Raw genomic sequence first — 144,179 nt, 5'->3', positions numbered from 1 at the left:
CTTAAATCATGAATGATTTAATTAAGAACGTAAATGTATATTATTAGATTAAAGCTTAATACCAATTTCATTTCTAAAATATTAATTTGACTTCTATTTAAGTCTAATATTAATATTTACTTTTCCTTTAATTCATAATGCAACTCGAGATTACTCAAACATGAAATTATAATTATAATTAAGTTATCTATAATTTCTCTCAAAATATTAAATATTCATAACTAGACGATTATATAGTGAACTTCACTATAACTTCTCTAAAAATATAACTAAATTATAATTATTTATTTATTAACTTCTACTTGCATTAATATAAAATCATTTATATACAAGTAATAGTTTAATTAAACTTAAAGATTCTTTAATACCAACATCCACTTTATCACTAAATGAGTAGTATTAATTTAATTTTTTGAAATTAATAAATAATAATGATTTTTTAAATATATATATATATATATATTTAAAAAATTTAGAATGATAAATAATTATATTTTTTAAAAAATTAAATATTAAATAAATTCAAAAACTATATTATATTTTTATAAAATTAAAATAAATACACAATTAGTATTTTCACATGCATTTGATCCCTCAAATCATGCAACCATACTATAGTTAGTTTTCTATCTTTTTTATATTTGTTTTCACATGCATGCATAAGTTTAGTAACAACATGCTTTCCTCTCAATTAATCTTTTACTTTTCTAAAAAAAATTGCAACCAAATTATTTTAGATAGAAGAAGAATATTTATCTTTATTTAGAAAATTCATGATAATCACATGACAAATCTGAAGTTTAAACCCTAGTTGTTCAATTTGTTGTTTTCACTCAATTTTCCATAATCGAATTAGATAGGGTTTTAAAAGAATATAATCATAATAATTTTCTAAATTTTTCTACAATTTTCCTTAGTCATGTTTTCTTGATTAATAAGTTTTCCTTTTCAAAATCTACAACATAATTCTTTATCCAAAAATTTATACAATAAATTAATAAGCATTATGCAAGCACCCAGGAAGACACAAAGTAGACAGATCTTTCAATAAAATTTTACAATGGGTTTTCAAACCCTACCTCAAAACAACAACTAAAATCTGACACAACCTTGAATGCATGCAAATTCAAACCCTTCGAAACTTTCAACAATTCTTTTGCTCCAATTCCAAATTTTGTTCCCCAAAACCTATGTGGAGAAATGAGCTCTAATCTTCTAATAAAGAATCTCTCAACCTAGGGTTTTTGTTTTACAAACATGCAAAAGTTATTTTTATTTTAGTTTAATTAATTTAATTCTTTGTGCATATTTTTTACGTATTAATTATAATAAAGTTTATTTAAATTATTCTCACTTACTTTTATTAAATCATAGGATATATTTAATGTTATATTTATTAATTTAAATAATAATATTTAGAGTTTGTTATAAAAATGAAACTACTAAAGTAATTATTATTAAATTAAATGTATATATATTTTTGGATCGATTAACGATCGAAGCCTAGATTAATTATTGTTATTTATTGTAATTAATTATTTTTATGTGTTAAGTGAATTTGAACCCAAGACCTCCCACATGAGAGGCTCACAAGTTACCGTTGTGTTGTAGGCTCTTGCCTACTTAAATGAACATAATTACGCCAAACTGAGAACTTTAATTAAATCTTTTAAATTTAATTCTTTTATTTAATTAATTTCTCAATTAATTAAATATAATTAAAATTTGATTTTTCTTTATAATTTTTTGTTAAATTAAATCATTTAATATTCTCTTTATTTGATTTAATTATAACTGAAAATCACAACAAACCCAAAAATCTGAATAAGAAAACATATTTGAAAGATAGAGTACTAAATCAAACTCAAGGGTCAAAATCTTGAATTCACACCATTTTACGAATTTAGAAGGGTGAATAACTTAGATACTTGTCCTATTTTCTAAGACAATTAGTTTAGGGTTAGGATTTGGACTCAAGAACTATCTCCCCTCTTTACCATTGAGATATTGCAATAGGGCACACTCATCCTAGCAATTCAAGGAAGTCAATGTCTGATACCTGCAATCTACATAAAAGTTGAACATGTATAAATACATGTATATCTAAACTAAACAGAAAATGGTAGGGAGTGGTGCATCATGTAGATCCTGACTAGCAGGTGACTGCAACTCCCTCCCTCAACCACATCAAAAATGTCAAACATAAAGTAAAACATACATGTACATCATATGGGGTAAGTAACCATAAAACCACATATAAATTATTCATATAATTATCATCATGAAAGTAATTGAAATCACTATATGAAACATAAAAAAACATCATTATCGAAAAATAACCATGAACACATGAAATAAATGAGTATCAAGTAGTTCATCGAATATATAAACTGAGCATGAAATAACATCCAATCAAATTAGGTAATGAGTACCACTAAATCATAAAACATAACCATAAAGTTGGCATAAAAGAACTCACCAAAATAATATAAAAAGCAAACTAAGGGTAGGCACTACATCTATCCCCTAGGCTTAGGCTTACTCCTCGAAGCCTACAAGAAAGATAAAACTCAAGCACTCAATGTGTGGGTCCCTTTCCCCCTCTGGAGGATAAGACTCCACTTCAAACACACAAGTAAGAACAACAAAAATACCCACAAAGTCAACAAAGACATACTACCTTAAAGCACAATCATAAGAAAAGAAGTTTGAAATCCAACTCAAGAGTTATTAAAGTTTTGCCTTTTTTCTATGGTTAAGTATTCGAGTTTAAAGTTCAAGTTGTAATAGATACATATAGTTGCTTAAGTTTCGTTCAAGTTAACTAGTTATCATATAGTAGCATTCTAATATACCTAGAGCTCCCAATGTAGAAACTCAGGCTCTAATACCAGATGTAATGCCCCACTAGGGAACCCAAAAGAAATTAACCTATTAAGTCACTAAGTTTGCTAAACATTTTTTTTTGAAAGATTAAAACAAACAAGAGATAATATAACAGAAGCAATAACTCATATACACACATAAGCAATACAATAACAATTACATCTCTTAAAGGTTCCATGATGTTGAATCACATACATAGGTTTTATTAAGATTATTTTTGATATTTAACAAAGTCCCCATCATAGGATAACTAAAGTACAAAATCAAATGAAATAACATATAAGTACATAAGATGCCATATGACATAACCCAAAATACATAATCATCCTTTATACAAGTCACAAGGTATGAAATGCTAAAAGAATATACATCGAGAATAAATACCACATCTCATAAGATCTCTAAATAATCAAGTATAGTACATCAGAATATGATCACCGAACATAAACTCAAGATTAGAAGAATAGAACATTTGCACAAGTACATCCAACAACAACATCCAGATGTTGGATCTCAATGGTATAAGAAACACTACCACTCGACCTCATGGAACCTAAATGGCCCACTCCCACCATGTTGAGGAGATAATCTCAAGTCCCAAATGGATAACAATCCAAATCATAGCAAGAATCTAGGTTGAAGAATCCTTATAGCAATCTATCTCAAAGGTATTAAGTACACAAGTAACACCTAATCCTAGAGGAAACAAAGACACATAGGAAACCTAATATGCATGTGGGCAAGTGTCATCACATGAGCCAACTCTAAGGCTACCCTGGAAGCCTCCTTGGACTTTGGCCCCCTAGTGACTCTATGCAACATTAGTATCCTTTCTTACGGAAAAGGCATACTAATGAGGCAAGGTCACAACCAAGCATCCTCTCTACTCCATCCTAGCATGTACTAGGATTGGAGGCATGGGTGAGGTAAAACACTGACTCTTGTTAATTCATTTTAACCCATTTAATAAAATGTTATCACTTATTAATACAACTTACAATAGGTTATCCAGGCTATTGTGACGTGGAGCCTAATCAAACTCAGAGATTTATTTAGCGCGACTTCTCCCCATATTATTTCTACGGGGTCAAGGGGCAGCGCCTTGTGCGCTCCTTGTCACAGTATAGGGTGGGGTCAAGGGGTAATGCCCCTAAAGGGTTTTTCAAGTAAGCACCCCCAAAGCCAATAATGACCTTATATTATAAAAGGCATCGACTGCTATTTTTTATATTAGAAGACTTACTCTAGCCCTAATTTTGTTAGCAAAAAAAGCTTATGTAAAAGGGCTTAGGGTTAGGGATTTCATAATGTATGGTGATATTGTAGCTTCTTGTAGCGATATTGAGTTATAAGGGATTGTGGATTGCAATCACTAGATAGTAATAATATTGGACTTGTTGTTGGTGGACGTAGCTGAGGGATTGGGTGAACCATGTTAAATCTTGGTATCTTTTGTTCTCTTCTATGTGATCTATCATTTTCTAATATTTTTTATATTTGCATGTAATTGTTATTTATGTTTGTGGTTAATCCTAACATGTGGTATTAGAGCTAGACTATCATCATTTTTTTTAGCCAGACCATCATCATTTTTTGACTTTTTTTTGGCAATCCTCTATAGGAAGGTCTCACAGTTAAGTGGGAGCGATGGAAGATGAGGGTAAGTTGAAGGTTGAGAAGTTTAATGGGTAGAACTTTCAGTTATGGAAAATGCAAACGGAGGATTATCTTTATCAGAAGGGTTTATGGAAGCCATTGGCAGGAAAAACAAAGAAACAAGGAACTATGACAGACAAGGACTGGGAGATTTTAGATAGAAAGTCTTTTGGAAGCATTTGATTATGCCTGGCACCATCGGTGACATTTAAGATTACAAAAGTAAAGACGATGGAAGAGTTGATGCAAACCTTAGCGAAATTGTATGAAAAACCCTCCACTTCAAATACGATATTTCTCATGAAGCATTTATTTAATATGAAGATGACAGAAGGTGGATCTATTGTAGATCATTTAAATGAGTTTGATACTATTACTAGTCAGTTATATTTTTTGAATGTCAATTTTGATGAAAAATTAGGGCTCTCGTGATTTTGTGCTCTTTGTCGAAAAGTTGAAATGGTTGTGAGTAACTATGTTTTTGGATCTAATACCCTAAAATTTGATGATGTAATTGGTGTTATTCAGAGTGAGGAAACTCATAAGAAAACCTCAAGTGGATCTATATCAAAAAGTGCTTTGAATGCACAAAGTAGATGTAGAATGATTGAGAGAGGAAGTAATTCTAGAAATCAAGAGAAATCAAGAGGAAAGTCAAAAGGGAAGAGGTCTCAATCCAAAGGATCGAGAAATTTCTAGTATTGTGGGAAGCCAGGTAATAAGAAGAAATATTTTTGGACTTGAAAGAATAATGGAGGAGATAAACTAGAAGGGAACAAGGAGAAAAATGTGGTAAATAACAAATTTGAAAATGATACTTTGCTTCTTTCTTTAGAAAGTGTTGATGATTCATGCATTTTAGATTATGGTGCTTCATTTCATGCTACACCCCATAGAGCTTATTTTATTGATTATGTCTAGGGAGATTTTGGGCTTGTTTATTTGGGGGATAATAAACCCTATCAGATTGTTGGAAAGGGAAAAGTTAAGATTAAGTCATAGAGTGGGAATGATTGACTACTACATGATGTTAGACATGTTCCAAGTCTGAGTAGGAATTTAATTTCAGCAAGGCAACTTAGCAATGAGGGTTGTGTAGTTACTTTTAATGATGAAAAATGTAAGGTTTTAAAATTTTCCCTTGTAGTACCAAAAGGCATGAAAGTAGGCACCTTATATATTTGTATAGGTCATATTATTCCTTCTACTTTGATTGTTTCCAAGAAAAATGAATGTTCAAGAACAACTATTGCAGTTGAGTAGGGAGAACAAATAGTTGTTGTAGATTCTGATACAACACTATGACACTACGAACTTGGGCACATGAGTGAGAAAGGTATGAAATTACTTCATTCAAAGAAAGTTTTACCAAGTCTGAAATGTGTCAATATGGATTTTTGTGAAAGTTGTGTATATAGAAAACAAAAGAGAGTGAGTTTTGTGAAGAGTGGGAAGGAAAAGAAAAATGAGAAATCAGAGCTTGTGCATACAGATATATGGGGACCAGCTCAGGTATCTTCCCTTAGTGGCTCTAATTATTATGTTATATTTATTGATGATGCAACTAGAAAAGTATGGGTTTATTTCCTTAGATAGAAATATGATGTATTTCAAACTTTTAAGAAATGGAAATGCTTGGTTGAAATGAGATTGGTAAGAGAATAAGATGTCTCAGATTTGATAATGGTGGTGGATATCACACTCATGAATTTGAAGATTATTGCCCCACTAATGGTATTCATAGATAGAAAATTGTTCCAAGGATTCGACAAGAAAATGGAGTGGCTAAATGCATGAACATGACAATAATGGAGTGTGCAAGGAGCATGAGGTTGGATGTTGGGCTTCCCTTAAACATATGGGCATAGGCTATCAATATTGTTATACATTTGATTAATAGAGGTCCTTCTACTCCTTTGGACTATGGTATTCCAGAGTAAGCATGGACTAGTAAGAAGGTGAGTTATTCTTTCCTCAAAACCTTCGGTTGTGAAGCATTTTCACATATAGATTCTAAAAATAGAACCAAGCTAGAAGCTAAGTAAAGAAAATGTGTATTTGTTGGATATGACATTGATGAATTTGGTTATAGGCTTTGGGATTTTGAAAATTATAAAATTATAAGGAGCGGGAATATACAATTGTATAAAGATCTATTACATAAACATGAGAAGAAAGAAAATGATTATGTAGTGCTAGATGATAGTATAAAAGATGATGTTCCAACAGTTCTTAATGATATGCAACAACAAATACCACACACCCCAGTGAATGTTAGACAAACAACAAGGCTAAGTAGACCTCCAGAAAGATTTTCTCCTTCCTTGTATTTTATTTTACTTACTGATGCTGGTGAACCTGAATGTTATGATGAAGTTGTGCAGATGGATACAAAGATTCAGTGGGAGCCTACAATGAAAGAAGAAATGGACTCTTTTTTTGAAAAATATGCATGGAATTTATGCAAGTTGCTTGCCAGTAAAAGGGCTTTACAAAATAAACAAGTTTACAAGTTGAAAGAAGAGGATAGAGGTAAGAAAATATTTAAATGTATGTTAGCTGTAAAAGGATTTGCATTGAAAAAGGGTATTGATTTTGATGAGATATTTTCTCCTATTGTTAAAATGCCTTCTATTCGTACTATTTTAAGTGTTGTGGCTACTGAAGATTTGCATTTGGAGTAGCTTGATGTTAAAATGATCTTTCTTCATGGTGATTTGGAAGAAGAGATATATATGGCATAGCCACGGGACTTTGAGGTCCAAGGTAAGGAGAATGTAGTGTGTAGATTTGAGAAAAGTTTATATGGCTTGAAGCAAGCAGCTCAACAATGTTATCTGCAATTTGATAGTTCTATGCATGAGCATGGATATAGTAGGTGTCATTTAGATCATTGTGTTTACTTTAAGAGGTTAGATGATGATAGCTACTTTATTTTATGTTTATATATTGATAATATGCTTGTAGCTGGGTCTAGCATGGATCACATTAAGGGGTTAAAAGCACAATTAGCACATTCATTTTTTATGAAGCATTTGGGGATAGCAAAGCAAATCCATGGTATGAAAATTTGGAGAGATAGGAAAAATAGAAAATTGACATTATCTTTGGCTAATTATATTGTGAAGGTGTTGCAATGTTTCTCCATGGACAATGCTAAAGCTATCAGTACACCTTTACCTAGTCATTTGAAATTGACTATAGATATGTGTCCAAAGACACAAGAAGAGGAGGTTAAGATGTCCAAGGTACCTTATGCTTCATATGTAGAAAGCTTGATGTATTCTAAGATATCTACAAGGCCAAATATTGCATATGCAATGGAAGTCGTTAGTAGGTATATGAGTGATCCAGGAATTGAGTATTGGGATGCAGTTAAATGGATTCTCATATATTTGAGAGGAATATCTAGTAAGTGTTTGTATTTTGGCGGCTCTACTACTAATTTACAGGGCTATATTGACTTAGATTTGGTAGGGGAAATTGATACTAGGCTAAGTACTATAGGTTATGTATTTATTGTTGGTGGGGAAACAATGAGCTAGGTTTCTCAGTTACAGAAGGTTAATGCTTTATCCACTATAGAGGTAGAGTATGTTGTTGCTATAGAGGCATCCAAGGAGATGATATAGCTTCAGTTCTTCATGGAAGAATTGGGACACCCACAAAGGGATAATTATTTGTTCACAGTAGCTAGAGTGTCATTCATCTTGCAAAGAATTATGCTCTGCATACAAAGACAAAACACATATAGTTGTGGTACCATTTCATTCAATTAGTTTTGGATGATGAACAATCAAAGCTGAAGAAGATACATACAAATGATAATCCAACATATATGTTTATTAAGGTAGTAACAAGGGAGAAGTTGAACTCCTCTTCGACTTTGTTTGGTCTTCTAGATTGAACAAAATAAAAGAACAATAGAGTCCAGGGTGGTTTGATATTTCAATGAGAGCTACAGGTTTAGCAGTGCTATGACTAGTCTCCAAGTGGGAGGTTATTGTTGTGGAGTCTAATCAGTCTCTAAGTGGGAGATTGTTGTGATGTGGATCCTAATTAGACTTAGAGGTTTATTTGTCATGGTTTCTCCCCATATTATTTCTATGTGGGTTGGGGGCAGTACCCCCAATACGAGGTCAAGGGGTAGCACCCCATGCACTCCTTGTCGTAGTATGGGGTGGGGTTGAGGGGCAATGCCCTCACGGGGTTTTTCAGGGGAAGTGCCCCCGAAGCCAAAAATGGCCTTATATTGTAAAAGGAATCGACTGCTATTTTTTCTATTAGAAAACTTATTCTAGCCCTAATTTTTGTAAGTGGAAAAAGCTTGTATAAAAAGGCTTAGGGTTAGGGATTTCATAATGTATGGTGATATTGTAGCTTATTGCAGCAGTATTGAGCTATAAGGGATTATGGATTGTAATCACTAGATAATAATAATATTGAAATTGTTGTTGGTGGACGTAGTCCAGCGATTGGGTGAACCACGTTAAATTTTGGTGTCATGTGTTCTCTTTTGTGCGATCTATTATTTTTTGATATTGGTTATATTTGCATGTAACTGTTATTTATATTCGTGGTTAATCCTAACATAGACAACCTCTTTAGGCCTCCAACCTCCATTGCAAGAAACTTCCTAAAAAACACATAGATAACCTACCCTAAGCTCATTAAAAGTACAACTCATAAAATCACAATATTCACCTCAATCCTATACAAGCAACTGGAAAGCACCAATAGACAAATCACAATATTCACCTCAGTCATATACAAGCATTTGGAAAGCATCAATAGATAAATCATAATATTCATCTCAGTCCTATACAATCACCTGGAAAGCACAAATAGCTAATTGATCGAATACCTCATAGGTTACACCAAGAAAATCACAATACATGAGCTTACAAAAAGAACTCGATCTCATCACACAAAAACGTGGATATAGCACATTGGTTGGGAATAAAAATAATCATGACAAATCAACATCCTTAACCACTTCAGGTATGGCACTAATTTCTCCATCCCCTAATACCTCTTCTTCTCTGTAAATAAGAATATCATGGGATATAAAAAGAAATCTTATGCTAACCCAACTTTCCATGAGGGCCTATTGTTATTGATTTATGAGCACTTTAAGGTTCAAACCCATGGCAAATCCATAGCCCATAAAGTTGAGCCCTCAGAGGACACAGAAATCTCTTATCTCCCATTTGACACTAAGGATAATGTTGGGCTTCATTCAGATGATGAAGAGGAGGTAGCCAAGATTATAAAGGATTTGGGTAAAAACAAGAAAAAAAAAGTGAACCCAAAAAGAATATATCAAGGTTGGGAAAGTTTTGGCGGGTAAGATTATTAATTCTGAGGTTAATTTTATTGAAGAATATAGTGGAGAGGATGATGGAATGGACATATACAAGGAGAATAATGTGAAAGAAGAGGGTACTAGCAAAGTCCCTGTTCACAGGAAGGTGGAAAGCCTAGCTAAGAGGAGAAGGGGCAAAAAATTGGACGCAGATCAAGATTTTGGTAAGGGATAGGAGACCCCTCTCCAGGCCAAGAAGGAGAGAAATGAGGAGTATGGCATCGAAAAAACCACCTGTACTTTCAGCTCCAAGGGCAGGAAAATGGTCCAGAGAAACTTTGAAACTCAGATTGTGAAAATGGGCATTATGGTAAGGGATAGGAGATTAATACAATAAATAAATAAGCTTTATAAAAGCACCCAAAAAGACACAAATAGACATATCTTTCAATAAAATTATATAATAGGTTTTCAAACTATACCTCAAAACAATAGCTAAAATCTAAGGCAACTTATGAATGCATGCAAATCCAAACCCTCTGAAACTTTCAACAATTCTTTTGCTCCAATTCCAAATTTTGCTCCCCAAAACCTATGTGTGGAGAAATGAGCTATAATCTCCTAATAAAAAATCTCTCAACCTAAGGTTTCAGTTTTATGAACATGCAAAAGCCTTTCTTTTTATTATTTAATTAATTGAATTCTTTGTGCATACTTTTTGCGCTTTAATTATAATAAAGTTTATTTAAATTATTTTCACTTGCTTTTATTAAATCACAAGACGTATTTAATATTATATTTATTAATTTAAATAATAATAGTATTTGGAGTTTATTAAAAAAATGAAACTCCTAAATTATTTATTATTAAATTAAATAAATATAATTACGCCAAATTTGGAACTTTAATTAAAACTTTTAAATTTGATTCTCTTATTTAATCAAATTTTCAATTAACTAAATAAAATAAAATATTGATTTTTCTTTATAAATTTTTCATTAAATTAAGTCATTTAATATTCTCTTTATTTGATTTAATTATAATTAAGAATCACAACAGACCCACAAATCTCAATAAGAAAACATATCTGAAGGTCAAAGTACTAAATTAAACTCAAAAGTCAAAATCTTGAATTTATGTCACTTGACGAATTTAGAAGGGTGAATAACTTAGATACTTGTCCTATTTTCTAAGACAATTGGTTTTGGACTTAGGATTTGGACTCAAGAACTATCTCCCCTCTTTACCATTGAGATATTGTGATAGGGCACGCTTATCCTAGTAATTTAGGGAACTCAGTGTCTGGTACCTACAATCTGCATAAAAGTCGAACATGTACATATACATATATATCTAAACTAAGCAGGGAATGGTAGGGAGTGGTGCATCATGTAGACCCCAACTATCAGGTGGCTACAATTCCCTCCTTTAACCACATCAAAAATGTCAAACATAAAGTAAAACCTACATGTACACCATACACATGCAAGTATGGGGTAAGTAACCATAAAACCACATATAAATCATCCATATAATTATCATCATGAAAGTATCTAAAATCAGTATATGGAACATAAAAAAATATCATCATCGAACGAATAATCATGAACACATGAAATAACTAAGTATCAAGTAGCTCATTGAATATATAAACTAAGGATGGAATAAAATCCAATCTAATCAGGTAATTGAGTACCACTAAATCATAAAACCTAACCATAAAGCTAGCCTAAAAGAATTTGGAAATTTAACATGAAAAGTAAACTAAGGGTAGGGACTACACATCTCTACTCCAAAAGAAACTTGGAGTGTGTATTTTGCTTCTTACATGTTATTTAAAATATGCAAAGGCACTCCAAGAGTGTGTTTTCTATAAAAGTTAACTTACATGCATTTTAAAACATGTAACTCTCCTAGAGAATGCATTTGGACTCTCAATCATACATTTGCATCTTGAGACCACATTTTTGCCTCCACAAGTAAAAACATCCATGTTTGTGCCCTTGAAGAACACGTTTTTCCAAGAAATCTTCATATTTATTCATTTCATGGCATAAAATCCATGCAATAAGAGGCATTTTTGCATTCTCATGTCCTAAATGTTGTATCTCTTGCAAAAAATGTTGCATTTCATGAACTTTTGGAGACACATTTTAGCAAAAATGTCTAGATTTGGACATTTTAGATCATGTTTTTGTTCATTAAGGGATTGTTTTGGGGTTTTAATCCATGTCATTACCATTGGAGATCACTTTTTTGCATTCCCATGAATAAAATGATTCATGTTCTTGCATCTTGAGACCACATTTTATTATTATTATAAAAATGGGTTCTACTTGGATTTTTTGGCAAAAATGATTTATGTCAAAGTAATCTTTGACCAAGCTTTTGGGTATGGTTATGTCAAAATGTCCATTGAATTTTCATCAATATCCATCACTTGCAAGATTGAAAGAGTCAAGTTAGTTATTTGTGGTTGAATTTGGAGGAGAATTTATCTTCAAACTATTAATCTTTCTATTTTGGCTCTTTGATCTCCAAGTAAATGGACATTTTCAACCATGCTCATCAATTCATTCTTATCTTGTTATTGTCATGCATATTATGGCTTGTTATTGCACATTTGTCCAAATGTATGCCATGTAAAGTGTGAATCCTCTCTAAATAAGATGAAAGCATTCATTCTTAAGTGCTTGGAATTTTCCCAAATTTCAATTTCAAATTTGCATAGGAAAGTAGCTTGGTATTTTCCATATTTGAGTCAAAAAGCAAGGGGTGTGTTTTTATTTTATTAGTTTGTTGTGGAAGAAAGTTGAAGATTTTTTCCCAAGAATGCAAGTGTATATTGCATCCATTTTCTTCATATGCAATTATATATTGAGAGCATTTACATGTAATCTCACTCTCCATTTGAATTTACTTGTAATCTCACTCTCCATCTATAATTACATGTAATCCCATCCTTCATATGTATTTGCATATAATCTCATCCTTCAAACCTACTCACATGATTACATCGAGTCATGATTACATGTAAATCACTTTACATGTAATTATATGGAGGATGACCATAAGGGCACTTTTTTGCAAACCCCTGATGGAGTCTTGCATGTAGAAGATATTAGGGACTACACATAGTATAAGTGTGGGGTTATTAGGTATTATGATATTTGGAATGATTTGGGTAAAATTTATAATGGTGACATATCTTTTAAGGATGAGTTTAAACACCTTGAAAACTAAACATTGCACATGTAATGGATTTCAAAGAATTCAAAGAGATGGAGTGGATTGAGATTGTCTTTAGAAAATCCATGACCAGTTCTTTTGTCTGAGAGACCAACTAATGAAAATTACCAAAGAGTTGATTCATTTAGTCATAGGTCTTGATAATATTGGATTAATTCTTGTCATAAAAAAGATGGTAAAGAAAGAAGTTGAAACTACATAGGTTCTAAATAGAATAAACCTATCATGACCCTTGCAGACATAAGGCATTATGGTGTAAAGTTGATAGCTAAGATACTTGGTTGGAAGATGCATCACAATAGTAGGTCAAACTCAATTTCTACAGGTGTGAAATAGATGTTGAACCCTTAGTATTTGGTCTTTGATTATTGTCATTGATGCCAATAATGTAATTATAATGAGCATATGGTATGGTTAACATCATGTAATTATCTTATTTAATGTCATTAAATATTGTTCAAAACATATTCAAGACAAACACTTAAGTGTTATACAATTAACACTTAATGTTCACTGGTTTAGAAAATAGTTATAAAAAATAGTTTTGGTCTATGAGAAACTCAACAAGCCTTTTTATCAAATAGACCCAAACAATCATACCTTTTTGGAAAGCTCTTTGAGTTAGCTAAAATGGCCCTTTATTAGTTTTTGCATAACAAATGCATGAAAAGAGAAAAAGTTTGTTTATCAGAAGTAGTTACCAAATTGTTATGACAATTTTAGCAGTTTGGAGCGGTTCTGGTCTAATGAAAGTTTGGGGTATGTACCTACCTCCAAAATTTTGACTTTCTTAGTTTATAAGTAGAAGATACATTCCTCTAAAATATCCAATAGGTGGTTTTGACAGAAGTTGCAGGATTGGTGTGGAATTCCTTGTAGACTGAGCAGTTTGCAGGCAAATTTTTAACAGCAAAGAAGAGGGTAATGCTTTATGTTTCTATTTTCTTATTTTTTATTTGATTTTCATTGAAAAAGTTTATCATGGGTAGAAGAATGGTTATATATTGCTTCTTCATTCATTCATATCAATATTTAATCATATCTTTTAATAAAAAAAGAAAATATATTTGGATATTGGATGTTTTGAGGAGAACTGAAGAATATCCTGCATTATGTTTTCAACAAGAAGTTGAAACTAATGATTCATGATTTGTGTTGTGACAGAGATGATCCTTTGATTTTATATCTCATTTGTTCATTTTGAAAGTTGGTGCTTCTTGTATTCATGAAGTTGATGCTTTAGGTGTAAGGGATTGGTGTTCCTTGAAATTAGTGTTTTTAAAACAAGGTTTTGGTGCTTCCCAGAGTTGTAGCTCTAAAAGATTTGCCTAGGAGGTGAATAAAGTTTTAGATTCAAAGTGGTTTTTACCCTAAAGGGTTTTCCACATTAAAATATTGTGTCACTTGCTTATTCATTAACTATCTTGCTCATGTATTAAATTTTTATAACTTGTAATTGTTTCAAGTTTTGAAAAGTATTTTAAACCACTAATTCACTCCCCCTCTCAATGGTGTTTGTATTCCAACAAGTGGTATGAGAAAAACTTTGGGTAGCTTTTGGTTGAGTAGAATACTTATCTTTTATGGCTCAAGATAGTTCTTCAAAGGTTCCTATTTTTGATGGATCAGATTATGCTTTTTGGGAAGTAATGATGCAAACATATTTGTTATCTATTAATGTTGATGTTTGGGCTTTAGTTGTTAGTGGTTATAGAATTATTAATACTTTACCTATAGATCCCAATGAAAAGAGGAAGAATGAAACTGATATGAAAGCTAAATTTGCTATACTTAACAATTTATCTAAAGATGTTTTTGTTAAGGTAATGCATTACAGTTCTTCTAAAGAAGTATGGGACAAATTGAAAAACACATATCATGGTAATGATAGAGTTAAAGAAGCTAATATACAATAATTGAAATCAAGATTTGAAGACCTTAATATGGGTAATAATGAAAAGGTAGAAGACTATCTCCTTAAGATAGATGAAACTGTAAATGGCATAAGAGGATTTGGTGAAATTTTTGATGATATTGATGTTGTAAAGAAAGTTTTGAGATTTCTTTCTGATAAATTTGATTCTAAGATATGTTCTATAGAAGAAACTATAGATATTAACAAGTATACAATGGAAGATATTCATGGAGCACTTGTAGCTTATGAAATGAGAAAGTTTGGCAAATAAGAATCCACAAGCAAAGAAGCAGCATTCAAGGTGGAAAAGAAAGTGAAGCAAGTCTCTTCACAATCAAAAGATCATTATGTTCTTGAAGCACATTTATCAAGGAAAATAAATAAAGGAGAAGTTAAATACAAAGGTAAACTTCCTTTCAAATGCTTTAATTGTGGTAAAATAGGACACTTTGCATCTAAATGTCCTTATAATAGTTATGATGAAGTAGATGATGAGAAAGAGAAATCAAGTAGAAAGAAATTCTATAACAAAAAGAAGTTCTTTAAGAAGAAGAAGAGTTTGATTGTTGATGTATCAGATAGTGAATCTAGTAGTTTTGAATGTGATGAAAATGAAGTTCATTCATGGCTATAGAAACTACTTGTCAAGAATCAGAGAGTGATGATGATGATGTTGAACTTGTTGAGGCTGATTTAGAATGTGAATTTCTTTATGAACTTAAAAGAATCAAGGAAATAAAAAGGAATTTAAGTGTTCAAAAAATCAATTCTTAAAATAAAAAGAGAACTTTGAAAAAGAAACTAAGGACTTCAATCAACAAGATATAGAACTAAAATTACAAGTTGAGCAAAAAAAGAGAATTGTCTTTGTCACTAAGGAAGAGTTAAGTTCTAAAGATCGAGAATGTACGAGGTTAATAAATGAAGTAATATCATATAGAAGAAAGTTAGAAAAATATGAGAACACTACTTTGGATGATATGTTAAGGAAACAAAGAAGAATTGATGATCTAACATGAATTGGTTTTGATTTTGGACAATGTTCTAGTGACAAGAAAGATAAATCTTTATTCGAGATATTTAAATCTGAAAATAAGGATACAAATCAGAATGCTATCACTTCAAATATAGGTAAAAATCTAGATTTTAATCAAATTTCTAATGATAAAAATCAGGTTATATTAAGCACTTCATTTATGGGTAAAAGATACTCAAACAGGTGCACTTCTTTCTTTGATGGGATTGCTTCATGTGTCATCAATATGGACATAGAATAAGTAAATTGCAGATACATGTCAAGGAGGTATTCAATGTTTTATTTTGGTTATTCCTTTCCTAAATTAATGGTTTAAGATGTTACAAATTCAATCTCTTTGTCATGTTATGAGTGATTGCAAAATGATCAATCTTATGCTAATCTTCAAGTTGATATAGAATTTAATACTAAAGTGAGTAAGATATGGAGGCCTAAGATTAATAAGTATATGTTTGTTCAAATGGCTCTACATTCTAAAGAAAAGAACTTTTGGATAATTGATAGCGGTTGTTCTAGATACATGACAGGAGATAGAACGAAGTTTGACAAATTTATTAACTACAAAGGCGGCAATGTTAGCTTTGGTGATGATTCTTGAAGGAAAATTAAAGGTTTGGGTTCTTTGATGCTTAGTGAAAAAATGTCCATTCATGATGTGTATTCTGTTGATGGATTAAAGTACAATCTTCAAAGTGTTAGTCAAATTTGTGATCATGGATATGAAATTGTTTTTGATGACCATGGTTGCCAAATCAAATTAAAATTTAGATAGTTGGTTGCATCAGGTAAAAGATCTAAAGGGAATGTATACAATTTAAAAGATATCACAAATACTAACAATCATGAAGATGTTTGTCTTATGGGACAAGTGAATGAAAGTTGGTTATGACACAAAAGGCTTCGGCACTTGAATTTTGACAACTTGGTAAAAGTTAGTAAGCATCAAAAAGTAAGAGGTATGCCATGTATAAGTAAGCCGAAGAATGTTATTTGTGAAGGGTATCAACATGGTAAAAAAATAAAGGCATATTTTCCTTCAAAAGAATATTTTGCTTCTAAATTATTGCAATTAGTACATACTGATTTATGTGATCCTATAAGGACAATGTCGTTAAACGGTGAAAAGTATTTCATGCTTTTTATAGATGATTATACAAGAATGACATGGGTAACCTTCTTAAAGCATAAATCAAAGGCATTTAACAAGTTTTAGATTTTTAGAAAAATGGTTGAAAACAAGTTAGACATAAAGATTAAATGCTTGTAATCAAATAAAGGTGGTGAGTTTACTTCATATGAATTTGTTGATTATTGTGAAATATGTGGCATCAAAAGACAATATGCAACATCTAGGACACCTCAACAAAATGGAGTTGTTGAGAGAAAGAACCGAACAATGAAAGAAATGGAAAAAACTATCTTAGGTGAATCTAAAGTACCAAACAGGTATTGGAAAGAAGTAGTTCAAACAGTAGTTTATATTTTAACAGGGCACAACTAAGGGTAAAAACTAAGTACACTCCTTATTTATTATGGTATGGACATCCTGCATCTATTAAGCATTTTAGAATTTTTGGAAGTAGATGCTTCATTAAGAATTCTAATGATAAAATAGGAAGCTTTGATTCAAGATGTGATGAAGGAATATTTTTAAGATATTCTTCTCAAAGTAAATCTTATAAATGTTTTAATAAAAGGTTGAATAAACTTGTTGAAATTGTACATGTGAAAGTGGATGAAGTTGTGCAGGATAAAAAGGAAATAAGAATGGATAATACTTTCCCACAAGACAATGATAAAGACTTGAAAGAATTAGATAATAAAGTTGTTGAAGGTGAAGAAGATATAAAAGATCAAATAGAAACACCAAAACCCACAAGTACAAAGGCTACAAGAACAAGATTGAAGAAGTATCATCCTCAAGAACATATTATAGGGGATAAACTTGTAGGTATTCAGACAAGAACAAGAACTACATCTAGTGAATGTGTTAATCTCTATTTGTTATCTCAAATTGAACCTAAATCATATAAAGAAGCTAGTACGGATGAGTTTTGGGTTGATGCTATGAAAGAGGAACTAAGTCAAATTGAAAAGAATAAAACTTGGGAATTAGTGCCTAGCCCTAAAGATAAAAATGTAATAGGTGCTAAATGGGTCTTTAGAAATAAACTTGATGAAAATGGAAAGATATCAAGGAACAAGGCTAGATTGGTTTGTAAGGGTTATGCACAAATAGAAGGTGTGGACTTCGATGAAACTTTTGCACTGGTGGCTTGGATTGAAGCAATTAGAATCTTTCTTGCATATTCAACTTTCAAAGGCTTCAAAATGTACCAAAAGGATGTTAAAATGACATTTCTTAATGGTTATCTTGATGAAAAGGTTTATATGGATCAACCTGAAGGATTTGAAAACAAAGACTATCCTAATCATGTCTATAGGCTAAAAAAGGCTCTTTATGGTTTGAAACAAGCTCTGAGGGCTTGGTATTCTAGAAGAGTTGGTGTTAATAGCAATTTGTACATATATGGTATAAGTGATGATGTTCTCATTGTTCTTGTTTATGTTGATGATATAGTATTTGGATCCAATGATGATGCTTTAAGTCAAGGTTTTTCAAAGCTTATGCAATCTGAATTTGAAATGTCCATGCTTGGGGAACTATCCTATTTTCTTGGGTTGTAAATTTCTCAGTTCAAAAATGGTATATTCTTATCCCAAACTAAGTATGCAAAAGAAATGTTAAAGAAAAAGATCATATGGAAGATTGTAAGTCTATGGGAACACCAATGATAATAGGATGTAAGCTTACTAAAAATGATGATTCTCTTGATGTTGATCAAACTACTTATAGATCCATGATTAGTAGTTTACTATACCTCACAACTTCAAGGCCTGATATCATGCATGTTGTATGTTTGCTTGCAAGATTTCAATCTTCACCTAAAGAATCTTATGTTATGGCAGTTAAAAGAATTTTTAGATATATTCAGGGTACTTTGGATTATGGGATTTGGTATCCTAAACATGATAATTTTAGATTTGTTGCTTATATTGGCTTAGATTGGGCCGGTTGTCTAGATGAAAGAAAAAGTACTTCAGGAGCAACATTTTTCTTTAGTAATACACTAGTGTGTTGGCATAGTAAGAAGAAAGAATCTACTACACTTTCTACAACAGAGGCTGAATATATAGCCGCATGTTCTTGTTGTCAACAGGTTCTTTGGATGGTTCAAACTTTATCAGATATGAAAGTAATAGTGTCTAAACTAGTTCCTATCTATTGTGATAATCAGAGTGTAATTAGTGTTTCTAAGAATCCAATTATGCATTCATGCACCAAGAACATTGATTTTCATTATCATTTCATAAGGGAACATGTCTTGAATGGTAATGTTGAATTAGAATTTTTTCCTTCTTTAGATCAACCTGCTGACATATTTATAAAACCTCTCTCAAGAGCCATATTTGAAGGGTTAAGAACAAGATTGGGGGTTTTATCCCTCTTCTCTTGAATAAGTTCATAAATGAGTGATAGGTCTTAGGGGTAGCATATTTTTCTTATCTTTTTGTTACACTAAAACCTTGTTATATCTCCTTTATCATTGATGTCAAAGGGAGAGAAAAATGAAGATGAAGATGTTTACATGAAGGATATATAGGTACAGATACAAGATGTATAAGTACACATGGATATATAGGTACAGATATAGGATATATAGGTACAGATATAGGATATATAGGTACACATGGATATACAAGTGGAAGTTGGTATTGACATCAATGCCAAAGGGGGAGTATGTTGAACACTTGGTATTTGGTCTTTGATTGTTGTCATTTATGTCAATAATGTAATTATAATAAGTATATGGTGTGGTTAATATCATGTAATTATCTTATTTGATGTCCTTAAATATTGTTCAAAACATATTCAAGACAAACACTTAAGTGTTATACAATTAACACTTAATGTTCACATTGGTTTAGAAAACGGTTATAAAAAAATAGTTTTGGTCTATGAGAAAGTTGACAAGATTTTTTTACAGATAGATCCCAACTATCATACCTTTTTGGAAGGGTCTTTGAGTTAGCTAAAATGGGTCTTTGTTAGTTTTTGCATAACACATGTATAGAAAGAAAAAAAAGAAGTTTGTTTATCAGAAACAATTACCAAATTGTTATGACAATTTTAGTAGTTTTTAGCAGTTTTGGTCTAATGGAAGTTTGTGGTATATACGTACCTCAAAAATTTAAAATTTCTTGGTTTATAGGTAGAGGATACATTCCTCTAAAACATCCAACAAGTGGTTTTGACAAAAGTTGCAAGATTGGTGTGGATTTCCTTGTAGATCGAACAGTTTGCAGGCAATTTTTCAACAACAAAGAAGAAGGTAATGCTTTATGTTTCTATTTTCATATTTGTGATTTGATTTTTATTGCAAAAGTTTATTGGTTATATATTGCTTCTTCATTCATTCATATCAGTATTTGATCAAATATTTTAATGGAAAAATAAAATATTTTTGGATATTGTATGTTTTGAGGAGAATAGAAGTATATCCTACATTATGTTTTCAACAAGAAATTGAAACTAGTGATTCATGATTTGTGTTGTGACAGAAATGATCCTCTAATTTTATATCTTGTTTTTTCATTTTGGAAGTTGGTGCTTTTTGTATTCATGAATTTGGTGCTTCAAGTGTAAGGGATTGGCGTTCCTTGAAATTGGTGTTTCTAAAATAGGGTGTTGGTACTTCCCAGAGTTGTAGCTCTAAAAGATTTTCCCAAGAGGCCAATAAAGTTTTAGATTCAAAGTGGTCTTTTAACCTAAGGATTTTTCCATGTTAAAATATTGTGTCACTTTTTTATTCATTAACTATCTTGCTCATGTGTTAAATTTTTATAACTTGTAATTGTTTCAAGTTTTGAAAAGTATTTTAAACCACTGATTCACCCCTCTCAGTGGTGTTTGTATTCCAATAACAGACAGCCTACAAATTATTTTAGAGGATGAACTCTTTGACTTTTGTGCCTTAGGTAACACTTGCTTGAGAATATAAGGAGAGTTAAGTATGATAAGTTGCATTCTTTCAAATCTAGATCCTTGTTATTGAACATATTCTTCCATATCAATCATAGATTTCTTGATATGCATCCATGTGCATGGAAGGATGATGTCCCCACAATAGATTTCTATTACTGAACACTACAAAATGTAGCATAAAAATGATACTGATTGTGGTTTATTTGGATTATTTAAGAAATTTCAAAGGGAAACAAAATAGAGAATGAGGATACCCAAGCATGTTGTAGATAAGTATGTATGCTCTATATATTTTATGGTTGAAATTGATTACACTAGCATGGAGGTAGTTGAGCCTAGACAACATTGGGTTCATCCCATGGGCTATGATGTGGAGTATGAAATGATTGAGTAGTATGCATAAAATATTTTAGCATCAACTAAATATCCTAATGCTAAGAGATATTACTAGGAGAAATATAGCCAAGTTAGAGAAGAGTTGTATACAGGTTCAAGAAAGAGGAGTGTTGAAAAGTTAGTTGATAAATTTTTTGAAAAGGAAGGAATCACTAAAGAGAATATGGACGCACTTGGAAAGAGATAAAATATGCTATGAGAGAACAACTTGGTGGGACAAGCACAAGGAGCATAGTTGAAGACATCGCAAAGGACGTACAACCACTAGAGGTACCTGATGTATTAGTTGTAGTGGTTGCAAAAACTAAGCTCACACCAACACCTTAGAGGGTAAGAAGGAAGTCTTCTAGATTTACACCATTTGTTAAGGAAGAGAATCCCAATGAGCCTACCTCGGCAAAGAAAATAAGACAAAATACCAAGGCACAAGTACTAAGAAATCTAAGGTCACTAACCCAAAGAAGTAGAGAAACCTAAAGAAAAATTGGTGCTAGTTGACAAGATATGTGTTGAGGAGAACAAGGAGGATGAGAAGAAAAAGTGGAATCCTACCATGAATAAGATTGAGAGAAGGATAGAAAAAGAAGGTAAGATTGATCATCTGGAAAAGTACTATGCTAGGTATAGAAACATATCAAAAGTTTTTAGAAGATTATGTTATCATATTTTTGTTGAAGTTTAAGAGAAATTTGTTAGAGATTAAAGGTATCGTACTTGATGAACTTTATGATAAGCTTTATGTGAGGAGACAATTGGATTTAGATGAATATCAAAAAAATAAGAGAAAAAGCTCTTCATAATCTTTGTACTCTAGTACCTATTGATGAAATGGACATTTTGGGTAAAACTAGAAGTAAGATGAGAACCAAAATGAGGATTGTGAAGATTATGGTTAGCTTTTATGAAGAGATCCCTAAAGAAACAAAGAAGGTCATAGTAGAGGTATATGATGAAATTGATTACAAGGTTATTCCTGCATCCAAACTTGTAGGAATATCTACCAGAGAGCAAGTAGTAAATCCACCTAAGGAATTAACGGATGTCAAACAAATTTTTAAGTACCATATAATAACCATATTTCTTGGTTACAAGGATACCTATCACTTTAAACCCATCACACAAATAAAAGGACAAGAAAAAATAGGATTTCATGGTAAAACTTATCTCTAATTATGAAACAAGACATAATGATCAAGGCCAGAGAAGAAGCATAAGAGATCATTAAAGAAGAGGAACATATAGAAGATAAGAAGAAGAAAGAGAAAGAAGATATCTCAACAAAAGAGGAAATCAAAAGGGCAACCAATGAAGTCAAACCTTCATTAATAATAATTGATCCCATTGAGCAATGTGTTGCTCCATCAAAACACCATCCCCACAAGTTACAATTATTCATGTTGATCTTACAAATAAGGAAATATAATTGTGAGTTCAAAGGTACTAGTAGGAAAAGTTAAATATATCACAAAAATACCTACCTCATTTGGGATGGCAACAATGTTGGCAAGTGACATGAGAAAATTCATTGCCAATATGGAAAAAGATGAATACCTAGAGTCATTTGATGAAGATTCTTTGATGAAGATATCAACGATGGTCTTTGCTAAGGCAAAAGAAAGGTATGGGAAGAAGGCAAAGAATAAAGAAATAATTCTTAGAAGATATTTGGATGTATTGAATAAAGCATTACCTATTTAGTTAAGTTTCAAAGGTAAAGATATTGTAGATAATTTGGACGTGGTACTTAATGATTTTGATACACACTTTTCATCACTAGAGCAATTAGGCAAGGGAAAAGCAGAGAAAGATTACATTGTTGAGAAAACTATCACATACTTTGATAAAGTTATGAGTAAAGCCATGGATATGACAAGTATTTTGTAGTGAGAGAGAAACAAAGTCATTCATAGGTTTTCTATTTTGTGAAGTTTGTTGACACCAAAGCTGGAGATAATGTAGAAATAGTTAGATCTATTGGAATTGTCTAAGTAGTCATATGCATTGTTTAGACCTATATATTTAAAGAATATAAGATGAAGCCTATGCATTGTGTAGAGATTATTATATAGTAGAGAGCTTGAATAAATACTGGGAATAAGATTTTGTAGCTCTTGCAGTTAATTTTGTAGATTTATTAAAGTTTGTATAACATGCAAAGTGTTTTGGTTGTATAATTTTGACTTCTACAAAGCATTTTTTCTTCTCACCTTTGCCATTTATGTTGAAGGAGGAGTAGTAGAAGTTAACAATGAGGAACTACATGGCATGATATAAGGAGTAGTGCCATACAAATAAATATTTTTGAGTAGGCTTTTGATTTTGAATTAATAATTAATCATTTTTCATTAATTGTTACCATCACACCAAAGGGGGAGGTTATTGAAAAGTGATTTTTAGTAAAGGAAAAAATGTTGTCATTGATATCGACAAAGTCAGTTGGTATGAGCATTGGTCCCAATGATATATTTTGGTCATGCGCATACATGAAATATGCTCAAGTATTATGTAGGAAAATAGTGAATAGCCATATTATTTTTGTCAGCGAGCATAGTACACTAATAAGTAATGGTCATCATTTTCAAAAATTATAGTATAAGATTCATATATGATTTAGATATGTTCTCCTATGGTTAGATAGTGCTTGGAAAATATTTTGGATTTAAAATAATAGAATTGATAATGATCACAGTTGTTCAAGAATAATTTTGATGATAGGGCAAATTGGCCTGAGGAATTGAATTGTTTTTCCAATTGATTACTTGTCATTTTAAGGATGGAATCCTATATGTTAACCCTTTAAAATATTTCTTAATAATTATTTTTTTGATGTTTTGCCACATGTTTTGTGAAGACTTTTTTGGTAAGATGACTGGGAAAATACTTGAGAAATGTGTAAAGCAAAGTTAAATTTCATATGTGAGCATGGTATTATGTACACTGATGTTATGTGATGATGTTATGTGATGATGTTGTGCTGCTATTTTGATGGTTACATGTGAATATTTATGTTGGATTAGATCAAATGTGAGCTACATTGCAAACAAATCTAGCATTGTGATGTTAGTACAATCATTTTCGATATTATAATTGTTACTTTTTGTAATTGGACAATAAGTCCTCATTAAGCAGTGAGATTTATATTATAATACAACTCTTAATAGGGTTGAGCCTCTAACAATGTCAAGTCCTCTAACGAGGACTAGTACTAAATGTATATAAAGACTCCTAATAGGGTTACAAACTCCTAACAGATTATCTTCAAAGTAGTACATAGTTGTGGGTACCATCCCCATTGAGGTATCCCTTGGCCAAGGTGTCCTAAAAAATAAATCATGGTGTTACGAGTTCTTTATTTCTTTGTGGTTTTCTTTCTTATATTTCTATTTGTGGGTTTATGTGGTTAAGTTTAAAAGTTATTGATTCGTTCTATAGTGCTATAATAATAATTCACCCCCTTTCCCCCAACATTGCTTGATCGTAACACATATCACTTTAACCATTTGGTATTTTTTGACCTATTTTGGTAGTTGTAATTGCTTGGATCCTTGAATAGTCCTATCTATTATTTGTTTGAGTTTTACACATCCTTATTTTGGCAATTGTAAGATCATTGAAATCAAAAGTACACTTTGCCTTATTTTTTGGGTGGCTATCTTACATGCACTCTATATAAAATGCCAAAATTAAAAATTGGGGGGTGGTGGGGGAGGCTCTTTTTGATTAATTGAATCTGGGAGGGTGTCTTATGTACTTGTGTCTCTCTTTCTCTTGAGCAATTTTAATTTTTGCACCGTGGGTTATGCAAGATTTCTATTTTTTAAACTCCAAATAACTAGCATCTTGAAAAATTAAAGCACAAAGTAAGATGATGGAAATATATTTAATTCAACATGTTGATGGAATCATTATTGCACAAACTAATCTTAATGCTCAATTAAAATGGATTGGTAAAAAAATTATATCTCTTGGAACATTGAGAAATTATGTCTTAGATGACCTTATCTTCCATACTAACCAATATAAAATATCAAAGGAATCATGTGATAAATTTTCTAGTTTGTCTAGTTAAGTTGATGAAACTAGGCACTACAAACTTTAAAACAATCTCATGATATTGGATCCAAGATTTTCACGTAATCTAGGATTAAATCAATAAGGTACATGAGATAGTAGTAATGATTAAGAATTGTGGAATTGACAAAATGATGTACATTTAATCTACATTTGTTGGACAAGGCTTCCATCATAATATTTAGCATTTGTTTGAAACTTTCAAACCCAAAAGTTGACCTTGGGTGCTTCATACACCATACCTTTATTTGATGCCTTCGTAGAGATGTTGATGGTAAAATGATCAAAGTTGATACACTTGAGGATTCTCAAGTCTTGAAAGCCTAAGCTTTTATATAAAGTCAAGGGAATCAAGAAATGAGCTCCTACAAGAGGTATAAATAGTGGCAAATAAAGAAACAACAAGAGAAAGTACAATTAACTCCTCACAACATGGAGATTCTTCATATAAGGGGAAAACATCCAAGAAAGAGTTGATTAATTGTACATGTTGGAAGATGAACGAACATAATGAGCTCACTATTTCTATAAGACGGACATTGTTGAGCTATAAAATCTTATTAAAAAGAATCAAGTTAGTCTACGTTCAAGAATGTCTACTTCAACTTCCCCACAATAATCATATTTTGATAAGGGAAAGAATAAAACATTTGGGACTTGAATAAGGGAAAAAAGAAAAAGAAATTCTTGTTACTCTAGGTCATGATTTGGGGAGAAGACTTTTAGATTGAGGGGCTTTGCATAATATTGAATCTTCACATTCCATGTTTTCTTCACTTAATCCTTGCCATATGCAATTAAATTTGATGATCAATCACACTCATATGAATGTGATCGAAAAATAAAGAAATGGTATTACAGAGGGAACTTTCAATAATATGTTGTGTGTAACATACTTAATCAATTTCCTTTCCATCTATCAAATCACTAATGGTGCAACACGAAAGAATGCAAATCTCACTCCTAGTTAAGTTATTGGAGAGTAGAGATATCATTGCTACTTGGGTAGTGGATCATGCATCGTGGTAATACTCCTTTGCATATTTTATTACTGATGACATTGATTCTTCAGATATTGATCACACTCCTAGTGTGGATTCAGATTTTGAGGATAAATTTGGCTAGTTGCTTGGGTGTTATAACATGTTATCAAGTTCTTGAGCCTTCCATTCCATCTCCTCTTACTAATATTACACATGTTATTGCTCTTGATGATGCTTATATTCCTAGAATTATGGCTTCTTGTGATTCAGTGCAGTAGGGTATACATTGTCTTCCATACATACTTTCATGGGATGAATACCTGACAAACGTTGTAGGTTTGTTTGTGGATTTCATGATTGTACATTTGAGAGACACTATTGATGACATTCATCTTCTCTTAGATGAAGAAAATCCTTCTTGTGTTGTTATGAAGGAACACTCTAGCCCTCTTTTTCCTTTTGTGCTTGATAATTCTTTTGAAGTTGACATGATACTCCATTTGGAGAAGGTCTCTTTATATTCATAGGAAAAAATTGAGTCTTTGGTACATGTTCTACACCCACTCTCATTATATCCTAACATGTCTTTTTTAGTAGTGCGAGATAGTACACCTAATTTGGAGGAGGCACAATTCAACATCAATATGAGGACACTAGAGAGTAGTTTTTTGACACTTTATACATTTTGAGGTATCTTACTACACATTAGGGTGACTTCATATGGGCATTTATGGTTTTGTTTCTTCCTAAGAGGAGGAATGTCGCTCAATATTCATGAAGCACTTTCTACATTGATTCAAGAGAATACATGATTAGTGTATATTCTACACTAATTCAAGAGAATATATGATTAGTGTATATTATACATTATGGGGGGCTAATTGATCTCTCTTCCACTTCTTCTCTCTTATTGGGGAGATGTTTTCTTCACACGTGGTTTTATCCTTGTCATTCTTATTTGAAAGTTATTTTATGTATTCATATCTCTTTTAGAAGAGGTTTTATTTTACAAGGTTTTATCCCTTTCTTCAATTTATGAGAGATTTCATTGCATTTCTATTACATTTGCATAAATTGTATATTGGTACTTAATATGGCCTAGTAATCAGGACCCATCTTGCATTGTCATCTAATATTACGAGTTTAAGTGCTTTCCCCTAGGTTGCAATTATGAAGGGGGTGTCAGTGTAACTAAATATTCCTAATAAAACTTTACTTAATGTTACTTAGGATAATGTTTTTTTGTGTTAGTTTGTTCATGAGACACTTTGGATTGTGCAACATTATTGGCAAATGGTTAGGATAAATTTTACTTTAGGTGGTGATCTAGGTGTTATTATATTCCACTTTATGTGAGTGTCACCTTTGTTAGTGCACTTATCACATTATCATTTGTATATTGTTGCACATGTTTGTACATACTTCATTGTATAATGGAGGATGATCCACCTTTGGTGGACATGTGATTCAACCTAATGTGGGTGATATATTATCTTTGATTTATCTCCTAGTTATCATGTATTGTACATGCAAACAAGCACATATACATTATAATTCATTCAAATTGATTGAACCCAATCCATTTATTGATCCAACTAATCATATTATTCATGTCTCTCTTTTGTATTATTCATTATGCTTCTAGATATTGGAATATTTCCTTTAACAAATTTTTCATAGCATCAAAAAAATTCTTACAAGGAGGACTTTTTTGGATCAATATATGATGAGGATGGATAAGTTCGCACAACATAAAAAATAAATCAACAATTTTTTCTAACTTTTTATTAGAAACTATTTAGAGAAGACTCACAGGCAAGATGCCTAGTTAGTAGTAGAAGAAATCATACCAAGGAAGACAAATCTAGTAGAATACAATCATTTTATTGATAAGTAATCTTCTATTGATGATTTGGTGCATAGGATTTTCTCTACGACTGCAAATAAAAGTTTAGGGGTTTACAATTTCTTAATTGAATTCTATTAAACCATATGACAACATTTTAAAGGAGATTCTTGTATTGTTTATTTGGTAGCTATAAATCAAGGCTAATTGGGACCAAATATTAATGGAGGATTAATTGAGTCTCTTCTAAAAGGGACAAATACTAATTATATTTTTGATAGAAACATTTTACATTATCTAACACTTACAATTTTTTTGGGTCAATACTTCTTATAATTTTTTTTAAAAAAGCTATAGTTACTATAATAAAATAACTAAGATGATAGCTAGACTTGAATAAACTATTGGAAATATGAGGTAGGCAAGGTTACTAAGAGTTGGGGGTAGGGGGGGGGATCAGGAACCAATAAAACTTCAACTTATTTCTAATGGAATACTTTAGAATAACTAAGTGAGGGGAGGTGAATCAGTTATCCAAGGTCCAGATGTATAAATAAAACTTTTCACAGCTTAGTGAACCAATTGCATGCATCCATAAGATTATGCAATCACTTAAAACTTGTAGGTTACTGTCAAATCAACTTGCAAAAATGTAAACATGAAACATAACAGATTCATCAACACACTTGACACAATAATTTATGTGGAAACCCAATTTGGGAAAAACCACCAGTAACATGCTACTCTTTTCACTTTTTTGAAGTGATGCCCTGTGAAAGGCCAACCCTCTTAAAGGTCATAATACACACTGTTAAATGTGACCCTGTTAAAGGATTTCAATCACCCTGTTAGGAGTGAGCCTTGTTAGAGAACTTTAGACCATTCACTTGGAATGTCACGTGGTTAAAGGATTTCCAAATGATTGTTAGGTCAACCTTAATCCAAAGGATTTACCCTAGACTGATACAATTGTTATAGAGTAACATTAAAGCTTTGATATGTTAACAACTTACAACTTCACTTGCAGATTACAAATCACTATTCAATCTTCAATTCTACTTGGCCTTCATACTTTGTAGCTCTGATAGCTTATTCACCTTTCAACCATTCATACCCTTAAGCCTTCTTGCTTAACATGCCATTGCAGACTCTTCTCTTAGGTCACTTGATGAAGCAAAAGCCTTGACTCCTTCTCTTCCTTAGGTTTTCGCACATGACAACATTGCTTCATGACCAACCATTCTTATAAATAGGAAATTAAGATCTTTTGCCACTCATTCTCCATCGTCCAATTTAGGGTTTGGATGGATTAGGTAAGATACAATGAATCTACCCCACATTCCATATCTCTTCTAGAAACTTCTTCTAGAATCCTCTTTGAATTCACCTCAAAATGATTTACTTTGAGTTATGTGCCTCCAGCTCATCAATATTATCTTTCACTTGGTTCACATAATCTAATAAAATAAACTTGTTGGCTTAGATTCATCGAATTCATGATCTTTTAAATAATTTAGCAGCTCGGCATTATCTTGCTTCTGATGCTTGACACATATTGTGTTGCTCGACATCTTATGTGAAATTATTTGGCATGAACTAAAGTTTATTGGTGCTCAACACCAACTAAACTTTACTCGGCATCCACTATTCTGCTCCACATACAATGAAATGAACTTTTACTCGACTCAAACTAATTTTCTGCTCAATTTGCACTGACTTTGCTCAGAACCTACCATCCACTCGGTCAAGCTTGGCAAATAAACTTTGTGTAACTTGTCCTTCTAAACTTTCTTAGTGTAACAACCTTTGTAACCTTAAGTAGATTATCAATACATCATGTTATCACTATCTTAACTAATTCTTGTAGTGTTTTACATAATCATAACTCAACCTTTCCTCTAGGTGCTATTGTTACATCTTTTGATCAAATCCTCTTCATCAATCAATTTAAGTGATAGTACTTAAATCTTATAAGCAGTTGTCTTACCAACAAATAGCAGGTTTGACATCGACGACAAAATAATGATTGAAGCATATTAGTCATACTTGTATGTTCTCAACAATCTCCATCTTTGATTAGCTTCTTCAATCTATTTGCAACAATTTCATTAATTAATCCTTCATATAATATTCTAATCCAATCGCATCCATGAAAGAATGAAAGCAGTAAAACATTCATAACACTTTGACACGAGATATGGTGACCTAGAAACCTTCCAAATAGAAAGTATAACTAGGGTGGGGATAATACCCACAAGCTTTAGTACTGTAGTATAAAGTTGGTCGATTAAGGCTTATAATTTAATCACTTATGATGATCTGCCCTGTTAGGATCGATAAGAACTGCTAGGTCCACCTTGTGAAAGGATTTACAAAACATACAATGAAGTATGCACTCAGTAAAGAGATTTTCAAAAGTTTTTAAGTCTACCTTGTTAAAGGATTTAACTAATACACCTATTAGGATGAACCAATGGCTGGTCTCTGATTTGTAACTTTGATTTGCTAGTTGAGATTCCTTTGAAATGTAAAGATCACCTTGCTATAATAGATAAATCTTTGTTGTCCCTTATACTGCTTGTAGCCTTGTTAATTCACACTTATGCTCTTTATATTCACTTCATGCTTCCTTCTTCATATTTGGATGTGATACAATACATCACATATATACCAATCCTAAACACAATTCATCAAAGTCGGCTACAATATAGATTTCCATCAGGATCACAAAGTCGGCCAATTGTTGGCACTTAGGTTCTAAAGACAGACTTGGTGAGATTCTAATACTTGACAACGATTGTCAACACTTGGCATCATCATGCTCTCGATTGATGTAGAAGCTCGATTCATGCTAATCACTTCAAAGTAGTTTGAACTCGGTCAACACTTGTGACTTGGTGAACACTACGAAACTCGACATATAAAATGAATCACTTGGTTGACACTGAATGACTTGGTCAATACTAATGTTGTGAGCTAGGTATAAATTGAATCACTTAGTTGACACTCCTTGGCTCAGTCAACACTAGATTTACATCACTGACATTGCGAACTTGATAGACACTAGAGAACATAATTGATACTGTACAACTCAGTTAATACTATGAAGTTTGGTTTGCATTGTCAGTGATCAACTCAGTAGATACTACTCGGCATGAAATGAATGTTGATTTTGAAACTTGGTAGCAACTGTAGAACTTGACAGTGATTGGATTGCTCAGTTAATACTGCAAACTGCCAGATAAGCTTGATAGCAACTTAACTAATTGACTAAGTGTGAGTCACTAATAAACAAACTTGACCTTGATGTCAACAATCTCCCCCTTTGGAATTAGTGACAAAAACACTTATCAATCCAAAACTAAATACTCAAAATTTTTAGGTCAAAACATTCTTTTTATCTCCATCCCATGTCTTCAACTCGATAACATACTTTATTTTTGAATTTTTTCAAAATTGCTTTTGTAAAAGATGTTTTGTGATTATATGTACATGTATTTGTATAATATTATGCTTCTCCCCCATACATATATCACATATTATACTCTCCCAATAATCTTCATAAATACATTCATCTTATATTATACTTCTCCTCAACACACACACACACACACACACACACACACACACTTCTCCCCTTTTTTGATAGAAATTCCAAAGGTTTATACTGCATGTTGATGCCAAAATGTGACAAGAAGTCATAATGTACCTTCAAAATCAATGCCATTGTCTTGTCCCAATTTTTTTGTAACACCTTGCTTGCATGAAATGCAATCTATACTTCTGCTGATAACTCCGTCATGTGATCAACTATAGAGAAGTTATTGTCATGGATGAGTGTCGTGGCATCTACAATGTGCTTCTACAATGCATCCATGTTTGGGAGAATCATGTCTTGGATGTTTGCAAGTGTGGCCTTTATCCTGGCTTTCTCCCTTAATAATTCTGCTTGCAAATTTGTTAGATATCTTATCTTTGAATAGTGAGTGGAACTATAGCTTGGGTCAAGTGACAACTGGTGTGCACTTGTCTTCGAGTCTTCATCTATCTTAGATACTTTATCTTTGATTCCTTGAGAGAAGATAGATGTATCACACAACTTGCTAAATAATGAAATTACATTATTTGCAGAGGTTTCCAAATGTTGATGCTCGAGTTTCAACACACCACTCACACATAACTTCTTCAGAGTCTCATCCATCTCTAGGGTTCCAAGTTCTTGTATCAAACAACAAAAATATGAACAAATATCGTGAATGAGTAGTAGCTTGGGTGGAATTTAAGATTGAGCTCCAGTTGGGACAAGCACTTCTATAATTGTCAAGCTCAACTTGAAGTCTGGTGCCTTCCATTCGATTCCTTGAACCAATATCTTAGATCATTTCCTAGTTTTGTTGCTGTAAGATACCATGCTTGGAAAGGTTTATGAAAATATGAAAATCTTCAACAACAAACACATAGATCGCTTGGAAGCACAAAAAATGCTCTTTGCAAATAGCTCTAAAAAATTCACGATGAAAAATGAATTTGATTTCCTTCCTTTTAACAAAATTTCACTTTCAAGTGCCATAAATGCTTGGTAGGTTCGCTCATTCAATGACAGACTATCTTCCACTCGGTTCAACCTTAATGTTTGACAAAGTCATTCATAGCTTGGTGGTCTCATCATTACTCAGTGTCCACATAATGTTTCAGTGTATCTCGATCGTGCTCTACAGGGTCTTGCAACCCGACCTAGCTTGATAAGGTCTTGAATTTCTACAAAAAATCGGTGATCCCTTTGCATCTTTAATGTTGATATGGATCTTTTCTTCTTGCTAGCTGGAACCAATGTGGGATGTCCACTTCAAAGTCTCAATTCCAGTTATTCCTATGGGAATTCAAGTTGAGATGCTTGAGTGACATCTACTTCATGACTCATACTTTCATTCTCAGAAGATTTTGGAATCCATTGTTGCCTCATCTACTTTATGATATTATCAGCTCTGGCTTTCTTTTCATCCTCAATTCTTCCAATGTTCATACAATTCTTGGCAAGGTGTCCAAGTTTTGAACAAATAAAACATCTTCTAGTGGCATCTCTTTTCCTCATGTGACGTTTCACACAATTTGCTCCAATGTGCCGAAATTCTCCATAGTAGTGGCATCTACACCATGCGTTGTAGTCCCATCCAAATATTTCTTTTACAATTTGTTTGGTTTGATTCAATACCTTGGTTTTACATTTAGAAGATCTATGTCCTTGTTTCTTGCACTCGTGACATTTACCTTCAAACTTAGATTTCTCCTTGCATTCACTTGCTCTATGACCGTGCTTATTGCAATTGTAACACTTTCCATTGAATTTTGCTTTACCATTACTCCAACATTTGTTTGATGTATGACCTAACTTACCATAATGATTGCAAGTAGGCCTTTGATTATTTTGACCTCCTTGCTTGGGTGATTCACCTTCTTCTATGCATTTTATTCCAGCTTTGCCTTTGTGTCTGTACTGACTTTGCTCATTCAACTAATTCATTTTTGCTTGAGATTTCAATATTCTTTCATTGGTTTGCTTTTCAGTATTTAGATCATTCTATAGTCTTTCATTCTTTGATCTTGGATTCATGATTTCTTCATTTGCATTAGTGAGTTGATCAATGAAGTATGCCTGTTGAAGGGATAGATGTTGAATTTTATTGTTCTTACCTTCTATCTCTTCTTTGGCTTTGTCTTTTTCTTCTATGACTTCACTCAGTTTTATTGACTAGATTTCTTGTTCTCTTTTCAGCTTTCTAACTTCTTCTCGAAGATTGCAATTCTTTTCCAATAGGTCTTTGATTGCTTCATCAACTTCATCTGAATTTCTTTCAGAAAATATATCTTCAATTCTTTCTTCAATGTAGAGATTGTCATTCATTTGTATTGTAATATCTTTTCTTCTTTTCAATGTTTGAGAGAGTTGCTCCTTTTCTTTCTTTAGTTGACCAATGGCTAATTTTAAATCCAACTTTTCATTGTCAATAGCCTTATCTAGCCTCTATACCTCCATTGCGTCTGATCTTTACTCAAGCTACTAATTTTTTTCTCTAAGAACCACAATGCTTTGATACCAATTGTTGGAAATATGAGGTAGGCAAGGTTACTAAGAGGGGGGTAAAACTTCAACTTATTTCATCAATTAATCCTTCATGTAATATTCTGATCTAATTGCATGCATGAAAATGAAAGTAGTAAAACATTCATAACACTTTGACACAAGATATGGTGACCCAGAAACCTTCCAAATAGAAAGTAAAATCATGGTGGGGATGATACCCACAAGCTTTAGTAGTACAGTATAAAGTTGGCTGGTTAAGGTTTACAATTGATCACTTTTGATGATCTGGCCTTTTAGGAGCAATAAGGACTGTTAGGTCCACCTTGTTAAAGGATTTAGCTGATACATCTGTTAGGATGAACCAATGGCTGATCTTTGATCTGCAACTCTAATTTACTAGTTGAGATTCCTTTGAAATGTAAAGATCACCTTGTTGTGATAGATAAATCTTTGTTGTCCCTTATACTACTTGTAGCCTTCTTAATTCACACTTCTACTCTTTATATTCGTTTCATACTTCCTTCTTCATATTTGGATGTGATACAATACATGACATATATATCAATCCTAAACACAATTCATCAAAGTTAGCTACAATATAGATTTCCATCAGTATCACAAAGTTAGCCCAACTGCTAGCACTCAAGTTCTGAAGACAAACTCAGTGAGGTTCTAATACTCGGCAACCATTGTCAACACTCGACATTGTCATGCTCTTGGTAGACGTAGAAGCTCAGTTCATTCTAATTACTTTCAAGTAGTCAAAACTTGGTTAACACTTGTGACTTGGTGAACATTGTGAAACTTGACATATAAATTAAATCACTTGGTTGACATTGAATGGCTCAGTCAATACTAACATTGTGAGCTTGGTATAAACTTAATCACTTGGTTGAAACTCCTTGGCTCGATCAACACTAGATTCACATCACTGACATTGAGAACTTGGTAGACAATGAAGAACATGGTTGATACTGTGCAACTCAGTTAATACTGTGAAGCTTGGTTTGCACTATCACTAATCAACTTGGTAGTTGCTGCTCGACGTGAACTGAATGTAGATTCTAAAACTCGATAGCAATTGTAGAACTTGGTAGTGATTGGATTGCTTGGTTAACACTGCAAACTTCTAGATTCGCTTGATAGCAGCTTTACTAATTGACAAAGTGTGAGTTACTAATTAAAAAACTTGACCCTAATGTCAACATGAACAAGGTTTCTTGGTGGAATATTTATTTGCATAATTTAATATTAGCTTGTGAAACAAGTAAATGTGCACAATAATCAAGGAATTTTTGTTGTTGGTAAAGTTAGATCTTATAAAGCCTATAATAGTGTGATATGGAGATCTATTTAAAATGTTGCAGTAGTTGAGATTTGGTCCCAAAACTTCTAGCAATATCCAAATGCTTTTAATGATGTAAATGCTCAATTGTGGATGAATAATTTTGTGTCCAATCCATTTCCTTTACAATATTCAATCAAGAAAGGTTGTCTCCTATCTTCATTCCTATACGTGCTTGTTCCTGATGCTCTTGGCTATCTACTTCAAAAATATAACAAGCTAAACTTGATCAAGAGCATTTCCATTCTTAATAATATAACTATACTAAATCCAAATTTTGATGACACCAAGTGTTATTTATTCAAAATTTCAAATTCCAAATAAAAAATGTTTTGGATGTTCTTGAATTTTACTACTCTATTTTAGGTTCTAATTTGACTTAGTTAAAATTCATTCAACTTTTAATGACACAATCAGATCTAGTTACTCATTGGATCTCAAAAGAATGAAAGCATACTTAACATGGGCAAATTCCATGGTATCTTGAGATTTTATTTGAACCAAGATTTTATGTTAGTGACATATCAAATTAGTTCATCTCAAGTCAAAACATTTTTTTTCATCAGGGCAGTAAGTATCTTCTACTAGTCGACAAAAGACAAGTGATAAGTCAATTTTTGGTAGTCTCTCATGTATACTATTCCTCTTGTTGGATGCCCTCCAAAAATAATTATACTCATTTGCCAATTTCTATAGACTAATTGGAAGCAAGAATTATGTTTCAAATTCTCCTCTTGGTTACATTATTTGTAACCAAAAGCTGAGGGTGGGTTGTGTTAGGATTAACAAGAAAAAAATATCAATTACATGCAAGTATAACCAATATCAAAATTAAATAATGCACACAGAAGAGAACCAAAGACACAAAGATTTAATATGGTTCATCCAATCCCTAGGCTAAATCTACCAAACAACAAGTCTAATATTCTTATTATCTAGTAATTACAACTTGATTACGATCCGCAATCCCTTACAACTCAATATTGTTGCAAGAAGCTACAAAATCATTGTACATTATGAAATCCCTAACCCTAAGCCATTTTATACAAGCTTTTTGGCACTTAAAAAATTAGGGATAGAATAAGTCATCCAATAGGGAAAAAAAAAAATAGTTGATGTCTTTTATAATAATAAAGTTAGTTGAGTTTTCAAGGGTGTTTCCCCCCCCAAAAAACCCACGGAGGTATTGCCCCTCGACCCCACCTTGTATCGCGACATGGAGCGCATCTGGGGCTCTGCCCCTTGACCCCTGTAGATGAATTCGAGGGGAAACTGTACCAAATGAAGTAGGGAAAAATTAACCTCTAAGTTTGATTAGGCTCCACAAAACAACAGGTCGAGATTGTTGCATCTTAGAACTCAAGGAGCTTGTTTATTTGCTAAGTGAATAATAAGAAATGTGTCAATGGATGAACAATGAAAATTTTTGGTGCAACATCAAATATTGCGTGTTGATATGAATAACAAATGGAAAAATGTGGGTTGGCTAGATAAAATTTTACTTTCACGATTCTTACATCATAGATCTTCTTTCTAGTCAACTAAAATCCATTTTGAAAGATTGGAAACAAGTGTGCAACTTTTTAAACTGGAGAAAGGATTTATTGCAACATCGTTTTAACTTTGCTCATTCTTCTATTTGGCAATTTTTTTTGTTTTATATCATGAGCAACCTCTTGTCGTTACCTTTTCCAAAAGAACTCATTAGCTTTTTGAGAAAGGGGTAAAAGATTTTGGTGATGTTTGGGGACTTCATCTCCCTAACTTGTCAAAATTAGCAAGGTATCAAGAAGTCTCATTAATTTAAAAATGAGATCAAGGGGTCATTGATTTTTGTCAGATCACTAGTTTCAAGTGAGATTCTTATGAAACCTTGTACATCTCTTCAATGCAACCTCTCCAAGGATTGACTATGGTTTGAGAAATACCTATTTTCTTCCCTTCTCTTGAGGGGGATCTATTTGAAGCTACTTCCTATAGTGAAATTGAATAATTGTAGGTTGAGAGAGAATAAATAGAGGAGAAATGTGGGAGTCTAAGGTAGAAGTCATGTACAAATATTGGCTTGAAAAGTATTGCATCACAACCTACCTATAGGGGACAAATTGAAATTTTTGAAATTCGCACCAAGTGCCTATTTTGTCATTAGAATGAAAGTCTAACCCATATTTTTTTTAGATTGTTTGAGAGCTAAGAAAAAGATGTAATTTTGTATTGAGCCATCTCCTTGTTTATTTATTTATTTATAATACTTCACATTGAAAATAACCAATTTTTGGATATAGTCTTCATAAGAATGCGATTGGAGACTCTATGAGGCACTGCATTTCACTTCAAATATAGAAAAGTAGACATTGAGCTTTGTTTTGTAATAAAATATTGCATCAAGAAATATATATTTTAAAGTTTTAATGTGGCATTGTGTTCCAATTCATTTTACTCTATTTTTAGTTGAACAAGAGACTAAAAGAATATTCTAGTTGCAAGAGACATTTAAATGAGATCATATATCAATTTTTGCAATGCCATGAAAGAGAGATAAAATGTTCTAGACAATTACAAAATCTTATCAAATTTCAAATTTAATATGCATAAGCTTGTTGTAAGACCTGATTAATAATGTGATTTTTTAAATATGCACTTTACTTTTTATTCTTGTACATTCTAATCAATCAACTTTGTTATTAAAAAATGCCTAACTTATTTTAGACACATTATTTCATAAAAAAATATATTAAACATGAGATGTTATTAGTTACAAAGTTTTGGCAATTGGAGATCATGGCTCCTTCGAGCAAGGGTCTCTACAAGTTCATGCAAAAAGTATTCCACAATATACAAGTTCAAGTTGACAAGGTGGCCTTAGAGGCGACCCATTTGCAGAACCTTCTATAGGATTGGGGTAATCTCCTATGTATGGTTGTAAAGGTTCCACCAGATGCTTTTGTTATCGATGATCGCTCCCCTTCTCGTGGGTGACATTGTGGTTGGAGTTCCTCTCGCCAACATTTGGACACATCCTACACCTAGGTTTCTTGACACCGATCACTTATGTGTAGGTTTCACCTTGTCGACGATTTGGTTCCCCACTTATTTGTAGGTTCCCGTCTAAGTGGGGTTGCATTGCTTATACTCCTTTGCCACCTTCAAGTTGGCCCAATTATAGTGGAGCCGTTAGAAATAAAAAGAAGCAAAGGATAATGTAGATGGTTAGACTCTTCTAGACCCTAAACCAAACACCATAAAAGGTTGGGGAAAGACGCTCAAACCCCATAGAAGGTTGGGGAAAGTTTCTCTTGACCCTCCTCTTCCTTCTGCTACTGCATTCACTATGTAGAGATGTTTTGCCTCTAGACTATGGGCTATGCCTATGTTGAACAATGCCCATATATTTTTTAACTTTAGTTTTTGAGCAAGAGACGATGCCCAAATTTCTTTCAGAAATGAACTTAATGCATCCCATCTATATTATTATTTTTATTTTTATATGCTTTGCTTATAATTTAGCAAGGACGCATAGTGTCTGGTTCTTGTCGATATTGCACCTTAGTTGAAGGTTATGGTCAAAGTATGAAAAATGTATGCAATCTAGCTATATAGAATGTTCAATCGTGTATTTTTATAGAAAAATAAATTATTTTTTATTTCTTTTTTTAAGACTTTTACTTAGCTTAATTTTTAATTCTTGTAATGAAAAAAATAAATATAAAAATCTTTATTAGATATTATTTATTAAACTAAATCATATAAAATAAGAGCTATAATGTAAGCTTTAGTGGTACCTTTGTAAAAAATGAGAGATTTTTATTCTATGTATAGAATGTTAAACATACATACTCATTTAAATTAAAATAATCTAATAATATGATATAAATATAATATCAATAATTATCATATCCCTATTTATGTTTATAATTATTTATTATATTTATAGTTTTCAACAATTTGAAGTTTGTATAGGTCTAAAAACCTTAATGTATTTTTAAAGACTCTTCATTTTGAGTGAAAATATTAGAAAGTGCATTTTTCAATTAAACTAATTAGTTCCACTAAATTAAAATCTATGATTTTTGACAAAATAACATTTTAAATTAAAATTAAGATTTTAATTAAAATTGATTATAATATGTAACATGAACAATCCAAAAAAAATGAGAGTATGCTTTCAATTCTTGAATAGTTGTAAATAGATTACATTATATTTTAGTTACCTAATAGAATATAAACAAAATTGTTATATAATATAAAAAGTAATTCTATTTATAGCAATCGAAATAAAATGAAATCGACAAAAATAATTTTAAAATTATTTATCATAATTATTTAGACAAAATCTATAATAATTACAATTATTTATCATAGTCATTTAGACAGAATTTATAATAATTATAAATAATACTCCAATTAAATAAATAAACTTTATTTAATTTACTAGTAAAGAACAATATCCACAAGAACGGGCGTGCAACATAATTTAGGCGGGCTATTGCAAAATTTGCCATTCCAACTAAAAACATAGAAAGTGACAAAAATATGTGGCTTCATGAGGAATGTTACTGGGGTGTTATGAAAAGGGTCACTATTGTTCAAGCAAATCAAAACTCTGGCAGATATAAAACTAGCCTTTTAGAACAAATAGTTAAGAGTTCATCCTGATGAATTGATTTAGTTGGCTGACAAATAGTTAAAAAGATCCCTATAAGGTTTGCCTGAAGCCTAAAACCAATTGAAATAAAGCCCCAAAATATCGTTCCAACAAACAAAATCCCAAATTTTCCTATAAAATTCCTCTTTTTCCAGGGTTTCCTCTTGACCTTGACATTAAATTTTCTTCTCCTTTACTAAGAAATAAATTCTTTGTACAAAAAGCTCAATGAATTCCATGTTTTCGCAAGAATGGTTTAATGCCAATGTCCCCACATCTTCACCCGTCACACAACTACACAAAAAGATTATTAGAATTAGCCACAATGACTCTTATAACTTACACCAGTTATTTACCATACAAAGTTTGAGTTTCTAAATACAATAGTACCTCAGTTTTTTTTGCAGTTCTTCATTTTCTCTATTCAGATTTTTGAATTGAGACAACATTTGCTGCTTGTGAAAGGAAAAGAAATACACAAAAAATAAGTTATATGTCATTAAAAACCATAATGATTTACAATGATCTAAGAAATCATAAAGTTGTATATTGTGTTTAGTTGTAAAAAAATAGTTAAAGGGGTTGCCCACCTCATATCCATTGTTCCAAGCTCGTCCTCCGTAGGAATTCCTATATCTCTCCAAAAGTCTTTTCATGCTATTGCATTGTATATTTTAATTTAGAACATTGCAAAATAGATCTTCATTTTTTAAGATATTATGTTTTTGAACTATTCTATGAGAATACAATTTTCTAAGAAGCTTTTTCTCTATCATTTCCTCTGTCTTTCCTTGTATGTAAATATAGAGAGAATTGATATCCATTGAGTGTAAAAAAGTAAAGTTAAGATAAATAATTGCTTTTAGGCTTCAGGCAGACCTTATAGAGATACTATTTAGTAGAAACACAATTTACTGAGTGGTGAGGTGAGATATGTACAGAGCATAAGAAGCATTCTTCAGAGACTTTCATTAACACTTCGAAGGCACAACTGGCTCATATTAAACTCATTTTACTTGCAAATAATTTGGAAATATACAAATGAAAAATTTGGGAGCCCTAGTAGAAGCTTTTCTTGATTTGGTTTCTTTAATTGATATGTTATGACCTATATAGGTTGCTTGATGATTATTTAGTATGTACTTTAGATTGAATGACATGCATGTCCTTGATCATTAACCAAAATGAGAATATTAACATTTTTCACCAATCAGTAGCTTAAGTAGCAATTAAGAATTATCAATAGGGCAAAATTATTTTTAATAAAAGAATTATCGGGGAAGAATAAAAACAACACGAAAGTGAAAATCGACAAGAAATGATGAGTATTTAGGGTAAAATAAACCTGTTGTTTTTCCTTAAAGGATGATGATTATGTACAGGATATGAACAACATGCAACAAATAGAGTTCGCTAATTCCTACATTGAGTATTTATTACACTAAAAAATAAGGGAAACTTTTTCAGCCTAAAATAAACTTAATCCATTTCATGAAAAATATTGCTGTAAAATTCATGAATCCGAGGCTTAAAAATTAAGAGTTATTAATGGGACACGATGATGTTAAAAGAAAAAAGGAAAAAGAACTTGGGGTGAAATTTTATCAGAAAAAAAATTGGTAATAGAGTCTGTATCTACGCAATAAATGTTGCAAAAGTTGTTATGCAACGATGTCGCCAGTGCTTTTGTTGCAGAGATCATGAGAGGTAAGAGGAAACGGGTTGAACCGCCTAGCTGTGTGGATTAGAAGAAGAAAACCAAGGTGTGGGATATCCTTAGGCGAGGCAATTTTACTAGTTACATGGAGAGACTCAAAGGTAACAACCCAACTATTACGCACCAGTTTGTGAAATCTTGGAAGGATGGTTCTGTAATGGTCGGGAACCAGAGGCTGGAGGTTACGAAAGAAATCATTGCGGAGGATACGGGTTTGGAGTTGGATGGGATGAATTTCTATAGGGAAAGGAAGATCTAGGATAAGGCGATTGATGACTTTGCCGAGACCAAACAAGAAAGAAATTGACTGGTTATAATAGGTACTTCTTATTTTAACTCGGCTTCTGTGTCTCATCTGTGGTGGTTTGTGTTCTATGTTATTATGGAATATCTGACTTTGGATGAAAGATATACAAAACTGTATGGTTACCATTTTGTGTTGGCAAATCATTTTCGTCATGACATTAGGGTAATTTTTCCTTCATACCTGTTGCAATCTCTCTCCAATTCTACCCTAACTATTCAGCATGACCCGAATGGTGAACATGTTTGTCATGAAGGATTAATGGTTTTGATTATGAATGTGCTGAAATCTAAAAAAATCCTGAAACCTAGAAATTTTAAAGGGGAAGATCAAGATACTGAAGGAAGTATTCAGGAAGAGGGCTATGACTCTAAGACACAAGATGAGGCAGAAGGGGGTCTGGTTAGTCCTAAAAGAGGTTCGGGTGGTAGCACTAAAAAGAAAAAACAGAGTGTTGAGAAGGATGATTCTGATCGGGAAAGGGAAAGTGATTTTGTTGATGAAATTGTTAAAGAACATGCAAAAAATAGGGGATGTAGCAAAGGGAAGGGCAAAGGTCGTATTGATGAGAGGGTTTCTCCTCTGTCGGATGATGAGCCCCTTGCTAAACGTTTGGAAAGAAAAAGAAAGTCTTTACGGCGACAGGAAAACAAAAATGTGAAAACAAGGATTGAGGCTTCCAACTTTTCTGATGTTGGTGAACAGGGGTCCAAATTTGACAGAGGTGATTTTGTTGGTGGTGGAATCAGGCCCTCTAAAGGCTTATTTGGTAACCTTGGTTCTATAATGAAGGACATTGACATTCTTAAACATAAAATGGTGCTGTTGAACAAAGAAATTGAGCATCTTAGCAAGACGACCAGAGGGGAAAGAACATTAGATCAACATATTAACAAGCTCTTGGAGGTCATAGGTAATGTAGAAGAAGTGAAAAATCTGATGCATAAGATCCCTGTGTTGGAAGCCAAGCAGAAGGTGATGGACAAGGACATTAGCAACATCTAGGGGAAGGTGTCTAAATTTGAAACCAAGTTGGGTAACATGGATAAACAACTCAGAAAATTGGGGGATAACATGACCAGCTTCCTGAAAAAGAATGAGGCAGATAAAAGTCATGTTTCTCCCTCAGGGGTAGACTCTCAAGGTCCTAGCAAGTGTAGTCAGGCCAATTCAAAGAAGATGGAGGAAACCACTAAGAAAGACGAGGTGAATGCTGTTGCTAAGACTATGCATTCTCTGGTGGACCAGGTTATGCATCTGATTAGTTGGTGTTCCTTTGCTGGTCTTTTGCTGTTTTTTCTAGCAATTTTGTCTGTGACCTCTTTTTGTTTTCTGAGGTCTGTTTCATGTTGTTTGTTTGTTCTCTTTTCTTGATACTTTCTAAATACTCTGCTGATGTAAGGTTTCGGGTCCTTTAAAACCTGTTTTTACATAATCAAAACGATGCCAATGTCTGCATCCTTTCTTAAGGCCGCATCCTTGCTTGTGCTTGGGCCTGTTCCTCTGCTCCCATGGACATTTGCTCCTGGGCCTGTGCCTATCTCTCCCAAGGGCATGGCTATTTTAAGGCCTGCTTCAACGCAGTTTGCACATGACTCCTTCCTGCATGGTGATGCCCTAGCTGGGGCTCTATCTTCTCCCACCTGAGCTTGCTTTCATGCTAATCATGGTTGTCATTCTCTGGCTGTGCCTGCTAGGTCAGTCATTGCTCAGCCTACTGGTTTTACTGGTAGCTCCGCCATTTCCTATGCAGACATTACTGCTTATGAGGTTGGCCTTGGGGTTTTGAATGTTTGTTCGGGGTTCCAGGAGGCTGTGCCAGTGGCTGTTAGTAACCCTATAATGATTGACTTAGAGCCTGATATCGTTGATGAGATCTCCTCTCATTTGGATGATTTCTCCTCCGTAGCTACTATTTTTTGTTTCAAGGGTTTTTGGCCCTTTCTCTCAGACCTACATGCTTGGATTGGCCGAGTTTGGAAGCCCCTCATTTTGACTACTTAGATATACCCTATGGCTAGGGTTTTTTTCATTGTGAAGTTCAATATTGCTGACGATAGAAACACCATCCTGCGCCGTGGTTTCTCTTAGGGGGAAAAGTTTCCCTTGATGGCTAAACCTTGGTTTTAGGATTTTGATCCATTGATGAAATCCTTTAACAAGGTCCCTCTGTGGGTCAGGTTGTCGAATCTCCCCCTTCACCTATGGCTGGACTCAATCTTAGAGGTAGTGGGGGATGCTTAGGGGACTTTTTACTGGTTGACACTACTTCTTCCAATGTGTTTCGGACAACGTATGCTCGCATCTTGGTTGAGATGGACATCTCCAAGGGACTCCCTGAAAAGATCAAGTTGGACTCTCCACTTGGTTCTTGGATCCAACTTCTTGATTATGAGGGCATCCCCTTCCGTTGCAGGCCATGTCACATGATTGGTCATCTTGCTGCTCGATGTCCCTCTCTTTTATCAAGACTAAAGAAGTCTCCTTCTTGGTGGAAGGGGGTTTTAGATGATCAGTACACAATTCAAAAATCCCCCCGACTGGGGAGGGTGACTCTTCTCAGGGCATTTTGGTGATGTGCTTGCTTGTTGTTTTGGGTGGCACGACTGTTGACCCTATGTTGGTGCCAGCCTTTGTTCACCCTCTAGTAGATACTGTCTCTGGTGTTTCCATTGCTGCCTCTCTCGGGGCTCCGACATTGGATGTTGTTGCCTTGCTTCAAGCTGCCGTTGCCCCTATTTTTGCTGCGGTTCATTCCCCGGCTATGGGGGTTATGGTGGCTAGTTGTTGGGATGCTAACTTTGCATGGAAGAAGGCTGCTGGTTTTATGGAGGATGGATGGACCATAGTAAAAGGTAAAAAGGACAAGCCCTCCAATCCTTCTTTTGATATGGCATTATGCTCTTAGAAAATGAGATCGAAAGGGAAAGCTTGACTATTGTGGTTGTTCCAGTTTTGGTTCTCCTGGCTCTTATGGCCTATTTGTTCTTTGTAGTCTGAGATGGTATGGGGCTTACTATCTTATCCTCTTTGTTACCATGGGGTTTTAGGTGCCAGGATTTAACCTATTTTGGTGGCTGATGAGTACTATTTTTTTATGTGATGCCACCCTGGTCACATTTGGTTGTTGACCTGTTTCACCTTTGGTCTGTACTTATTTTGGGCTCCATTGAAAATTTTATGAGATGCAAATGGTTTCAGGTACCCTTCAAAACCTGTTTTCCTTAATAAAAAATAGAGTTTGTATCTACCAAGGCTTCTTCCACCAAGAAATAATAACTATCTAGAAGAAATAGTGAGTATGTTCGACTAAATCCACAGAGTTTGTATCTAACAAGAACAATTATTGTTTACAATAAATTTCACAACATGAATGAAAGGAGTTAGCTGATTTCTACAATAAGTGTTTATCGCGTCAAAAAATAGAGAAAACCCTCTTCCTACCCCAACACTCTAATACACTCTAGAGTAGTTCTAGTCCGGCTCCAAAAAAGTCTTGCAGTAAATTTCATCAAGCTGAGGCTTAAAAAAAATTAAAGAATTAATGGCATAACTAAGACTAAATATAATAGCAGAGAGATTCAAAAACCACTAGTGGCATTTACAATTGAGAAATAATGAATATTTACACTAAATTTCATGATACTGGGAAAGCTCACGTAAACAATATATGTTCAACATGCCCAAAACTAAATTAAACCCTTCAATTTCAAACACAAAACAAATAAATCCCCATAACAAAAAATGTACCACTAAACTTCATCTTACATACGTTGAAGAAGCAATAAACCATGGAAATCAAAGCATTGTACTTACTGAATCCATCTTCAACGAGATAGTTGAAAGTGTGGTGATCACAATTGTATGTGAATTTGTTGCTTGTGGTGGGAAGTTTCTCCAAGCATTGGTGCACAATTGAGATAAAATTGCCAGTGAAATCCGTGTGCTCGGCCAAAATGACAGTGCCCCTTGAAACAAAGTTGTAAACAATACATTAAAAATGTTGAAGAACCCCCTACACCTATTAGCAAAAAAAAAATTAAAGTGATAATTTGCAATAAGGGAACCCCTAATTCTCTCTGAAACTTTCTGCATGAGAGAGGCAGTCATGCTCTGTAATTGCCAACAAGACAATGCTAAACTCTATCATCTGGGATAGGATAAGAAAGAAAACTTCAAAAAAAAGTAACTAAATAAATTTTGAAAAAAAAAACCTGGAAAGGCTAATCCTCTTACAAATCTTTAAAATCCTAGGTGATTAATCAAAATACACATCTGTATTTTAGAACTAGATTTGCTTATAGAAATATGAAGCATCTATTTGATATCCCAATGGAAGTCAATAAAGTCCATCTAGTTTAGATCCGTTTCTAGATGGATGAAACATTGACCTTTCAAGCATGACGTCAAAATATGAAACAAAAAAAAGCTACTCACTTCATGTAGCATGCGAAACACCTTTTCCGAAGGCTGCACACAACGGAGCCAAATTTAATGAGCTAGATTCACAAGCATGGAACTATAACTAGGCATGGATGAAAGGCTTTCTGGATAGATCAATTCTCTGAGAAATTTAAAGAATCTGCGCAAGTAAATTAAGAGACCAAAATAGGTAAAAAATACTTTAGAATTGCTTGCATTAAGAAAGAAAGCTCATCTGTATTCTGCAAGAAAAGATTGTTTGTGTATAAAGATAAATGAAAAATACATTCCATAATCAATTACAAACAAAAATCATCTACTGAATCTACAATGTACAAGAGTTTACTAGATTTTTCTAGAGTGGTTAGATTTTTCTAGAAGAAGCTCTGATTTTTCCATGAAAAAGCTTAAAATGGAGGGGAGAATTTTTTTAATTTAATTTCTAAATAAGATATGTCAAATATCTTCTTACATATTGTTAAACAAATTTATTTCATTTTATTGAGTTGTCTTATCATATTTAATATGGTAGCTATAAAGTTTGGAAAAGAAATAAATTTTAAATAGAAAACTAAAAGCCAACCCATGACTGTAGCAAGACCACAACCATTAAGATTGTAAATAATTATTTTTTCTTGAAATTAGTAAAATATCAAATATATGAAAACTATATAAAATTAGAAGTTTTTGAAAAATAGAAGATTCGGATTGGACAAAGTATTTGAGAAATAGTATCTGGCCTACTGTAGGAACTAATAAAAATATTTAAACCTTTGCAAAACACACTTTAAGTTGGCTACTGCGAAGTCAATTTTCTAAATTAAATATTACAACGAGTTGATTTCGAAGGGTTTTCATGCCATAGAGGTTCTGCTCATTTTTTAAGTGAAATGTATGAAGCCATTATTTTCAGAACAGGGAAATGGACGTACTTAAAATCTCACAAAATCTTTTATTCAACCTGATCGCTGCAAGGGCATGAGTATTTAAAGCTTAACAATTCTTCGCATTATAAAAGGGAAATTCTGAGTCAGATCATGGGTTCGCCAAAGCTTTTGAAGAATAAGCCCAAGAAAAGTATGCCATTTGTCCTTCTGTTTATTTTGCTTGGGACGTTGACATGAAAAAATGCGAGTCTCTGATTGACACAGCGTAAAAATTTGTATACGGGCAATGCAGGTGCAATAGCAGAAGCAGTAAGGGAATCGAACTTAACTGAAACTGTTGCTTTACCTCACAATAAATCCTCAACTGGCACTGTTGCTTCATCTCACAAGAAATCTTTTAGCAGCCGCTATAGATACGCCTTGCCAGCCTTACTAGCTGTAAATCTCGTAGTAGGCGGTGAGTTTCTTGGTTTGTTCATTTAATTTTTTCCTATAGTTTATTTTTACATTCCGTTAAAAATAGAGCCTAAATCTGTTATTTTGGATGGGTTATGAGCTGTTTTTATTCAAGATTTGGGTTCTTTAAATGTTTTCTTGTTCGGTTTCGCTTGTTCAATTTGAAAAGAATGAACCGAAACATCTCTAGTAAATATTTGGTGACGTTACGAGTGGATGTCCATACAAGAATGTGATGAAACGCATTTTTAAACTGCGTTATTTCATCACGGTTTACTCTTTGGTCACATCCTTTAACTGCATTTTAGCATGGGATAAACGTAGGTCACATCCTAGTACGGAGTATACTTTGGTTACAGTTTTTTAACACTGAATTGCAGAATAAGGTATGCTTTTGCTACATTCTTAGTGGTGCTTTACACTTCATAGTCTAGTGTGTTTTTTTGGGTACGTTGCAATATGAGTTTATGCTTTGGCCATCTTGCAGTATGTTGTATGCCTTGACCACATTCTATCTGGTTGCATTCTAGCGCGGTGCATCCTTTGTTGGCATTCTTAAGCCTGCACTCTAGCATAGCACATGTTTTAACTTTTGCCCTCATTCTTGTGATTTTAGTTAAAGGCCTTTCAGGGGAGAGAACCCAATACCTGAACATGTTCTGCTTGTGATAGGAGTTGTTAACTTAATACTCACACTTGTTGATATAATATCTAACATTTTTGACAAGATTGTACCAATAGTTGTGACTTTAAAGTTGTTTTTGTTAATGATGACTACCCATAATTGAATAAAATGTGTCCCTTTTCCCAAAAAACAACCAATCGTGTGATGCCACATTAACTGCACAAGTATGGGGGTTTCTAATACACTACCACTGGTCTCATTTTTTTGGGCTGTTTTGGACACCTTGGCAAAAAGCATGCTGATGTGGCATCATATTTGATGATGTGGCTCTGAAACCGTAGTTAATTAGCAGGGAACTTGCCAAGTAAGCTGCTGTAAAAAAGAGAGTGATTTGAAATTTCCATAGGATTTTGAGAATTGTGAAATTAGGGTGCTCAACTACTGGGTCTCTCCCCTAGATCATGTTCGTTATCAGAAAATTGTGTTTTTTGTTTGCTCTAGAATTAGAATGCCTTATTATGGTTAAAAAGGGATTTGGACTTGGGATACCACTCTTCCTATAGCATGACAGTGCAACGTTAATTAATTGCTGGACATTTTCAAGGCAGCTGTGACATGAATTTTCAGTATCTTTATATGGTGAATAATGCTCGTGGCTCCAACGCTGAGACAAGTAGCCTAGGTGCGAGATAATCCCATCTTGAATGTCAAGAAAGTGCTCAGCATAGAAGGCCATCCTCGAGCGCAACTCACTTGGGGGATTACTCCAAGTCGTGATAATGTATTGTCTGTAAATGTCAAGCCTGACATGATTGTTCAATTCTGTCGCGAGGGAAGGAAGTGAACGGGAGCATTTAGGGAGAATTGGAAGGGGGGAGGCAGTCAATATCATTCCTAATTGATCTCAAAAGAGTGGTGGCCTAGGTGTACCAACAATGGGCCCTGGTGGTGGTTTTTGAGTCAATGACGACAACAAAAGAGTTGTAGGCCAGGTAAGAGTAACAATGATGACAATCCACGAAGTTCACAAAACCACGGAGATGGTGAAGAAACCAAATCAAATCAAAGATGGCTCCAAGTTTGAAGGAATGGGCCCCAAACTTAGTGAGAATAATACTGTGCGAGGTGCACTGATGACATTTGATGACATGCTGGAGGAGAAGTGTCTGCACCAAAGGCCATTCCGAATCAAGGAGGTGACCCCATATGACAAAAGTATAAAGCATGATCGGTCTAACTAGATATATATTTCGAGTTTGAAGCTATGGCAGAAGAGGAGAGGGAAATTTGCATGTACAAGATTCAAAGGCCATGTTGCACTGTGTTAGGATTATTTCCAAGTGGAGAGATGAAAGAAGAATAGGAAAAACAATTAAGTTATGGGACAAAATGGTTACTAAATTGAAGGCCAAGTTCCTTCTAGGTGCTTATCAAATCAATCTATTCAAAAGATTGGAAAAATTTAAAACAAAAGTAATACTAGTAAAAGATTATGCCGAAGCGTTTTACTAGTTGGCGATTAGAGCTGGTCATAGTGAAGAAGACATGGAGATGGCTAGGTATGTGAATGGGTTCAAGTGTAGCGTATAGTATGAGATGAGTCTTACATCCCCTAAAACTCTTGAGGAGGCTTATCAATCGACCCTTAAGGCAGAGGAGAAGCTTATAAGGAAGCAAAGTTGACATGAAAAAGGTAGAGGAAGAGGTTATGAAGCAAGATGATAGTATGCTGAAAAAGATCAACAACATCAAGATGAGAGAACTAGTAGCTCTCTTGGACTAGCCAATAAAGGAGGATGTCAGAATAGAGGACGTGCACCGTTTGGAAGAGGTTGTTATCAAGGAAGAGTAAGAGTTTTTTGGGTAAATCTTTTAAGTGCAATTCGTGTGGTGGTCATAAAAGTTAGGAGTCTCTTGAGTTTCTACAGGAAGGACAAACAAGGCTTGAAAGGAGTAAGCAGATAGTGCAAGCAGTTCAAGAAAGTGTGGGATCACCTTCTTATCGCAATGAGGAACCTGAGTTTGGAGAGTACTATTAAAAAGAGTATTATTGAAGCAACCAAAGAAAAGAAAAGAAACAGTACAAAGGAGAGCTTAATTTAAAATAAGGTGTAAAGCAAAAGGTAAATGGTGTAAACTTATTATAGATAGTAGTAATATTTGTTGGTGTAATTAAATATTCACTAATTACACTTTACTTTAACTTACTTAGGATAACGCATTGCATAGTAGTTTGTCAATGAGACACCTTGAAGTTTGCACCTCAATTAAGCATACGATGTAGGAGACTTCTATGTTAGGTGGTGACAATTGTTATCCAATTCCACTTTATGTGTGGGATCCACCTTTAGTGCACATATCACATTATCATCCTCATTATGACACATACTTCATTGCATGATGGAGGATGATCCACCTTAGGCATTCTCATTTTGGTGGACATGTGTCTCCACCTTGCATAGGTGTAACTTATTACCTTGCCTATATAAGCATAAGCAGACCTATTATGTACATTTTAATAATGTTTATTATCATTAAAATCATTCTTGCATCTTAATGCAATTGTCTTGCCATTCTCTTGTGAAAGTTATCTTAGTCTTCCATTTGGTCCTAGGGGTGTTGTAGAGTCACCTAAAACTCTACAATGGTATTGGAGCAAGATATGAGGGTTTGAAGTCACGCTGTGTGGTAGATGGTGAGTGACATGGTAAAAGGTGAGTGATAATTTTGATGACCATTCAGCCGTGAAACAGGGGTACCTGGTTGTTTTCCTATGACAACCATACAACCATCAAATTAAATTGCCTAGGTAGCTGACGTCATCAAGGGGTTTTCACATTGTTGCCTTCACATTGAAGCTTTTCATTTTGCTGCTCAACTTCAACTGCCCATAACTTGCTCAATTTTAATCCTTTTATCAAGCAGTTTTTTATTTTATTTGGGGTAGAATTATCTGAAGTTTTTAGTGGTGGTATTAGTTTTCGATTTTGGTGCCCAGTTTGACTAGAATTTACAGTTTCATAATTGTACCTATCTAATCTTGCATTTTGCAACTTCCAGAGCTTCGTTTGGGGACATATGGTAACATTTTTAGGTGCATTTTTTTTTGAAAGTGCTTGATCTTTTGTCTACTTTTTAGATTTGCAATCAGTTTTCAATAGTTTGGAGTGTACATATCACTTTCATAAGCAAGCCATTTTGGGGCTATATATGCACTTGGTTAATCCTTGGATTCCAGTTTTCTGATTTGCTTCAGTAATTTGAAGGATCTAATAAGTTGTTTTCAATTATTCTTTGGTTGCATTATGGACTTTTTAAAAGTCAAAATCCTCACTCCATATAATTATCATGAATGAAAAGAATCTATTGTTATTCAATGGTTGAGTGTTGGATTGTATAGAATCACCTTTGGATAGGATCTATAACCAAGTATAGGTGCTTCAAAAAGGAGAACATGGTTTGATTGAAGGGATAAAGCACTTGGCATTCTTATATCATCCATCTCTCATGATCTGCTATATCATATTGCATCTTCACACATCCTCATGATGCTTGGACAACCCTGGAAGGACTCTTTGGCAAACTTGATAGAATGAGAAAATTCAGACCGGACAATCAACTCACAAGTCCAAATCCTAGTGATTTTGACAATATTCAAGACTTTCTTTAAGTTTAAATCTATTAGATTGGAGCTTTCTAATTATGGCATTACTAAATATGATATACAATTAATATTATCTATTCCAAGCTAGGTCTTTAATATTCAATCTTTGTTTCTACATTTTATGCTACTATGGATTCTTTTGTTAGTGCATATAAATTGCCTTCTCTTGATGAGTTTGCAGCTCAACTCACAAGGGAACAAGCAAAGTTGGCACTCATTGGTCAATTGAAGCCTTCAAAGCATCATGCATTGGTTGCAATTGATTCCGTTTCCAAAGGTTTCCAAAGGCAAAGGAAAGAAGCAACATAAGGATCCTAAACAAAATGGTAAAGGTGATGTGATTTTCTTTACAACATGCTTTTGAATCCTCGTCCTCTTTGAGAGAGGAAATCATCTAGAAGAAAGAGGAAAAAATGTGCATATTGTAAAAAGCTAGGACATGACAAGCATACATATTTCCATAAGAATATTGCTGAGCTCAATCGCATTCTTTAAATGAACAAATATTAAGTTGCCCTCATCAATGTCTACTCTTTTTACACATTTGGCAACTTCTATATCTACATCATCATTTAGGGATAAAGGTAAAGGTAAAGGTCAAGCACTCATGGCTTTGACACATTCTAAGCAAGGTAAGTGACTTCTTGATTTAGGTGCATCGCATCATATGGCATCTTCTATGGATATGTTTTTTTCAATTGAGCCTTGTAATTCTCGATATATAGTGATGGGTAACAACGCATACATGAAGGTTTATGGGAAAGGTTCTATTCCTATGGGAGAGGGGACATTTAATAATGTTTTTTATACCATCCTTTACCACTAATCTTCTTTCTATTTATCAAATCACTCATGGGTACTAGGTAAAATTGTTGGGTTGACTCTTGATTATGTCTACATTAGGGACATGGAGACTAGAGATGTCATAGCTATGGGAGTTGTTGATCATGCATCACGCCTGCATTCTTTTTCATAGTGTGTTGTTGATGATGATGTCCATGATGTACCCACCCTTTTGCCAAGGGTGAAAAATTTCACCCTAGTCCCCAATATATGAGGAGAAACTTGGAGACTTGAATCATTGTGTTCTTCAGACTAGTGTTGAGCCTTCTCCTCCTCCATCTCTTGCTTCTTCAAACTTTCGTTCTACTATTCAGCAAGATTATCATAATGCTTCAGATCTTGTAGTATGGGATGACTACTTGGATGACATTTTGGCATTATTTGTGGAGTCTCACATTGCAGATTCAGGAGATATACTTAAGAGGATTTCTCTTCTCTTTGATGACAATTTCATCATAGTTCGATTTAGAGATACTTCTTCACCTTCTTTGGAGATTGGCATTCTTGATTATATACTCCCTTGGTTTGTCACATGTTATGGTTTAATTTGATGATGTGATAGATTCCTCGACCTTGGATATACCTATTCAGTCTTCAAAGATGCATAATTGGAGACTTCCTTCCTCATTCCATTTGCACATAGATTGGCTTCTTCATTATTTGATATATTTGTTTCTGTTACAAGATTCAAGAAGAGTTGGCAGATTAACGGATTTCCGAATGATTCATTGATTAACAGAGGAACAAATGTGTTCCTTATAAAGAATTACAAGGACGTTGTTTCTAAAAGAAACAACGTAGACTGAAGACGGAATTAGAAACAAAACTAGAGACAGGATAGGAAACATTCCTATCTGGACTGAAGAAAAAAGAGACGGGATAGGAAACATTCCTATCTAGGCTGAAAGACGGACTACAGACAAGTAGTTGACTATTATAGAAAGTATAAGATATTATCTTAATACCCTCCCTTAATGGTCAACGTACGGATGTTGGAACATTCTGTGATAACTTAGACCCTCCCTGGATCTACAGAATGCTGAAACCAAGAAGCTTTGCCAGAAGAGTGCTATGACTCAAAATAAGGTGCAATTACAAAACTTCGTTTTTGTGGAAAAAACGGTAAAACCCAAAATCTCACACAACCTTGCGTATTAAAGACAACTTGAAATGATTTTTGAGGAGAAAATCAACAAACCCAAAATCTCACACAACCTTGCGTATTACAGACAACTTGAAATGATTTTTGAGGAGAAAATCAACAAACCCAGAATCTCACACAACCTTGCGTATTACAGAGAACTTGAAATGATTTTTGAGGAGAAAATCAACAAACCCAGAATCTCACACAACCTTGCGTATTATAGACAACTTGAAATGATTTTTGAGGAGAAAATCAACAAACCCAGAATCTCACACAACCTTGCGTATTACAGACAACTTGAAATGATTTTTGAGGAGAAAATCAACAAACCCAGAATCTCACACAACCTTGCATATTACAGACAACTTGAAATGATTTTTGAGGAGAAAATCAACAAACCAAAAAAACAGAAACAAATTCAGAAGGCGAAAAATGCAGCTTCACCTTGATCAGGACCCGGAGAAGTCGGACGCTGCCTAACACCCAGAACAAGTTGATCGGTGTTTCGATATTCAAAGATTGTGATGATGTGCTGCTTCCAGGTTCCATAATTGCGAGCATTGAATTTGGAATTATGTTCGAGCAGAATATTTGTCAAAGATGCCATGGCACATTTTTCAATGAAAAATTGTGAAAATCTGTGAAAGCACGTTCTTCGAGGCAAAAGTACGAAAGACCCAAAAGAATCAGAGAATGACCCAGAAGAGAGCTCAAAAAACCTAGAAGGAATCTATTGTCGTTTTTTGGATCTGCTGGCTCGAAAATCGAGGCACAAAAATCGAGGCACCCAGAAAAAACAGACGACAACCCAGTTGAGCTCTCGAAAAACCCATCAAGAATTTGCAAACAAAATATTTTTTCGACCCCAAAAATTAGGGTTTTGAAAAAAACGGCCCTGGCTGAAAAAAGCTTGAAAAAACTTCAGATTTCTTGATAAAAATGGTCGTTTTTTGTTACAGAGTTCTATTAGAGGTAGAGGCCGCACTGAAGATTGGAGTTTTAACTCCACAAATGGTCGAGATTGCAGGTTGTTGCAGATAATCGTCCACGATTTCCACACGTTTTGCAGATGACAGGAGTTGCAGAAAAACGTGTTTGGAAGTAACGATTTTTAGGGTAGACTGGTCGAAATCTCAGACACAAAAACCTCAGACAAAAAACCTCAGAAAAAAACCTTAGTTGAAAGCTCAAGGTTTTTAGAAAGCAAGGATCACAAAATAATTTCGAAAATTGGCTCTGATACCATGTTACAAGATTCAAGAAGAGTTGGCAGATTAACGGATTTTCGGATGATTCATTGATTAACAAAGGAACAAATGTGTTCCTTATAAAGAATTACAAGGACGTTGTTTCTAAAAGAAACAATGTAGACTGAAGACGGAATTAGAAACAAAACTAGAGATGGGATAAGAAACATTCCTATCTGGACTGAAGAAAAAAGAGACGGGATAGGAAACATTCCTATCTAGACTGAAAGACGGACTACAGACAAGTAGTTGACTATTATAGAAAGTATAAGATATTATCTTAATAGTTTCTTCGTAAAGGGAGACATGTTTCTTGTAGGCATTGAATTTTCTTTTGTTTGCTGGTACACTTCATTAGGGACAGAATATCACGTCTCCAACTATTCTTCCTATGGTGGGGATCATTGCTTTTATGTAGTTCCTGGGAGGTCTTTAGTACTCCCTATCCATGCATCTTGTGTGTTTTCATCTCTTTTTTTGAAGGAGGGTTTTTTGCACGATGTTTGCCCTCTCTCTCCACTTTATGAGAGATTTCATTCATGTATTGTACATGGGTACCTAACATAGCCTTATAGCTAAGACCCATCTAGCATTGCGAGTTAAGTGCATTGTCCTAAATTACTTAAGGGGGAATGTTCATGTAATCAAATATTCACTAATTACACTTTACTTAAGCTTACTTAGGATAATGCATTGCATAGTAATTTGTCATTGAGATGCCTAGGTGTTTGCACCTCAATTAAGCATATACAACAAGGAGAATTCCACATTACGTGGTGATAATTATCTAATTCCACTTTATGTGTGAGATCCACCTTTAGTGTATCACATTATCATCCTTATCATGACAAATACTGTAACAACCAGTTTTCCCGAGTCTTAACTAACAACTAACATATCAAAGACAATACAGTTATTACTTCACTTTCATAGGAAGACAGTTATAGCAGTTACATTCATGTGAATGAGATTAATGGTTACACTCAGTTAAATGAAATTTTCATAACTCAAAATTGAAAACACCATCAATGAAATTACTATTAAAATTGAAATCTACATACCATGGAATTCGAAACCAAAATCAATCTAGGAATGCTTCTGCAAAACCTAGGTTAGTCCACAAATACCACTTAGGATCAAATGACGATTATCATCAAATACCACTGTATCAATTAGGGCATCAATTATCATTGGATCATTTAGGGCATCGCATACCACTATATCAATTAGGGTATCTATTACCATTGGATTATTTAGGGCATCACATACCACTGTATCAATTAGGGCAATACATTCGATTAGGAAAATACACTCATATTCATTATTCAAATAAATGAACACTGAAATAACAATCCATCAAATAAACCTATCTCTTGCATATAGATATATATTTTATGTCCAATTGGAAGATCAACCGATCTAACTGGTTGCCAATTATATTGACCATAAGAGTTGCTTTCATTTAAAAAAATAATTGAAACGATGATATAACTCAATCCATCTTATCTTCTATTTGAATAAACATCATAAAAGTAAAATACCTATTACCAATAAATGTTTGAATGCTTATCTTTGTCTGATGCACGTCCTAACATCTTGAGGAGAGGGAAAACATTGTCAAGGGCTTAACCTACCAACCACGGACCTAAACTTATCCCCCCACTTTCTCTAACTAGAAAGACCCTCCCTACCCGGAATAGACATGAAACACTTTGTCAGCCACTGAGCATCCTGGTACTTAATCACACCACTCGACTTGACAACAGAGAATGAATTGGACATGCATGAGCTATTAAATGATTCCTTTTAAAATAATAAATAATTGTTATGTCACATCTGATACTATTTTATGTTATTGCAGATTTTTCATTCTCACCTCTTCACCCTCTTCCTTGGCCATACAATTGGGTGAGTCCTAGGTGTTAGAGTAATCAAATTCTTTCTGCCGAATCTTAGCTGGTGTAAGAATATCACATATTCGAGTATATCATTTCTATGACTCGAAAGTGATCTTAATGACTTGTAAGGAAAGAAAATAAAATAGTTTGATTCTGGAAATTCTTCAGTAAACAGAGATGTAAGAACTTATCATGTGCAATCGGACTTGACTTAGCACGGAAAGGGTAGACTCATTGAGTGTTGATTTGATATTGCAATACCAAGATACATTACAGAATTTCATGGTCACATTCCCACTTGCTATAATTTCAAAAGCAGATTTAAGAAGGAAAAACAAATAACAATCTAATTGAAAGGCGGACCACATAACCTGGTCTGAATTAAAGGAATGTAAGCTTTGGCTTGACGCTAAACAACTGGTTCCTTAATGTGAGTAATCCAAATGCAATTCTCAGAGCAGATATGAATTTCGACTTTCAACAAAGGTTGATCATGGAAATAACGTAGAAAAGGGAGCAGAGGTAAATCATGTGAAAGGAAAAATGATAATCATGTCTCCGACTTCTCTTGGCTTCCATAAATAAAGAGGCATTCGATATATCAAAAGCTTTTAAGAAGCCGTAACTTATAAAAATTTAAAAGATTTGTCTTCTTGAATCATCGATATCATTTGCCAAGTGTACATTTTGTCCTCTAAAAAAAAAAAAAATGGAAAAAAACTTGAAGGTTACAAATCAAAAGGATAATTTAGAAGCATATTTATTTTACTTGCACGTAAATATATTTATTAAGATGGCATCATGTTAAATGTTTATCCAAGATCGTACCTTTTAAATATGTATATCTAAATACATGTTTCATTTGGAAGATTATTTTATCTTCTTGTACACGTAATTAAATGTACGTATTAAATAGATAAAATCTTCTATAAAATAATACCATGGTGTCACCTTTATTTTTATATTTATGTGCACGTACATAAATATGCATTATAATAAAGTGATAGAAATGTTGACCATAAGCCATTAAAGGTATGCACTTTGATTAAGATAAAATGTTTAGTGTTTTAAAGATTATCCAATAGCTCATGCGTGTCTAATGTGTGTATCCTGTCATGTAGTTGTTAGGTCCTCACCCATGGTGATTCAAGATTCATACCCATTTGCCCAGTGATGGTGATGCTCCTGTGCCCAATTCCTTTTCTGACAATGATGTGCTCCCTACAAGGAAATTCTCCGTATTTAAATCATATTACCATAACAAGTTATTAATCATAAATGATCATAACGGCGAACCGCCTTTTCAATTCCATGAATTCATGATTAATGATCAACTAGCATGTTATCTTCATATGAAATTATAACAACTAACCATCTTACCATTTCACAGGATTATAACAAATTTGAATTGTCAACTAACTTCATGTGAACCCCAATGGCTATATGAATATTTTAAATTGGGTCAAAAATTGGGATGTAACACATACTTCATTGCATAATGGAGGATGATCCACCTTTTGTGGATATGTGACTCCACCTTGCATAGGCTATAACTTATCTTCTCGTCATCATTGTCTCTTATTGCCTTGCCTATATAAGTAAGTAGACCTATTATGTACATTTTAATAATGTCTGCTATCAATAATATTATTCTTGCATCTTAATGCGATTGTCTTGCCATTCTCTTGTGGAAGTTATCTTGGTCTTTCATTTGATCCTGGGGGTGTTGTAGAGTCACCTAAAACTCTAACAATACTATAATTTAGTGTCTGTTGAAATGGTGGATAAACTAGCTCTGGAGAAGATTAAGTATCCTACACCTTACAAAGTTTCTTGGTAACAAAAGAATCATCAGCAGTTTGTAGATGAGCAAGCTTTGGTTGAATTTTAAATAGGAAGCTATAAGGATAGTGTTTTGTCTGATATCATGCCCATTGATGTATGTCATGTGTTGCATGATAGACCTTGTCAGTTTGACCGAAAGGTCATACATGATGGATGAAATAATACTTACACTTTGGAGAAAGATGATATCAAACATAACTTGTTTCCCTCGCAAGAGCCAAAAGAGGGCATTCTTGGTGGCACTGATAAGATGATGTTAATAAGTAGGATTTTTTTGGTAGATGGTGGAGAGATGGACAATGTTGGAGCAGCAATGATTAAGAGGGAAAAGACAAACAAATGTATGATAAAGAAGTTACAGGGATGGAAGTGGAAAGAGTGCAGCAACGTAAAAGATGATGTGGATTTGTTGACAAAATTTACAGAAATAGAGCAAGAATGGATGAACAAGCTTGAGGATATCAAGACGAATAGGATAGTGCAAGAATGGATGGCAGCTTATGATAAAGATGTTATTGCAGCGGGTAAAGAAGAAGTAAAATTTCTAAGAAATGTTTTGTTTGCATTTGACAAGTTAAACAGTGAGAATTATGAAACAGAGTATGTAGCAGCATATTCTTTTGACGACATTGGGGGTTTTGTGGGGAATGATTTGTTGACAAATAGTTTGGTCATAGAGGAAGCCGAAGAATAGTGTGAAAGGATGGATGCAGATTTATATCAGACTGTGAAAGATTTTGGAGTAGAGGGATAAATGGAAACATGAAGGAGCTCAAAAGACATGTAATTCTTTGATATTGGTTCTACTAAATTTTGTGCAGCTGAAGGGGTACGGAGAGGTTGGCAGAGCATAGTAAACAGCGTGTGGAAAAGGGCAGAAGAAAAACACAGAGGCAGTTTTTCTTTGGTTAATGACCTCATGACAGGAGCTCATTAAATTTTTGGTGTCAAGCTCTTGGGTTTTTGATTTCCTTGTTTGAGTTATTTTGTTTTTTGTTTTCTTCCTATCGCGAATAAACCAACTCCCTGTCGGCTTTCAAGAAAGAAGAAAGGCAGTTTTATGTGATGGTTGTGGATAGTTTAGAACTGACAAGTGATTGTTTTCTGGAAAAGTCCCAAACACTTCATAAGTTTGGAATATTGCTTTTTAAAGGGCTGGATGGATACGATTCCCTTAGTAGGAGTGCATTGGAACAGAACGAACAGAAGAGACGGGAGAGGGCATATGTGGTCTGAGTCATCACAGATCAAACGGAGAGAAGAGGAATGTGATTCCTTTGACGGTCTGGAACTGTATTTGACTGTTAAAGGATGGAATGTAATCTGTAACTGTCCATGGTTGGAGAACAATATTTGAAGAGCAATATGCAAGAGTTGGATTTTTTGGATATGGAAAAGGAAGAAACTGTGTCACGAAGGAAATGGAGGAGTTGAAAATGCTGTAGTGGTGAGTCGCATGAAGGGATTAACAAAAAACCAACAGTGGTTGGGCTAACAACAATAGCATATGTCAAAGTAATGATTAAAAATGACATAAGAATAGTAAACAGTCATCTTTTGAGGAATTAGTAAAATCCTTGCCAATTTTTTTTTGAATTTGGTAGGAAAATGAAAAAAGTAGAAATGCAGAAGATATTTTGAAAGTACAATGTGAAATTAACATTTAAAAGAGTTCAAGTGCATTTAAAGCAGAAATAAGGACTTTTGATGGTTAAATAAATGCTGAAAAGTTAGATACATGGATTAAGCAATCAGAAGTGTATTTTAGTTTTCATAGTAACTTCATACAGTAGATGAGGCACAGAGTATTTCCTTTGCATGCCTCAAAATGGAAGAGTATGCTTTTGCACAGCGGGTCTACCATAGTGTAAATTGTGTTAAAAGAAGCAAGCCCATAGTACATAGCTGGGATGAATTGAAAGAATTAATTCATAGCAGTTTTATTTTTAATACATTCATGTATAAAAAATGTTCAGCAAAATGGATGTGATAAAGGAAACAAAGTGGGCAAATTTCCTGTTAAAGGGATATCAGATAATAGGGAAGATAAGAATAATGAGATAGAGGTGGAACAAGCTTGTTTGGTAGGTTTAAAATCTAGAAATTGTAAGGTAACCTTGACAGCACAAATAAATGTTTTGAAGGTGCCTGAAGAGAAATTTAGGGGAAGCACGTGCTTGTTTCATCCTTTGAGATATGTTAGGCAATTTGAAAATGCAGGCTTGAGGTTTGGGGAAAAGATAAATTGTGGCACTGAATGGGAGGCTCTTATGGTAGGCTGAAAGCAGTATATGTAGCAGGTTGTTGTAAGATAGAGGTGGAGGGTAACTCTAAAATTATGATTGGGGCTGTCAACAATAAATTTTGCCTCAATTGGAAGCTCAAATCCTACTCAGAGGAAGTCCTTTTTTTAATAGATAAAATCACATTGTCAACTTTGTTCATGCATATAGAGAGCAAAATGTTGTGAGGTGGAGGGAAGTCCTTTCTTTGATAGATAGAGGTGGAGGGTGACTCTAAAATTGTAATTGAAGCTGTCAGCAAGAATATTGCCCCAATTGGAAGCTCAAATCCTACTTAGAGGAAAGCCTTTCTTTAATAGATAAATTTACATTATCAACTTTGTTCATGCATATAGAGAGCAAAATGTGGCTGCGAGTATAATTTTCACATTGCATCTCTTGTTCATGATTCCTTTCCCTATGGCAGGACAAATAGTGGCTGTATGATTTTGTTGATGGCAGTGGCGAGCTGTGCTGTTGGCATTTGGCATATGATCCTTGTTCTTTGCTTTGGGGCTATTACTTATTATTCTTGTGTGAGGAATAAGAGAATGGAGAGCTTTGCACATGATAGGGACAAAAGACAATATAGAATATTTAGAGCCTTTAGACTATTGCCTCAATTTCTTTTTCCTTTTTTTAAATTGCAGCTCCAAGGGTCTATGAAGGTGGTAAAAGCAATGTTAAGGGTTGATGGCTTGTGCAGCAATGGTTTTGTAAGAATGTGGAAAATAATTAAGGAAGACCTTTTGCTAAAATTCATGAGAGTGGTTAAAGATGTAGAGGTATGAAATAGCCTTGTCAATATACTTCTTCCTTTTGATATCGAGGTAGAGGATAGTATGGAGGAATTTATGTTGTTGCCCTAGGGTAAGGGGAGGAATAAGAAATTGCTTGTTGGGTTTGTTAATATTGACCTTAGTATATTGAACTCCATGGTTTTGGTAGTGATGGAGTGTATAGGTGCTTTGGAGTCTTTTTGCAAAGACTTTAGTATACTCGTAAAAAATACCATAGTGGATCATCATCAAGGGGGTACCTTGGAAGTGATTAGTGAGTACACAATGCTTGTTTTTGAAGTTGATAAGATTGTAAGCTCTCTTAGGCAGGTTGATGTATTGAAAGGATCTAGATAATATGGCATAGAGAAAGTGGTTGGTGCTGAAGTGCTTTTGGTGGAGTCTGTAAATGTCTTTGGTATGGAGGTCTTTACATGAGCTTTTGAACATTGGAAGACTTCACTAAGTGTAGGAAAGGTGAGATGAGAATGACAAAAAAATAGAAGTGGTTTGTTCTTTGTGTTGGGTTTATTCTTGTTATTGTCTGGTCAGTTGGAAGGGCTAGACACGCTTTTCTTTTGTTGCTTATGGCTATGCTGCCACCTGTAGCTTGGGTAGAGTTTTGATATGGTTCTTCATATATTTGTAGTGAAATGCTTACGATATTGGTTATATCGTAAATGCTTATGTATTTTTATTCTCGTGCTTGCAATGACTGGTTGTGCATTGGTTTATGGGCTTTTTCTTTTTGATAGTAGGGATGACACTAACTTTAATGATAATTATGTGTTGACAATATTTCTAACATCAAAAAAGGGTGGTTACTACCAATTGCAAGGACTTGGATGAAGTATTTGACCAAGCTTACTATATGGAGGAGATAAAAGGTACAAAGCTAGTCCTTTAAACAAACAAGTCAAGATTTATGAGAGTAACCCAAAACTTAAAATGAGCACAATTTTCAAAAGAAAAAAGACCTTTATAGATTCATTCACATTGTAGTCATTGTAAGATTGATTGAGCACAAAAGGAAGGCATAAGAGCAGAACAAACCATTTTAAAATTATCCAAGTATGTTTTGTAATTAAATAAAACAATCTTTTTGTAGATGTATGTAAGATTCTAGATTAAGTTCTACCTAGAATTATTTAATTGTTATTTTATTTTATGTATATTGTTAGTTTTATTGTTTTGTGAAGAACTATTCTTATTTACTTAGAGCTATTATCCATTTCAAAATTATTCAAAAATATTATATTTTACAATAGAATTTGTTCGGTAATAATTATTTTGATTTATAATGTTCTAATGTATAATTAAAAAATAAATAAATATTAATATCAAGTATTTAATTATAATTAATAATAGTTTTTTTAGATTGCAGAATCAGGGATAGCACCGCCCCCTATAAAATGTAGTACATATGGTAAAGTTTTTAATGTGACTGGTGATACTGGTGCGACATGTCCTTCAGTCCGATGTAAGTGGGGGAGAGATTAAAAGCTCTTGCTAATCGAGCTAGACTCCCATCCCTAATATTTTAATTTTTTTAAGACTACAGGAATCATGGATAGCACTACCACCTATAAAATGTAGTACATATGGTAAAGTTTTTAATGTGACTGGTGATACTGGTGCAACATGTCCTTTTGTACGACGTGAGTTGGGGAGAGATTAAAAGCTCTTGTCAATCGAGCTAGACCCTTATCCGTAGTATTTTAAATTTTACTTTATTGGGAGTCTTTAAAAAAACTACAAATCTTTTTTCACATCCATAAAAATAAATACGTAATAAAGTAGTTGGGAAAAAATAAAAAGCTATTTTATTTTACTTTTGGGACTAATTTATTCTGTCAAGCACACTTGAAAAATCGTTATGAAAAAGAAAACAAAATACGTTTGCTTTATATTATTTTTTTATGGAACCATAGACAATTGTGGGAGGAAAACAAAAAATTATTTCAATTTAATAAATCTGTATTTATTATTAATTGTTAATATTATGATCATTATTAACCCTTTCATACCATTACACCTCACACTTGCCATTTGTAAGAGTTTGTTTAAGGCAAAAAAAAAAAATGCCAAGATCTAGAAGCTCATTTGATAGCGCAAATAAGAGAGACAAAATAATATGATCAAAGATTCAATATTTAATCAAATAATAATTAATATAAAATCAATGAATACAAAGTAGATGCGCCTGAATATATTGGCAATATATAATAACTAGGAGTGATGCAAGAGATAACCTATCAACCACACAAGGTGGAACCACATGTCCACAAGTGGTCGTTCATCCTCCATTGTACAACGAAGTATGTGCAACAAGTGAAACAATGAGAGGATGGTAATGTGATTAGAGCACTTATGGTGAAACTCACACAACTTACTCCCCCTCAAGTGGATTTCTCCTACACCATGTGCTAGAATGAAACACAAACTCTTATGTGTCTACATGACAACTAATATGCAAATTTATTATCCTAAGTAAGCTTATGTAAAGTGTAATTAGTAATATTTAATTATACTAACAACCCCCCTTAAGTGCAACTTAGAGGAACACACTAAAGCTCACAATGCTAGATGACAATGCATGATGGGTCCCAACTATTAGGCTCTTTTAGGTACCCATGTACAATATGTAATAAGCAATAAGCAATGCAATCTTTCATAAAACAGAGAAAGAGGGAAAACCTCACGAGCAAAACCCTTCTCCAAAAAGAGATGAAAAAACAAATAAGATGCATGTATGGATGGAGTTATCAAGACCCCATTGTTATGACATACATCATGCATACACAATAAGAAATCCTCATATAGTAGAGAAGTGTAAGAGAGACCAAGTAGCCTCCCCTCCCAATGTAGAATGTACACCTGTGGTAAAAGCTCCTAACTCGATGTAGAAACTACTCCATGAGTGTAGAACAACATTCCTCCCCTTAAGAAGAAACAAAATCAAAGGTGCATGTATGGAGCCTCTCCAATATGTAGGAAGAAACCTCAAAATGTATGGAATCTCTGAACCCTGCTCAAGTGTCATCATGTCAATACTGAAGGTGCCTCCTCCAAATCATGTGTATTAGGCCACTTGCTGCAAAAGACAAGCTAGGATCAATTGAGGATGAATGTAGAACATGTGTCAACGACTCAAGTGTCTCCGCTGAAGATATAGTGACCTCCCATTGTTGTACAAAAGTGTCCACAATTATGCCAACCTTGAAAGAATGATCAAGTAGAGAATGAAGATGAAGGGTCAGCATGTTTGCTCACAACAACTAGAGAAGGATCATCTTCAACAAAGAGAAGATGAATGTCATCAATAGTGTCTCCCAAATTGCAATGTAGGACTCCACAAACAAACCTGCAATGTCTATCAAGTAGACATTCCATGGAATTGAGTATGGAAGATAGTGAATATCCTGATGCTCTGAATCACCTGAACCCATGGCTGTATAAATGCAAGCATCATTAGGAACAACAATAGATGCAATACCAATAGGAGGCAAATGAATGGATGGCTCAAGAACTTGATCACATGTTAGAATGCCCTAGTTCAATTTGCGAAAGTTCTCAAAGTTTGAATCAACATTGGAAATGTGCTCAAAATCTGCCGAAGAACCATGCCATCATAATCAGGAGTAAAGTATGCAAAGTAGCATAATTGAGATGTATGATCAACCACCCCAATAACAATGATATCTCTACTTTAAGTCTGATAGTAACTGAATTAGGAGTGAATTCCACAGTCCTTGTTGCCCCATTAATGAGTTGATATATGGAAAATAGATTATGGGTTAGGTAAGGTACATGCAACACATCCTTGAAGGTTCCTTCCCCCTTCTCAATGGTTACTTTCCCAATCACATTCATGTAAGTGTGACTGCCCATCAAAGTTAGTGGTATATGACAAGGATTAAATGACGAAAACTTGGACTATAAAGATGCCATATGATGCAAAGCCCTTTCATCTAGAAGTCATCTCCCTAAATCATGACTTGAAATAGCAATTAAAGCTTTCCCTTTGCCCTTATCATTTTTTTTTTCCTTTCCTTGATAAGAATCTGAATGTGAAAAAGAGGTTGAAGTAGTCATTCTTGAAGATAGACTTATTTGATTCTTCTTTAGAAGATGCTTGAGTTCATCTATTTACTTCTTGTAGCAATGCCATTCTTCATGTCCATTCTTCTTGCAACATGCACAAGTAAGCAACTCCCCCTTGGATGATTTCCTCTTATTGTTGAAGTTGTCATGTGGTGAGGAGGTTGAGTGTTCTTTCTCTTCTTGTGTCTTTTATTGTCATTGTTTCTGGGGGGATGGTTTTACTTCGGTCACATCTATCGAAGGTAGCAATTCCAGAATCACTCGAACCATATTTGGATCTGTCTTTAATCTTGCCTTGCCCACGATGTGTCCCAATAGTTTTCCTTGAGGTACCATAAATCTGCACTTCTTAGGGTTTAGTATAACTCATGCTCGTCTGCATCTTTCCATACATTCCCTGAGTGTGGTTAGATGCTTGTCCTCCGCATTGAAAACTGACCAATCGTCCAAGAACGCTTTGAAGTTTCCCACAGACATCTTGTCGAAGATGTGTAGGATGATTATTTGAAACGTTGCCAGGGCGTTGCATAGACCGAAGGACATCTTTTTGTAAGCGTACACTCCATCTTCCACTAGGAAGGTTGTTTTGAGCTTATCTTCCTCCGCGATGGATATCTAGTTGTAATCGGAAAATCCATTCATGAATGAGTATATTGTATGCCCCGCAACTTTCTCCAAAATACTGTCAGTAAATGGTATTGGAAACGGATCCTTAATTGTTACTGTGTTTAGACAGTGAAAATCTAAGCATATTCTTATTTGAGTGGTGTCCTTTTTTAGTGATATCATGATTGGGGATACCCACTCACTTGTTTTTATCCGAAAGATAATGCTTGCATCAAGCATTCGGTTAATCTCGTTTGTGACCCATGTGGCATAGTTTTTGTTCATGCGGTATGGTCGCTTCCATACAGGTATTGCTCCTTGTATTAGTGGGATGTGGTGGATACACAATTCAGGTCTTTGTATGTCCACGCAAAAACATCCTTATACTCCATGAATATCTTAAATGTTGTTGCTTTTAGTATGGGATTCCAATCATCTCCCAAAAAATGTTTTTATGGTTGGCCTCGTCTCCCAAGTTCACCGTCTTCACCGTGGGTTCTTTATATTGAATAGGTTTTTCGCCGTTGAATGTATGTGCAGGTGTTTCATCTATCGGTGCCTTCCCTTCTTTGATTTCTCTGTATTCCATTGGAAATTCGTTCTTTTCCTCTCCCTTACTTCTTCAACCCCTAATATGTGACAACTTAGAAAGAGTTTGTAGTCCTTTGTTTGCCAATGGAGTGGGCCATTCACTGAGTCCAAGTCTTCATCGTCAGACCCTCCTTGTAGTTTTAGGATTCCTTCTTCGTCGGGTTCCATTCTTTTCTTTCCTTTGTCGTCTTTTTGCTTGCCTTTGGAGTTTGACGATGTTATGCATTTTGTCACCACAAAATGTTGGTAAGAGCACGAAACTTATTCAAGTTAGTTTTGCATATCTCTAAGTTTGAATTTGATATTCAATTGCTTAATGTTGATCAATCGATCAATTTTAATTCGTAAATCAAATCATTTTACTGAAGGCTTTCGTCAAGTCTTTTTTGTTTTGTTTTCTGTCGAGCTTTTGCTTGGATTTTGAAACCTTCATCGTCCTTTTCTTTCCTTTTGAGTTTGTTTTTGTTGGTTTTTAGTCCTTTGATTTTGCTCATGTCATGCCTTTCGCTTTTCCCTTTGATTCGATCTAACCTAGAGCTCAATTGGAGTTGTTAGTCAAGAGATATGCTCGTTTTAGTGCCTCAAAAGTGGACCTTTTTGGTGCAGCAACACGAATTAAAAATATGATGTTATACTTTTATTTTGACTTTCCCTTTTTGATAAATATAACTTAAAATCATTTTTTGTTATGCTTTTAAGTTACTTTAACTTCAAATTTTTCACTTAAAGTGACTACAGTGCACTTTATGTTATAATTTTAAGTTGAGTTACTTTTTGATTTTTCACTTAAAGTGACTATATAACTATATAGTTCCAGTTTAATTTTTTATTTTTAAATCAAACACTCATTTAAATGTTACTTTTTAAATGATGTTTATATGTTGTATTTTTAAATATGATATATAAATATTTTTTATGACTCATTTAGTAACATTTTTATGAAATTAAGTGGATTAAATGACTTTAAGTTATCAAAAGTGGACATTTTACATCTCACTGCATATAAAGTTCAACTTGGTATCATAAGTGGACCTTTTTGATGTGTCATTACATCAAAAGGCTATTAAAAGTGGACCTTTTTGATGTCATTGCATCAAAAGGTAAGTTTTTATGTCTTTGCATCCAAAATGTGAGAAGTAACTTAAAATGTGCATTGCTCTCCAAAAGGTGCAATTTTGATCACTTGCACATTTTAAAACATGTCATTGACCCAAAAAGGTCTGACTTGCCTTGTTGAAGGATTTTAAAACATGTCATTGACCTTAAAAAGTTTGATTTAAACTAAAAACATGTTTTAATATGTGTATTGCCCTTCAAAAAGTCTGATTTTGAAGAAATACATGTCTTTGCCTTCCAAGAACCCGATTTTGATCATTAAAGGAGATTTTCTTGATGGATTTACATGAAATCTTTTCCATTGGAGGCGTTTTTGCTTGGCGTGAGTTTTCATACATAAAAAATGGATCTAACATGCTCAATAACATTATTAGAAGCTCAAAACTAGGGCACATTTTTCAAGAAATAAGCAAATAACTCCATTTTTGATCAATATTTTTGCTCCAATACAAATCGATTTGGCTTTATTTGGTGCTTACATTGCATGTTGGTGCATGATTTGATGATTAAACATCAAATCGATTTGTTCATGCATCTTGGTGAAAAACATTTTTCACCAAAAACGTCCCAAGGACATGCATGCCAAAAACGTTGGATCTTGGAGCATTCTTATGGCATGTTTTGACATCTTTTAACAAGAATTCCTTGTTTACTGCCTTTCGCATTCGAATTTGCAAAGTTGGAAAAAGTCTTAACATTTTTGGAGATTTTTTCAACATTGGAGCATCTTTCTCCTTCATTTTTGGCACTTAATCTTCATGTAAGCGGACTTTTTCTTTCTTGCTATTTAATTTGTGCTTATCTTGCTGATTTTGTGCACATAATTGCTTGATGATTGCCACTTGTTGTAAGAACCCCAAATAGGCTCTATGCTGATCACTGTTTGTTTCCCTGATTTTTGACTCCCAAAATGCAAACACGCTGCTGATTGCTCCCTCTCTAGGCAGCGCCTATCAAAATCTGCAATATTAAATCTCTGATTTTGAATTTACTGTAGCGCGGTACTGTTCACGGCACTGTTCACGTCACTGTTCACGGGCACTGTTCACGGTACTGTTCACGGCACTGTTCACGTCACTGTTCACGGGCACTGTTCACGGTACTGTAGCTGCTGTTATAAATCTGCAAACAGATCCATCCAATTTTCTCCTACTGAAACACAATATTGACTTCTGGATGAAGCCAACTCACAGGCAAAATTCGGGTGATATTTCACACCTTCAAATTGCATCAACTCTGAAGAAACTACGTCCTCCACAGTCTGAATTCTTCTCGAATTTGTAGAAACCCTGGTTTTAAATAATTCTCATAACATGCTCTTGAAGGAAGACAAGGTTTGTTTATAAAGACTCCTCAACTCCAGAATGAGGCTCTACGCTCAATGTGGGATAAAAGAATATAATAATAACATAAAAAATGTTATTACATTAGAACTTAGAAAACCCCTTTTAATTTTTCCATAAGCTTGGACCCACAATTAATTGAAATATGGCCCCCTTTTATGATATCATGACCCTCACTTAAGTTATAATATAAAAACATATTATAACTTAATAATATAAGCTCAAAACCAATAATGTTTATTCTAACTAAATAAACATTAATATCTCCATTATTACTCAACATTTTTGAATGTCGTCTGAACCGGGAGCTAACATGATAGAGCTGCATATGACCATACCCCTTTTCTAAAAATAGCAGGGGTCCACCTTTATAACTCCAAAATTGCTAAAAATAGCCTGACCAAGCCAAACTCATAATAAACAAACTCTGGCAACCCAGAAGTGTACTCTTCTCAGGTCCTTGGAAGATCTCCACACCAAGGTGACCCTCTAACCAATCCTACTAGCCTACGAGGGTCTCTGATAGGCTAATCACAAGCTAAAGTGATGTCTCTAGCTAGAAGGGGACATCACAGTCCACCCTCCCTGAAATTGCTTGTCCTCAAGCAATATCAACTCTGGATGCTGTAAAATCTCCTCGCTCTCCCAAGTAGCATCCTCTACCGGCAAATCCTTCCACTTCACCAAATATTCCCGGATGGTACGTCTCCTCAAGTTCCTTTCTCTGAAATCAATGATAGCCTCCGGAATCAAAACAAGTTTTCCCTCATCATCCAGGGGCGGTAATACTGTAGAAGGCACAATATGATGCCCCAACGCCTTCTTGAGACGTGACACATGAAAAACATTGTGCACCTTGCTCTCTGCCGGTAAGTCTAACTCATAAGCCACCTCTCCCACTTTCCTGATAATCCTAAATGGACCATAGTATCGTGGCTTAAGTTTCTCGGCACCATTCTTCTTGAGAGTGGATTGACGGTATGGCTGCAACATAAGATACACCATATCTCCAACCTCAAAAGTCCGCTCAGTCCTCTTTTGATCTGCGTATTGCTTCTGCTGATTTTGTGCCTTAGTTATATTATCCTTGAGAGTCTTAACAATGTCTTGACTCTCCTGTAACAAATCACCTGCACTGGGCACTCTACTGTCACTCAAAAGCAGATCCATAAAATTGGGTGCCTCATACCCATACAGGGCCATAAAGGGTGACATCTGAATAGACATGTGATAAGTGGTGTTGTAACAATACTCACAGAGATAAATCCACTTTACCCATGCCTTCTGTTGCCCTGTTATATAATTTCTGAGATATCCCTCCACCCATTTGTTCACTATCTCCGTCTGACCATCTGTCTGAGGGTGGTAGCTAGTACTCGGAGTGAGCTCTGTCGCACACAACCTGAATAACTCCTGCCAAAAGTGACTCATAAACCTGCTATCTCTGTCACTCACAATGCTCCGAGGTAAGCCATGTAATCTGAATATCTCTTTGAAGAACAACTCTGCCACTTGTGTAGCAGTGTATGTAGCAGTGATCGGAAAGAAGTGTGCAAACTTCGTAAGGCGATCCACAACCACATATATACAGTCCCTGCCTTGGGCTCTAGGTAGTCCTGTGATAAAGTCCATAGACAAACACTCCCACTTCCTATCAGGAATCGGAAGTGGCTGCAGTAAACCGGCTGGATAGGAGTGTTCCTGCTTATTCTGCTGGCAAGTGAGACACTCCCTAACATACTGAAGTACTTCTGTTTTGAGCCCCTTCCATGTGAAGCGCTCTCTAATCTGCCGGTAAGTCTTGTAGAAACCAGGATGTCCTGCCATAGGTGAATCATGAAAAGATTTCAGAACCATCCTTCTCACCGCTGATCCTGGGACCAAAAATATTCGCCCTTTGTAAATGATGAGCTCATTCACAAGGGTGTATCTGTTGTCCTGAATAGTCCCATCTATGAATCCAGTTGCCCAAGTATCCTTCGCATACTCTGCAAGGATCAAGTGTCTCCAATCCTCCGATATGTCTGTCAATAAGCTCAAATGGGGCCTACGTGATAAGGCATCAGCAACTACATTCTGCGTCCCCTTAAAATATGTAATATCAAAGTCATAGGACTGTAACTTGCTCACCCACTTTTGTTGCCTATCATTGAGATCTCGCTGCCCTAGAAAATGCTTTAGGCTATTATGGTCGGTTTTGATACAAAATTTGCTACCTACCAAATATTGCCTGAATTTAGCCAAAGCATGCATAATGGCTAACATCTCCTTATCATATATACTGAAGCTCCGCTCTGGCCCTCTCAATTTCCTGCTCTCATAAGCAATAGGGTGCTTCTCCTGCATAAGCACCGCTCCAATGCCCTCTCCGGAAGCATCACAGTGTAGCTCAAAAGGTTTGTTGAAATCTGGTAATGCTAACACTGGACAAGAAGTCATCAACTCCTTAAATTTCTCGAAACACTCCTGTGCCTCAGGAGTCCACAAAAAAGCTCCCTTTCTCATCAAATCTGTTAAGGGTGCTGCATGCCTGGAATATCCATCCACAAACCTCCTGTAGAAACCACATAGTCCCAGAAAGCCCCTCAACTGTGTAAGGTTCACCGGTGAAGGCCACTCCACAATGGCACGAATCTTTTCAGGATCCATGCGTACGCCCTCTGCACTGATGATGTGACCCAAGTACAACAACTCTGTCATGCCCAAATCACACTTCGACTCCTTTGCATACAAGGATTCTCTGCCCAATATATCCAACACCGTGTCAAGGTGAACTAAGTGCTCCTCCCAAGATCTACTATATACCAAGATATCATCGAAGAAGACAAGTACAAATCTCCTCAACTGAAGATGGAAAACCCTATTCATTGTTGCCTGAAAAGTAGCGGGTGCGTTAGTTAGCCCAAATGGCATAACTACAAACTCAAAATGGCCACAATGACATCTGAAGGCTGTCTTCTCAATATCCTGCTCTCTAACTCTGATCTGGTGATAACCTGATCTCAAATCTATCTTTGAGAAGAAGCAAGCTCCATGAAGCTCATCTATCAACTCATCGATCCTGGGAATGGGGTACCTGTTTTTAATTGTCTTCCTATTAAGCACCCTGTAATCAATGCACATCCTCAATGTCCCGTCCTTCTTCTTTACTAACACCACTGAAGAAGCAAAAGGAGACTTACTTGGTCTAATGTGGCCCATAGCAAGTAACTCCTTTATGGTTTTCTCAATTTCATCCTTCAACCTCTTCGGATGCCTATAAGGTGTAATCATGATGGGCTTAGCCCCCTCCTCTAACTCAATGATGTGCTCAATACCCCTGTCTGGTGGTCTACCTGGTGGAATGTCACTAAACACCTTAGAGTGTTTAACTCTAAGCTCCTGAATATCAGGAGGATATTCAATCTTCTGCTGTCCCTCCTGTGATGGCATTAACATGCACTCTGCTGCCCATTCTACCTGATTATGTCGAATCAATCTAGCCATCCTCCGAAAAGAGACCATCCTGAGATCACTATCCCTAATTGCCTTAAGGATATGTGTCTTCCCATTCACTTTAAACCTCATCTCCATCTCCTTGAGGTTAAGAGTGAACTCACCAATATCGTGCAACCAACTCATCCCAAGAACTATATCTGTATCTCCCATAGGCACAACATAGAAATCTGCCTTAAAGTCATAATTATTAACTTTCAATGGGAGTCTAGTGATCTTACGATCACAATTGAGAACATAGCCATCCGCTACCCTCACTCTAATTCCCCCAAACTCCTCTGTTTGTATGCCACGCTTCTCCACCATCCTAGCATCGATGAAATTATGAGTGGCACCTGTATCAACCAAAGTTATAACTCGCTGTCCAGCAAGTACTCCTCTCATCCGGAATGATCCTTCTTGCTTAATACTAGTGAGACGAGCTTCCCTAAGTTGCCCATCTCCTTCCCCATCCTTGGACTCCATTTCAAACAAGTTTTCAGCCTTGTCTTCCTCTTTTCCACCATCCATTTCCTCTATATCAGACTGCTGATCTGAATTATCTGATTCTGATTCCTCATAGTATGCCCACATAACTCTGTTAGCTTTTCCCTTTGGCCTAAGAGGACAATCATGGTTTGCATCATAGGGTCCCTTACAGTAGAAACATAATTTTTTCTTCCTCAAATCATTTAATGTTTCCCTGTCAAAAGGTGCTGGAGTTTTATCTTTAGAATCATTTTTAAAATCAGTCCTCTCTGGTTTTTTATAAAATGGTTTGTTATCCTTACTAGAAGATGCTCCTTTGGACTGAAATTTGTTTGTTGGGACTGCATGTTCCATACTTCTTGCCTTTTTCATCGCTTCCTGTAAAGAAATAGGATCAAATGCCTTTATCCACCCTCTCAGTGGTTCGGATAGGCCCTCAATGAAAAGAACTATCAATCTACGCTCTGAAATGTTTGGCACCATCACTGCCAACCGCTGAAATTCACCAATGAAATACTCCAAGTTGCCTGTCTGTTTCAACTGTGCTAAGTCCCGGAAGTAAATCTCTGGATCCTTCTTATCAAATCTTTCAACCAACTTATCCACGAAGTCCTGGTACTCTGTCACCTGGTTATGCTGAAGTGTTACCATACCATGGTACCACCAATCATGTGCTACTCCCTCCAAATGCAAGGTGGCATATTTGATAGCTTCAATCTCTGTCATTGGCCTCAGTGCCAAAAATGTGTCAAGCTTATGAACCCAAGCTTGAGCTGTCATCTTACCACTCCCATCAAATGTAGGCATAGTAAGCTTGCCTGTAGCCCTCTTCAGCTCACTATTTTGACCTCTAGGCCTCCTATCCTGTCTGAGTGACCTGTAATGCTCTCTCCTCTGATTAACAAAGCGTTCAAAGGTCATCCTCTCCCGAACCTGTGGAGCTAATAATTCCCATTCATCATTTGCAGCCATGAGTGCATCTGCAAATATGGGGTCTCCTGCCGCCTCCTCTGTCGGATCTTCTTCTGGCTCCTCCGGAACAAATGTAGGGCGTGTAGGCCTATCAGCTGTTCTAGAATGGGTCTGTTGTGGTCTCTGATTACCTGTAGCACTCCTGTTATCTCCCTGTACTCCCTGTTCCCCATTCTGTCTAACAGGTGGGTTCATCCTTTCTACCATAGTAGTGAGTGCCTGTAATGCCTGTGTCATCTGCTGCTGCCCTGTAACCATTGCACGAAAGAATTCTCTGGTATCCTGATCATCATTATTCCTCCTGTTTCTAGGTGGACTACCATCATACCTCTCTTCCATATTTCCTGTTTCCTGTAGCTGTTCTCTGTCAATCAAAGCTCTCCTGCGGGTATAGTACCTGTGTGGTCCAATTTCCAGTGGCTGCATATGACTCCCAAACCCTCAGGATGGCAGGAACTAGGCTCTGATACCACTGTAAGAACCCCAAATAGGCTCTATGCTGATCACTGTTTGTTTCCCTGATTTTTGACTCCCAAAATGCAAACACGCTGCTGATTGCTCCCTCTCTAGGCAGCGCCTATCAAAATCTGCAATATTAAATCTCTGATTTTGAATTTACTGTAGCGCGGTACTGTTCACGGCACTGTTCACGTCACTGTTCACGGGCACTGTTCACGGTACTGTTCACGGCACTGTTCACGTCACTGTTCACGGGCACTGTTCACGGTACTGTAGCTGCTGTTATAAATCTGCAAACAGATCCATCCAATTTTCTCCTACTGAAACACAATATTGACTTCTGGATGAAGCCAACTCACAGGCAAAATTCGGGTGATATTTCACACCTTCAAATTGCATCAACTCTGAAGAAACTACGTCCTCCACAGTCTGAATTCTTCTCGAATTTGTAGAAACCCTGGTTTTAAATAATTCTCATAACATGCTCTTGAAGGAAGACAAGGTTTGTTTATAAAGACTCCTCAACTCCAGAATGAGGCTCTACGCTCAATGTGGGATAAAAGAATATAATAATAACATAAAAAATGTTATTACATTAGAACTTAGAAAACCCCTTTTAATTTTTCCATAAGCTTGGACCCACAATTAATTGAAATATGGCCCCCTTTTATGATATCATGACCCTCACTTAAGTTATAATATAAAAACATATTATAACTTAATAATATAAGCTCAAAACCAATAATGTTTATTCTAACTAAATAAACATTAATATCTCCATTATTACTCAACATTTTTGAATGTCGTCTGAACCGGGAGCTAACATGATAGAGCTGCATATGACCATACCCCTTTTCTAAAAATAGCAGGGGTCCACCTTTATAACTCCAAAATTGCTAAAAATAGCCTGACCAAGCCAAACTCATAATAAACAAACTCTGGCAACCCAGAAGTGTACTCTTCTCAGGTCCTTGGAAGATCTCCACACCAAGGTGACCCTCTAACCAATCCTACTAGCCTACGAGGGTCTCTGATAGGCTAATCACAAGCTAAAGTGATGTCTCTAGCTAGAAGGGGACATCACACTTGTTGAAATCTATGCCATGGCAAGTGCATTTTTCCTTTAAAAATGAAGATTTTGTTCATTTTCATGTTTTTGGTTCTTTCCCAAGTTCCAATTTCAAATTTGTGTGTTGAAGTGCTTTGCATCTTGGCATGTTTGAGTCACTTTCCAAAGGTACGTTTTTCTTTGTGTTTTTGTGTTTTGTGTTTGCTTGCCGGTTTTATCTACTTTGGAGAAGTCACAAGTTCTTTCTCAAGAACTTGTTGCTTCACTTCATGCGAAAGCATCATCAGGTTTCCCATTCTGTTTCCATGTCACAACACCTCAACTCTCATTTGATGAATACGATTGCATGTTTTCCATCTCATTCACCATCTGCACATGCATGCAATCTCATTTTCCTTTTCTATTTTCACTCATCTCACTTTTCGCATCTATTCATTATACGAAATGCCTTACATTTAATTGCATCTAAAAGGACCGATTTTGTTTAAAAGTCACTTTTTGAAAAGTAAAAAAGGATGTCATTTTCATTTTTCGTGTACTTTGACTTCATCTTTTCACCAAAAATGACTATAAAGTTCATTATCCCTCTTCCATTTTTCATTTCCATCCGTCCATATGTATTTGCTCCTCCATGAGCAAATACATGTTTCCGCATCTTTCCACGCTTTCCATCTCATCCTCTATTCGCACTTATATGTAAAGTGCATCGTCCATCCACATTCGCATCTCATCTCATCTCACCTTCCATATCCCATTACATGTTGCACTTACACGTATTCATTTTTCATACAATAATGCCTTGAAAACGCTACGTCACGTTTGAAAATCAACAATCTTCATTTGCACGCATTCCCATGCATTCGACCTTCACACATTCTCATTTCATTCCGTCTTCCATGTTTTCACCTACATAACACTTCATTCCCCTTTCCGTTCATTTCATTTTCATCCATTGCATATGCATATGATTTCTTTGAGATCATTTCGTTGGATCTACCAAGTCTCCAATTTGTTTCCAAATCTTTGTTGATCACAAATCAACTTGTATGGCGATTCCATCTGATGATTTATTTATGTTTTGGGATTTTTGTGTTGCAGTACAAGCACGAGAAATGTCCTCACCATCAAAATCCAAAGGCAAAATGAAATATCAATATAATAAAGAGTTGGCTCATGTAGCTTCCTCATCAGTCATATCTATTCTAGATAACGTGATGGACATGAAGATTGGTCATGTGGATGTGGTTGATTTTCCGTAGAGAGTTGAAACTCCAGTTGGCCATGAAATGAAGCGCATCAAAAGAAGTAAAATTCACTTGGTGTCTACATTTCCTATGGCAACCATAGAATCTGATTTTGTTCTTGGATGTGCACTGCGTTTTACTCCAAAGACGAAGACTATCAAAGACGCTGACAGCAAGGTTATCATTACCCTTGATACTGAGGTCATTGAACAAATCTTCAAGGTACCACATAAAGCAGAATGTGCAGATTTAACCAAGGAATCATCTTTGGCATACTGGAATGGGCAAAAAGGTGATTATCAGAAGTTTGTCAACCTTTACTGGTTAGACAATAAAATGAACAACTTCTCCAGATGGCCAAAGACTGTTCATCGGTCTAACTTCAAACAAGAATATAAGGATCTCATCATCCTTCTCAGCAGAATTTGCGGTCTCAAAGATTCTACTAATTTTGAGCCATGGATGTATAAGTTCATCTTTCAAATAATGGAAAACAAAGAACACATCTTTTGGGGAGAGCTCATCAGCACTGCACTTTGCCAGCAGATAGGCAACGTGGGAACTTCGGCACTCTTCCACATGAACTCATACCTTGTTTACATTGCTACTGCCACGGGATCTTTCTCTGGTCTCTCAACCAAGGGAGATTGTCTTCAGGTTCCTATTTGGGATTACTATAACCAAATCACTTTGGCAAATAGTAAATTTCATTACAGAAGAGTCCAAGATGCTTTCTTTGGGCATTTCCAATGCTTGTTCAATAAACAGTTTTCTGTCAAAAGAATATCTGATGTGGCATGGGAGAAGGTGAACTAATACAACTGTATTTTCATTTAGTTTCCAACTTACACATACTCGAGAGTTGGATATTTCAAAGGCGAGCCATATACCTTAACTAGGTATGCTACAAATCGAATCATCTTGATGGAGCTAGCTAGACAGCTCATGGACGTGTAGAGTGATCAGCATGCTATGCATAGGCCTGGTTTCGACATTGCCTCAGCTAACCCTTGGCTATTGGTAACTATTCGATCATTTCTGTACCTAAAGCAAAGAACATGGAAGTAGAGTTGCAGTTGATAACCTTGAAGAAGTTCAAAGCCAGATTTGACTTTGACTATCGAGAGATGAATTATCAAATGATTTGAGCTTACACTCATGTTCATCGCATCAAGGACATTTGGATTGATATGAGGACAGAGCTTGACATCATGAAGATGGACTACTGCAGATTAACCCTGCAACAAATAATCGATCTTAACATGTTGGAGATCCCTTTAGATTTCCGAGTTGAAGATGATGGCAACATACTTTATCTGGAATTTCATTAAGTCGACTTTGATAAGAAGTGTCCTTTTCCGATCCAGTGGCAACAAAAGGAAGGTATATTTATCATGGATAGATTTCAATCCATTTTAGTAAACACCAATAAATGGTTGAAAAATAAAGGCCTTAAAAGAGTAAATCCTAAGATAGGCTTGGATTGTGGAAGTTGTGGTCCTCCTGGCAGGAAGTGACAACTGGAAATCACAGGGAAAAATGGTGCCTCATCTTCTGATGCTAAGGGTTCCCTCAAATTCAAATTGAAGGGTGGAAAATGAGCTAAATCATCTCAAATCTCTGAACCAATTCAAGAATCGAAGGAAGAATCAGAAGAAGAATTGGAGACAGAATTAGATAAAGAAGTTTCAGAAGAAGAAGGGGAAGTCATGATCATATCTCCCCGAAAGCCTGCACAAGCTTGTGCACCTTTTATACATGAAGAGTCTTTCCTGCATGAAGTAGATGACGATGTGGATTCATTCTCCACTGTTTTCACTTCTATTCTAGTCTCGGAAGTCAATACAATGGCTCTTCCTATTTCTTTTGCTACTCCTTGCATTCCTGCTAATGAACAATATGAACATTTAACAAATGTGTTTGAGGATTTTCTAACTCTTACTAGTGGTCAAGTTTCTCAGCTTGATATGTCTTTGATAGGTTTTGAGCTTTTTATGACAGAATCTTCTCAGCATGTTCCTATGCCTTCAACTGTGCAAACTGAATCTTGTTTTGTTACTATGGAAGTACAGTCCAGATAAATGCCAATGGTTTCCACTATATCTGCCTCTACGGATGAAGGTTTTAGCCTGCCTGCATGGTTGAGCAAAATAACAACAAAGAGGAGAAAGTGGTTGTTCCTCCAGACAATCTCCTTGTTAAGAAGACCAAATCCAAATCTTTGAAAGATAAGATTATTTCAAGGATTTTGGTTGATTCAGATAAAACCAAAGTTGTTGAAGTTGTTAAGCCTTTGGTGGACAAACCTATCGAGGAACATACTCATTCCGATTACAAGTTTACTAATGTTGAAATCGGAAAGCAATCACGATTGAGTTGTTTGCAAGATGCTCAAGATGCATTGGCTAATGTATCAAAGAGCAATCATGAGCTATGGGAAAAGAAAAATCAACTGAAACAAGAGGTCTCTTGTATGAACGAGGTCATTCGGCAACAATCTTCTCAGAGTTTTGTCGTTATGTCTCAAAAATCTAAGGAGAGAAAGCTGATTGAAGCCGCCAAGTCTTGGATATAGGAAATCATTTCTGAAGGAGTTCGAGCTATCATAGAGACATTTGCAATTCTTAGGCGTGTCAAAGAGATGAATGAAATGGAGCGGAACTTAATTTCATTTTTAACTCAAGAAGTGGATAATTTGAAGGAAATCCTTGATGATTGGGATGAAATGGTAAGATTTGATCTGGATGCCTTGGTCTCATGTGACATTCTTCCATCATGTGAAATGTTTTTCAGATATCAAGGGCTTATTGGTTACAAAGAGGAAACATTGAGGAAGCTGATCACAAAGTTGCAGGTGGCCTTTGGAGATTGTCAAGCAGTTGAAGCAAGTGTTACTTGTGATTTGGAACAGATAGGATGCCATGTTATTGATGAATCTGGTAATCTCATTGCAGTAGAAAGAGTAAAATCAGAATATAAAATCAGGATCAATGCTGATGTAGATTTCAAAGACTTTGGTTCACATACAATGAACAAGTTTGTCTTGTATAAAGCCTCGACGAAACACTTGTTAGATACTATGGCAGCGAATTCCAAAGTTGTATAATCAACGTATGCAAATGCAGTGAGAGTAGAAGCCATATCAAAGACCATGGAAACTGCTGATCTTCCCACAGTGCGTGACATCATTGTCAAATTCAAGACACTGAGAAACAATCTTTGTGATTGTTGTTTTTGTTTTTATTTCATGTTAGTAGTTGTAAAAGGATGCATTACATGAAAAAGTGTAATTACATGTAACTCGCATTACATGTATGTAAAAGGATGTAATGCGAGTTGCATGTAACCCTATATTTTCTCCTGTAGTTAGACTAGGTCAATGTTGGTTGAGTTGCTCCCACTTTTTCCTCCACCTTTTTCTCAACTCCTGTGCTTATATAAATGAGTGCCCCCTCATTGTAAAATCATCATTATCTTCATGCAAGAGAGCTTTGGAGAAATTGTGCTAGCAGAACTTTGTTTGTGTAGCACTATTTTGAGAGAAAGTGAATACAAAGGAGCATTTGAGACTTAACTTTGATTAAGTGAGATTGTTATTTGTGTGAGTTATAAGCTTTTTCTATAATTCATCTGAGTTATCTTAGATTTATGTTATCTTGTGTTTTGGGTAATTGTATCTTGTGAATTGAATATAAAAGAGTTAAGAAGCAATTGGAGCCAGAGCTTTGACCAGGAGCAATTGTGGAAGTGCATAGCGAGAAGCTTTGTCTGTAGTTTATACTTCTTTCTTAATTTGCGAAGTAGTTAAGTTGTTTTTACTTTGAGAAGCCTTTGTGCCCTAATTGTAAATTTTTTTCATATAGAAGTACAACCGGACTTAGAGCCAAATCGGTATATTTTTAGCTAGTCTCTGAGTTAGTGAAGGTTTATCGGTATCACTGTTTCCAGCTCTCGATAGAAGTGTAGTTAGAGATTCACCCTGCCATTACTTGCTCTATGAGTAAGTGTATTCTTTCTTGAAAGATAAGAAGAAAGGATATTGGTAACACCATTTTATAAAATCTCTCAACTTCTTGCTTACTTTGAGTTGATCCAAGGAACGATGAGAAGGGGGAGCCTTCCCTTTAAGATAGGAGAGACTCTATGGTCAATAGGTTCGCCCCGGGCTTAGGGCATCTTGAATCATCATGGTCTCTAGGATCACACCATCTGCACAACAGTTGCAGTGTTCCCTTCGTAGTACAGTCTCTAGCGAAGTGGCCTTAGAGGTTGCATGCACGACATTGTATCATTGGCCATCCGGTTGGATCGTATTGTATCCAACTACGACCCCCATTATTGTTGTTGTTGCTTCTTCCGCGTCGGTTGTTATGATACATTGCTGAGGTTGCCGTGTCATTGTTTGTATTTGTTCCTGCTCCTGAGGTGGACACTTCTTGCGTTAGTATTGGTTGCTGGTGTCCTTTTGTTTTCATATTGAACGGGCATTCCTTGGTGGATGTCTTGCAATTTGGCAGATATCGTAGAATTGGTTCTTAGGGCAAAAGCCCTTTGTGTGGCCCTCCTCCTTGCAGTCCGTACACCATAGTTCCCTGTCTCTATTTTGGCTAGGGTTCTTTTTCATATTTTTAAACTCTTTCATCATACGTAGCATATCCTTTTGCAATGGTTGGACCTTTTTACTCGATTCGTCATCGCTACTTTCGAAGGATGAGTCTTCAGAATCCGAAGTTCTATCTTTCTTCTTTTTGTCGGTTTTATGTTTGCTCTCTAAGTCCATCACACAATTATATGCATTAATGTATGATGCTGGAGGTACTATTTTCATCTTTATCCGCAGTGGTGGTCGTATTCCTTTGACGAACCATCTTTTCTTCAACCCGTTCGCTACTGGGCTTTTCATTTTTCCTACCAGCTCCTTTAGTCTCCTCGCATATATGTGGATTGTTTCATTCTTTTCCTATTTTGTACTGTAAATTACCGCTATGATCTTATTGTCATTCTTGAATAGTCGGAATTTTGCTGTAAATTCTTTCTTGACGGCTGCCCATGTAGCTAGCTTCTTCGAGTCAATGTCTGAAAACCAATTAATTACTGCACCTTGTAGGGTAGCTAGAAACTTTCGGATCTAGTCATCTTGGTCCGTTATGCCATTTGCAGTCCATATCCTTTCACATGTTTTACAGTGTCGAACTAGATCAACCATCCCATTTGTTTACCGTACTGGGTAAAAAAATCAAAGCATACAGATAACATAACAGAACAGCAGATAAGAATAGTAGAACTCCTTATTATATTCGCATACGCCAAGATATTACATTAGGTTCTGATATGATGATGATATATTAGATGCTGATGCTTACAATGATCCCGAAGGGAGATATAAATACTATTCGAGGAATCTTCTCGAAGGTATCCGTCGGCCATATACAACATGTCGACTACAATAATAGAACCTCTCGGATACATCCTGATACATGTCGGCCTGACGGCATACATCTCGATACACTGACAGAAACCTCCCGATACCCCATTGGGAACCTCCTGATACACTGTTGAGAACCTCCCGATACACTATTTCGTGACGACACCATCTTCATTAAACTTCGGTAGTTTTTCCTTTGGCCCCCTGCCATTGTTATCTTTTTCCTTAGTTGTACTTGTTGCATACCCGTGTTGTTCTGCACAACTGCGCTACTCCGGACAACCGTGTTTCTCTGGATAATCGTGTTACTCTGTAGTGTGAAGAGGGTATTCTATAAGTGAAGTTGTTCGATTCTCAACTTGTATCCGTTCGTCTAGTGTATTGGGAACAAAGAGTTCACCCCACACTTGTGCTCCTTCGGCACCTCGAGCCATGTAGATAACTTCTCTTCTGTCTGAATTCTCTACCCTTGGCATATACAAGTTTAGGAACTCCTCCCTTGTCTCTTCCACTAAATTCAATCTTTGTCGCGTCTCCTCAAGCAGGTCCTCGACACTCCTCTGTCTGCTAGGTGAATGCACTCCGTCGATCTGTGCTCCTTCACCACTTCAATGCTTGTTGGCGAGCTGTTGAAATTTTTGCCTTCGTTCTGCTTGTTGTGTGAGAATTAATGATTCCCGTGCTGAGCTTACATCATCCTTTTATTTTATTTTATTTCGATCTTTATTGAGCAAATTCGGCATTAATCTTCAGAACACATCTTTTGTACCAGCTACGACAAACAATGACGCCAAATGTTTACTGTACATGGTAAATGGATAGTTATTGCATTAAGAGACTAGAATGCAATACATAACAAGATAGTACTTTATTCATATAAGTAGAGTATACAATCACGAGTATACAATCACGAGTACATTGATGCTTCATAATTACAGTGAGGCAATGTATATATATCTTCCAAAGGGCTGAGCCAATCGTCATGCAACCTTTTGGACACTAACTAATCCCGTCGGCCATAGTATAGTTTTATTGACAACAGTAAGACCCTTTTCCTTGATTTCCTTTATTAGTTTCCAATGCCATAGATTTCGAAGAATTGAGAATCCCTATGCTCATCAATTTTGTTTGTTCTACCATCAACATCTTTGTGAAGGCGTCAAATGAAGGCATGGTGTATGAAAGACCCAAAGTCAACTCGTGGGTAGTGAAGCTAGAAACAAATGTTGATACTCAGATGAAAGAAGATCCAACAAATTGAGAATCAAGTTTTCATCTGATTTGTCCATGCTACAATCCTTAAGCTTGACTCTAAATTCTATGGCCTTAGCTACATAGTCTTGGATTGTATCAAGATCTTTGGAATCCAAAAGGAGAGTTCTCTATCAAGTTAAACCCCTAGATTTATCAACTTGATTATACAAATGCTAAGATTTCCCAAGCTTCTTCGACTATGTTACAACCCTCAATATGAAAGATGAGATCTTGTGTGACATACTGCCTTAAATTTCAACAGCCTTTTTATTTTCACTTTTCCATTCTCTTAGATCAGCAGGATGAAATGGTGCATCAATACTTCCATCAACATAATCACTATATCCTTCTTCCATTAGTTTACTCCATGCATCAATTTTCGAAGTAGCATAATTATGTGGAGTTAAAAGTGGAAATTTGGGCGAACCCATGATGCAAAATGGAAGAATACAAGAGAAAAAGATAAGCGGAACCACTCAAGACACATCCCCAAATTCACTCAATCATCTTTATATTTAGTGTCTGTACAATTGCAACTTTCTAAAATGGACCAAAATGAACTTCTGATGTTGAGGATTACAACAAAAAATATGAAACTATAGCAAACTTAAACTAATAAGCACAAGATATTACAAGTGCCAAAATAGACTAAATGCTGAAAGTGATATTTTCACTCAAATAAGTCTATAATCTGATAGCAAATCTGAGAAGTTTTCAAAATAAATGCACAAAAAAAAAGTGCACCTGAAAATGTGTTCGTATGAGTGTGAATGAAGCCTCAAAAGTTTCCAAAATGAGGATTACTCAGCTACAACTGTGAAAAAATGAATTTTCTGACAATGTTCAAAACCAAAACGAAAAAGTAATTGCAGATCTGGGAAGATCATGAAATTCTACCTCAAATTTAAAAAAAAGTCTAGATGTGAGTGAGTTATGTGCATTTGAAAATCAGCTCTAAAATGAAAACTGTCATCTGTGAAGGGGGTTGCCAATAGGTAAGGCAAAGAATTATTTTACTTTTTATATACGTCAACATACTAAAATTCAAGAGAATTAAAAGCAACTAACGTATTCCATTTGCTCATGGGCCTGCCAACTGTTCAAATGATGTAGAGCTAGGAAAGGTATTTTTCATGTAGACAAATGATATAACGTGGCAGGTTGGAGTTTACTGATCAATTTATTGACCTTGGGATATAATCCTACATGCATAAACCAGTGAAACTTTGGATTATTTAATGACAGCCTTCTGCAGTTGAATGTGCAAAGAGCTCATTGGGATGTATGCCCCTGGTTGTTGGCATAGTTTGTTCACCGCAGGTCTGTTGTATGTGGTCTGTGATGTGTGTGGTTGCTTTGATGAGGTGGCAGTGCAGGAGTTGACAGCTTGTACTCTGCTTGCCGATCTGACACTAACATAGGCTCGATCTATATGGTCAATTTGATAGCCTGCAGACTCTGACAGAAAAATACAAAAGGCCTATACAACTGGAAAAAAATAAAATTTTGTAAAGAATAATATTCCAAGAAATATTGATGGAAAATTTACAGAATTCAGATCCAAAAAGTATTCCCAAATTTGCAGATCAGGCTGCCCAAGTCCGATTTGCAATATTTTTTTTCCTCAAATTTGGCTTTTGCCCAATATAGGCAACAGTCAAGGTTTATTGAAATAGCCACTTGGACACAATGGTGAAGTCAAATCTTGCTCTAGATGCTCCCAAATTACTGTCGCACGTACTGATTTGAACCGCGATCCTCCAAAAAAATGAAACAAATAGCTCTCCAATGGCAATGCAATGACACTCGTACGACTCTAATACCATGTAAGACTTTGCCTAAGGAAAATATAGAAATGCCAAGATCTAGAGGCTCAATTGATAGCACAAATAAGAGACACAAAATAATATGATCAAATGATTGATTCAATATTTGATCAAATAATAATGGGTACAAAATCAATGAGTACAAAGTAGATGTGCCTAAATTCACAATCAATGCATGGTAGCTAGGAGTAATGCAAGAGAGAACCTATCAACCTCACAAGGCAGAATCATGTACACTTTTGGATCATCCTCCATTGTACAACGAAGTATGTGCGACATGTGAAACAATGAGAGGATTATAATGTGATAAGTTTACTAAAGGTGAAACTCGCAGATGAAGAGGTATGAGATGTCAACTTACTCCACCTCAAGTGGATTTCTCCTACACTATTTGCTGAAATGAAATGCAAATTCTTATGTGTCTACATGACAACTAATATGCAAATGCATTATTCTAAGTAAACTTAAGTAAAGTGTAATTAGTAAATTATACCAACACCATTTAAGAAAACTTTGAGAAATAATGGAATATTTTATACAATAAAATAAAATAATTCTTGATAAATAACTGTTAATTAACTAATACCAATCATTTTCAGTCTAAAAAGGTAGCAATCAATTTTTAACCTCATTTGAGATTTTCCTTTAAAAGTGGTAAACATTTATTGAATCAGAAATAGCCGTATAAAGTAAGGGACACCAAGCCCAAAAGAGAACAATTCTAGAAGCATTGGCAAAACAATGACCCCAGAAGGGCCACAACTTTCTTGCTATGTCTTCACTAACCCTTAACTTAAGATCATGAACACACTCTAGGGGCATTTTGGCTCTCCAATCGATCAAAAACCCATTTAACCAAACAATCAGCTATTCTATTCCATTCACTGGAAACATAGCAATTCCAAGGAGTCTCTGAAGCGAATGATCTAATTTCCCACCACAACCAAATGCTAATTAATATCATCCATCCTGTGTAGATTCAACATATTCACTACCACTTGGGAATTATACTCAAATAATTTTACTCCATTCAAGAGCACATCCACTTTCTAGAGCCAAGAGGACAACCAAAGCCTACATATAGTTATTTGTTTGCAGATCCTTATACATCGAAAAATAAATAAATTACTTTTCTAGAGCCATTGTTACCGACTTCTCCAACTCCTGCATCCCTGGGTTTTCCTCTAGAGGATCCATCAATATTGGACTATAGGGTCCCATGGGGTGGGGAGGCCACTTACCATCTCGTTGAGCTTTCTTTTTTAGCACATCTACATCTAACCTGCTGGTTCTGGGAAAAAGCATCTCTAAAGTACACACCAAAAATGTTCAAATTCTGGATAATTTGCAAGTTTCCATGGTAAACATCCACATAATTACCTACCAGAATCTCTTGTATCATATTAATATCTCATAGCCATAGTTGCTGTACCAACTTAGTTTTATCCAGAAAAATCTTGTGATTTCTTTCCAACCACACTTGCTTGAAAATGAAACTTGGTCCAAAAGCTCATGCCGCATAGAGGGAGTCGTAGTAAGGTGGTAGCCAAGACTATTCAAAAATGAACCAGAGAGTTGGCATGAACACAAGAATTCTTCCAAACACCCCACCACCAATGCCATATTTTCCCAGTGAAAGGACACTGGAAAATAATACGTGAGCTATCCTTTTCATTTTTGTTACATAAAATACAAATAGAAGGCCCTTGGTACCCACTCCGAAGATTCTCCCAAGTAAGACATGATTTGCACAACGATCCATAAGAAAAAGTTACACTTGGGCCAAGCCCACTTCTTCCAAACCTACTTCCACTAGGGACAATTCACGTTCTCAAAAGTCATCCTCTTTAACTCTCGATATCACCAAGCCATCAAGAACTTTCCCTTCGGATTGGTGCCCCAAGAAAGGATGTCTGCTTCTTTGAGTGAGTTACACATTCTACCAGCTAATATCCTAGCAGGACCCTTCCTATCCTATGTTGGTCCTCTTGGAGACCACTCATGAGGCACTTTCCATCTAGCCATTTCTCTTTGCCGCAAGTGCAAAGTAGGTTTAAAATCTTCAACATTATTCCAATCTGCTTCAAGAAAGATTTTACGAAGAGATTGCAAATGAGGAAATTGGGAGAGAATAGGAGGGAATTCATCCTAGTAGTCCTTTTGGAATAGAGCATCGATACTCTTATTAAAAATTCAAAAATGTAACAATCGCATTTTTTTTCGGGTCTAAATTAACATCTAACATAAGCATAGAATACAGTTATAACTTCGATTTCATAAGAAGGCAGTTACATTATTCATGTTCATGTGAAGAAGATTATCGTTAAAGTCAGTTAAACAAAATTTCTTAATTAAATACTTGAAATACCTTTTAATGAAATTACTTCAGAAATTGAAATCACATACCTCGAAAAACTGAGATTGAAAATCATCTAAGTATGCTTCTGCAACCACTCGGGTTAGTCCACAAATACACTATAACAATTTCTCAAATCAACTGCTATCTCAAAAATCATTTGATGTTTACAACTATAATTTAAATTAGGGCATCACATATCATCTTACCAATTTAGGCATCAATTACCATCGGTTTATTTAGGGCTTCTGATACCGCTTTACCACTTAGGGCTTTCGTGACCACGAAATTCAATTAGGGCATCCGCGATGACGGATTCTATCTAGGGTTTCCGTGATGACGGATTCAATTTAGGGCTTCTGCGACCACGGATTCAACTAGGGCTTTCAATACCACAGATTTAGTTAGGGCTTCCAATACCACTGTATCCTTTAAGGTTCCAACTGTCATACAATCAATTAGGGCTTTGGATTTCTTTTCCTTCGATTGCTTATTTGTGACAATTTCTCAAGATTAGATAAATACTTATATTCAATATTCATTTATATGAAAGTAAAATGATGATAACAATGAAATACTTCAATTAAATCTTACCTTATAAACAAAAATGATAATACCTATTTCTGATAAACAATTAAATGCATGGCTTATCGCTCTCTGATGCATATCTGACATCTTGAGAGAGGTGAAACATTGTCAGGGGCTTTACCACCCAACCTCGGACCACAATATATCCCCACACGATTTCTAACAAAAAAGGCCCTCCCTACCCGGAATTGACAGGGAACATCATTCCATCCATTGTGCATCATGATATATAACACGCCATATGACTTGGCAACAGGAGATCACCATATTAGGAATATGCATGAACTAATTAATATTAGTTTGTTTATATATGAATGCATAGATTACTGATTTCATTCTTGCATTTCTTTTTCACAGGTTCATCTACAGCTCCTCACCATAATCAGGCCATTAGGCCGGTGATTTCTTTGGTGCCTGAATATTTAGTCTTTACTAATATGACATGTACCTATTCACCCTTGTCTAACTCTTAGCTTGGTGATTTACATTGGTACTCTGGTCCATTGACTTATCTCAGCATCAATCATTAATTCAAATTTGAATGTTGAATTTTCCTATGAAGGAAAGGCCATCCAAGTACGATTTACTGTCTTATGACATCTTCTGTTATAAATATAAATTGATTCAGACTCAAATCATTATGGTAGTTGGTTTGATCTTTCACGATTAAAATTGTTCTATGGCATATGGCTTCAACTATTATTTACAAATAAGATGAAACAAGGAATTCACATGCACAATTTGATTATAGGATTTATCATGCACAGCTTGAGTTTGGAATTTTATTTGCATAACTCACACCTTCATCACCTCAATCAGGCATTTAGCTAGGTGATCTCTTGGTGCTCTTATTACAGTCATCAGTCATAAAAACTTATTTTGAAAAGAATAGAAATAAAGGTTTTATGAAGAAATTCAGAGGTTATTCATAAATATTATTAATCCTAGTTGCAATCTATTCTTTGAGACATATGACTAATTCAAAACATTTATTGGACAGGGAGATTGAATCTAACTCAAGTCCCTGCCTAATTACATGGCACAAAAAATGTAGAGACCGACTCTAAGAAGTCTTTAACTGGTCTGAAACATATTGAAGGTGGCATGCTTAAAACAAAATCTGGAACATGGAACTTTTAAAAATAACTCACAGTCGGCTCTGTTAAGCATAGCAAGAATGGAAGAAATAAGCATGTCTCCTTACGTGACACATCCATAGTTCTGCAATCGAAGTGCCTTCTCTTATTTCCAGTCGTCTCCTTCTGAACTATCTATGGTTGCTCTTGCGTAGGAATACAAAATAAATACAGCCTGGGTGCTATTAACACCAAAGTAGGGCAGGGATATATTCGGAAGGAAAAGTAAAACAAAGGAAATATGGAATCGAGCATGGGTGCCGAATACGACAAAGCTAACATATATTATCTTTTACCAAGGAGGAAAGTTATTACAGCCTGGGTGCTATTAACACCAAAGTAGGGCAGGGATATATTCGGAAGGAAAAGTAAAACAAAGGAAATATGGAATCGAGCATGGGTGCCGAATACGACAAAGCTAACATATATTATCTTTTACCAAGGAGGAAAGTTATTAAAAAGAATCTACAGAATATTACTAGCAAGGAAATCGATGAAAGTTCATGTATGAAAGAAAGCTGATTATCCCCCCTTTTTTATGCCGAGTTACATTGATGGTTTTATATTAAAGGTACGGCCAGACCTTTTGGCTTCCTTCGGTTACGAGATCATATTCCACGGCTTCCATAAGAGACAAACAATGGCTTTCCAACTCCCATTGATTTATAAAGAAAGCCCTTCGAATTCCCAAGATGGCTATACGAATACATCACAAAAATTCAAATTTAAAAATAAGAAAAAGAAGTTGGAAAGATTAAAGCTCAAATTGCCAAATGTTTAAATCGATCAATAATGTCAAGTGTTATCATTTAAAAACAAATAATATTAAATTGGGAGAATAGAGTTGGAAAGTTATACTTCGAGAATTATAATAATTTTATTATAATTCTAACGTTATTAAAATCTTATAAGTACAAGCAACAATTATTTTATTAATTATTAAATTATAATGGTACCAAAAATCATTTTACTTATTAAATGCACGTATATAAATTATTATTAAAATAATATGACGAAAAATAAAAATCCTTTAAGGTACGTTTTATATTTAAACTTAATTTATTAATTAAATTATTAAATAACTCATGCAAGTCCCGTAGATGTATTCTGGTCAGGTCTTTTACCCGTCTGCCCAGTGATGGTGATGCCTTGCCTAATTCTTTTCTGACAATGCTTCCACCCCTTCGACAAGCTCCCTGCAAGGAATTCCTCTATAATTAAATTATAAATTATAAATAATCACATCAGTTTAAATTCCATGAATTTGCGATTAATGAATAACTGGCATGTCATCTTCACTTGAAATCCTAACAACTAACTATCTTACCATTTCGCTAGATTATATCAAATTAAGCTGCCAACTAACTTCATGTGAATTTCAACGTCTATATTTCAAGCTAGGTCAAAAATTGGGATGTAACAAAAAATGACCTTGCTTTAGTAAATGTGTTCCTTTGTATTTTAGATCATAAATCCAGTTCTTGTCAAATTGTATCGAGAAATGTCCTTTCTTTCTATTCCCCTAAGATATTTACATAGAGGATTTTAGCCCATCTTTGATCCTTGATTGATATAGAAGTCTTTGACTCTTAAGCATATGTTTGGATTCTAGATGTCGAGTGCTCAAAGTTGGATTCCAAGAGTCAAAAGCTTACGTTTACAGGGTAAGGCTTGTTAATTGATTGAGATAGGCACTGCAATGGAGCCCAAATTTTTGCAAATTAAGAGCCTCCAATTGAGAAATAATGATGGGGACTTATATCAAGGGCATTTTGGAGATTGTTGAACTTCTTCATCGATGTCAAAACTAAGATGCCAAGGCATATTGAGGAATTTGTTAAAGATTATATGGTTTTGTACTTAATGCACTACATTAGAACCAATCAACTTCATTGTCTCAAATAGTCATTTGTACCTTAAAATTCAGGGAAGAATATAATCTACATGTATATTAGAGAATGCAATTGGAAACTCACCGGCAGGTCCAATCAGATGTTTCCCTCTTATTCTCTCATACCATTTGCTGGCTGTATAAACTTTGAGAGTTGGTGAAGGAACTGTACCTTCTAGAAGTTGATTATACATGTCCTCATACGAAAATGAGAATACCCAACAAGTTTGCATGCTCTAATTGTGGTGGGTTAAACCATGTTGGCAGAACATTATATATTTGAAATGAAAATCCAAATGCTCATACAATGATAAAGTAAATACAGAAATGAGAACTGCTGTCACCATTTATTTCTTTGTGGAAATCAACTATGGAAGTGCAAAGATAAAGGATTTTCTGACCTTTAAATATATGTTATACAGAACTTTTCTAACAGCAGTAAAAAGATTGGCAGTGGAGTTTTCTAGCCCACCATGAATCAAAACTAATATCGCTAACTGGAACAAGTACAATGCTGTATTAAACAGTGGAAATCTCTTTATGATTATGATGCCAACATTCCTCGTACATCCACTCTCTGGTGCTAATACGAGATCAATTTTAATGGTAACCAAAGACAGAAATTTGCTGAGAGGAGAACAAGAAAAATAATGATAGGAAAGTTAATTCTGAGAGATTTGAAAATCCATATAATTCTGGACAGTCATATACGGAGTACCCTCAGTGAGCTTAAGTTTTCTGAACCTTGTATCTTCTTCCATGTGAGACATGCTGTCAAAAGAAAATAGTATAGAGAACTGAAGTCTGGAATAGTTGGACAGTTAGTCACCGGATGCTTCTGTGGGGAGATTATTATCTTCTACAATTTCTGGTACTGCCTCAATTCAAGCTAAGTTACCTCTCCAGGACATTGAAGCCCATCTAATTCTGGACAGTTGTATATCCTGAGCATCTGCAGTGATGTTATACTTTCTAACTCTTGCATCTTCTTCACCTTGCTACCTGTCAATGTGAAGGCTTGTAGAGACACTGATTCCGCAAAACATGGAAGTTCCTCTAACTTTCCATATCTGTATGTGCTCAAGTACTGAAGCTTTCTCAAGGACATTGAAGCTTTCTGGCACTGCCTCAATTCAAGCTAAGTTACCTCTCCAGGACATTGAAGCCCATCTAATTCTGGACAGTTGTATATCCTGAGCATCTGCAGTGATGTTATAATTTCTAACTCTTGCATCTTCTTCACCTTGCTACCTGTCAATGTGAAGGCTTGTAGAGACACTGATTCTGCAAAACATGGAAGTTCCTCTAACTTTCCATAGCTATATATGCTCAAGTACTGAAGCTTTCTCAAGTTGCAGACACCTCTGATGTAATGAAGAACACCACATCCATCAATTTCTGTGATCTTCAATGGACGAGCAGAAAGTCTGTAATGCTCCAAGGCTGACTAGAAGCAGCAGATTTGTACCGATTATTGGCAAAGAATGGAGTGGATGTTGAAATGCTTGGTGGTACACGGTAGCATTCCTTGTGTCCTCCGTAGCTGCACAGGCCTTCTGCTCAGACGATGAAGAATGGGGTCTTGTCGGAGGCCATCTTAGCAAAGGCGATTTTGTTGCTGTGCCTCCCAAACGTAAATCTGCTACCACGATAGTACTCCCGGCCGATAACATCTCTGTGGACTCGCGCATTCCATTTCCTTTCCAACATGCATTTGGTAACTCGGATTTTACATCTGCTGGCTATTTCATCACGCGCTTGAAGGCATCTCCTCATGGTGGCCAGACATTAACCAAGTTCGATATGATTAATTGGACTTGTAAATTAAAGTTTCGATTATGATAAAAGAAGATTATTTAATGGAAGGGTGCGATTATTGTTGATTAAAAATGTTATTTATTTTTGAAAGGACATAACCTTTATTTGAAAAGTCACGTTCTCTTATGAGAAGGATATAAAAGATAAATGAAATAAGAAGAGTTAAAAAAGAGAGCAAGACAATTACTGTAAAAGATATTCAGATTTTTGTGAGGAGGAATAAAGATTATAAACCATTGCTTTCAATATAAACTGATATATTATATTTTAATGATAAATAAAAGTTCTTTGTATTTATTCAAGGCAAAGAAACAAATTACAATATGGATTTGTCCTTTTTGAGTAAGAAGGTGATTATTGGATTATTTTTGACTCATGCATGTGATATTAGTCCTTTTACTCTTATAGGTATGCCTCATGCATGTGATATTAGTCCTTTTACTCTTCAGCTTAAATAATACACTAAAACCAACAATGGTCTTTGCCCTGGTGAGCTCATAAAGGGGAGATCTTTCAGAAACAAGAGCAAGCAACAAAATATAGTCAACTTTGCTCTCATGGCCAATATTCATAGTATTTTTGAGCCTTAAACATATTTCGAGGCTAAAGGGATTCCTGAATGAGAAAAGGCTTTGGCAGTTGAACATCATAGCATTCTGAAGAATAACACTAGGATTGTTTTTGATCTTACTCCAGGGAAGAAGCCCATTAGTTGCAAATGGGTGTATAAAGTGAAGTACAAAGCTAACAGATCTCTTGACAAGTATAAAGCTTGACTTATTGCTAGGGGATACTCATGGAAGGAAGACATTGACTATGAGGAGAGTTTTGCTCCTGCAACCACAAATGAGTACCATACAACTCATCTTTGCCATAGCAATACAGTTTGGTTGGAAAGTCTATCAAATGGATGTTAAGAGTGCCTTTCTCAATGGTGAGTTGCAAGAATTCGTTTGCATGACACAACATCCTAGTTTCATAGTTCAAGGTTTTTGGAAAAGAACATTAGGTATGCAGACTGGTGAAAACACTCTATGGCCTGAAATAGGCTTATTGGGCTTGGCATGTCAATTGATGAGCATCTTACAGAGAACAGGTTTCAAAGGAGTCTATCTGATTCTAATTTGTATGTCAAAAGCACTAGCAGTGATATCCTTCTTGTTGTTGTCTCTTTTTGATGAATTGATTACCGCTGGTAGTTTGACACTTTTGATCGATTAGATCCAACAGAGTTTTTGTCAATCCTTCGACATAACAGACTTGGGACTTCTACACTATTGTTTAGGTGTTGAAGTTTGGTAGACTGGAGGTAGTATCTTCTTCTCTCAGTTTAATATATTTGCAGTTTGTTGGAAAAGTTTTAGATGCATGATTGCAAACCTGTATCCACACCTATGGAGAAAGGGATGAATCTGACTGCCAAATCGTGTTCACCTGTGCTGAATGAATCAACATTCAAGCAATTGGTGGGCAATCTCATCTATCTTAGCACTACTAGACCTAATCGTAGTTTTACAGTGAGCTACATTTCACACTTATGGCAGTCCCAAAGGCTGATCATTGGGTAGCAGTGAAATGTGTGCTGCCTTATGTAAATGACACTTTTGACTTGTTCTTCTGTACAATAGAAGTTACAATCTTAGACTTGTTGGTTTTATAGACTTAGATTGGGCAGGTTCCATTAATGACAAAAAAAACATATGGGTATGTTTTCAGTTTGGGATCTGGTGCAGTCACATGGACTAGCAAGAAGTAGTTGGCAATGACTCTTTCCTCAACATAAGCTGAGTATCAAGGAATAGTTAAGGCAGCTTGTGAGGCAGTTTGGCTTTGGAAGATGCTTTTAAACATGCAGATGTCTTAAGTAAATCCTGCTCCCCTTTGTTGTGACAATCAAGTGGTGCTCAAACTGGCGAGGAAATCTGGTCTACCGTGAGAGGACCAAGCATGTTGACCTTCATTGTCACTTCATTTGGAAGCTTGTTGAAGATGGAACAGTTTATTTGCTTTATGTTCCCACCGTGGGTCAGATACCAAATATTCTCATCAACTCTCCATGCTCGGACAAGTTTGTAAAATTTAGAGGCAACTTGGTGTAGTTGATAGATTGACCATGAAGTGAGGGTATTAGAATAATATCTTTATTATTTATAAATTATGATGTAATGGTCAATATTGTAACTTATGTTAGTATTAGATAGTTTCTTTATAGAAACATAATCTTTGTAATCCTTTAAATGATTGTTTGATCATTCCATTCAATTCATTCAATTTTTACCCTAGCATGTGGGACTACATAAAGTTACTTTTTTCCTATCACTTTTTAAGTTGTTTTTTCCCCAAATATACACCCTTTTAGCTTCTGTCTATCTTTTCAGAACTTTGCCTTTTTATCCTATTTTTTCGGAAATGCTTGTTGGCAATTTCTTTTGCCATCTTTTTGCAAATGCTTTTGTTCAATATTTTTCCCCTATGCCACTTTTAAATAAGAGATCACTTTGAACTTAAACACTTTAGTTCCATAGCCCCTTATAACATAAATTAAAAGAATGATGAAGTTACTTTATAACTCCAGACTATGTCGGATCTCACAATAAATTCAAATATTTAATTATTTGTATAAATCAATAACTTATAAGTACTTAATAACTTCAGACTACATCGAATCTCAGGAAAAATATCAAAACAAACTCCACCGATATTACAATAAAGAGCACTGACTTGCTAAAAATAGTAAGTATATGAGAAAGTGTACATAAAGGGCGTTACACTCATTATACCTATCTGAACAAACTAGTGACATTAAAATATCCCTTTGATCTTACTGACACCAACCTAGAAAGCCAACACATGATGCACTACAAGAGAACCACAAAATTGGGGACATTACAATCTTTTTTACATTGAATCATGTAAGTAATTAAGTATAAACTCTGAGAATGACAAATTGGATAATTAGATGTGTTGGCTATGCGTCTGAGTGTTGCTGGTAAAGCCTGGGTATGGCTACAACTTCGGGTATGGCTAGAGTACTGCCTAGGCAACATTTAGATCTCAATTGAACTTTGTTTGTTGTAATATCAGTGTAAATTGGATGGTGATATGCAATGTTAGTGGAGTATCACTTGTTAAGCATTTCATTCCACAGTAATTGCATCTCATCTACAAAACAATTACCTCATTCATTGTGTACGCATGGATGGTTAGATGACATAAAGTTGATGGCTGTGAGCTTTCTACTTTTCTATTGCTCATTTTTCTTTCATTTATGCCGTTAGTTTCTTTATTCTTAGATCAAACATAAATCTGAAGGTTCAAAGTCAAACACATGGATATTTATTTCTAGTAAAACATCCACCATTGTTATCACTTACAGTCCTGTGGACTCTTTCTCAACATGCCCATTGATTTCACCGAAGGAGATATTGGAATTTCATCCCAATTGCAATGGATTAATATATTTGTTATTTGATTGATAGTACAATTTGATCAAGATGTACCATTGAAATCAATTTTACTTTTAGAATTACAAAATTGTAATTTTGTAATGGGTGTCAGTTTTCAGTGCCTGTCATAGAACTATGTTTGCTGTTTTGATCAGTGTTTGTTGATTACTTATCTGTGTCCAAGGGATATTGCCTGTAATTGCTTACAAACAGTTAAACTAGGTCGACAGCTGAGACATCAACAGTATACATTGTTGTAGTACACTGAAAGTAAAGATGGCAGCAGTGACAATGCTTATATGGGGTTTAGCTGGTTTCAATCCTTTCCTCCATCAAACTTTTTGTGGCACATGTATCAGTTGCTCATCTTATGTAATGTTGTATTTGTTGGTACAGGTTATGTCTTATTTAGAACAAGCACAAGTACAGGAGATAAGGAGTTAAGGGAAAATACTTCACCCTTTGTCACTGAGTCAATGCTGCAACCTGTATCAACTGTTAGATCACCTCCTGGAGAAAAATAAAGACATCAAAACAATCTGAGAAGAGACAAATTGACAGAAGGAGGTTTTCTTTGCCACCATATTGAGAGTAAAGAAATTCATGGTTTGTAGAAAATAATTGCCAGAGGTCAATAAGGATGTTTTTTTCTAGTGTGATGTAGTGTTTTCTGCTGGACTCGATCTTAGAACCAAGTTTGATTTTGAATATGCAAATTTACATTCGGTAGGCTGAAACAACTTTTCATTATTGTTTGCATTCTAAATTTTTGTCTGCACTTGCTTTTTGTTAAATGTGCAGGCATGAGAACATGGATGTAGAATGTATGAAATGCTTATAACACAGAACACTCATTTAATTTTGTTGTTAATGATTCTATTCTATATTTGAATTTTGTGACACTGAAAGCCATGTAGGAAGTAAAGAAAGCAAATGGGAGTTTTGAAATATCGAGGTTTTTTTAAAGTTTTAGCCTCAAATAATTGTATTCTATCCATTGATTGCATGTTAGTGTATTTTGGATGAAATCCCTGTTTAGGAAATCACAGGCAAACATAAAAGAACTGTGCTGAAAAGGTTATAGAATAAAAAAACTAATGCAATAAAATGGAAAAGTTATAACATGCACAGAAATATTGGATTTATCCAAAACACCAAAACCCATTTGGGGAAGAACCAGCAACATTACTATTCTATATCATCTAACTTACCAATACAATAACATACGAGAGGTTAACATGTTGTCAAGACTGACAGTATACACCTTAAGAGAACCTGTCTGCAATGCAACATGCACTCCTAGAGAACCTCACCTTATGAGTTGTTATGAGCAATCCAACATTTGGAAACTTGCTACAAAACCATGTAACCCTACATCCTTTGCCATACTTTATTTGATTTATCCCAATAATAGACAAGTTACTATCTTCACACGTGTTTCCACAATGTTATCTTGTATTTGTAAACACATAGCGCAGAAGAAACCAACGAGTGGTTTAACAATATGAAGAGTGCAAAGCCATGGGGCACGTCCCTTCATATTATTCACATTTTTTTATGTGCTACCATGACCCCTCATGTCCCACATCACTCTAGGTGTTCCACAAGTGAAACCAAAATGCCTATGCACTACTCTTGACGATCTCCAAGAGTCACCACACCCTAAGGTATCTCATATGGTTCACTTTCTTTGATTCTTTGTCTCTAAGCTTGTATTTATGTCACCCTTCATTACATTTGCATTTTCAATGTCTCATGTGCCATTTCACTTCACTTTACTTTTGTTCATATTTTGGCGGATATGGACATCTCCAAACCTCTTCAAAGGTATGTGGTTTATATAGTTGGCAATGGGTTCTAGATTTAATCTCTTGATTAGGGCCACCATTTTTGGTGTTGTTTTCATTTTTATATTGGTTGCTTGGATACAAATTATATTTGTCTCATAGAGGCATCGTGACTTGGTGGAAGGATGCCAATGATCATCACTTGATTGTCTAGGTTTCTCTGTCTCCATTAGTCTTTAGGTTTTGGTAGGACTTTATCGTGCTCAGTGGACCCTATTGGGGAACCCACTCTTCACTTGCAACTTGTCTTGCTTGGAGCCTTTTCTTAGCTACAATGTCATGAGGTGGAAGATTGCCTTTTGCTTGTCAACCTATGCCTCGTATGTGTACTATGTGTTGACAAGCAATCTATGGGGGCCCACACTCTTGCTTCCCCTAGTATTGGGAATTTGGATAACAATATTGTGTGGATTGTAGTTTGTAGATGAAGGAAAACTTATCTTCTTCCTCTCAATCAAGTCACCCTTGATGTGGTTGCTTGTAGTATTACTCGTGAATTACATGTAAGTGGCCATGGGTGACCTATTTTTCTTTGCCTTTGGGTTTTTTCTTTTGATTAAGGAAAACAGGTTTTGAAGGGTCCCTGAAACCCTTTACACATCAAAATATTTTCAATGGAGCTCGAACAAAAGAAACAACAGACCAGAGGTGGAATAGGTCACCATCCAAAATAAGGTGACCAGGGTGGCCTTACAGATAATACTGTGCACTTGTGCAACCAAATAAAGCTCAATAATACCATTTAGGATCCTTTAATACCAAAAGAGTGAGATCTAAGAAGTTGATCAAAGGACTGTTGGGAACGTTTGCATTTTCTTTCTTTAACCTTTGTCCAACCTTCCTCCACCAGAGAAGCCTCCTTCTCCCAAACCAAAGCATCGACATCTGATCCAACCAGAGAAACATGCACAACCACACTAGAAAAATTGCCCACAGGAACCCGACCCGTAGAGGGAGGGGCAACTACAACATCCACATCCAACAATCAATCAATACCCTGTTCAGACGGGGCAGAGCTACATGCATCCGAAGCAACCACAGTTGCGGGGGAATCCATAGGAGCAGAGTCTTCAAGGACAGAGTAATGCTGAGCCAAAGCCCCAGACCACCAAGGTCTTTTCTTTGATTTCCTCAATTCTGTCGGACAACGTGCTGCAATATGTCTAATCTTGGAGCAAACCCTACAATGAAAAGGATTTCCTTCATAGTTTAGAGTCTAAATTCAGGAACCATGAGGGACCTCAAGTTTGATCTTCTCAAGGAGGCCCTTCAAAGTATCAACCACCACGAGGATGCGAGCATAAGTAGTATGTGGAATATCAGAAGATTTAGAATCCACCATTCGAAAGTCACCAATGGCATCTCCCACAGCTTCAAGAATCGAATCCAACCATAGGTGAAGGGGAAGATTCAGGGGCCTAATTGAAAGAGGTATATGAGAAAAAGATTCTGATGCAGGGTCGAAACCCATGTGCCAGGGTTTGGCCAACAAAGGGTAACGATCCTCCCAGTTGAAGCGACTACACAAAATAGCCCTCTTGTCATCAGTAACATCAAATTTTACAATGAAAAAACCCTTAGCCACAGGGTAAATTTGGATAGATTCAGAAATCAATAGGTCCTAGTGCTTAGAAATCCAAGCATGAAGAACCTGAAGGGAAGGCCAGAAGCCTCGAAATTTGAAAATAGCTACCCTCTTAAAGAAGTCCTCAATCTTATGAGCCAACATCATCCTCCAACTCTAATTGAATAAGATTGCAAATTGTGACAAGAGTCGCAACTAAGGAAAAAACCAGACGACCCACAACCTAAATTCCCAAACCATGGACATCAGCTTCAACAATTGCCACATCCGCAAAAAAGGTAGCATTGCCACCAACAACAGGAGACCAAACTCGGGAACCACTACAAAAAGAAACAGGCCAAGCAGAGGAGGCCCCAATAACCATACTTGGCCCAGGCAAGTAGTGAGTGGAAAAAATCACGAGCAGAAAAAGAGAAGAATTTAGTTTCTGTTAGAATGTTTTTTCTTTTGTTGTACATGGTTCAACATCGTGATTTTTTTCTTGATTAGTAAAAAATATTTACTATTACACAACTTATTAATAACATTACAATATCATTATGCAAGGTATACTACACTGTTCCAATAATAATTCCCATTATGCAGAAATGGAAATTTTGTAGTTGGTTTAATAAAATCGATGTATAAGCTACCTGTAAAATAAGTAGCACAACCTAAGAAGTGTTGAGGTAGTAGGAATAGTTAGGATGCTAAGATGGCCCCAATTCTTCCAAGTTTAGCTTGCTCGCAATGTGTGAGATCCATTTAACAAATCAAAGGAGAGTAGTTGCTAAGATGATTTGTTGGGTCTCTTAAATCACTAGTGATCAATCATTTGGCTAAGGGGGTGTTTTTGATAAAAAAGGGAAGGAGTATCACTTGTGCCATGCTTGAGATGAATGGTAATGGAAAGCTTTCACAATTGCAGAAGGCATGAATATTTGGTAGTTGTGGGTCTACATGAAAATTGTGAGAATTTATGTATTTGGGAGTTGTGAATTGCAAGGGGCTTGATAAAAAGACAATGTAAAAGATCTAAGTTCTAGGGTAGGCTTTCAATTGTTTGACTCATTAGTGACCTAACAAGCTTGTTTGAATTAACAAATTTGAAAAAACATTGGTGATAATCAAAGTATTCTAAAATATTGTTCTCTCTTTTATTTTGATCATTTTGCATGGTGTTGATTGGCAAATGTCCTCTTAGCACATTGTTTTGGTAACTCTTTTGTATGTGAAAGGAAATTCTTGCGATGTCTTATTAGATAAAATGATGCTCTGAGCACCAATAGTTGGGCAAGTCTAAGCCCTCCATTGGCTCTCTACTTGATAACTGTTGGAATGACAATGACTACCTATGGTTTTTGCCAGGCTTACTTCATGATGCAATTAGGTATGTTGATTTGTTGGTTGTTACCAAAACTCATGAGAGTCCTGCTCGGCCATTTTCGAGTTATATAGGGTATCAATGGCTTTCAGTTTGCATAGAGGAGGTCCGCGCTTCAGGTGGTGTGCGTGGTTCCGATGGGGTTGCTTGTTTGATTAGAGATGATCTGTTTAGTACTACCACATTGGTTCTTTCTGACACTCATGATAGATCAATGTTGATTCGGGTTCGAGGCACCAGTCGTTGTCAGAGGGATATTCATTGCCGTATGTTACTTTCCACCGACTTCCTTACCTTACGCCATTCATAGTGTTGAGGACAGGAACCCTTTTACAGACCTACTCGAGCATCTCCAAGTTTGGGGCTATGGGTGACATCATCATCTTAGAAGATTTTAATGCACGGACTAAAGATCTCTAGACCCCTAGTACGACTGTGGGTTCGACTTGATTTGTACTATTCAGAGGGATCCTACTAGTATGGGGCTTCAGTGTTTGTCCGAGGATCATAGCGGACCTCTAACTTGCTATGGTCACCACCTTCTCCAACTTTGTGAGTCCTTCGACCTAGTGATTCAGAATGACCTCTCTTGCTTCCTGGGTTCTGAGCTTTTTACGTGTTGGCCTCATAGTGGGTGTGTGTGTGTGGTTGATTGTATCCTCATTGTTGCTTCTTTCATTTCGTCCATCCAAAACTTTACTATCTCCGTCTTCCCTTGGCTGATCATGCCCTCCTTAGCCTTTCGGTTCGTGTTTCTTCCCAACCTCGACCACCCATCTCTAGTCACCTTGCCTAGATCCGCCCCCATACCCGTTTTTGTTTTGAGGATAGTGATCAAGACCTCGTCATTTTGCATTTGAGAAGATTCCAATGCTCCGCTAGCTTTATGGATCACAGTTAGGTGTCCACCATGTTTCTCTCACTAGCTACCGCAATTTGGTAGTTGGCTCTCCTCTCTATCCCTCACCGCTCCATTCCCAACACTCACGAATCTATTCGATGAAATACTTGTCTCATGAACCAGTGGTTTGATGATGCCTGTAAAACTTTCCACTGCTCCTTGCGCTTGGCTTTTGATGCTCATTCCCTCGCTTTCACCAATTTATGACTCTCTTACAAACAATTTCTTTGCCATAAGAAAAGATTATTTATTGCTTCACAGGGTAGATCCCTCTGAGACACGCTTATTCAATATCCCAAGTTGTATTGGTGCATCATGTTCCCCTTGATGTAACCAACCCTAGTCCACCCTCGACCTTTGCTTCCTTGCCTCCCATGTCTCCACGTTGTATGACATTCTGGGTCAGCTCGCTCCCCTTCCTAGCCCATTACCCCATTGTCACTTATTCTCCACCTCTAGCATTTACGAGGCCATCAGACTTATGAGATGCAATAGGGCGGTTGATGAGGACAGTTTTCAAGCTAGGCTCTTCAAGCTCGGTACCACGATCCTAGGCCCTTATCTCTCTACACTGTTTAATAGAGTGTTTTGTTTTGGTTTTCCGGACTCATGGTCGAGACATGTTATTCACCCAATCCATAAGCTCGGGCTAGCCTCTGATACTGAAAACTATAGGACCATCATGATTGGGAATACATCTACCAAACTTGATGCTACAACATTGAATACTATTTTATCCAGTGAGCTTGACAGGAGGAATTGCAGGGCTAAGGGTCGAGCAGGAATCAGGGCAGACTACTAGACCTTGGATCATATCTTTACACTACGGGCTATTATTGAGGAGGCTCGACACCACTCAAAGAAAGTCTACTGCTGTTTTGTGGATTTTAGTAAGGCTTTTGATTCCATCCCCAAAGCGGCCCTTTTTCAGAGACTGAGAGATATATGTATTTCTGAGATCTCATTGATGACTATCATGTGGTTATTGTAGACACCTAAAAACCTTTAGAAAATAAAGTATTTTTATTTTCTAAAAAAGTCCTGATGACATCATCATTAATTAATTAATTAATTTATTTATTTTTATGCCATTAAATCCCTTTATCTTAATTAAAAATATTTAATTAAGGAATCCCTCCCAAAAATGTTTAAATCTTATTTAAACATTATTTTCTTATTTATTAATTATTTAATTAATAAATTGACCAAAAAACCCAAAATAAATAAAAAATTTTTTTTTGCCCAAAATTTGGCCAATTTCCTTAAGACCACTAACCTCTTCCAAAATCTTCTAATCCTTCTTTAATTTTGATTAAAGGCTAATCCCATCATTTCCTACCCCTAATCCCAACTCAAAATATTTAACTAAGATTAAATATTAATCCTCATGTTTATTACAAAAGATTTAATAAATATCTCCTCAACCCAAACCCTTGAAATAAATAAAACTTTATTTATTTCCTAAAAATCTAATTCATCCTCATCCTAAGAAGTTCTAGACTCTTCTAGAAAGTCTTCATCCTCATCCTAGGAAGTTCTAGACTATTCTAGAAAGTCTTTATCCTCATCCAAAGTCTAGACTCTTCTAGAAGATGTCTTTAAACCTAATCTTAATCCCCTCCTAACCTTGTCACATTCCCTAAACATGGGTTAAGACTTACTAACCCAAGCCAAAGTTAACAAATATCTCCTCCTTCACCCACCCTCATTAAATGCCATCCACTTGCCTATCCCTAAGCTAATCCTAAACCATCCTAATCCATCCTTTAATCATTTGCACAATCCTAAGCAAGCTTAAAACCTTCCTAATCAAGCCCAAGTAGAAATTCCTCTCATTTCCTTCAAAATATCCCAACCATAAATCTTTATGAAGCCCACTAGGCCATAAATGACTCTTCCAAGCCCTTTTATTACTCCTACAAGCCATTATGAGGGTCTTTATGAAGATTTTATCCCTTGAGCCTCCTTTGTTGACTCATCCTTCTCCTTTCTTCCATCCTCTCACCCTGTGACATGTGTCACTCTCTGATTGACTGTAAGGAAGCACAATCCATGTGCTCTCCTCTCATGCAATTTGAGCCCTCCATGAGCTTTTTCCCATCCTTGCATCTTAGCCCTCAATCTCTCAAGCCTCTTGCCTATAAATTGGATCCTTCCCCTTTGCAAAACAACACAATCCATGAAGTAAAGTCATAATGCCATTTTAAGAAGCCATTTTACATCAAAACCATACATTCACATCCAAATTCCAACTCCATTTGAAGCCCTTTTTGAAGCATAAAGTTTGAGCACACATCCTATCTATTTAGACAAAGTTACTCAACAAGAGAGCTTCTCATTGAGAGAGCCTATTAATGGCTCATATTCTCAATTAAGAGCTCATCTTAGTCTATCTTGAAGTTTATGAATTTTGTTTAGTTTGTAGAAGCTTTATTTAAATTTGGTTTCTATTAGCATACTAACATTGCTCATATACAGTTATATGAGACAATGATTGGTAGACTCAGGACCACAAAGGGCCTCTTCGACCCTATCCATAGCACCATTGGGGTGAAGCAGGGGTGCCCTCTCTCACCAACCTTGTTCGGGATCTACATTGACGAGCTTGAGGCTTTTCTTAGTGACTCCTCACTTCCGAGTGATGGTTGTCATCTACACCAGATATTGATCTCCATCCTTCTCTTTGCTGATGATGTGGTTCTTCTTGCTTCTTCTCGAGTGTCTTCAGAGGCTTTTGGATAGACTTGCATCTTTTTGTGACATGAGACAACTAGTCGTGAACCTTGAGAAGATTCGTGTTATGGTCTTCAACAGTCTGAAGAGCTCACATCTCTATTTTCACTTCTAGGGTCGGGAATTTGAGATTACATCATCTTACACATACCTTAGGGTTAAGTTTTCTGGAGCTCGTTTCAGCTTGAGATCAACCATTCAACCTCGGATCAGTAAAGGGTCAGGTTCCCTTGCCATGCTTGAGAGACACAAACACCACTTTCAAGACACATCATCTAAGCTATCCCTCCTGGATTCCTTAGCAAGACCCACAATGCTCTATGGTTCGGTGGTTTGGGGTCCTTCCCTTTTAGACTTAGATTGGGCCATGATCGAGCGTACCCATACTCTGCTTCTCCGTCAGATTATCAAATGTCATAGATCTACCCCCCACAGTATTATTTTGGCTGAGTTTGAAGCTCACCCATTTAGGCTTGTAGCCATTTTTGACTCGATCTGGTTTCTCCATTGTCTTCATGGCTTTGCAGACTCGGCGGAAGGCTAACACAATACCCTTACTTAGCCTACTGCTCCTCAGTTGCTATTGTAGACTCCAATCTAGCCACTAGAGCCCACTGTTGGTATGCTCAAGCTACTATCTTGCTGAGTTAAGTTGGGATTGACATTGACCATCTCCCTCCCTACCAGTTCTCATTGGACACTACTGCTCATCTACTCCCCTCTTAGCAAGAGTTGAATGGGCATGTCAGACTTGACATTTATAGGCAGTATATCATATGGACTTGGGTGGATCCTCCAAGGGGACTACGTGTGAGGATGGCTTTCTACGTCAAGCACTTCTTAGGTATTTGGAATGGGATTATTGTATGCCCTGAGTACTTACACAAATATTGGACACACGCCTTGTGTATCTCCCTTGGCTCCTTCAAGGTGGGCTCGCACATACTCCGGATCCAAGTCGATCACCATATTGCTAGAGAGGATAAGGTGTGTACACTTTGTACCTTAGTAGAGGAGAATCTGAGATCCACTTCCTTTTTAGTTGCTCCATGTACTACGAGATTAGAGGGAGATTTTATTTTCTATTTAGAGATTGCATATCCCTCTCGGATTTTTCAGGTACACAGATCAATGTTGCATTGCATTTTATCTCCGTGAGTCCTTACAACTTCGTGACCATACTTTACAGCTATCATTTACCAGGATTCAGACCCAGGCACAACTTATTACGACCTTCTTGCCCTTAGCTCCGTCGCGTGGTGTGAAGAGATTGTACAATTTCCCCAACATAGGCCATTCCAGATCTGTGAGACCCCACAGGGGACCTCTTCACCAACGACACTCCTCGTAGCACTCAACTTCATCATAGGGCCTCTATTAGCTGCATAGATCAGTCGCTATTGGACTTTTTCCCTATGAGGAAAAATACCTAATCTTTTTCGTGATGTCTCCTGCTTTCTTCTTCATTTATTGTGCTCCTTCTTTTGTGGACACCATTTGGTGCGCCGATTGTCTACTTTCTTCTTGGTGTAAGCTTTCAGTCCCATAGACTCACATTGTGGTCTTTTGTTGGACATTAATAAAATTATCTTATCTTATCTTATCTTATCTTATCTATATACTCATTTGGCATGTATGGGAAGTGAAATTTCATAGGTTTGATTTGGCTTAGTAGAAACATTCTAGGTAAAGTCTTTGCATGCTCATAGCTTTTGATAATAAGCTTGAATTATGAAATTTAAATAAACAATTTGATTGTATTGTAAGACCAAAGTCCAAAGAGTCATTTTCACTTTTGAGTCCAAAACAATCTTGAATGATCTAAGGTTAAAACAAAGCACTTCAAAGTTCTTAAAACAACACACAAAATCTCAATCTTGAATGCTCAAAGGAAAAAACTTGAATGTTTAATCACTTGTTTTTGAATGCATGTTGCTAAACACACTCTTGAATGCCATGAATTAAAATCAAATTTTCCTTGAATGCATGATTAAAACAACAAATCCAATCTTGAATGCCAAGTATCAATTAACCATTGCAATATCAAACACTTCATTTGGAGCTTTTAAAATTGAACAAAACAAATCTCTTTTCCATATGCAATTTAGGCAAAGTTTGATTTTTGGACATTTAAGAAACTTCGTTAAGTTAAATACAAATTTGCAAAAATCAATTTGAGTAGTTCTTTGGATTCACCTCTTTTCTAATCACCCATCAATTCAACTATTGGTTGCAATCTCAGCGCCATCTATAGGGATGGGTCTACTTGAAAAAGGTGTTAAATGTTCCACAATCTAACTCACTCACTTGGTCTTTGAACATTTGCTTTAACTCTATCAAAATTCTTAAATGACCAAAACTCTAGACTAAATCGATCACACTTCAAGTTTGGGCATTAAAATTGAACAACTATTGACGTGGAAGGCTTCCGGGCATGCGCTTGAAATCGCATCTCACACATCTTTGTTTTGGGCTTAAAAACAAAATCACACCAACTCTTGAATGCCTTAAAAAAAATTAATCGATACTTGACGTGCAGGGCCTCCGAGCGCACGGGTTTACTTTTTTGTTGACCCTAACTCTTCTTCTTGTATTTATTCTTCGCTCGATTTTGCTTTGTTGGCGCATTTCAAAGTTGGAATTTAACATTGTCTCTTAAACATGAGTGCTTGCAAAGTCTAGAGCAGCACACATAAGAGTCAGTTGGTAAAAGAACAAGCGTATTTTTTAGCCCAAGGTCATCCAAGTCTTCTCTCTCCTTGTCGTCTTTCGAGGCCATCTTGGGTGCATAAGATTAGGATCCAAAACCTTGTTTCTTTTTAGGAGGCCTGCTTGGGGATTTCATCACCCCTTGGACGACCTCAACTCTAGCGTTCCGACAGAGTATAAGAATCGGGAGGTGAATCGAAAGACACCTCTCTTGGGATCAAGATTTTGTCACTCGGGCTAAGCCTCAAGGAACTTTATACCTTTGAGAAGTGAAAGAGGAGAAGTGGGTTACCGCTCCTCTCGGCTGTGTGACATCTTTTTGGTTTTATCTACAGATTTGGGCCTCACGTACCGGGTATATCGAGGACTCTCTAGTTAAACCAACTGTTAGCCTTGTAAACAACCATCTAAGATGTTAATGTGTTTGAAGTGACTGATTGAAACATTTGTAAAACATACACACTCCTTGGTGCAAGTATCACATTCTGGGAATCAAAACTTCTATCTGGTTGTTTCTATCTATTGCTTGGTCTTTTACTTATTGAATGCATGTTTGCCAAACTTGGTCAATCCTAGGTTAGGGCACACTTAGCGTAGTCACTACCTATTCCAGAAGTTGAACAAGTTGGAGAAAAACAACCGAGATCTCTCAAAGCCAAGCAGATCCAAGAATTCATGTCAGAACAACCCAAACCCAAACAAAAGTTCCACAAAGTTAAACTCAAGCCATGTCAGGCATACCAAGAACTTTCAGCCAAGAGAAAGAAACTAACACCAAGCCCTCGAATTGCCAAACTCCATAAAGCTGCTGACGAAGCCCTTGAAGACGCCTGGTTAGATCGCACCATCCAATTTAACCAACATCCAGGAGTTAACAATGCTTATGCCTTACCAACTAGGCATGATTTCTATGATTAGACCCCCTTGTTTCTCCACATCTTCTTGCATAAGCTTCACTTTTGCATTAGAGTCATCTTTGTAGGAAAGCCAGCCATCTTTTGTCTTCCTCTTAAGCATTTTAGCTCATCTATCTCATTTAGAATCAAACCATCTAGCCAACAATCCAAACTCTTCACATCCAAGCCTTCAAAATTGTTGTCACTTTTGCCAAAAGTTTGCCATTCCTAACATCTTCCAAATCCATCAATCTCACCAAGGTTATCCCTTTGATAGAGCTTTGTCTAGGGTAATCTAGCTTTGTCACTTGTCATCCCTCATCACCTTGAGCTAAAGGTTGGGATCCACAAGTGGTCAATCTCGTGTTCTTCCTAAAGGATCATCAATCTATCCTTAAGTTGACACAATCACCACGAAGCTTGCACATAGGAAAGCAGACCTTTCGTGATTTGGCAACATATCTTTGAAGTTAGCATCCCTAACCCAATCCTCCTTAGGTTTTGTCATATAGCTTTGCCTCAACTTAGGAAATCATTTGCATAGAAAAGCCTTCCTCTTTTGCATCCATCAACATTGTTGCATCTCATCCCTAGGAAACATTCTGCATTTTCATGCCACCCGTCACTCGCTTAGGCAAGAAGAAGAAAGAAACAATGGAGCCCTATCATTTGGATCCAATAGCATCACTCCCTTTGAGCACTCAACCATCCTTCAGCCCAGAGAATGCCATACCATCACCTATTGACATTGAAGCCTTCATGAACCAACTAGGAAATGTAGTATTGGTGAACGCCATTATAGATAAAAACAAGGAAACCATCATGGCTAACTTTCGAAGGGACAACATTGGAGCCTTCGACTTTGGAAGACCTCCCCCCTTATCAGATCCATCACACCCCTTGTTTGAGCAACTCCCACCACCCATAGGCTCTTATGATTCAAATTATCCTCAATATATGCCAAAAGAAGAGCTTCAACCCACCCCATATGATCCAACAGACCCAAACATACCAACCTCCACTCAAGTTGAAATCTCCCTTCCGCAAGCCAATCCAGCCACCACCACTCTAGCATTGGTCCATACCACTCCATCCCAAACCCCCTTTGCCCAAAACACCTCACCATTCACTCCCTTCACTATTGCTGCTGTTGCTCTCCAACCCAGCCTTCCAAATCCACCCATCTCCCAAATCAGTGCTAGCATCTTTGGCCAACCTCAACAATATACAACAGGGATGCCACCCATGGGGCCAAGTAATCAACCTTTCATCACCCCCAGCCTGTTTACCTCCGCTCAGAACACAATTCTATCGTTTCCACTAGGTCCTTGGAGCTCAGTACCATCAGCCACAAATCCACAAGCTACTACCTTCACTCCACAAAGCTATCACACCCCACAAGCTACTACCAATGTTCTGCCAAGCTCTCAAGTGACCCAAGCTCCTGCCACCACTTTACCAAGCTTTCAAATCCAGCCACCAAGCTATCAAACCCCATCAGTTCCATTCCCAAGCTTTCAATTCCCACCACCTCCACCACCAAGCAATCCATTACCTCCTATTACCAACTATTTTTCTATGCCACTTCTAGGAGGAAATCCACCACCACCAACCACCAATTACTTGGCCTCTTTTGCCATCCAGACACCTTCCCAAATAGGGGCACACCCCACATATATTGGTCAAACTCCTCAAATCCAAAGTCAAGTTCCACAAGCTCCTCGATCCTTTCCCCAAGCTTCACACCCATCTTATACCTTACCTCCACAAAGCAATCCATTTATCCCATAGCCAACTTATGTTCCTCAATCCCAACCTCAAATCCAATATCAGCAACAAGCCTTGCAACATATGCAACAATATGTGCCACCTCCAGCTTAGCAACCCATCATCCACCATTCAGTTGCCCAAGCCATGTACAATCCCTACCAGCCCATACCTCAAAGCCATTCATATTCCATTGCCCCATCTAGCACACACCTACCTCAGGGCACTCCTACATTGGGGGCACCCCAGATGTCACCCATTAATTCAGAATGGGAAGCCATGAAAACAGCTTTGAAAAACATCCAAGAGGGAAATGATCCAAAAACTTTCAAGTTTGAGAATGTGTGTCCTTACCCATTTGACAGAGCCATTACCATGACACCATTTCCCAAGCATTTTGAGACACCCAAGTTTGACAAATTCAGAGGAAAAGGAGACCCTGTCACACATATCAAAGAATTTTACATGCACTGCCAAGAAGTGGCATACGATGACATCTTCCTCTTGCGTCTCTTTCCCAAAAGCTTGGTCGGACCAGCTCTTGAATGGTTTTATAGAATCCCCTATGGCACAATTAAAATTTTTGCTGAATTATCTGAGGCATTTGTAGCCCAATATGCCCATCTTGTTGAAACAGAGCTATCCGTAGTTGATCTTGTCCACACTAAGCAACAAGGTGGAGAAAGCCTTCCCGAATATCTACAAAGATGGCAAACCCTTACCACCCGCATATCTTGCACCTTGCCAGAGCGCCATTTGGTGAAAATGTTTATTGATAATGCCCATCCTAGCTTGGCTCACCACATGACTATGAACTGTTTGCAGACCTACAAAGACATCAAAGAGAAAGGAATGATCCTTGAGCAAGGAGTCATTAAAGATGGTGTGGTCAAGATTTACAAGGAAGCCAACCAAAATCAATTACATTCCAATGACAAGTCTAGGTATTGGAACAAAAACAAGCACGTTGAACAGATGGCGTCACTGACACCAGACATGTGAATATTGTTGGTCCTCAAAACCAGTCCAACCCACCATATCAACCAAACAATCAACAAGTTATCAACTACCAACAGCAGAACCACCAAAGCTATCAAAACCACAATCCAAGACCCAACTTTCACGGGTCTAGCAATCAAGCTAATGCCATCAATGTAGCTGCAGGACAAAAGCCCAGATTCCAATCTACACCTAGAAACTATACACCCCTTGGTGAGCCATTGGATGTCATTTTTGAGAAATTAGTCAAGGAAAACCTCATCAAATTTCCTCCTACCCAGCAAATCAACCCAAGCCAATCTAAAGCTGCATGGTACAAAGATAATGAGTACTGCAAATTTCATAGGGTAAAAGGTCACACTACCCTCAGATGCATGAAATTGAAGGATTATGTGCAGGACCTCATTGATCGGAAAGAAATCACCGTTGGTGCCCAAACCTCTCCCAATACAGGCTTACAGATCTATCAAAATGCTTTTCCTCCACACAACAACTAAAATCTTGGAAAAGCACCTATCCAAGCCAACAACAACAACACCAACAACCGCCAGCCAAACCAACAACATGGGAAGAACAATGACCACACTTCATCCTATATAGACTATGGTAGCCTTATAGGTTGTATATCCGAGAAAGAGCCTTCTGTCAATGTTATCAATATCCAAGGACCAAACAATGAGTGTGCAGTCACCACTCGAAGAGCACGATTTAACATCGCAGGCCCACTAGTTTCACCATCACCATCAGCTCCATCAAAAAGCCAGTACAATATCTTGGAACACCTTGGGAACATGCCAGTCCAAATCTCCATTTTAGACCTTCTCTGCACTAGTCCTGTGTACAAAAACATCCTTGATAGTGCTCTCATAGAATCCCGTGTCCCTTCAGATATCAACGCTACTGATTTTCATAATCTCGTTGGACACCTATCCTCCTCATGCGCCCTATCATTCAAACCCACCGACATACCCGTGGTCGAGCCATATCACACCCTTCCGCTTCGCATAGCCATCATGGTATCCAATTTTGCCGTGAAAAGAGTAATGATAGATAATGGATCAGCCTTGAATATTTGTACCCTAAAATTCATAAAACAAGCTGGGTATACTGAGGTAGATATCATCAATGAGGTTATCACCATTAAAGCTTATGACAACTTGGAAAGAACCATAGAAGGAACTATTTTGCTGCCAATCAAGGTTGGGCCAGTCATCCAAGAAACACTCTGCCATGTTATTGATCTAAACCTACCATTCAACATCCTCCTCGGTCGCCCATGGATTCATGCCATGAAAGCTGTTCCATCCACTTACCATCAGTGCGTCAAATTTCTGCATCAAGGCACTGAGGTAACCATCCATGCCGATCCAGAACCCTTTGCTTACTGCAATGCGGTTGAAGCTTCATATACAAACCATTGCCTTGGAATTGATATCGGCACAGCCATCGCCATCGCCAACTCATCCCACACTTGTAATGACCCAGAAACCATCCTTGCCTCCACCCTATCGACCGCAAAAATCAATAACAAAGCCTGTGGAGAGTATAGTCTGTCAGATGCATTTGCTGTCGGGGCACTCCCACTTGATCCACATGCCCATGGACGGCTGACATATCACAAAGCTAAGGAGATTCCACCTCCTCGATATAAACAGTTTGGCCCAACAACCTTTGTATCCTCGAAAATCCCTCTTCATGAGGAGCTCACTCCAGATATCAACAATTGGTTACATAAGGATGCACCTCAAAGAAATTCAGCACGTCTTGATCACTTCAGTTAGAAGTATCCCCAAGAACATAAGCTCATCACTGACAAATGGAACTATCAAGGTGGTGGTCTAGGACTAGAAGAAAGAGGCATGCAGTGCCCCATCGATGCACACAAGTGGGAATCGAAGTCAGGTCTTGGCTTTGGCATACCCACAATTGAGGGCACCAATACGGATGGTCACGTTTTTTCGAACATTCACCGTGACCTTGTCGAAATCAAAAACATTCCTAAGGAAGTTGAAAAGAGAGCCTACGATGATATCCTAGACCAAATCTCCCTCGGAGACTCTGTTCTCCAAGAACTATCCATCCACCTTATTGACCTACCACTCGCCCATCCACAACTCATAGATTGGGACCAACCAAGCGTCATACACATTGATGAGTTCACATCAGAGGAAGCACTTCTGAGATTCATGGGAGCCGAAACTCCTCATAAGCAAACAAAGCCAGATTTTGCCTATATCTACAAGCTAGATCCCAAGGGGTATTTTGGAGAAAATCCCCAACCTAGTTCCGATACACCCAAAACTGGAACTAAGGTGAATCCGAGACTAGCTATGGCAGCGAAGAGAACCCCTCAGCAAGAAAATCCAGAGCCACAAGCAGAACATAAAGATTTAGCATTGCCTCCTCAAGATAATCGACCAGAGGTGTCTTCTATTCTAATTGAGGATATTCGAGAAGTCAACATTGGTTCTTCAGAGATCCCCAGACTTGTTCACATTGCTGCATCCCTATCACAAGACCAAGCTGATCTCCTCTTTGAGGTCTTAAGAGAGAACATTGGCCGATTTGCATGGTCATATCAGGACATGCCAGGACTTGATCCAAAGCTTGTACTTCATCATCTTGCAGTCGATCCAAAGATCAAGCCCGTCAGACAAAAGCTTAGAAAAATGCACCCCAAGGTGGCATTATTGGTCAAAGCTGAATTAGAAAGAATGTTAGCTGCTAAGGTTATTCAACCTATCAACTACTCAGAGTGGATCTCCAACATGGTCCCCGTCACTAAACCTTTCGGTGACATCAGAATCTGCACTAATTTCAGAGATCTTAACAAAGCTTGTCCAAAAGATGATTTTCCCTTGCCCAACATAGATATGATTGTAGATCTTACAGCTGGACATGAAATTTTGTCCCTCATGGATGGATTTTCTGGGTATAATCAAATCAAGATTGCAGAAGAGGATCAACATAAGACAGCATTCACTACCCCTTGGGGAACCTTTTGTTACAACATGATGCCTTTTGGCCTAAAGAATGCTGGGGCTACCTATCAAAGAGCTATGACAGCCATTTTTCATGATCTCATCCATAGCATTTTGGAGGATTATGTGGATGATATCTTGGTCAAATCTCATACCTTCATGGATCATCTTGCTGACCTGGAGAAAGTCTTTGATAGGTTAGCCAAATATCATCTCATGCTGAATCCCAAGAAGTGTGTCTTTGGGGTCACATCTAGCAAGCTTCTAGGCTTTATAGTGTCTAAACGAGGTATAGAGATCGACCCCAAGAAGGTCAAGGCTATCTTAGACATGCCTCCTCCCTAGACATTGCGACAACTTCGCTCTCTTCAGGGAAAGCTTCAATCCGTCCGACGCTTCATCTCCCAGCTTGCAGATAAGTGTACACCATTTTCACATTTACTAAAGAAGGATGAGAACTTCAGGTGGGATCCTTTATGTCAGCGCAGCTTCGATCAGCTCAAGCAGTATCTCACCAATCCCCCTATTTTGGTTCCACCAGTTCCTGGTCGTCCCCTGATTTTGTACATATCAGCAACACCTACTGCTCTAGGGGCACTTCTAGCACAACTCGATGACTACGACAGAGAAAGAGCCATCTACTAGATCAGTAGAACCCTAGTTGGTTATGAACTCAATTATACTCCTATGGAAAAAGCTTTTTTGGCAGTTGTTTTCTCAACTCAAAAGCTTCGCCACTACATGCTAAGTCATACCATCCAACTAGTCTCCAAGATCGACCCTCTCAAGTATATGCTCTCCAGAACAACACTTATATGCTGTTTGGCCAAATGGGTTATGCTCCTTAGCGAATTTGACATCCAGTATGTGGACAGAAAGGCAATCAAAGGGCAAGCTATAACAGATCACCTAGCTGATGCACCTCTAATAGATGCTTATCCATTGATCACAAAATTTCCAGTTGAGCATATCTGTCCAATTGAAGAACAACCCCCATGGAAAATTTATTTTGATGGCTCATACACATCTCATGGATCAGGGGCAGGAATATTGTTGGTCACACCTCAAGGAGACTACATTCCAAAAGCCTTCAAGCTACAATTCCCTAGCACCAACAATATAGCTGAATATGAGGCCCTCATAGCAGGATTAAAGATAGCTGTAGAATGGAACATTGCTGAGTTACAAATTTTTGGCTATTCTCAGCTCATCATCAAGCAAGCCCTAAATGAATATCAAACCAAAGATGAAAAGCTATTACCCTACAAAGAGCTAGTTGATCAGCTAACCCAACATTTTACAAGGCTTCAGTTTACACAAGTGCCTCGAATACAGAACAAAGCAGTAGATGCTATGGCTACTATAGGCTCGCTCTTTGAAATTCCCCAAGCAGCTACACAGTATGAGTTTTTAGTCGAGCAGCTCCTCACACCCGCCAATGCGAATGAGGATTCAAACCGTGTTTGTATCTTGGTTGGTCCCCAATCCCCTTGGAACCATGAGATTCACGCTTACCTTAACGATGGTATCATATCCCCTCACCTCACACGTACCCAATGCCAAAACCTCATCCGAAAATCATCTCGCTTGTTATCATAGCCAATACTCTATATCGTCGGGGTTATCATGATACTGTCTCTTGATGTTTAGACCAAAATGAGGCCGTGATGGTGTTAAAAGAAGTACACTTCGGACTTTGCGGTGCCCACACGAGTGGTATTGTCCTAGCGCGACAAATCCTTAGAGAAGGCTACTATTGGCCTACGATTGAAGAAGACTCCTGTGACTTTGTCAGAAAGTGTCTGCCATGTCAGCAGGATGCAAATCTTGTGCACGCTCCAGCACAGGATCTACAACCCATTGCACCACCTTGGCCTTTCGCTTGTTGGGGCCTTGATCTAGTTGGAACTATCACACCCCTCTCATCTGATGGACATAAATGGATAATAACAGCTACAGACTATTTCACTAAGTGGGTGGAAGCAGTCCCCCTCGTCTCAGCTACAGGAGTTCAGGTCTCCAAGTTCATCTTATACCACATTGTTTTCCGCTTCAGCATCCCATCCATCATCTTCACCGACCACGGAGGTAACTTTGAAAATCTCAACATGGAAGAATTATGCACTTCCCTCTACATCCATCATCGCTTTTCTAGCCCATATTTCCCACAAGGTAATGGCCAGGCAAAGGCAACTAACAAAACCCTCCTCAAAATCCTAAAGAAAGTTGTCAATGATTCCGGTCGCGATTGGCATCTACAAATAAATCCAGCCCTATGGGCCTATCGAACTTCCTTCCGTACATCCATAGGCACAACTCCATACTCCCTAGTCTATGGTGCTGAAGCAGTACTACCTATAGAGGTTGATCTTCCCTCCTTGTGCATATCTTTGCAAGGGCAAATATCAGATGAAGAATACAGAGTAGCTCGGCTCACCCAGCTAGATCTCTTAGACAAGAAGCGACAATAAGCCTATGATCATCTCACCATCTATCAAACTCGTCTCAAAAGAAATTTCAACAAGAAGGTGCTCCCACGACACTTTCAACCGGGTGACATGATCCTCAAAGAAAACATGAAAGTCCAAGCAGATCGTGAAAAGAAAGGCAAGTTTGAACCTACATAGCTTGGTCCTTATGTTGTCACTACCTCCTTTGGCTCCAGAGCCTATCAGCTATCTACACAAGAAGGAGAACTCTTGAATGATCCTACTAACATCATTCATCTCAAGAATTTCTATGCTTGAAGATCCTTGGTATGCCCAGCTTTTGGAAAAAAAAAAAATAGTAAAGAGAAATAAGCGTCCAATGGTGAAAACTTGGCAATTCAAGCGCCTTGGATAAGTACCTTGGTGAAAACCTGGTAATTCAGGTGCCTTGTGTACTAAGGCTAATCCATTATCTATCACTATCCTATCCCTCATCCATTCACCCACCATCCCATAAAACACTTGCTTGTTCCCTTGGTGTTCCAACCAAATATCCAAAATCTAATGGAGCTTGTAAATACCTCCTGTACAGCTTGTAAATCTTGTACCTTAACTTGTAAATCTCATACCCCAGCTCGTAAATCTTGTATCATCCTTTGTATCATAGCTTGTATATCCAAATCTTGTCCAAAGCTTGTACCATATTCTAGCTTGTAAATAATCTATTATCCTAGCTTGTATCCTATCACATGCACACAAAGAATCCCATTTTCTTTAAGCTTTTCGCAAATCATCTACTTATCTGCCTATCAACTATTGCAGACATCCCACCCTTCACGAACATTTCCACCTCACAAAAATCAAAACATGAACAACCTTGTACATTTGTAACATATCTTGGTCCGTCAGCTTGTACATCCTCTTTAGCTTAGTACCATTCTATCTATCCAACTTTCGTGTACGTTCCTCCTTGATCAGCATCTTGCACACATCGCACAACCCTTGGTTAGCTATCCCAATGCATCCTTTAGCTAGATCTCCTGTCACCAAAGTGTTATCCTTCTTAGTTCAGCTTGCCAGACGCATCACTCATCCAGATCCACCATCTTAGGTGCTCTCCAATAGATCCTTGTAGGATATAGCTTTCCTCATGTCTGATCTTGGTCCGTTAGTACCTCGTCCTACCCATCTCGTTGGCAAATGTTTCTCTTTTGGATTTTCACTTTCTTTTGATTTGGAATCTTCCCTTTTGGGTCTTGAAGTATCTTTTCCAAACAATCTTTTTGTTCCCTTCTCAAAGTTGTCACGATCTTACATATCATGGTATACTGCGAATGGGGCAATCTAGGCGTAAGGTCTTGATCAAGTCGTTTGTTTGTTTTTCTTTTCTGCTTGTGGGTTACCCAGTGTCGGTTCCACTCTGATTCTTTCGAGATTCATGTGTGATGCTGGGGCAATCCTTGCGTGTTTGTTTAGAGTCAGTCCGTCAGTCCTCTGGACAGTTGGTGAAAAGGCCTTGATGTTTTTGGTAACCTTGGCAATTAACGAACAATCCTGTAGCAAATCTAGTACTCAACTACATGGTGGTACTTCTCTTTGAAGTTTCCTCCCGCTCAAAAAGCTTCAATGGTTTTCCTTCATCTCCATTATCCCCCATCCATATCCAGCATCCGTCTCTCCTACCCCAACTTATGCATCAGTATCTCTTTGAATCACTCCTCACCTTTAGCTTTAGGGATCCACAATCCTAGTCCTAGGGATCTCCGAAACCCATCTTCCGCCAATCTGACTCTTTGAAATCCTGTTGCATCAGCTTTTTAATCCCCTCATCCATCTCCCCATCTTGGATTCCTTTTATAGCACTCCACTCCTTCATCCTCTGCAAATCCCTAAGAACTTAAGCTTGCTTCCTCTTGTGCCTCTAATTCTCCCTTTATCATTCTCCCGTAGTGCGAATTTGACCTAACTAAACCTCTTCTCTTAAGCCAATCTGAGTCTTCTTGCTCGTCTCAGATTCTTGTACTTTTCAAGAAGTTGTCAAGCCTCGCTTTCTCTCCCCGTCGCCTTCTTGAGGGGGCATCTTATTTTCTTATTTTTGATGCCATGCCACTTGCGGCATCACATCAAAGAGGGGCAAAATGTAGACACCTAAAAACCTTTAGAAAATAAAGTATTTTTATTTTCTAAAATTTTTTTGATGACATCATCATTAATTAATTAATTAATTAATTAATTTATTTTTATGCCATTAAATCCCTTTATCTTAATTAAAAATATTTAATTAAGGAATCCCTTTCAAAAATGTTTAAATCTTATTTAAACATTATTTCCTTATTTATTAATTATTTAATTAATAAATTGACCAAAAAACCCAAAATAAATAAAAAAATTATTTTTTGCCCAAAACTTGGCCAATTTCCTTAAGACCACTAACCTCTTCCAAAATCTTCTAATCCTTCTTTAATTTTGATTAAAGGCTAATCCCATCATTTCCTACCCCTAATCCCAACTCAAAATATTTAATTAAGATTAAATATTAATCTTCATGTTTATTAAAAAAGTTTTAATAAATATCTCCTCAACCCAAACACTTGAAATAAATAAAATTTTATTTATTTCCTAAAAATCTAATTCACCCTCATCCTAAGAAGTTCTAGACTCTTCTAGAAAGTTTTCATCCTCATCCTAGGAAGTTCTAGACTATTCTAGAAAGTCTTTATCCTCATCCAAAGTCTAGACTCTTCTAGAAGATGTCTTTAAACCTAATCCTAATCCTCTCCTAACCTTGTCACATTCCATAAACATGGGTTAAGACTTACTAACCCAAGCCAAAGTTAACAAATATCTCCTCCTTCACCCACCCTCATTAAATGCCATCCACTTGCCTATCCCTAAGCTAATCCTAAACCATCCTAATCCATCCTTTAATCATTTGCACAATCCTAAGCAACCTTAAAACCTTCCTAATCAAGCCCAAGTCAAAATTCCTCTCATTTCCTTCAAAATATCCCAACCATAAAACTTTATGAAGCCCACTAGGCCATAAATGACTCTTCCAAGCCCTTTTATTGCTCTTACAAGCCATTATGAGGGTCTTTATGAATATTTTATCCCTTGAGCCTCCTTTCTTGACTCATCCTTCTCCTTTCCTCCATCCTCTCACCCTGTGACATGTGTCACTCCCTGATTGGCTGTAAGGAAGCACAATCCATGTGCTCTTCTCTCATGCAATCTGAGCCCTCCATGAGTTTTTTCCCATCCTTGCATATTAGCCCTCAATCCCTCAAGCCTCTTGCCTATAAATTGGATCCTTCCCCTTTTCAAAACAACACAATCAATGAAGTAAAGTCATAATGCCATTTTAAGAAGCCATTTTACATCAAAACCATACACTCACACCCAAATTCCAACTCCTTTTGAAGCATAAAGTTTGAGCATACATCCTATCTATTTAGACAAAGCTACTCAACAAGAGAGCTTCTCATTAAGAGAGCCCATTAATGGCTCATATTCTCAATTAAGAGCTCATCTTAGTCTATCTCTAAGTTTATGAATTTTGTTTAGTTTGTAGAAGCTTTATTTAAATTTGGTTTCTATTAGCATACTAACATTGCTCATATACAGTTATATGAGACAGTGATTGGTAGACTCAGAACCACAGAGGACCTCTTCAACCCTATCCATAGCACCATTGGGGTGAAGCAGGGGCACCCTCTATCACCAACCTTGTTCGGGATCTACATTGACGAGCTCGAGGCTTTTCTTAGTGACTCTTCACTTTCGAGTGATGGTTGTCATCTACACCAGATATTGATCTCCATCCTTCTCTTTACTGATGATGTGGTTCTTCTTGCTTCTTCTCGAGTGTCTTTAGAGGCTTTTGGATAGACTTGCATCTTTTTGTGACATGAGACAACTAGTCGTGAACCTTGAGAAGACTCGTGTTATGGTCTTCAACAGTCTGAAGAGCTCACATCTCTATTTTCACTTCTAGGGTCGGGAATTTGAGCTTACATCATCTTACACATACCTTAGGGTTAAGTTTTCTAGAGCTCGTTTCAGCTTGAGATCAACCATTCAACCTCGGATCAGTAAAGGGTCAGGTTCCCTTGCCATGCTTGAGAGACACAAACACCACTTTTAGGACACATCATCTAAGCTATCCCTCCTGGATTCCTTAGCAAGACCCACAATGCTCTATGGTTCGATGGTTTGGGGTCCTTCCCTTTTAGACTTAGATTGGGCCATGATCGAGCGTACCCATACTCTGCTTCTCCATCAGATTATCAAATGTCATAGATCTACCCCCCACAGTATTATTTTGGCTGAGTTTGGAGCTCACCCATTTAGGCTTGTAGCCATTTTTGACTCGATCTGGTTTCTCCATTGTCTTCATGGCTTTGCAGACTCGGCAGAAGGCTGACACAATACCCTTACTTAGCCTACTGCTCCTTAGTTGCTATTGTAGACTCCAATCTAGCCACTAGAGCCCACTGTTGGTATGCTCAAGCTACTATCTTGCTGAGTTAAGTTGGGATCGACATTGACCATCTCCCTCCCTACCAGTTCTCATTGGACACTACTGCTCATCTACTCCCCTCTCAGCAAGAGTTGAATGGGCATGTCAGACTTGACATTTACAGGCAGTATATCATATGGACCTGGGTGGATCCTCCAGGGCGACTATGTGTGGGGATGGCTTTCTACGTCAAGCACTTCTTAGGTATTTGGAATGGGATTATTGTACGCCCTAAGTACTTACACAAATATTGGACACACGCCTTGTGTATCTCCCTTGGCTCTTTCATGGTGGGCTCACACATACTCCGGATCCAAGTCGATCACCATATTGCTAGAGAGGATCAGGTGTGTACACTTTGTACCTTAGTAGAGGTAGAATCTTAGATCCACTTCCTTTTTAGTTGCTCCATGTACTACGAGATTAGAGGGAGATTTTATTTTCTATTTAGAGATTGCATATCCCTCTCGGATTTTTCAGGTACATAGATCAACGTTGCATTGCATTTTATCTCCGTGAGTCCTTACAACTTCGTGACCATACTTTACAGCTATCATTTACTAGGAGTTAGACCCAAGGACAACTTATTACGACCTTCTTGCCCCTAGCTCCGACTCGTGGTGTGAAGAGATTGTACAATTTCCCCAACATAGGCCATTCCAGATCTGTGAGACCCCACAGGGGACCCCTTCACCAACGACACTCCTCGTAGCACTCAACTTCATCACAGGGCCTCTATTAGCTGCATAGATCAGTCACTATTGGACTTTTTCCCTATGAGAAGAAATACCTAATCTTTTCCGTGATGTCTCCTGCTTTCTTCTTCATTTGTTGTGCTCCTTCTTTTGTGGACACCATTTGGTGCGCTGATTGTCTACTTTCTTCTTGGTGTAAGCTTTTAGTCCCGTAGACTCACGTTATGGTCTTTTGTTGGACATTAATAAAATTATCTTATCTATCTTATCTTATCTTATCTTATCTTATCTTATCTATACACTCATTTGGCATGTATGGGAAGTGAAATTTCATAGGTTTGCTTTGGCTTAGTAGAAACATTCTAGGTAAAGTCTTTGCATGCTCATAGCTTTTGATAATAAGCTTGAATTATGAAATTTAAATAAACAATTTGATTGTATTACTTTATTTAAGTTTTGATTCTTTGACTCTAAAGATACACTCTACACAATTTTTTAATTTATTTATTAAAAAAAAGCAACATGAGGGTGCTGGTATGTGGTACAAAGCACATACAAATACAACGCCCAAAGAATAGGCTGAAGTCAACACAAGGGGTGTTGACAAAAAATAGAACTAAAAGAAAAAATGCATAGAGGCCAAAGCCCAAACAGATCGGGCGAAAACTCATGTCGCAAGTGAAGGCAGGTGAGAACACTAAGGGAAAGCCCAGAAAAAAAGGCCACACTCACACCACAAGAGAAGGAGGGTGTGAGTTCCTTCTTTGCCTTTGAACAATCGTCCAAGCGATACAAATCTTAGGATCCCTAACAAAGGAGACACTGGAAGGGTAGTGGACAACACAACTGCCAGAGTGCTGAAGAAGCTGAGCCACGTTAGTAGCACCATGGTGTAAGGCCACTGAAGAAGAGGGAGCAAAAGTTCTTGCCAAGCCATAGGGCCAAGCGCAAGCACTCGGTGGCAACAATAGGATAGTTTGGCAGAGCAGTTGAAGCAACCATAGTGACCATATCATGAACACAAGTAGGTGCCACAACAAGAACATTCGTAGGGGGTAACATCATCATTAGTAGTCTGGGAGCCATCTAAAGAGGACTCAGAGAGGGAGTCATCAACATGAAAGGTCAAATGGTTGAAACAAGCAACCTTCCACCAACTAGCAACACCTTTGCATCGTAGAAGAGCACAATCCGAAGCTAAGTGGCTGGTAGCAAAATAATACCGACATTAGAAGGGGAGGTCTTCATAGTCCAACACTTGGGTCCATGGCCGGTCCTCAAACATGAACACCACATCATTGGGGATTGGTTGAGATAAGTCTAAGTCAACCAAAATATGAGCAAAAGTGGTAAGGCCCATGGCTACTGTAGCATCGACTGCCTTCAAGAATTGCCCGACGGAGTTCCTGATGGAAAGTTGTCATTGATGTCAAAGGTACAATACAATTGATGTAAAATTGTCATAGGTGTCAATAAGACATTGAGTAATGTTTAAGACATTGAATTTATATTCCATGAGAAGCATGTGTTAGATCAACAAAGAAATATAAAACTAAATTTGGTATTAAGTAATTAATTTAGTAGCAATATCAATGATTACATGAAAGATTAGGTTTGCAAAAACAAAGATATTAAAAGTGATTATGGCAGCATATTATAGAAGGATATGTCAGCAAGAAGCCATGTAATAAGCAACGAAAAGAAGTTAGTAATAAGAATGAATATCTTGTATGCATCTACAAAAATTGGTAAACTCAAGATCACATGTCAAGATTTGATAAAATAAACATTAGTGCCAATGATAAAAGGAAACCTATCCTATGCGATAACCTATATATGTAGACAATATTAAAAGGGGCATATGCAAATATGCAACAATGGTGAAAGTATGAAGATTTCTATAAGAGGAGACTTCACAGATGGAAATGAGTGACACATGAATACGAATTTGCATCTATATGATTATAAAAAAGAATGGAGCATAGACAATGTTCAAATGTGTATCTTGGTGCATTGACAACATTGAAGACACAAAAATGTTGATGTCATGCAAGTAAATAACGAGCATAAAGAAAGCATTTTGTCATTGCCAATTAAAGGAGCTTGCGATGATTTTCAAAGATGACCCCATATCAAATAATATTTGTCGAGCAATTTGTATAGTGTCGTCACTAGAGGAAAGCATTAATGCAGTAGTGTGATATAAAAAATAACCATTGTAGAATGCCACTTATACCAACAGTATGGGGGAAGTCAATTCACTACAACAATGACAATGAAGCAATAAAAACGATGATGACTATTTCGTTTGAGGAAAAATGTTAAAGACAAGAATGATGATCGCATATCATAATCAAAGGTGGCGGTAATTTAAAAAAAACCATTGGTATGAGCAGTTTATTCTTGGCTTAGATTCCTCCTTACTCCCCGACACATGAAAATGAAGCAATGACGATGAATGAAGAATAACGTTGGAACCATGGCTGAATATTATATGAAATAGCAAACCAAATATCGACAACAATCACAATACATTACAAGTGATATGGTTGTCATTTTATAACCTTTCATATGATCATATCAAGTACATGCAAAGTCATCAACAAAGATTCTAATCAAAATAGAGTCTTGATAAGAGACAAATGAAGCATTAAAGAAGATTGAAGTGATTTAAATAAAAAGCAAATGAAACTATTAAAAGAACAATCATTATGCGATACTAAAATATATGATTAAAATTAAGATTAGTGGAAGGTATTGAATTGATGTCTATTTTGGGGCAAGGGAGATGACTATTATCTTGAATTAAAAAACATATTTAAGACTTGTATGTGGTGAAGGAAATAGGAGGAAAAAATGATATAGTAAGTAAGATATCAGTGCAAGTATAAGTGAAGAGTGATTGAATAAGGAATTTGAGTTGCAACAGATGGAAGTATAAAGAGAAATATATGAGGCATAATAAAATGATATATAGATAGATTTATCTATTATATGTTAAAAAAGAAAAGGGCATAAAGAAAGTATGAAAAGATATACAAAAAGGATTTGTGAAGATATATAAGTGAGAAAGAAAAGAGAGATTCAAGTTTCCATCATTCATTGGGATAAGCAATAGTGTCAAGGTGAAAAGAAGTTCAAGCACAGTGGGTTAGTGCTCACGAAGACAGAAACGAGAGTTGGTGCTTCCCAATAGGTTGGTGCCTGTGAAGTGTGGGAGTGGATGCTTCCAGTGGGTTGGTGCTCATAAAATAGGTGTTGGTGCCATGAGTAGGTCAGAACCTACAAATCATTGTAAAAAAAAAAAGTTATTAAAAATGCAATTAATTTTCTGTGGTTTTTCCCACATTGGGTTTCCACGTATAAACATATGTCATTGTGTTCAAGTGCATAACTGTTCATTTTAGAGTTTAATAATGTTGTTTGGATAAAAGTTTAAATAAGGTAAAAGTTATTAATGCACTGATTCACCCCCCCTCTCAGTATATTCATCTACTCTTCAGTTCCTAATAGTCTCATAGCAAGACATCTCCCAAAAGTGCAGGGGGAGATTAGGAAGGCAAACCCATACCAAATGCACATTAAGTGGTTTAGTAAGAGGGTTGAAAGAAGCTATCCAAGGTTTGGTAGAAAGAGAATGATCCCTCCAAACCCACATCTTGCTCACAAAAAGATCCCGATCTCAAGAAGATAAGATAAGATAAATTTATTAATGTTCAACAAAAGACCACAACTTTGGTCTATGGGACTGGAAGCTTACAACCAAGAAGTTAGCAGACAAATAGAGCACCAAACGGTGTCCACAAAAGAACAAGCACAATAAATGAAGAAGAAAGTATGATACATTGCGAAAAAGATTAGGTATCTGTCTTCAAAGGGAAAAGGTCCAACAATGACGGATATGGCCTGTGGCTACTAAAGGTCTTGTGGTGTGGCTGAGTGCTATGAGAGGAGTGTCACTGGCGAAGAGGTCCACTGCGGGGTCTTACTGATGTAGAATGACCTGTGTTAGGGAAACTACATGGTCGCTTCACACCCTGAGCTAGAGCTAAGGGCGAGAAGAAGGTCATAATAAGCTGTGCCTGGGTCTAACTCATGGGAAATGATAGCTGTAGAGTATGGTCATGAAGCTGTAAGGAGTCACGAAGATAGAGTGCAATGTAACCTGATCTGTGTCCCTAAAGAAATTTGAGAGGGATCTGTGTATTTGAAATCTGAGAAGAAGAAAATATAGCAATAAAGAATTCCTTATCACAATGGTAAAGGTCAAAATCACCAAAGACAAGGGGGTTCCAATAGTTACTTATCCAACCATGAATATTTGGGAGAGAAGGCTAAAGAATTGCAAATCTACTCACCAACCCACGATGCTAGTAGCAGTCAGTATTCTCCACCATGTTAGGGCCACAAACCACCATAGGTGAGGTCTTGGCACAAGAAATTGGATGAGCTTTTACTTTTGGAGGGTCGGTAGAAGGAAACTAGCATCATGAGCACAACTCTTACATCCTCTTTAAGTGTAGCATTTGGCATGCTAATAAATTGATGCATTGACAACAATTAGGAAGAGGAAACACAATTATGGTTAATTCCCACAAACTAAATTGCAACTTTTTGTGAGACAACCAATCATCATATTATTACAATGTAAATTAATCAACTAGAGATATACAAAATAATGAATTAGTTGATAATGTATTTTTCTTGAAAACTTAAAAAACATAGGTAATCTTGAAGCAATTTTTTTTAGTGTTCACGGTATGCATCAATCTTTCATCGCATGGAAAATAAAAGGTTTGGGATTGTTCCAAAGAAATATAGTGGGTCCTTGTTCTCTTCTTACAAAGGTGTCTCAAATCTAAGTGGTCTTCTTTTTGCAACATTTTGGAAGTGATCTCTTTGTTTAAGGTCTCCAAATTGAGCACAACTAATGGCTTGTAGGGTCTTGTTGTTTCGAGCATAACTATCAACCTGTAGTATGTACACTATTATCTCTTTTCACTTATCATTGAATGGGAAGTCTCATACTACTAAGGACTCGTATAATACCCCATAAAACATAGAGAAAGGGGAGTGGTGTGGGTTGAATCAGTCTCAAACATAAACAATGTTTTCTTTCAAATATGAAACAATATTAATTGATTTTAACCAACAATAAAGAAAAATAAAGCAATGGACAACATACACATAAAAAGCAAAAATATACATGGAAAATCTAATGAGAAAAAACCCTAGCAAGAGTTAACTCACATTATATGGAGAATTGATTAAAATAATATTTTAGGTAGAAGGCCAAAGAAGCTCACTGATCTTGATTTGACTTCAAGTTAATGCACACAACCTTAGAGTAAGATATGAAGGACTTGTAGGATGATACTCATTTCTTTAAGGCAAGATACAAATTTTTATAGAATGATGGCAAAATGACACATTGTCTCTTCCAATAGGCATAGGAGTGATATGAAATAGTATAAGAAAATCTCCAAGCACAAAACTTTCCTTGAATCTTTTCAAGCAATAGATTTCATGACAAACATCCCACATTTGTTGTTTCAACCCTGCCAAGTTGAATGATATGATCATCAAAGCACATCACAAACTGTTCATCACACTTCTCTTCAACACATGTTCTTCCACATGATTGCATATTAATTCCATGCTAAAAAACATCAAAATGATCTAATATATATTGGCATCATTATTAAAACACTTATTTAGGTCAACCAAAACAAAATGAACGTAAATTGAATGAAGTCCGCTTCACATATAACTATGGTGATTGTGGTTCTCTTTAGGAGATAACGAGGCCTCTTTAGGAGATAACGAGGGTCCAAATTATAATAATATGTTCTTTGGAGTTGATATCAAATGTAACTTATAGATAAGCAATATAGCACACAACATCTATTTTGGATTCATGCATCATAAATGTTATTGTAAATAATTAATTACTATTTAAACTTTACTTAAGTTTACTTAGGTTAATGCATTATTATATTAGTTGTCATGTAGACACCTAGGAGTATGTGTAGTCATATGAGTTGTCTTGTTGACAACATAGGAGTTTGCATATTCAAGTGAGTTGTCATGTAGACAACACAGTTGTTCACATTCTAATTGAGCACATGGTGTCTACAACATCTTTTTATGAGATACACCTATGTAAGCTTAACCTCTCATCATCACACAAACTTTGTGCTCAATGGAGGATAATCCACTCTTGGTCGACATGTGCTTAGTTGTGAGGCTTATCACCTTGCTAACTCCTAGTCATTCTAGATGCCTTTATATACAGCCACTTCTAGTGTGTATTCATCAATTATTCATTTTTATATTGTTATTATGATCATACATTGTTGGTCCATATTGTGCTAAGCTCTTGAGCTTCTTGATCTTGGTGTCATTTTGCCCTAAGGAAAATTCTTACATGGTATAAGAGTTGAGGGAGCTTCATTTCATAGCCATTGGAGACCATTTTTGCTTCCCCTATCGGAGGACCACAATTTAGATCCGAAGTATCTGCGGCTATTGGGAGCATCTAGAGCCAAAGTGAACTTCACCATTGCGTCTGGAGTGTTGATTTGGTGAATTTTGATAATAAATTTTCCTACCTTAAGCCATAGTCAAAATTGAGGCAAAATATTTTTGCAAATCGGAACCCAAAGACTTGATTTGCAAAATTGGTATGATCTTTTAGATCTGTGCAATTTATTTTCAAATCTGCATTTTTTTCATTTGCATCTCTGCATTTTTTGGATTTGCATTTATTTCAATTTTTTTTGGCCATCAGGCTTGTAGGAGAGCATTTTTTGCAAGCAAACCGAGCGATCAAATCCTAGCAGCCCGCGATCGATATATTCCTCTGCGGATCCAACACATCACATAAACTAGCGACGACATCCAACATAATCAGCATTTAATCAACATCCAATGAATCACATAAACCGGTGTACATAACTGGCAACCGAGAACCGACGACTCACACCACCAACAATTTCAAGTTGTTTCAACGTTCTACAACTCTTTGTTGTTATACACCTCCGCATCTTCAAACATGGTGCATGTGGGATTAAAACTTCGAAACCACCCATCGACTTTCCTCTTGCCGACTACAACTCCTAAGCCGATGACAATACCACTGCCGAGTAGAAGCTTCCCGATGCTTTCCATCACACTGGCACTGTCGCCGACAACCTCTTGATGCCAGCAATCTACCTTTTTGGCCATTGATCTTTGCATGCCCACCGACATAACTTTTTGTTGCCACGTCCATCCTTCCCAGCGCCACATCAGCTCCGATGCGGTTGACAAGTCAACGGTGTACGGTCAGCCAAGTCACCCGCCAGTCAGAGCCACATAGGCACCAACTCAACTCCACAGTGGCAAGTTCATATAATACAATCAACATTCAAGTGAATTGTCACATTATCCATATGGATTTGACACATCATCACTATTTGTATAGACACATTATTCGTTCGTACTACCACGTCAGTCTGTTGGGTTAGATTTTTTGCTGACATCATCATTTCATGAGCCTAAAATTGATGGCCGTTTGATAGTCATTAGCAAACCAAATTGCACTACCATGACAGCCGTTTGGACGTCAAATTTAACCCCGCAGTTTCTTGATGTTGTCAGAGCAAACCCCTCACCATATGCAATTTTGCTTTCAAAGTCTAATTTCGGGAGACCATATCTCAGTCATCCAGACTCCAAATTAGGTGAATTTTTTTTTGATTTTGGCTAGGATTTCTTGAATTTTTTAGTGGTGCTATTATTTTCTAGTTTTGGTGCATGGATTTGTTAGAAAATTCAATTTTTGGTGACTATACTTGTCTAATCCTTCTTTTTGCAACTTCAAATGCTCCGTACGACCTCATCTGCACACATGATCATGTTCCATTTTTTTTGAAAGTGCATAATTTTTCATCTACTTTCCAAATCTGCAATTAGATTATAGGCTTGTGTGGACAGAAATACCACTTTCAAAAATAGGTCCTTTTTTGCATTGTCTTACTTTGATCAAACTTCAAAATTGTTGTACATTTGAGCTATATTGCTAAGTACTAGATTTGAACTACAAGAGGAGGTTGTAGACAACAAAATCAAAAGTCCACCCAGGCCTAAATTGGCAAGTGGCTATTGTAATCACATTTCATATAAAGTGCCTAAAGCATTCATTTGGAGGGGTTTTTTGATTGAGTGAAAGGGGGGCTGTCTCTTGGTGTTGTGTTCCTCTTTTCTTGCTGTTATCTTTCTTTCCTTGCATTATGGGAAACATTAAAGTTTTAAAATTAACACCACATAATTATACCACATGGTCGGTTGAAAAATGATGTGAGTTGATGAATGAAGAAGTTTCTCAATATGCAGATGGATCTTTTCCTAAACCAACACGTGATCAAATATCTCAATGTGAAATTCGTGCTTGGGAAACAACAAATAGGAAAGCCCTAGGACTCATTAGGTTAGGGGTCAATGACAAGATCCTCTATCAGATCATAAAATATAATACATCCAAGGAAACTTGGGATGCCCTTAGAAACCTATATGGGAAAGTGAATAAGGAGGATTTCTACAAGATTGAAGATGAGCTTATCTCCCTAGATCCTAAGAGCTTTGATTCTATCTAGGATTTTATCATTAAGGTGAATGAGTTGAGAACACAACTTAATGATTGTGGTAGTCCCATTAAAGATGACAAGTTAATTTATCTAATTCATAATAAGCTGCCATCAGAATACTCCACATTTGTCTCTTCTTTCAACACCACAAAAATTACCTTAGGGGCTTCTTATAAGAAAATCACTTTTGATGACTATGCCAATTGCTAGAGGATGAACAAGCTAAGTTGATAACAATGGGAATTCTCAAGTCTTCAAAGTCTAGGGCATTGGTGGCTAACAATGAGAGCTCTAAAAATTCAACTAGTGAAAGTTCAAACAAAGGAAATGGCAAAAAGGAGAAGTGGAAAGATAACAAACAAGGGGACAAAGAAAAGTCACCACCAACATCAAATCAACAAGGAAAGTCTTCTCCTAATACCAACAAAAGGGGGATCAATAATCAGGAAAAGAAGAAGTGTGCCTATTGCAAAAGAATTGGTCATGATGAACATTAGTGTTATCACAAGTAGATTGATGAATTGAAAAACATCATGAAGAAAGACAATGTTCCATTGCCTAATGCTTATAAGGAGAAAGGGTCTTCCTCTTCGAATTCTAAGAGAAAAGGTCAAGCTTTACTGAGAAATATTGTTAGTCAGGGAGAATGGATTATTGACTTAGGTGCCACACATCACATGGGTGCTTCAAAGAGAGATTTTTCTTCATTGACACCTGCAGAGGTACCTCACATCTTTGTAGGTGATGATACAAAAGTGGAAGTTGAAGGAAAAGGTGAAGTTGAGATGGAAAGTGGAGCATTCAAGGATGTTCTCTATGTTCCTAATCATACCTCCAATCTTCTTTCAGTCTACCAAATCACTCACTATGGAGGTAGAAACAAGGTTGAATTTCTTCCAAATTCAGTTGTTGTGAAAAGCATCAAAGATGATTCTATGATTGCAATAGGTGAAGCTAAACATTATTCAAGAATTTACACTTTCTCTTCCTTTGTGACTAAATCTAATGCACAAGCCTTGTTAATGCATTCAAATACAAAAATAAAACTATGGCATGAGAGGTTTGGATATCTCAACTACAGGTATCTTCAACAGCTTAGCAACAAGAAGATGGTTCATGGTCTACCTCAAGTCCAATTTTTAGATGGTGTTTGTTCAGGTTGCACACGTGGGAAGCATCTAGAAAAAATGTTTAAGGGGAAGTCTTAGAGAGCACAATGTGTTATTGAATTAGTTCATAGTGATGTGGTGGGCCCATTTCCAATGCCATCATTTGGAAAGTCTCGCTATACACTCACCTTCATTGATGACTACTCTCGCTATACTTGGGTATTCTTCATGGCTCATAAGAGTGAAGTGTTTGAATGATTTCTTAGCTTCAAGGCTCAAGCAGAAAAGGAGTCAGAGAAAGCCATCAAGGTTCTTCGAACAGATAATGGAAAGGAGTATGTGAACTCAAGACTTATAAACTTTTGTACTCAAGAGGGAATTGACCTTCAACATTCAGTACCATACACGCCACAATAGAATGGTGTTGCCGAAAGCAAGAACATAACCCTCCAGGAGAGGACCACTTGCATGCTACTACATAAGTCTCTTAATCAAGTCTTTTGGGTTGAAGCAATGAATTGTGCAAATTACATCCAGAATAGGAGTCCTCATAAAGCTTTGGATGGAGTAACTCCTTTTGAAGCTTGGACTGGCAAGAAAGCTTCTGTAAAGCACTTTAGAGTCTTTGGTTGTCTAGCATGGGCATGAATACCTCCATAGAAACGCAAGGCATTGGAACCTCAAAGTAAACCTTGTATCTTTGTTGGATATGTAGACTCTCATAAAGCCTACAAATTGATGTATCTAGAGACACATGACAATTTCTATGAGAGGAGTGTACACTTTGAAGAAAGTTGTCCCAGCTTTACTTCTTCAACTCCTCCTTCCTCCTTCATTGAAGAGAGTGATAGTGATGACAGTGACCTGAAAGATGTTCGTCCATGACCCAAATAGAGGCATCAGCCAGATGAGGTTGAGGATATCCCTTCTGCATCTTCTTCCACTAGACCTGAATGTGATCAACAGACATTGGATGTGGCAGGACCATTGGTAGGGAATCCTTCAGATACTAGGAGGACAAGATCACAACACAACTCACTCCCTCATGCTTATATAGTAGTTGCTTCTGATCCTCAATCATTCAAAGAAGCTTTAGGAATTCCAGAATGGGATAAAGCAATGGAGGAAGAATATAATTCTCTTATGAGAAATGATACATGGGTCTTAGTCTCTCTTCCTAAGGGAAGAAAATTGGTTCGGTGTATGTGGATCTATTGGATCAAGTTTGCAGTGGATGGAAGTGTGGTTAAGCTTAAAGCTAGACTTGTTGCAAAGGTTTCTCTTCGGTACCTAGCATTGACTACATTGAGACCTTTGCACCAGTTGCAAAAATGAACTCCATTCGTTTGACACTAGCTATAGCTGCAACTCAAAGATGGGTTGTTCATCAGATGGATGTGAAGAGTGCATTCTTGAATGGTGATCTTTATGAGGAGATTTTTATGAAGCAACCACAAGGCTTCATTCGAGATTTTACTTTGGTTTACAAGTTGAAAAAGCCTATCTATGGACTAAAAAAAGCTCCCAAAACTTGGTTTGTCGAGATGGATTCTTTGCTTCTCATACCAAGGTTCACCAAATGTCATTTTGATCCGAATGTCCACCTGCTAGTTGTGTGTTATGTTGATGACTTGATCATTACGGGGAGTGCAACATCCATCATTGATAGTGTCAAGGATACTTTGCAAGACAAATTTTTAATGATAGACTTGGGTCTACTTCATTATTTCCTTGGTATCGAGATACATTAGTCTTCATTAGGGATCATATTATCACAAACCAAGTATGCTCTTGATCTACTTGCTCGATTTCACATGAGTGACTACAAGGTTGCATCTACTCCATTTCTTTTAAGTGTTAAGTTAGAAGCAAAGTGTTCCACTCCACTTGTTGATGCTACTTTGTATAGATAGTTGGTTGGAAGTCTCATCTACTTGACACATGCACGCCCTGACATATCCTTTGTCGTTGGCATGGTTTCTCGCTTCATGTAAGAGCCACATGAACTTCACTGGAAGGAAACCAAACACTTCTTACACTATATCTAGGGTACACATACATATAGAATATGCTATGCAATTTGTACTGGACTACAATTAGTGGGTTATACAGACTCAAACTATGCAGAGAATCTTGATTCTCGCAAAAGCACTTTAGGATATATGTTTGATCTTGGTTTCGACCCCATTTATTGGTAGAGTAAAAAGCATAATGCTATTGCTCTTTCATCTACTAAGGCTGAGTATTGAGGAGCTGTCACCGAGGCTACAGAGGCTATTTGGTTATAGAAAATTTTGAAGGAGTTTGGTTTAGACATACCTCGACCCACAATCATACATTGTGATAATTAGAGTGCCACTGAAATCTCAAAACATCCAGTGCAACATCAATCCACAAAACACATTGAGGTTGATATGCACTACATCAGAGAGCTGATTCATGAGCAAGTCATTGCATTGCAATATTGTCCTACAGAGTAGCAGATTGTTGACATCTTCACCAAGCCCTTCACTGAGGTCAAGTATCTTCATTTGCAAGATCTCTTGGGGGTGTGATATTTTTCACTAGGGGGGTCACATGACTCTTTTGTTCTTTATTGTACATATCTCTATTTTTGGGGGAGGTTTTTTCCCATGAGGTTTTCCCTCTTTCTCCATTTTCAAAGAGATTTCATTGCATAACATTGTATCTACATCATTGCATTTGTACAGGGGTATCTAACATGGCCTAGTAGTCGATACCCATCATAGCTTTTGTGAGCTTAAGTGCATTTCCCTAAGTTGCACTTAAGGGGGATGTTAGTGTAAAAAATTAATTACTATTTACACTTTACTTAGTTTACTTAGGCTAATGCATTATTATATTAGTTGTCATGTAGCTACCTAAGAGTATGTGTAGTTATACGAGTTGTCTTGTTGACAACATAAGAGTTTGCATTTTCAAGTGAGTTGTCATGTAGACAACACAGTTGTTCACACTCTAATTGAGCACATGGTGTCTACAACATCTTTTTATGATATACACCTATGTAAGCTTATCCTCTCATCATCACACAAACTCCTGTGCTCAATGGAGGATAATCCACTCATGGTGGACATGTGCTTAGATGTGAGGCTTATCACCTTGGTAACTCCTAGTCATTCTAGATGCCTTTATACATAGAAACTTCTAGTGTGTATTCATCAATTATTGTTATTATGATCATACATTGTTGATCCATATTATGCTAAGTTCTTGAGCTTCTTGATCTTGGTGTCATTTTGCTCTAAGGAAAATTCTTACAATAAGTATCAATTACCAAGTCAACACCGATATTAACATGTAAAACATGCAACATCCTTGAGAGTAACAAATTGTGGTTCTAATTAAATGAAAAGGTCGAGGAATCAATGCAATGCATTCATCGGTGCAAGTATAAATAAATAAATTAGGATATTGCTTCCCAAATCAATTCAAACAAAAACAAGACTTTCAATTTATATTGAAAAGACACATATCAAAGAGGATAGAGTTGTAGAGCAAATCGCACATATATTCATCTGAGGAGATATTTAATTTACTGATGAAGATATGGACCACATAGAGATTGGAGATCAATTAATACATATCAAATTTTGTTATTTCCATTGCAGAGGTATAATCCGTGTCATTTTACAAGTAAATTGCTTTGAATTTGATTAAAATTCAACATGGTATTAGAAAAAGTTTAAGTAGATCATAATCAAATGTATAATATCAACAATTTAGATATATGATCTCCCTTCTCTTCACATATTCTACTGTCAAGATGTTGAATGTGTTGAAGGTTGATGGTAGACTTGAGTGTGCTTCAAATCTCACATCTTGGAAGTTTAGAATGATGCTAGCTTTAGAAGAAAAATTTCCTAGATGATTTTTTGCTATAAAATAATGCTTCACTCACTCATGAATCAAAGTTGTGCAAAGGAAGGAAAATAACATTAAAGCAAGGAAGATGATAGCAAATTTCATAATAGATCACATTGTGTCAATCATCATTAAACTTCTGACAACTAGATAAGATAAGATAAGACGAAAAATCTATTAATGTCCAACAAAAGACCACCAAGGGTCTAAGGAACTGAGAGCATACATCCAAAGAAGCAGTGGACAACAAGACACCAAATGGTGTCTGGGAAAGATCAAGTGAGAAACAAAATAAACAAAGCAACAAAGGAGCCAACAAGGAGGCAAGAACTAGGGATCCTTTCTCCGCTGAAAGAAATCCAACACCGAACAAGACGGTTCTAGTTAGGAATGAACTTTGGTCCATTGCTATGAGTTGCGGGAGTGGTACCGCTAAAGAGTAAGAGTAAATCTGGTGTAGGGTCTCACTGGTCTCGAGTGGTCAACCATGGGGGTACTGGAGGTACTGGAGGTTTGCTTCACTCCTCGTGTCAAAGACAAGGGGGAGAAGAAGGTGGTGATGAGGAGCTGATCCGAGCTCTTCTGGGGGGTCAAGTGCTATAAAGTGTGGTCCAAAAATTGCATCACCTCCTTGAGATAGAGCATAAGACACCTTTGATCCATGCATGAAAAGAAATCTGTGAGTGAACTACACTTTCTGAATAGACAATAGAATCTCCCTTTGATCTCATAGTAGAAGGTGCAGTGGAAGATGAAATGGGTCTTAGTCTCAACCTTAGACATCTAGCAAAAGCGACAAATTTGGTCCTCTCTGCTCATATGATGATCAGTTTTGATTCGTAACCAATGGGAGCCAACTCTGAAAGATCCAAGGGAGATGTGTAAGGCATGACACCAATGTCGTGACAAGTAGCTAGGTTGTGTAATAATCCCATTAGTGATAACCAAGAAGTGCTCAGCGTAAAATGCCATCTTAGGAGGTAACCCCCCAACTAGGTTACTTCAAGTCGCTATGATATACTACCTGTAAATATCTATCTTGACATGCCCATTCAACTTTTGTTGTAATGGGAGGAGATGAGCGAGAGCATCCAGTGAAAACTGGAAGGGATGGAGGTGGTCAATATCAATCCCTATTGAGCTCAACAAAGAGGTCACCTGAGTGTACCAACATCGACCTGTAGAGGATAGATCTAAGGCAACAACAAAAATAGAGGAGCAATGGGCCAAGTAAGCATATTTGTGACAACCATCCGTGGAATTCGCAAAGCCATGAAGTTGGTGAAGAAAACAAACTAGAAAAAAATGGCACCCAGACTGAAAGGATGAGCCCCAAATTCTACCATAATAATTCCATGGGGGGTGAATCTATGGCATCTGATAATCGTCAAAGAAAGAGAGTCTGAACATGCTCAATAGAGGCCCAATCCGAGTTAAGAAGAGATGGTCCCCACACCATTGAACCATAAAGCATTGTCAGTCTAACCAAGGAGTCCAGAAGTGACAACTTGGAAGTGGTGTCTGAAGCATTTTCTCTTGAGCATAGCAAAGGAACACATCCCCTTGTTAACTTTGGGTTGGATGGCCGACCTCATACTCAATCGATGTCCTGAGAACTTGACACCGAGCTATGTGTTAGAAGAGGTGATCTCAATCTCTTGTCCCTAAAAGTAAAAGTGCAGATCATAGCTCTTTAGTCAGTTGAATACCATAACCCGAGTTTTACTTAAGTTCACAGTTAGCTGCCGCAAGTCATAGAAGGAACCCAAACCATTTAAGAGCCTCTGAAGACTCTCGAGAGAGGATGCTAAAAGTACCACATTGTCAGCATAAAGGATAATGGAGATCAAAACCTGGTGTGAGTAAAAACCATCACCTGGGAGAAAGTTCTCAAGCTCATCAATATAAATGCCAAATAGTGTGGGGGAAAGATGCAACCTGTTTCACCCCAATAGTGATCTCGATAGGAGCTGAGAAACCCTCAGGAGTCTTAAACTTTCCCACAACACTCTCATATAACCTCATAATAAATTTCCATAAGATCTCTAAAATCTCAATGTCTTTGAGCCTCTGGAAAACGGCCACTCACGGGACAATGTCAAAAGCTTTACAAAAGTTTACAAAACAACAATAAACTTTTGTAGAGAGGTGTTGAGCCTCCTCAATAGTCGCTCATTACATCATAATGTGGTCCATGGTCTGGTAAGTTTCCTAAAACCCAACTTGGCCTCTAGGTCTACAAGCCCTCCTGTCAAGCTCTCTAGTAAGAATAGTGTTTAGTGTTGTGGCGTAGAGCTTGGAAAAGGTGTGTCCAATCTTGATAGTCCTATAGCTGTTGGGGTCAAAAGTCAACCTAGACTTGTGGATTAAATAGATCACATACCTCAACCAGGAGTTCGTGAAGCCAGTGCAGACCACTTTGTTAGAGAGTGTGGGAAGAAAGGAGCCCAACACTGAGGCACCAAGCTTAAGGGGCTTAGCTTGAAAAACCTCCTCGTCAGCTGCCTTGCTACATCTCATGTATCTAACAGCGTCAAGAATGCTAGAGGGGGTAAAAATGTGGTGGTAGTGGGGTGGTGGGGTGAGGTGAAGGGGGGGTTGGCCAAGGATCTCGTACAGAGTGGAGGCATGAGTGGTGAGGGGGATGAAATTGGTGGAGGAGAGGGGGGGAGGGAATAAAGTGTGCTAGAACAACTTAGGATCCTGAGAAAGTGTGACACACAAAGAGCGACACTGGAAATTAATGAATGACTATTTCTTGGAGCGAAAGAAACAACAATAAGAGGGACGAAGGCTGGTGAAAGCAAAAAAGAAAGTCTCAAAGGTCGAGCGCAAGTGGAGATGATAAGACTTACAGTCATCATTGAACCATTCCTTCATAGGGCATGTACTATGACACTTGGAATGATGAGAAGGACGATAGGGGATGGAAAGGAGAGCAGACTCCCATATTGCAGATGTCAACAAGTTAAACATAGAAGTAACTTTGTCAAGCTCGGAGGGGGGGAGGAGCTGCCTGAGATGGAAGGTGAAGAGGGAAGGGTCATTTTCGGGGAAGTGAAAGTGGGCAAGGGTGCGGGATGGAACAAAAGGAGGGTGGGGAAGGGGGGGAGGCTGCAGAAGCCAAGGATGAGGGGAGAAGCTAAGTGAAAGGCTGAGGAGAGTGTGATCGACCAAGGGAAGGTGAGAGATGGAGAAGTAGCAAACTGAAGGTTTAAATGAGGTTGAAGCAATAACGTTGTCAACAACACTCATACCACTAGAGTGGGGCCAGCAAGTGAAGAGCTCATAACTCGGGAAGCAAGAGAGGCCGTTCAAAATCACCATGTTAGTAGACTCACACATCTGGAGAAGGTGGCACCCATAACTGGATACAAGTCCACAACTGTCTTTGGAGGTGCGCTGGAGCCCAAAACTGGCTAGATTAGTCTAAGAAGTGCAAGACTAATTCGAACCACGATTACATAAAGGTGTTTGAAAGTCTTTGGTCTGGGCATTAAAGTCCCCTAAAATGATGATGTCACCCATAGCCGTATGGCATAAACATGGAGATGCACTCTTTAAGCTCAAAAAAGGGTCTTTTTCCTCAGCGCTATGAATAGCGTACTAAGAAGAGGTAGAAGTAGCAAGCGACAATGAAGATATCTCTGACGATTTCTAGTATGACTGGTATGGCTGATGCAAATCCAGAGGAATTTGGTATGGACATCATTATGGACAACCAAGGTAGCCTCAAAAAGATCGTCCCTAATCAGAAAAGCCATGCCTCTAGAACCTCGTATCCCACTTGAATTATGAACCTCCTCTCTATATATGTATAGCCACTGATAGCCTGCAAACCCCATAAGGGGGTTGTTCAGATCTTATGAGTGTCAGTGATGATAAGGATATCTATTGAACCAACTACATGCTAAAATAGGCCAGGTAGGGACCATATTGAGCCATTTTTATTCCAATATTTGACAAGAATAGAGCCAAAGGAGGATCCACCCTTGTTAAACTATTGGCAGACATGTCATTTGGTCTTGTCGGCCTGTCTTGACACCTAATCACTAGGAGGAGAATCACAGATAATTGTCCTGAGATTTTGAATAACCGCCCACTTCCCACTACTCCTAGCCTTATAAAATAGACCCCTCGAGTGTTTCAACTCTACCACCTGTGATTTAGTGAGATCTTCATCCAAGAAAGTTTTAGTAGGAAGAGAGAATAACATATTCTTTGCTCTAAGAGCTCGTAGTCTATCTGAGAGGGAGTGAAACCAGAGAAAGCGGGTGCCGTTTGGCCCTAGCCAACATTTGTCTAATGAAATATCAGAGATACCAAGCTGGTCTGTAAGGAAAGAATGTCTAGTAGCACGAGGGTCAGAAGTGGTGGGGAGACCATAGACCCACAAGTTTAGTTCCTGAGCTCGCCTCACCCTTTCCTCATCTATCTTCCCTTAGACACAGTTCTTAACACCTGAGACATGTGTTGCAATAGGAGTGTTACACAAGGCCGCCCAAGTTGTTACCTTGTGTTCAATCTCAAACATGAGTGATGAATGCCTATCAACGATTTCAGTCCCTCTTTCCTTAATAGTTGTGAGGTCTACGGTTGTAGTGTTAAAAGTTGCTGAGAAGTTATCAATAACAATTGTATTAGAGGCTGTCAATTACTTAAGTTCTAGAATTGATGTTGAGAGAGATTGGACCGTGTCTTTGAGTTGTAGGTAAAATTCAACCTTAGATTCCAGCGTAAAAACTTAATCTACTAATTTGTAAGTGATGTTAGATATAGAGAAAATATATCTTTTAGTGTTGCATTATCTTTCTCTAGTTTTTCTAAATGGTAAACAATATGCTACAATGGGACTAGATCAAGTGGAGGAGTCATTCTGTCAAACAGTTGACATCTAATAGTTCATGTGTCATGGTCAATTGTGTCAAATTCCACTAAAAACCCCCTTGCGGCTCAGTGAGATCAAGTCAAAAATATAGGAACGACAACAAATAAAGATTCTCAGACCAGGTGCGACACACAGTCTATCGAACAGTTGGCACCCAATTGAAGGTTTCTCTCGAATTTTGTTTGAAGAAGCTTGAATGGATCCCTGCAATGATGTTCCTTGTGGAAATTTTGATCCCCGCTATGACATGTTAGAGCGTTAGAACCCCCAGAAACACACTCAATCACACTGCAACAAGGCCCGACCACCACAACGGGCACACCAACACCTGCGAAGTCAGGTGAAGACAATGATGAGGGAGCTGACATAAGCAATGCACAGGCGGGGATGAGGGCTGAGGCAAAACATGAAAATGAGTAGGAGAAGCTAGGCAGAGGAAACTCGTGGTCGCAGGTGTCATGGAGCACGACTGATAGTTAATGCACAAGCAGGGGCGGAGGCCGAAGCAGAACATGAATGCGAGTTCATGACATTGGATCATATGTATGAAATCAACAATACAAGTAGGACACTTGGATTAAAACAAAAATTACATCACATCAAAATGGTTAAAGGAGAATCCATAATCTCTTGCTTCATGAAAATGATAAAAATGAGAGATCAACTCTCCATCATTGGACATATTGTTTGTTGGGTGGATATTTTGCAACCGATAGTTTGTGCAAATTCAGTCCCAACATAGGATGACTAGCCACAACATATGAGACAAAGTCCCTCCTACATTTAAGGGAAGGCTCCCTTTTCTCATCGTTCCTTGGAACAACTCAAGGTAATCAAGAAATTGAAATATTTTTGTAGGGGGTGTTACCAATATTCTTTCCTCTTAACTTTAAGGAAAGAATTCGAGCAAGTAATGGTCAAAATTAAATATCTAAACTATACTTCTATCTAATAGCTAGAAATAGTGATACCGATAAACCAACACCAACTCAAAGGCTGATTAAAAACGTATTGGTTTGGCTCTAAGTCCTGTTTGTCTAATTTATAAGAAAAATCACTACCATTGAGGCACAAAGACTTCCAGTAGTAGTTGATTTCTATTTTTAGTTTTAATCTATTCTATAAGAAAAATTTCTACCATTGGGGCACAAAGACTTCTAAAAGTAGGAAAATTCTTTACTTATTTTTGTGAATATGAGATTGTACTACAAACTACAGTCAATACTTCTTGTCTATGTATCGCCACGATCACTCCCAATCAAAGCTTCGGCTTCAATTGTTTAATATTGAAATCATTTACAAATCTTGTGCTCATTCAAGAAACAACATGAGAATTACAAACTTATTCAAGCTCCTTTCGAGCAACCATAGTAGAAACAACACTTGGAAGACCAAGAGTCACAACATGAGACAAATACAATCAATAGAAGACCAAGAGTCACAACTTAGAATTCCACAAAGATGTCCCTCTTGGGATTTGAACTAGGGTCTCTACAATGAGAATATATTGCCTCAACCAACTAAGCTAAACCCCTTAGACTTCGGCCTCAATTGTTTTGATTATGTAAAAATAGGTTTTGAAAGGACCTGAAACCTTGTACAAAGGGACAAGAAAGATATAACAATGAGAATCTTAAAAAAACTGTGGAGAACCACTCGAAAGACTAGAGGGACACAATAATGTTCCCAACATGAGGGAAAACAACCCAAGTAAAACATAGACCATCAAGATTTACATTTTGGTCCCTTAGTTTGAAAACATAAAAGCCATATCAATTGAAGGTTTGGATGACTTTCATTTTTTCCCTTTAACTAGAGTCCAACCATCCTCCACCTTCCCTGCAACTTTCTGCCAATCCCCACTAACCCCCAAAACCCCCGCAGCTGATGAGCCAACAACAATGTTATGGAAAGAGTCAACAGCAGAAGGGACATCAACAAAATTCTAACTCAAAGCAAGAAAAGGGTTTGGAACCACAGAGTCAGGAAGAGACAGATCATCAACAACACTTTGAGTCAAAACTGTTGTAGGGACAACATGCGCATCATTAGAGACATCAACAGAATCCTCTTCCAAAGTGAGATTAGTATGCAAAGAACTATCCAACCCAGTCACAATCGCAGCAACTTTCTGAACTGTATAATGATCATCTGAAACCCCCAACCACGAAGAAGGTGATTTCTTCGATCTAACCTTACCAAAGGAGCATCGAGCAACAAGATGGTCAATATTATGACACTTCCTACATCTAAAGGGAATACCTTCATAATCGAGAAGCTGAATCTAGGAACCACTTGAAAAAGCCAGCTTCATCATAGTAGGGAGCCCTTTAGAGATATCCATCTCCATGAGGATGCGAGCATACGTTGTCCTAAAGAAATTGAAGGAAACCAAACCAACCATTAAGAAATCCCCAAGGGCTTCGCCCACAACCTCCAAGACTGAGTCTTGCCATAGGTGAAG

The 144,179-nt window shown here is 36.6% G+C and overlaps 1 protein-coding gene across 2 annotated transcripts; it reads left to right on the top strand.

The window, feature by feature from the left end:
- Nucleotides 1–47,712: 47,712 nt before the first annotated feature.
- Nucleotides 47,713–98,653, top strand: LOC149576821 (uncharacterized). 2 transcript variants are annotated; one of them, XM_089820284.1, is made up of 4 exons: nucleotides 47,713–47,982; nucleotides 48,085–48,249; nucleotides 63,392–63,462; nucleotides 98,179–98,233. In XM_089820284.1, exons 1-3 carry the CDS (start codon nucleotides 47,943–47,945, stop codon nucleotides 63,457–63,459), a joined length of 273 nt encoding a protein of 90 aa, XP_089676410.1. In that variant the 5' UTR covers nucleotides 47,713–47,942; the 3' UTR covers nucleotides 63,460–63,462; nucleotides 98,179–98,233. The 2 variants fall into 2 exon arrangements, with proteins under 2 accessions (XP_089676410.1, XP_089676403.1); XM_089820277.1 differs by lacking the exon at nucleotides 63,392–63,462 and having other exon boundaries at nucleotides 47,718–47,982; nucleotides 98,179–98,653.
- Nucleotides 98,654–144,179: the final 45,526 nt, after the last annotated feature.

The sequence above is a fragment of the Cupressus sempervirens genome, chromosome 1 (genome assembly GCF_028749045.1).
Source record: "Cupressus sempervirens isolate cs-2001-9-10 chromosome 1, ASM2874904v1, whole genome shotgun sequence".
NCBI classification, from domain to species: domain Eukaryota; kingdom Viridiplantae; phylum Streptophyta; class Pinopsida; order Cupressales; family Cupressaceae; genus Cupressus; species Cupressus sempervirens.
This window is presented reverse-complemented; position numbering and strand designations above follow the sequence as displayed.

What these genes read in the sequence shown, in the direction of transcription:
- LOC149576821 (XM_089820277.1), top strand. Translation starts at nt 47,943, where the DNA reads ATGGGTTCGCCAAAGCTTTTGAAGAATAAGCCCAAGAAAA. An exon ending in GAAGAATAAGCCCAAGAAAA is followed by an intron (nt 47,983 to 48,084) that starts GTATGCCATTTG and finishes CGGGCAATGCAG; the next exon opens with GTGCAATAGCAGAAGCAGTA. An exon ending in TGTAAATCTCGTAGTAGGCG is followed by an intron (nt 48,250 to 98,178) that starts GTGAGTTTCTTG and finishes TTGTTGGTACAG; the next exon opens with GTTATGTCTTATTTAGAACA.